Raw genomic sequence first — 144,179 nt, 5'->3', positions numbered from 1 at the left:
GGCTTTTGTCCTGGGGAATATAAGACAGCATAGTTTTGTCTCAGTTGCTTCTCTGCTGCAGATAGGCAATTAGATATCTTCATCTTGTGCAGCCTGCACTCAGAAGCTGTAAGTGGAAAATAGTGCAGATCTAAAATAAGGCTGGTGGAATTCAGTAGATGTGTCAGACATTGCATTGTTCATCCTAATTCATTAGAGAGCTGGATGTCTTTTGATCTGATACTTCACCACACTGAGGTTGTGCGAGTTTTGTGGTTACAGGAAAAGGTATAAAACCACAAAGCATGAAAGATTTGATTCAGAAGGAGGCTGAGTTTCAGTGTCGCACACACACTTCTGTACCTGGACATCTTTTCACTTAAGGGAAGGCTTTTATCTCATTTTTCTTCAACCATCCAAGTTACATCCTCAGCTCCATTTTTCAATCCAGCTACCTTCATAGTACTTGGGAAAGACAATACCTCCAACGGGGTTCAGCTACTTGTCTTGGGATGGGATGAATTACTCTGCAAAGTAGCCTTTCTCTACATGACTAGCTTGTAAAAGCAGCCTGCTTTTCAGGTGAGTGGGATTAATCCCAGCTAAAATGTCAATATCTAAGCCTGTTGTAGCCAACAAGACACCTTCTGTGGATGTCAGCAAAGGTTGCTCCACCATCCAAATATCTGAAAAAGTCCTTTCTGTGTCTGGCTTAAAAGTATCAATGTAAAGCAAAATTATTCTTATAAATGTAAGTGTTGATACTAAAGCCATGGCCTGACAGAATATGGTCATAATGGCAGCTGAAAAATTGGAAATAAGATTAATCAGATATCAAGTAAAAAACTGCTTCCCTAGGGTCAAGTCTGTATCTTGTGCTAAAATGGAAGCCTGCTCCTGGAGAGGCTTCATGAACTGGTAATATTTTGCTCCTGAAAGGGCTATTTATTCACTCAAGAAGATAAAATCTGCACTGAGTCTGGTTTTTCCTTCACTAAACATCTACAGTGTTCTGTCCCTGCTGCAGGCATCCGCTGCGGTCACAGAGCTGCTGGGCTGAGTGGTGGCATTCCTGTAAATCATTTCAACACCCGGAGAAGGCAGCTCTGCTCTCTCCACATACAGCACTGAGATGTCTCCAAGAAGAAGGGGAGAAGCAATATAAACAGACACACTTACAGATTACATGGAATTTTTTCCTCCTCTGACCACAAAGAACCAAAATAGCACTTGGCCACCTCAGCTGAGGACTGTCTGCACCTCTCCCACAGACAGCACGTGTGTATCCCAGTTTCTGAGGTCCTGTAGCACTGCAGTTGTTGATGCAACAGGACACAGCAACTGTGACACATGCCAGGGACAGGAGGGATACACAAGCTGCCCTTCAGCAAACACTTCCCATTCCTACATTTTCCCTCTCCCACTGCCTCAGCCCTCCACCATGAATAATGTTCACACCTCGGATAAACTTCTTCTTGGCTTCAGGATCCTCTTTGCAGCCCAATAATCTGATGGTGGTCATGCAGGAACAACTCTGCCTCCAGCCTTAGCTCCCATACCTGAGCTTGAACCTGAGCCAGGACACCAGCATGTGGCAGCTCCCTCCACCCTGGCTGGCAATAGCAGAGTGGCAGGACTTCCCTGATCCATCATGCCCTCAGAGCAGTACAGTTTCTTAGAACAGTACCCCAAGCGTTGTTTTCCCCTCTCTTTTATTTCTACCTCCTCCCATTCTTCTTATCTCTCCTTAGTTTCACTAGGAGTTTAATTTATCCAACTGTTCTTTTAAGTTACATAAATACATATATAATACATGCAGCATTTAAAGCCACTGCATGACTTATATAGGTACACATTATTCAACGAGGTATGATGTGACTTTATTTTTCCCCCTTGCAAGCACAAATACAAATAATTCTTTTATTTTCCCTTCATGTTACAGATGTGTTCACTGGGTGCTTTACCCAGGCTATAAGAACGTTATAAGATATCCCTGACTGTATATTATGCAGTCCTCAGTTTCATAAGGGATGTCAGGGGCTTTTTAAGGTGATCAGATATTACACATCTGAAAAATATATCTGGAATATTCTTGGCTTTTAAAATCCATTAGGAGGTTGTATTTTTAAAGGATTTTTTAATTTGAAGATAGGTAAGTAAACTGACAGATATACTCTCTAGGGGCCTGCAGAATGCATTTTAATTAGTCATGAACTGTCATGCTTCTGCAGAGAAATTATTTTATATTTGAAAAGACATGCAAACCCTCTAGGAACTAAAATAACTTCAATCTCTGCACACCGATTTCAGTCCTTATGCTTGCCTATAGCTCTGTACTATCCCTGATCCACAGAGACTTTTAATCTCTTGGACATAAACACTAAGAGTGACGGTAAGTCAGCTGCTGTTGTTCCTCAAGTAAGGAGGAAATTCTATGCAAGGAGTAAGCAAGAATAACATTGCTGCTACACACACACACACAAACTAAAAGTAATACAAAAATGTAATTAAAGAAGAGAAAGGCAGAAGTTGTTCATCAGCTTCAGAAAGTCATGGAAAAACTAGATTTGTTTTTCAAGAATGGCTGTCTTCTTTGTTGTTGTATAACTAAATACACAGTAGATGTCTCAATAATCAAAAAAAGAACAGTGATGCTTTCTTTTGAGTGGACTGCATCTTCTGGTAAAGGGTGCAATGGAGTATCTAAAAAGCTCCATTGCCATCGGGAGTATTTGGTCAATTTTTTCATAAGTAAAAAATATTTAGAAGACTATTTTGGTTGCAGATACAGAATTTATCATGTTTAGGAATCCTATTCTCTTTGATTCTCTATCCTCTGTTCTATGCATACTTCTGTACGACATTTAATCCCAGATACATAATTGTATTTTATGATAAGATGTGGTTTTACTAGTATCCACATACGTGGTGATGCATCTCTCCCTCTTGTCTGGGCCTCTTCTATGACCTCAGGAATTCCTGCTAGGCCTTGGCATTTTGAGTAATGAGTTGGGCTGTTAAGCACCCATTGGTCATACCAGAAACTCTTGAATGGCTAAGGTGGGTAATGGCACTGTCCATACCAAGAACTCCTTCTGACTGGTTGAAGTGGGGAACAAGAGTGGAAACAACCAGCTGTTCCCTGACAGCCCTGGAATGTTCCTGACCTGGGTCATAGCCTGAGTGGAACAGTGCCATTGTTATTGAAATTTTGAAAAATTACAACATCTTGCATCTAGCCTTTCTGGCAGTACAAAAAGGAAAAGGAAACATGGTGAGGGACAGAGTCAATTTCAAATTTTTATTAATATTAAAAAAAAATATGTATTACCTATCAGTTGGGCCAGTTGTATTCTACACTTCATCTGTACTGTACCTAACCAAATACATTTCCTTATTTCACTGTGTTACCTTGGTCAGCAGATACAATGAATAACATTTTCAATCAACAATGTATCATTTTCAGTTTTTTTGAAAACTAGATTTTTCTTAGCTATGTGTCTGAAATCCCCTTTATTGTGAGCAGAAGCCCTGTCCTCCTTTTCAGGGAGAACGTGCCCAGAATTCAGAAGGACTCTCTGTAACTGAGTGGAAAGGAAAGGAACTGAGAGCTGATTTTATTAGAATGAGGTTCTCTGAAGGAATGTGTTTTAGCCTGAGATGTCTGCTACCAAGAGTCAGAGCTAAGTACTCTCTGTACTTGATTTAATTAATCATTATAATTATAGTCCAGTTATGGATTTTTTTTTTTAAATAGCATTTCCTGGTTTTCTTGACTAATAAAAAGATCATAGTTCAAATTTATAAACTGCTGCATTTACTCTGTGAAGATGAAATGTGATAAACAAGGCCAAAATAGTTTGGGTAGATCCAAAAAAGATGTCTGCTGGTATGGAGACATAGAGAGGAGTTGGCTTAATTTTATGGACAGATCATGATAAGAAGAGTTGGATAAACATAAGATTCTAGCCAGAAAGTGCAAGTGAAAATGTTCCTTTTGTCTTTGAATATTCTCAGTGATTTCTTACCAACTTCACAGTTTACAAGTACAAATCTGCTTTCTAACTACCAAACCTACAAACTCAGCACAGGATTAGAAAGTCAAGCTGCAGTATTTTTGGCCTATATGCAGTCAGGGTTAAAATTATTTAAATTAAATTGATATTTTGCATTTTTGCACAGATCTGCACCTCCAAAAATCTAGCATGATTTCTTGGCTTTATGATGGTGCTGACTTGGTAATACTAACGGAACTAAAATGCTCTTGTTGATGCTGTGTTTTAAGTTGTTTGTAAAGTCCTCACAATTTCTACTTACACATTCTCGTGCAATATTTAAAAACCGTTTTTATTATTGACAGGTACGTTATACCATCTAACACTGCTAATATAAGCAGACCTCCACTACAGTGAAAAGTCAGACCTGTTGAAGCACAGACAAATGACAAAACACCTATCCAAATCTTCTGTTTTCACTGCACAGGCTGCAGCCTGGAAGGCCAGTGGGGGTATTCCTGCTGGTGCTTTGGCTCTGCCCTCTGATGCTGCTCCCCTTGGTCAGCACAGACCCCTGCAGGACCCCGTGGCTGCGTGCTTGGGCATGAGCAGCAGCTTGGTGCCTGCTTTCCTCTGCCATTGCCATCATGCCCTGGCTAGAAAGGAAGTATCTTTTCTGCTCTGGAGAAAGTGCCAGATGAGAAGGACACGTGTTCTCTCCGTACTTTTCAGGCACGGGTTTAACTGTGATTAAATAGCTGATAGCTATTCTGGGAGATGAAGGCTGAGGAAGGACATGAAGCGGTGGGACTTCCCCTGAAGTAATCAACACTAACAGATCGCTGTTTCCCACTAAGTGCACAGAAGGGAAGACACATCTCTTAAAGGAAGCACAAAGAATAGTTTGACTTGGCTTTCACTGTTCCATGTTACGATCTGTAACCAAGTTATCTATTCTGCACTATGCTTTGCTTTCTCTTACTGTTTCAAAACTGCACAGACATACAGATTGTTAGGACTTCTAATCTCTATGATTAGGCACTTCGTAAACTATTACAAAGTTGTGATTTTTGTGCATATGCCTGGAAATTCATATGACTAAAAAAACTATACTTTTTATGAAATGGATAATGTATGATGAGGTAGCAGTTTGTTATTTCAACAAAAACAGTACTAAACTGTATTAACATCCTTGAAAAATCTTCTTCTGTGTTATTTCTTTCAGACTAGTTTGCAAAAAAAGACATTCAATGATCTTTCATGAGCAGATGTAGCCTTTTGTGTAATCGAAATAGGGTTATATTATTCTGTTTGGTTTTGCTATGATCAAAATTTACATTTTTGCCTGGCAAAGACCAAGGCAGTTGATATGATGGTTCAGAATCACCTTGCATAACTGATCCACCACTCTGACAACAGTCTGTCTTTTGTGATTACGCTCCTTCTGCCACTAAAATATGTCTTCCCTTTTATTGCTAAATATCCTGTACAGAGCTATCTAACCTAAAGCAATTAACTTTAAACATGTTCTTAAAAATCTTACCTTCCAATTCATGCCATGAACATTTATGCAAGTCATAAGCCTTGAATGGGTTTGACATAACTAGTTCCCAGAGCTATAAAACATGCAGGAGAGATGTTCGGTATTCAGAAACCACTTTTCCAGCACTTAAACCAAAATGACATCAGCTTTCATGTTGGCATCTACCCAAGCCTTCCAGATGCTGCTATATTATTCATAATTAGGACTACATATTTTTTCACTGGTTTTGTTATAGTACTGTAATTCACACACGCAGTAACATAAACATGAAGGTAAATTAATTCCTAAATAACACTTTATTTATGAATATACATTTGTAAATGGATTTTGCATCCATATTTACAACTGTGATCTAAAAGATTCTGAGAAAGCTGGAGATTCCTGGGTTTTCTTTTTCTCCTCACAAAGAAGCATAACAACAATGAATTGCACTCAGAAGCAGCAGCACAAAGGTTGCACGTGTGCCACACAGTTGTCTAATCATTGACTGTATTGTTTATCAATACTACACAGTGCTCAGTGTAATGGCTCAATATGCATACTAGCTGTTTCCCTCCTCTCAAGAATAATCAAAAGATTACCAGTGCCTAAGATCAGGGACCTAATTTATGAAAGCAAAATTGGGGGGAAGGGGAAGGGAGCCAACTGTAACCATTGTTGACACCAACTGTATGATAATACGCTTGGTTCTGCAAATTTTGCCAGTCCACCCACTCCAGGGGTGGAGAAAACTTCCTGACACCAAGAGATGGCTCAGCAAACCTTCTTCTAAGCTTTAAAAATGGTAATCATTTCATAGAGAAGCTATGCGAGTACAGTGAATTTAAGCCTAAAAGGCTTATGAGGATGTGAAAGCAAAACAGAAGTTGTTCTTCTGTCCCATTAACTACAGAAACACTTACCTTTGGTGCGTGCCCTAATAAAAGAGAATCACCCCGGTCTGATTCTCTGGCTTTGCTCTGGATTTGCTTTTTACCTGCACATTACAGCTGAGGAGGTGAATCAGTTTCCCTGCAGTCAGATCCAGAAAGGATGTCATCTGCTCCCTGCTTTTGCAAGCTATTCAAATCACTCACTGAAGAGGATCTCATTAAAACTAGCAAGGTCTCTTGACCCTTCTGCTCCCAATAGGATACAACTTCTAGCTCCTCCTTAGCTTAGACACTCATTACACTTATGCTAATGTTATCCATTCAATTGTTTTCTTTTGAAAGCAATTCATGTGGCCTTCGTTATATTTAGCATTTAGGTTGGCCTGAAACCACTTTCTGCTCCGGAGAAGCACAAAAACACTCCTTATCTTCCTTCTCACCCCAGGAAGATCTGAACATGCAATATGACCTTGTTTTAATCCCACTAGGAAAGAAATCATATCTGTGTAGACTTCAGCTTCAGCTAAATAAGGCAGCAGTGCATCAGGCACAAAGCACCACTGCCAGCCAGAACTCACTGCATTAAAAACAGCCCAAGTGCACATTTCTGGGCAGCAATCACACATCCAGCTGCACCACAGGGTGGCCCATGGGAAGCCAGGCTGTGAGGACCCTTGGTGCTCAATCGACGGTGCCCTGCAGAGATCTTGTGTGTGCAGTTACTCTGTTAGATGCTGTCTGGTAGCTGAAAGAATGTGTTCCACTTTTACAGGTTGTAACAAAAATACCACAGCTGTAATGTCACAACCATATTCACCATCACCCTTCTGCACAGCCCCATGGCACCTCCTGCTCTGGGCTGTGTGATAAACTACAGCAGGAGAATGGATGAGCTGAAGAAAAGCTCTTCAGAAAGAAGGTTTTATTCCCTGCCTCTAACAGTTGAGCTTCTTGACCCAGTCCATTGACCAACACCACAAATGTTGGTGCCAGCACAGCCCAAGGGCCATGGTGGGGCTGAACTGCCCAGGAAGAGAAGTTGATAGCTGAGAATATGAATGACAGTATTAAGGTGTTTTGAGAAGTTCCTGTCTGTTCACAAGCAACAAGTTTGCACAAAAGGATTTCAACAGAAGAGACTGAGGCAAGCACAGAGAGCCGCAAAATAATCAACAGGAGCCAAGACTGCCACTTCACAGCACATCGTCACCCCTGGTCCCTTCCCAGGACAAGTGGTAACAAGACTCCCCTTTCTCACTCAGTTATGACCTATGACCCCCCCAAACACACATTCTCTGGCAGAGTGTCCAGGATCCAGCTTTTGGGCACACCTGGTGCACAGCTGTAAAGGATGCACTGTGCCAGCACAAGTGATCATAGCTTCCTATATGCTGAGCCCCCGCCCTGCCTATCACATCCCCACACACAGCGCCTGGGTCCCCAACCATTCCCTGACCGGTTCCCATCACAGCTGACCCAACGGTCCCTTTGAAAACAGCAACACTAGCTCAACCATAGCTCCTCCAAAAAGAAGGATTAGGGGCAAGAGCTGAGGAAAGAAACTGTATTTCTGGAGGAAAGTTCTATTTTTCTACCTCACAGTGTTGATGATAAAATTTAGAGAAGTCATAACAGTATCTCTGTACCTGGCTTACAATCTAGTGTCATGCTGGGTGCATTCTGCAAACCATTCCCCGTGTTCCACCAGAGAAGCCAAACAGGGGAAAGGAGATTGATCCAGCATCAGTGGAGAAATCCAGAGAAGACACCCTCTGTGCCTGAATACCAGGAGCTGTATGAAGACATTACAGTTTTTTCAAGGCAGAAAACCTTTGCTCTTTTCAGAAAAATTGCCGCACAGTCCCAATGCCTTCATTGTAGTCTTCTGAACATAGTCATAACTCAACTGAATGCAACTCTAGGTATTATAAGGAAATGTGGAGAAAAAAACATATATCCACAGGGGGAAGCACAAAATTCAATCTTCTTTAATTCAGAGCTTCACAAAATCACCTTTATCAGGTTATATCACTGTGGTTTAGTCTTCCAGCACCTGTGTGTCTCTTACTGCTAGGTGAATGGAAAGAGTAAGGGTTAGCTTAAGGGAAGATTAGAAAGTGAGTTGTGAATTGTCAACAGCAGGAAACAATTTTATGTAGGAACAGATAATGAATATAAACTACAGAAATGGGGTCCTTCTTACAGATGTCTGTGTAATAGGGGTAAATACGGCTGAGTATCCAAAAAGTGGAGACATGATAATTAAATCCGTAGGCGATGGAATTTCCATGCTTCAAAACCTGGCACAGGACAATAAATGAAGGGTGAAGATCCTGAACCATGATGCAGAACACATTCCATAGACTCCTGCCTGAAAGCATCCATCCACTTGCCCTTCTGCTTGGGCTGAGGTCTGGCACTTCAGTCTGGCAGTGAGTTTACAAAATGGCAGAAGCACTATCCAAAACACCAAAGATTTTCTTCCAACATGAAAAAGTGTTATTCTGAATTTCAATTCACATCTGGCAGAAAATGTGAGTCTTACATGCTCCTGCTGAGACATTTTACTCTGCCGTCATGCTGCCATATTCCAAAGCAGGTCATCCTGAAGGCTGTCTCACTTGATTTAAAGGCACTGCAATAATTCATCAAGGAGAACTACCTTCCCAAATTCCATTATTCCTCACATTTGCTCCAGGCTTCCCCTTCTCCTTTTCCCATACATCTTTTCTTCTTCCAAGCAGCTTCCTTCTGAGAATAATTGATTTCCTTCTGGTGTAAGCACAACATATTCATAGATATCATCACTGAATCCAGCTCAAGCTTCCTGCAGAAAATCTCAGCCACAGCAGAGACAGGTAGGGTTAAATACATTCCAGGGAAAGATCCCTTTAAGTCAAAATAACTTACACTGAGGCTGAACTTATCTAACAATAATGAGAGCTGAAAATGTGTGTTAATAAGCCAGAAAAGCATAGAGTGCTGCAGTGGATTTCAATTTAACTTTTAAAGCTAGGCATTTTAAAGATTTTGCTGTTTTCTCTACATTCAGAAAGCTGTCTGTCCAGTGTAGTACTCCTTAAGAAAGAATTCAGACCGCTAGTTACCAATGTCAACAAAAAGACAAGGCTGGGAACTAAACCCCATAATGTCGTAGGACTGCTAATAGGCTCATTCTCATTCTCTAAGTAGATTTGAGGTTATCCATAACAATGTAGAATACGAAGGAAATTTCCTGGCCATAGGTGAGCTGATAGGTGGCCAGAAGTTGGGGAAAAGCAAGGCATTTGCTTCCTGCAAGTCTGCTTCTGCCATCGAAATGTCAACAGCCTGAAGTAAGCCCATGATGCACTTATGTACCCTAGTATTCAAGGAGTGAAAGTTAATCACTGTAACCATCATTCATTTGCATGAAAGCTAGCTTTTGGGGGAAAGAGGAGAGAGGCATTCACATTTCTGTCCTAGCCTGTAGTCTACCTTCATATGAAACTTACTTTCAAAGCATTGCTACTGCTGAACCCTAGCTTCTGTCCTCCTACTTCTGTGTTTCCCTGGCTCTCTTATCTGCAGTGTCTGATTTTTAAAGTGAAAAAATAAACTCTCCTTCATAGAGAAGCTGGAGCATGAACTTTTTAGAAGGATTTACCCTGAAAAATATATGACATAGCTTTTCCTGTCACTGAAAACAGGTCTACATGACCTACTGCTGTGGAGTTGTGGAGAGCCTTTTCATAACGTTTCAGGGTCCATCTTCTCTCTGTTTTTAACTTAGTTGAGGAATCATTTTCCAGATAACTTTATTCTTAAAAGAGATCCTTCTCAGTCCTTTTTTTTTTTTAATCTGGCTTCTTCAACGCATGTATTTTTTTACTAACAGAATTCTTAGGAAGTTAGTGATCTTCTCTAAATGTATTTTCATATATTCGTAATGTCACACATCTGATTCCCCTATGCACGCTTTCTATCTCTGGTTGGTTTTTTTTTTACACAATTCATTATATGTCTTTCTTTTTGAAACTGATAATATGTTGAGAAAAAAGGAAAACCATTATCACAAAGAAACTGGGATGATGGATGAAAATGGCATAAGGACACTTCTTTGTCCAGATTTTCATATCTCACTTTTTCTTATTTACCTGAACAATCGTTGCTTTAATTAGGTACTGTAGTTTAGAAGATGCATATTTGAATATGGCTATTTAGTTTCTGTGGTTCTGATCTAAAATGCACTAGACAATGGGTTTTGTGGTTTATCTACAGTTAGCATGCCATTACGTACGTTATATAAAACCCTTTTCTTCTGTATTGGATAATAGTTTGCTGTGAACTACAGACAACAAAGGTTATGCTTTCTTTTGCTTGGAAAGTGCTTTGCTAAGCACTTTTCTTAGCTTTGGGTGCCACCACAAACAGTGAAATAATGATTTCTTGCCTTTCTCTCCAGCTGTTTAGTCTGACATAATTTCTCCTTCTGATACATTGTTAAGTCTTACTAAACTAGGGAAATAATTGTTTTGCTTATTATATGTTTGCCATTGGAAAGTCTAAATTTCTGAGTGACCAATGGATGTTTACCAACAGAAAATCTGAATGAAAAGAAGGAAACAAGAAGGACCTCTTCAGAATCACTTCCATTCAAGGCCATGAGACAGCTACAGATGGATGCTTGCTTTGGAAGATTTCTAATTGTTAGAGTTTACGGCATCCCATAATTCTTACGAAGTTATAGCAATGGCTGAGTTTTCTCTCTGATGACTTTAACCACTACAAAATTACACGTGAACTGAACTACCTTTCTAGAATCAGTAGGAACAGATAAATACTTCCAAGAGCGGTTCATCTCATTCTAAGATAGGTGTCTAAACTGAAAAGGTTCGGTCACCCTCTTGAGATGTTCTAACTTTCAACACTGAGTGAAACTATAAAAAGCTCAAAAGAGTTGAAAGAATATAATACATTTAAATGGCCTATAAAGAAATTTTGTATCACACAGAACATTAAGGAATGGCTTTCTTCCATTCAGGAAAAGATTTCCAAATAATGGACACCTTTAGAAACAGAAAATATTTTTCCCAGGAAATCCCATTTTTTAATGCTGCTTTCAAATGGAAAACCTTCAAAACTATTTTCCATTATTACATTAATCAGGGTGTGAAGGCTGGATAAGGACTCCCACTAATGTCCCACTGCTATTTATTCTTACCGGAAGAAACTGCCCTTTCATCCTCTGTGCAGAGAAAAAGCTGCCCATGGGCGGGGAGGAGGAGCAGGACTCAAGGTGGTGGTACTTATGCCAAAACCACCACACAATTAAACCATGGCCAGAGTCTTCTTTAAAGCTTCACTGCCTGGTGTTTAATAAACTGTGAGATAAAACCTAACACTGGACTCAAATGGAGGGTAGCATAAGATTAATTGGGTTGACTAACCTAATGTAATATCCTTTTCCTCCTCTGTTAATTCTCCGTACAAGAGACTTCACGACACTACAAGCTGCCGGTCTGGGCATTGCTTGTATACGACTTTATGTCTCTACAGCAAAATTCCAAGAATCTCAGTTTTTTTCCATAAAGTGGGTTTGGTGCCAGTAATGTCAGGTGTATATTAAATATATATGAATACATTCACTGTCTTGAGCTTTGTATTAACTTTGTTTGTGCAGATAAAACTTCACAGTGGTGCCGTTTTTGACACTTACATGGTTTTTTTCAAACACAGTTTGCTTTTTTCCTGTGCTACTTGTCTGTGAACTATCATTCATCTAATTTACCAGTACTGTCATATAACTTGTTCCCACTTGCTGTTTTTTTCTTCTTCAGATGCACTTAATGTTTTCTTTTTGCAAAAGCATGTATATCTGTGAAAGCTGATATTTCAAACCTGAGGAGAAGGGTGATTTAATTTTAGGTGGTGCTTGGGTTTTCCTCTGGAATATAATGAGCTTTTCAGAAATCAAGAGAGAACTTTCTTGGTAGTTATCAATTGCTCATTTCTCTGAACAAAATGAGAACTGATGTTATTTGGTTTCTTAAAAAACATGTTGTTAATACCTACAAACAAGTACAAAAGGCCAAGCTGTACCCACCATGTTCTGTTTTTCCTGGCAGCTTGTAAAACACACAGTACAACGAGCAGCACTAGAAGGTGTAAACTGTATTCTGAAATCTTATATCTCTGCACTGTTTTCAGAGTCCTTTTTTTCTGTAAACATTCACAAGAACTACAAAAATGCATATGCAAAAAAATGCCTTGCTTTCACTGAATTACTGTCATGGTGATAAAGGCAATATAATTCTATTCTGCTGTATACTGTAAATTAGTCAAGATGCTTGATTGTGGACATACATTATGAAGAGCTGAATGGTATATATTTCCACAATGCATTTCAGTAGTCAACACAGGCTCATTTGTTTTCCTATTGGCAGCCAATAAATCCTCACAAAAGATGTTGCTGTTGTGGAAGGTTTGCAGAGAATTTGTCTGTCAGATGTATAAAAAACTGGGTGGTAAATATGACTACTTTTACAACAACAGAAGAAAAAATAATCAATTTTTGAACTTTGTAATGAGCACTGTCAGTCTAGGTCAGCATTTATGCCAGTTAAGCAGCTCTATTCCACACAAGTGATGTTGAAAGGGGTTAAAACTTTATAAAGTTAGTAATTATGATGGAATGTCCTGAGACCATACCAACAGGAGCACAGGAGCAGAAAGTCCTTAGAAATAAGATGCTGCCAGTACCTACTTTGTGGTCAGCTATCGTCTGAACAGGAGCCACAACAGGATATAACATTAACCAGTAACTTAGCAATAGCTGGTAGGATAAAGATAAAAATAGAACTTTTAGTTACCTTAGGTAATTATAATACTAAAAAGCCACACCTCTAGGAGGAGACTTTATATGAAAATGTAGGACCACCTTAGTATAATAAGCCAGACAGAAATTAGGACATGCACAAATGAGCTTTTATACAAGTGTCCCATCAACTATTTTGATGTAATTTCTTTTTGTTACCATTTTGTATAAAAGACACTGCATGTTTCCTAAAAGGTGTGCTGGCTGTCTTAGATGCCTAACACTCAATTCTGCAGAACTGAAATAAAACAAATATCTTCACTCTGTGTGTCGATTGGCTTATTACACACTGGGTGAAGAACCCAGATTTGGGACAACACAAGGGGTTGAAGTTATTTTCCTTCTAAGAATAGAAAAATAAAAGTAGAAGGGAGGAGAAAAAAGCAGAGGTCTAAAGACCTCCTTTTGCAAAATGACATACAAGCAGCAAAGACATTATTGTGCCCAGTAGGATTAACATCACTGTGCTAAAACGCAATTTGCCAGGTAACTTCACCCAGGTTCTCAAAGATTTTGCCTGGAAGTACTATCTTCTTAGCATCTTCTGGATAGCATGATGTTTATAGACACATAAAGCATTCCCTCAAGTGGTGGTCAAACACAAACAAACCATTAAGATGCACTGAAAAAAAACTTTACAGCTCATTACCATCGCCCACTTAGCCTTTGAAAGAGATTCACTGTGTCCAGAAGACATGTTTCAAAGCAAGGAAAGAGGAAAACTCACTCGAAATTTATGGGGCACAGGGTGGTTTTAGTCTCTGCATTCACAGCTCTACAGAAAGAATTTGGAAATTCCACAGGGACAAAGCAGCCACAAAAACTTTCAGGGGGCTGGGTAGTCTCAGAGGCTCATGGACACCAGATATCTCAGGATGTCTGTCGCATACCCAACTTCATATCAGCTTCTCTTATCAAAAGATCAAAAGTACGCAGGACAGTGAGGTCAGATCTTCACGGTGTAATGCAGTAGATGCGAAGAGCCCAAGAGACAGCTTTAGAACCAGATTTTGAGAAGCTGCTTTGTGAACCAAGGTGTGGTACTGGTTGATGTTGGATTATAAACTCATGCTGCCACACAGTGCTGAACAGTGCCTTGCTACTACTTCAAGCTCATCTCCAGAAATGGTGACGTAACTTCTGTCAAAGCACTTGAAGAACCAAGCCACTCTGATTTCTATCTATGCTTTTCTGCAAAAGCTGTCTTAGTTTTAAGGGTCCAGCCTTATGAACACTGGTGAGGAGATGACACCAATTTGTCCTTCCTATTCACTTTGTGTTGCTCAGCATCTCTGAGGTGTTGCCACATTGAGGCTTCCTGCAGGAGAAGCAGTTTTATCTCCATCTGAATGTGAGTAAGGTCACAACCAGTAGAAAACATTTCTCTGAGACTTGCCACCCAGAGTCCTTTGCCTCCCTTGCATCTCTTCATCTTAATGTCTTCTGAGGTACTACACTTACGGTGTTTATGAGTTTTTTCTCACACTCTCATCTTGACAGACCTCCTGCTTGAGACTTCTTATCAGATAGAAGAGGATTCACAATGTTAACGGGTACCTCCCTTGGGAGGATGTTTGACGCCTTTTTTCTTAGGCTATGTGCTGCGTAATTTTTCTGGGTAAATGGATAATTTCCCCAACATGGGTATCCTGCAGCTTAGGACAGAATTAGAACATATCTCACATTAACATCATTTGTAGTGTAATCTTGTACCATGAAAAGGCCATCATTTTTCATATAAAGAAGCAGCATCTGCAGCTGGAGATGTTTAATTATTTCTTCTTGGAATGATCTGGTCATTCAGCATCTCACATTATCTTTGGCTATTTGACAGAAGGATATTAATAACATCAATAAGATCACAGGAAGTTAGATAATGAGCTCTGTAGGTGTCACCTCTTTAGTTACAATCATCTTACAATTTCAAGTCTATGTTTAAAGCTCACCAGTTGTTCTCACTTCAGTGTCTCAGTGTTTGTAAAAAGTAATGCATGGAGTCTTAAAAGTCTCAAAATGAGAAATGCTGAGAGCATCTCTCCATTTGTTTTAATACCTCTCAGGCCTTTTTCATGGGAATAATTGAAGGTTATGAGAACTTTCACAGAAATTACTGCAATGTGAATTTTAAAACTATTGGTCTAATCCGGTAATGATTTACTCATTTGCAATTCTTTCGAAGAAGTAGGGTTGTATGCAGGTAAAGTAAGGCAGGTTTTAGCCTTAACTTCATTTAGTGAGCTCATGCTTTCTGTTACAGACAAGTTGCCACATCTCTGCTTAGTACTGCCATTACAGTAATTACTAAGCATGTCTGTCTCACCGTTCTACTGACCCCTCTTCTGTTCTTTCTTTCCAGATCTGCCCACTCATTCTCTCATTTCTTGTCTCTTTTCAAAGTTGGCTAAAAGACTGACCCTTTGACAATCCTGATTTTCCTTCTCCCGGCACTTTTTGATCTTAATCACTTCAGTTCACTACCAAGAATAAGATAAGCAAATATTAGTGGGCAATCAAGTAGTAGAAATTAAAGTTCAGAGTATCTTCACAGTCCTAAATTGGAATCTTCTTTCTCCTTTCCCTTTTTCTTTGTGAGATATTGGCATGCTGTTTATTTGAAACTAAATCTAAGTGAGTAAGTCCTCATGCAGCTAAGGGCTGGAAATTGGCTTCAGACACACCCTGCAGCCTGCAGAAACATGGTGGTGGGAGCACAGGCCCAGCACCACCAAGCTACCTGTAGCTCAGACCTGCATGTGAGTCCAGCTTTCCCGACTGAAGCTGGAGAATGGAGCCATGAAGCTTTCCTGGCATGGCAGGATAATGCCCACCCCTGAGATCCTGCCCTCCTCTGCAGTATTGCCACAGCCACAGCTTGAACCATTTCCCCCTGCAAATTTAAACCCAAACTTCAGCACTGTTGTCAAATATGCTGTTCTCATAGATTTCATGATGCAAGGTATAGAGGTAGGTGAGAGTAGCACTTTGTGCCCTCTGGAGCCTAAGCGTTATCGGTCATTCTGCAGGCAACATCCCGGAGTATCAACATTCAGGTATCTTTGTAAAAGAAGCAGCTATGAATCCCTTAAATAACTAACAGTAACAAGAACAATTTTTTTTCTAGTCACTGTTTCTATCTATCCATTCAGGATTCTGGCTGCCTTGGAAAAAAACTGTCACTCTGGTATTTGTGTGCACAGTGTCTGTGCAAAGGAGCCCTGGTCCCTCAGTGGAATCCCTGATTTTTTTTTTACAGTTGAAATACTAATACTATGCACAAGTGAGCTAAAGATTTCACACAACATCTTACTAGTGTTTTTTTCAAATGCCGTAACAGCTTTTCATTCTTTAGCTGCTCTGTTTTCACTGCTTTTTTCCTTGAAGCAAAATTCACTATGGAGAAAATTCTAACAGGCATATCATATGAAAGCATAAAATATTAATACTTTTTATTTCCATTCCAAACTGTCAATTTGCTTTTCCTAGTGGGGTTCCAACAGTCAACTGCTTCTTTGTTCCTTTCCTAGAGGGAGTTTTACACTCATTTGTAGCAGGAATTGTTAAGCCAAGTTCAACACTGAGAGAGAACAGTCACGGCCTGCAAACACAGTGAAGTGCAGCATGGAAAGATTTACCTTAACTATTACAACATTTAATATTAAAATTAATTTATTATTATTATGTGGTAGTATTATAAATTAATAAAAGACCTTAAAAAAATATGCTACAGATACAATGGGATCTTTCCCAGAAACCACACATGCAATAAGATCTTCATTCCCCGCTCTCTTTTCTATGACTGTGAAAGGCATTTCCAAGCGCCTCTTACCCAGAAGTGATGTGCTGGCATCAGTGACTAGGGCAGCAGCAGCGATGGGAAGCTGTGGGCGTCGTGTGACCCCTGCCGGCAGGAAATAATTGATAATAAAGTGTGAGAAGAGACTTTTGTTTGCAGTGAATGACATGCTGTGACTGAATCAGTAAACTACATAAATGATTGCAGTAGCAATAGAAGGAATAAATCAAAGGTCCTTTTGTTGTGGAGCAGAAGACACAAGTGAGTAAAAATTGGTATTCTAAAATGTTAATTAATCGATAACTGCATTTTATCAAGAGAGGATGAAAGCCTCTGCCAGCCCACCTCTGCACTAGACTTGTCCTGGTGAAGTGTGTTTCGTACATGTCCCCAAGAGCCAAATCCTCCTGTGATACACGATTTTCAGAAAAGGACCTGGTGGTCCTAGTGGACACCAAGATGAGCCGGCTGCCTTTGCCACAAAAGAGGCAAATGGCATCCTGGGCTGCATTAGACAAATTTTTGCCAATCAGGTCGAGGGAGGTGATCCTTCCTCTCTACTCAGCACTGCTGAGGCCACACCTGGAGGGCTGGGTCCAGTTCTGGGCTCCCCAGCACAAGAAAGACATGGACATACTGGAAAGAGTACAATGAACGGCTACTAAGATGATTCAGGGACTGGGTCATCTCTCCTCTGAGAAGAAGCTGAGAGACCTGGGACTCTTTAACCTGAAGAAGAAAAGGCTCAGAAAGGATCTCATCCAGGTGTATAAATACCTAAAGGGATGGTAAAAAAAGGATGGAGACAGGTTCTTTTCCGTGGTGCCTGGTGACAGGACCAGAGACAACGGGTACAAAATGAAACACAGGAGGTTCCCTCTGAACATCAGCAAACACTTTTTCCCTGTGAGGGTGACCCAGCACTGGTACAAGTCACCTGGGGATGTTGTGGAGTCTCCAACCCTGTGGATATTCAAGACATCTCAATATGGTTCTGGGCCACTGGCTGCAGGTGACCCTGCTGGAGCAGGGTGGTTGAACTAAATGACCTCAAGAGGTGCCTTCCAGCCTCAACTGTTCTGTGATTCTGTGATGAGCTACACCACGAAGGACACCAGGGGTCTTGATCTGCAATCAGCTTTAATGAATTTCTAATTTTTAGCTGACTTGTTGCAGCTCCCCAAAAGCAAATGGTCATAGTGTGTAGAAAATGCTTACAATTCCTGTATTGCTCATCTAACGGAAGTACTGATACCTGAGCAACAGGCCCTGAGCCAAAGTTGACCTCTAGATGAACCTGCCAACCAAATGTTATATATATTTATTTAGTTTCCAATCATTAGCAAAATATACATGATCATTGATGAAAGAAAGCTTAGATAGAATATAATCATTAGCAAAGATATAGTGCATCCTTCCTTGCTTTAAAGGCAGGCAGGCAAGGCTATGAGACCAGATGCATGGTCTTGTTTGCAAACTGGTAGTTAAAATCAAGCAGATAAGGGAGATTCCCTTGGTTCCTCCCTGACCAGGCTTCAGCATGACCTAAGCAGAGAGTGAAACCAAATGTTTCTGCATTTGAAACGAGGTGAGCTTGTTTATTCAACAGTATAAAAGCTGGACCCTATTACTGCAGCTCTGAAGACATCACCTATAAGTGGATGCACTGTGTGGGCCCTCCCAGTTGCCAGGAAAGGCTCTCCAAATCCTTGCTGTAACCGGGGTTCTCCACCAACTGCAGATCTCGGTGATGGCAAAGTATTAAGGCAATTGGTGATACAACTTTCTTAACCACTATACTCATATGTAGTAGTGATTAGGTGTATTACCTTGTCTTGTTTTATTCTTGCTGCATTATGGGTCAGTTTATCCCAGTTATCTGCTTGGTTCATTGAATAGACTTACCCTTTCCAAAACTCCATTTTACATACCAACTCCATGTTACAGACCAGCACATAAACAGTTTTACGCATCTTGCAAACCTAACTTATAAGTTGTGTTTCCCACGAGGCAGTGACATGGACACATGGAACAAACAAGATGTATTTCCTGAAGAAGCTGAAGCCAGCTATGTGGGAGTTACCAAGCAAGACTGCAGAGCAAAGGACAGAAGAAGCTGCAGGTTTTCCAGGAAGGAGACCCAACGTGGCTTTGGATTCCAGTGGGGATATGAATAAATCTCTTTAACTCGTTACCAAAGGGCTGAAGTCAGGTAAGCATTTTGGTCTAACAATGTTAGTTTTCCATTAGCTTTCCTAAGTTCAGGGAAACTCTGATATGACATAGAAACTAAGTGGTGACTGCTAGAAACTCCTGACTTAAAGCTCTACAAGACAGAGGACGTGCTGCAAGTAAGACTGGTGAAGGGTCTCATCAAAGACATCACTCCTCAGGTGAGTCCCAACAGCTGGACTAGTGATTTGGATGCAGTAATTGCATTCAAAATAGGGCTAGCCCTTCCCTCAGCAAGCTGGAGGGGTTGGTTTTGTTTATTTCTCATGTATTTCTCTGCTTTTACATCCACACTTTAGAGCTATAGACACCGAATATGTGCTTTCTACAAGCAAAAAGTGGACTCCTCGGAAAGATGGCAGCAGAGAATGACTTTTATAATATATGCAGATGTATGCAAGGAAATTGCTGGTCTTCAGTAGCAAGCTAAGGGTTTTGGAAGCGTTATGGCGTTTGTATATGATGGCACATTTAACCAGCTGTAGAATGCTATTTTGACACACTACTCACAGAGTAAATATTTCTTTGTCTCAAAGAGACAAATATTTTGCAGATTTCTGGGCTTGAAAGCTATTACTATTAATGACTATCTTCAGTGTACTTTTGGCACTGAAGGTCTTAAATATTTTAGTGAACCAAAATAAACAAGCAGAATTTGATTATCTTTGAACAAAACTAATAGGCAAGTTGAATTCAGCCAGCACTCACAGGACAGACGTGGCTTGAACACCCATATCAGGTAGTAAAGTAGACTGATTTTGTGGAGTGAGCTTATAAAGGAAACATTAATTTCCTTATTTCAAAAAAATTTTACTAAAGAAATTTCTATTCTCAATCTAGAATATCTCAAAAGAATAAAAAGACATGTAAAAATGACAGGTGTATTGGTGGGCAGAAAGAAGCTAACAGCTGGGATCAAGACAAAACCCTACCCCTCCAGAAGGAATGCTGTGAGTTCTCCTGCATTACGCTGTGGTGGGGTCACAACCAGCATAGAAGAGGGACATAGGTGACCATAAAAGCACCATGACAGGAACCATCCAGCCATGGTTTCTTTTGTCTCTTTTCACACTTTGCACATTATGCTTCTACCAGTGCCTCAATCCTTTTAGCTGTTTTTGCTGGGTTTAGCACTTTTCCTATCATAACATTTCATGTTGCCATCCAAATCAATTCCACTCCTCTCTTCCTGACCTTTTCTTTTCAGAATGAATGAAGATAAACACAGACAGGCATATGTCTCCGGGAAAGCGTGTCCCCACATACAGCTAATCAGCAATAGCTGCAGTACATTGAACTCACACTTGAAAGAAGGTTAATTTAGATTAGTTTTCAAGTAAACCTGTGCTTGGAAAACATTTTGGTTTGGTTTTCAAGGATATAATAAAGACACAGTAAGTACTCCCTACCACAGCTCTCTGATTATCCTTTCTCTCTAAAATATAAAAATTAAAGAGTGCATCGAAGCAACCATCAGAGGGTGCATATGCACCATCGGTTTGGCTTGATCCCTATTTCAGTCTTAGGTCCTGGTACTCGAGCTGCCCATACAAGCTCTTGGACACCAAGCTCCACTCACTCCCTCTGAGGATTCAGCCCCAGCCTAAACAATGTGAGCCAGATCTCATTAAATAGCCTGAAGGAACAGGGCTTCCAGCTCACGCAAATTTTATCAAAGCCTTCCTTTCCTAAAAGAGGAGGACTCACCCTTAAAATTTATAGAATGATCCAAGTGTGAAGGATGTTTCCATCTCTGTTGATGGATGTTTTGAGATAAGAATGGACTTGCACAGGGTAAGTAATTTTTTCACTTGCTACTACATAGCTCATGAAAAAAGAATCAGAGAATTATTTAAAATGTAAACATGGTGATAATTTAAATTGCTGCAGTACTAATTGAAGGAAGCATTTTCATTCAGGCCAGCATTGCAAGTCTCATTTAAGGTAGCAGACTCGAGGGTATATTTAAATGTTTGCAAAAATCTGGACATAAAAGACTAGGTGTTGCAGCACTCTCCAAACTAGCTGGCTGCAACAGAGTCTTTTACTATCACATACCAGCATACTTTTCATGCCGGTCCCTCTGCTGCCTTCTCCTCATCTTGCCTCACCCAGGGCACAAGCACGTACACTCTCTCTCTTCTCTCTGCTTCTTCCCCAGCTGCCCTCCCTTCACTGGCTCCCAACCCCTTAACAGAACCAGCCACAGCTGCACCTTATCTACATCGGCCAACCCGCCGCCCCTGAAGCCAGCCCACAGCTGTATATTATCAATGCTAATTAGCCCAGCTTCATTCCTCTACAGCTAGGAATGTTTATTCTAGTAGTATTTATATACTAAATTCTAGGACTGTAGAATATGGGGGTTTTAATAGAAGAATAAAACCCTGGGAACTTTGGGGTCAGTGATTTCCACTGGTGTATCAGTAGCACGCAATAATTAGGCGTGCAGAACTTTGTTAGACTATTGAAGGAAATTATAGATACACATTATTTTGTATGTATGTAGCTCTACACATACATATAAACATACATGCATATAAAAAAATAAGAAGGGAGACAGGTTTCTTATCGTTGAAGATTTAAAGGGCTCACTGATTTCTTAAATTAACACCTTGGTGATCTGAGCTACTTGTGCTCACAGATTGACAGCATACACCCAATCTCAGGGTGCAGTCAAGGCTAGAGGTAGAATCTCAATATAAAGAAAGGGGGAATCCAAAGAAATCCAAAATAAAAATAAAGACAAGGTCCTTAAGAAGGACTTGTGATTTCTTATGCCATCATTAATGCCGTGCTGAGCAGATTAATAGCAAACTTGTGGCTATCTGTCTCTAGCTGGCCCTAAGCCACAACCTTGGTCTCACGTGGTATTACATCAATCGGATACAGAGGCAGGAGCTACCCCAGCTAGAGAACAGGAAAACCTGTCCAAAACCTCCTAGGTTTTTCAGGCTAATGCATGCACCTGAGACTAGGCTACAAGCAGGCGCATGTGTGAGGACAAGATTCCTGGTCTATGTGTCTGACTGTCTGGAAGAAGACATTGGTCGTCCTTTCAGAAAAAGCCAGGACTTCCAGTTCTGTACTGGTAGTGCCCAGAAGACCAGCCTGACAGTCCATTTGTAACATTGCACTTAAGCATGCCACTTGCCAAGCTGCCCTAGATGCCTGATGGTTAGCTGTTCTGAGCAGAGCTGAGGCTGAGGGAGATTTGTGGTATATTCAGGATGAAATTTCAGCCTCAAATCCAGCATTTGGTAGTTTTTAATCCTAGGAACCAGGATTTTGGTTCTTTCAGTTCCCCTTCACCAAGTATGGAGCTTACACTGATCTCAGTGCAAGCAGCCACCAGGAAATACTTGAACTTCCTCACAGCCCAGAGCCCACTGGTGGAAAGTGAAAGGTTATAGATGAGTCCCATTTGGATCTGTCGATGCAATGGTCCAGATACCTCCCAGTCATATGTTTCCACCTACAAATATCAAAAGCTGCTACATTAAACAGAAACTTTGAACTATAACAATAAGCAATCGGTCAGAAGAAAAGCAAAAACTCATACAAAAGTTACAGGTAAATATTTATGGTTTTGTACCTGTGGTAGTTCTTATGATTACTGATCTAGCCATTACTGTATTTCTATGGCTGTTAAAGAAATGAACTCAGACTTGTCTTGTTTTGTAGACTTCATTAAGAAGGTCCAGCTACAAAAGAAATAAGGCACAAGTTCTCCTATCACATAAAAGGAGATAGACATTTTGTCTTGGACAAACTCACGGGCACATATGTGGATTTATTTCACAATCTTGTTTCCCACAATTCAAACAGGTTTACTCAGGTCAACTCAACAGGGAAGTGACATACCAAGTTTCATCTTCAAAATTTGGCTGTCTTTCATTCATAGCTGCCAAAAGACAGAAAAAACAATATAGCTATGCTAGAGGAGAAACTTAATTTTTCCACTCTACTCTTAATTAAAAAAAAAAATAATGGCAATTAGTGATGTTTTTCTATAGCAATCTATTGTCAGACTATAACCAAGACAGAATGCCAGACACTCAAAAATAGCAATCTGATAATCAAGGGTTTGATCTTTCATTCTTAATATTGGTGGAAGTTCCACACTCTTACTCCAAATTATGTTCTTTGAGCCCAGTTGAATACATGTTGAACAAAATGTCGGACAACACTAGAAGATAGACTTGTTTTGAAGTGTTCTGCTGAAGAGAGGTAGCTTCATGGCCTTAGCCTATGCACATGCCCCCACTGCTTTATCTTGTTCAGCATATCCATACATGCGCTAAACATCCATAGACAGAGCAATCCTTAGAAGTATAGCCTGATCACAGGAAGTGCCTCTTTTATAGCAAATATGAAATGTAGTCAATTATAATAATGGGTTAAGTTAAAGAATCTGAACACAAAACCATAGAATTTTTAAGGCTGGAAGTCATTGCTGGAGACCAACTAGTCCAAGTTCTTGCTCAAAGCAGGGTCAACTAAAGCAAAGCTAAACACTGACCAGGAAGTGTTTGAAAATCTCCATGGATGGACACTCCAAAACCTCTCAGAGAAACTTGTGCCAATGTTTCATAACCTTCACAGAAAAAAAAAAGGTTTTCTTATGTTTAAATGTAATTTCCTGTGTTTCAGTTTTTGTCCATTCCCCTTGTCCTGTCACTGGCCACCACTAAGAACAGTCTGGCCCTGACTGCTTTATTCCCTCCCTCAGATATTTATACACTTGAACAAGATCTCCTTGAGCCTTCTTTTCTCCAGGCTGAACAGACCCAGCTTTCTCAGCCTCTCCTCACACAAGAGATGCCCCAATACTTTAATCATCTTAGTGGCCCTTTGTTGGACTCACTCCAGTAAGTCCATGTCTTTCTTTTACCGGGGAGCCTAAAACTCCAGATGTGTTTCACTAGTATCAACTAGAGGGGAAGAATCACCTCCTAAATCTGCTGGCAATGCCCTTCCCAGTGGACCCCAGGATGCTGGAACTATCGTACAACTTTCTAATATTTACAGTATTAACATCCTGCAGAAGCTGTTCAAAACCTCTGTGTCTTCACACGCATTTGACTTTTTACACAGGAAAATCAACTGTCTACGTACACAACAGTTATATAACAAAATCCAAATAAAAGACGACCTCTGCTCAGGAATGTACAGCTTAAAGAAAAATCCAGTCTCCTCAGTAACAAAGATCCTTTGTCTTGGAGCAACTGGGAAAACACACAAGTCCCAGTTATCTTTAGACAGCAGTATCTCATAGAAGTCAAACCTGATAGTCTAAGCTATTTATAGTGCCTAAGATTATACAACTTAAGAAAAAAGTCAGTCATCAAGAAACAAAACTCCGCTCAGTTTCCCCAGTGTATTTCTGAAGTTGTTTGATCTAGATAAGCCAAATAAATTTAATTAGTTGAAATAAAATGATAAAACTCTAAATATGATCAGAAATATCTTTCTTTCCCTGGGGATCAGTGTATCAGCTGGATACAGATATGGTGCAACATGCACTAAGTAAAAGGAAATAATCACTTCCCATGACACACAACAATGCTTTCTGTATGTTTTCTTGGGTATTTCTACTGTAATTTGCAATGGAGAAATACCCTGAAGAGTGGCAGAGGCTGTAAAATCTCTGTCCTTAGAGGTTTTCAAGACCTGACAACTAAGTCCTAACAAACCTCATCTTATTAGATAGCTGACTCTGCTTTAACCAAGTGGCTGGACTAACAAGCCCCAAGCTTTCAACCTGAATGATTCCATGATGCAGTGGTTCAGATGATTAGATTTCTTCTCTTGCAATATACGTAGTGTTTGGAGATCTGAAAAGCTATGCATTCCTGTATTGAAAAAATGTTCTTTTTGTGACTTTATTATACATTTCTTGCTTTATCTGTAACTCTGCTGTATCCAAAGGAGCAAGAAATATTCTCATTTGAAAGTGGAAATGCACTCAGAGAATTCATTGATGTTGTTTATAAATAATTTATTATTTTCCTCAAGAGTGTCAACAAAAGATGAATAAGCTCTACTATGATGATCTGAAGAGATCTTCAGTTTTTGCAACCTGCCAAAATGGGAGATGAGAAAATGTATCAGAGCCTTATCCTATCCTCTGATCCTACCAGAGAATCTGAATGTCCTCTGTGTGTCATGGAATTAGTCCTATGCCTATGGATTTTCTCTGCAGCCTCTTGTACTCAAAGAATTAGGTTCATCTTCCCCTGCTCCCCCAAAGTAAGAAAGATATAGAATAGCTCGAGAAAGAGAGGTACACCTTCAGCTCAAAAGACATGATCTTCCTTGAATATGCTTGCTTTTTGGGTAATAATTTCACAAAGATGGAATGCAGATTTTCATATTACACTGAAGATTTTATGAAGCAAGAACAACTGAAAAGCTTTTAACAATTGGGAGGAATAGGAAGCTATTCTCTATGGAGAAGAAGCTGTTACAGGATAAGAAAAGCTTTTACAATGCAATTCAAAGCCAAACAACATTCATTTCACTTCAAACTTCACTGTAGTCTTTCCTCTCAAGTGTATTGCAGAGCTTTATAAAAAGAAAAATAAGTTTAGTACAGAGCAACTTTGGGATAAAAACTTCAGGCCTTCAGTTTGGAATCAAAATAGCATTACTGTTTTAATTAACTTTTTAGCTAAAGCTGTCAAAAGTGACAAAGAACTTTTCTCTGAAATTCTCCATTAAGAAATAAGCTGTTTTCTAATTTAAACCATTTAGATAAGGAACAAAAAAGATTCAAGAAATTCTATCCAACTGAAACTGCTAAACTTCACACAGCTTTGTCTGTGAAGGCCTGTTGACCTAGTATCCCTAGAGCATCATACTGTTTTTCTTAAGATTTGCTGAGTATCTGATCTGCAAAATAAACAAAATAGTGAATCACACCAATACAGTTCAAGGAGTGAATTTAGGCATAGCTGAACTAGTTCAAAAGGAGGTATGAAACTCAATTTGATAACTACAAAAATTTCGAACAAATGGGGAAAGTTAAAAGATATTTTTTTTTCCCCTTTGCTGGGCTTTCACACACACAGTACTGACCTTCTATCGTAACCTCCAGCTCCCCAACCAACTCTCTTCATTCTCCTTTCACACTCTTTCCCCTTGCAGACAAGAACCTAAGTCTTGTAACTCCTGTTTGTCTCACTTGCCAACCATTCCCTCACAATCCTTACTAACTGAAGTAACCATCTGCTTTCTCATCAAAATAAGACTGTGTACAATACGGTCCCTTTTCAGTAGCTTAACTATATCTGTTACAAAAGCCAATGAATGCTATACCAGCTCGTTGTTTTGTACACTTAAGCCTTCACAACCAGCTGTGAAAACTGAAGTTAGTACCAGGCAGGCAAAGCCATAATGACCTCTGTATATATTTCCACTGGTCAAGCCAATAATGTGCATTAGCATTTATGATCTTCCTTACAATGGAGTGGTTCCTCTCCTCATAGTCTGAAGCAATGGAAGGGACACCGAGCACCAGTGCTCACTAGCTGCAGTACTGTAGACAGACAGAAGAATTTTGTATATACCACTTAGCCTTTTGACAGGTTTATCTGTGGACAGACAGCTGAAGACAGAGCACATTTACCTCCTGGCACATCATTGTCAGGCCTCTGACCAAGGGAAACCATGTGACATCTAAGTGAAATGGCTTCTGTCACATTCACTCCTTTCTGAGCAAAGAGAGATTCAACTTTGCGTATCTACTTAGAGCTATTTCCTTTTTTCTGTGCATGTGGGTGGTCATGCTACCCTGTTAGACCCCCGGGTTGTTTGGTAGCCGTGTGTGTGTGAGTGTTTATGCCACTGGCAGTGTCTGTGTGTACATGCCATAGCTAGGGCAGCCTGAGAAGGATGCCTGTCCTGAGAAGGTAGCAAAAGAGGGCAAATTTATTTGCAGAACAAAATCTTCCTCCTTGATCTGTGTTTGCACAAGGGGCTCTGCAGGGAGGATTCTCTGTATCACCTCTCATTGAACACAGCCTTTCTTTCAAACAAGCTTATGAGGCAGAGCTCTCACGCTGACGTCCTGTCCCAGGCACCACGATGCTGCCTTGGTGTAACCATCCGTGTCGTGCTGTGGTGCACTTGTGAGGCCACAGACCTAAGGCCTGTTTTCCTGCATGGAAGCAGAAGAAGCTGGCTCAGGACCCAAGCCTGTGCCTTTCCTGTGCCAGAGATCAGGAAGGTGAACAGCTCCAAATACCTAACAAATGGAAGCAAACAGGTCCCACAGGAGAAACAGGTTTTAAAAACAGTGTTTCAAAGTGCTTTGCAAAGTTGCTCTCTTCTTATTTATTTATAGCCGGAATGGCAGAGGCCAAAGATTGAAAGAGGGAAATGTCACCAGGGAGTGACTGGAGACCAATAAATATTCTGCATTAGAAAGCAAACAAGCCAAAACAAGGTGCTTTTTGCTCTGTGAATATTCCCTGTAGGTCTCATTAACTGTCACAAATTAAGCAAAGATATAAACATTTTCCACAGTGGCTCTTGCTGCTGGGAACATTCACATTGATGTTACCATTTCTGATGTGATTCAGAGCAAATTCCAGGCAGCAGTCGTTTCCACTGACAATAATACTATCTATTGTCATTTTATATTTTAATTATATTCCCTGTGCTGCAGCAGTGCTCAGCCTCTGTGACCTTCCTGGTACCAAAGTGTCAGACAGAAAAGCCCAGGCATGGCTTTTATGTTTTTGATGAGTACTCACAGTGACCTTGCTCACCTGGGGGAGAAATGGGCCAAAAGTTGCCCTTTGTTGTTACAACTCTTTAAACTCCATCTCTGCTAGCAGCTTTGGGAACCCTCAGGTAGGCAGTTGTTTTTTTTAGGACTGCATCACGCTCTTTCTCAGCTCAGCTCTTCTGGCACTGGGGAAGAGGGCAATTACGCTAGAACACATCTTTTATTTCATATTCCATGCCTCTCAGACACAGATACTCAAAAGCACATCAATGGCTAATGCAGCCCAAACAGGCACCCTGGCAATCTCAGGAGGTACCCAAACACTTTTAAAAATCCAAGTAAACTACAGAGGGTGAACACACATGGGTCAAAGTGAATGCAGCTATGACTACAGGAATCTATCCTCTGATAAATACAGTCTCCCTGTGCTTACAAAATTAATACTCTTAATAAAATTAAGGAGTTACCACCCCAGCTAAGAAACAGCTCAACAACTATTTTCTGTATGGCATTCAGCTCTTCTGCTTCTCACTGTACTTATCATTACTGCTCCATAGGGAATCTGACCATGAATAGTTTTCTCAGCTAAAACTGAACAGCAGGATAAGGAGCAAGAATCTAGGGCAGAGAGTCACTGTGGATAAGATTAAACCAAACAAGTTACTTGCTGATTTGCCATTTCTCAGCTTGTTTCAAAAAGCAGGAGTATTAGTGATCAACATATTTTTAAAAAGAAATAAAACACATACTCTGAATTCCATGAGTGTGGCAGTAGCCCAGTTAATACGCCATCTCTGCTATAATACCGAATCACAGAACCATAGGATGGTTTGGGTTGGAAGGAACCTCAAAGATCATCTAGTTCCAACCCCCCTGCCATGGCCAGGGACACCTTCCACTACACCAGGTTGCTTAAAACCACATCCCACCTGGCCTTGAACTCGTCCAGGGATGGGACATCCATAACTTATCTGAGCAACCTGTTCCAGAATCTCACCACCCTCACAGAAAAGAATTTCCTCCTAATATCTCATGTAAATGTATCTTCTTTCAGCTTCAAACCATTCCCCCTTGTTCTATCACTACATGGCTCTTGTAAAAAGCCCCTTGTCCAGCTTTCCTGTAGGCCCCCTTTAGGTACTGGCAGGCTGCTATGAGGTCTGCCTGGAGCCTTCTGTTCTCCAGACTGAACAACCCCAACTCTCTCAGCCTGCCTTCATAGAAGAGGTGCTCCAGCCCTCTGATCATCTTCACAGCCCTCCTCTGGGTTCGCACAGACACAGGTCTGTGTCCTTCTTATGTGGGGGGCCCCAAAGCTGAATGCAGTACTCCACGTGAGGTGTCACAAGAGCAGAGTAGAGGGGTGAATCACCTCCCCTGACCTGCTGGCCATGTTTCTTTTGATGTAGCCCAGGATTCAGTTTGCTTTCTGGGCTGCAAGCACACATTACCGCACCATGTTGAGTTTCTTGTCCACCAGCACCCCTAAGTCTTTCTCCTCAGGGCTGCTCTCAATCCATTCCCTGCCCAGCCTGTATTTGTGCTTGGGATTGCCCTTCCCACATGCAGGACCTTGCCCTTGGCCTTATTGAGCTTCATGAAGTCCACATGAGCCCACCTTTCAAGCCTGTCAAAGTCCCTCTGGATGGCATCCCTTCCCTCCAGCATGGACTGCACCACACAGCTTGGTGTCATTAGCAAACTTGCTGAAGGTTCACTCAGTCCCAGTGTCTATGTCACCAACAAAGCCAGTCCCAGTACAGACCCCTGAGGAACACCACTTGTCATCAGTCTCCACTTGGACATTGAGCTGTTGACCACAACCCTCTGAGTGCAACCATCCAGCCAATTCCTTATTCACCAAGTGGTCCATCCATCAGATCCAAGTCTCTCCTGCTTATAGACAAAGATACTGTGTGGGACAGTGTCCAATGCTTTACACAAGTCCAAGTAGATGACATCTGGTGCTCTTCCCTCATCAACCAATGCTGCAACCCCATAGTAGAAGGCCACCAGATTTTTCAGGCACTATTTGCCCTTAGTAAAGCCATATTGGCTGTCACCAATCACTTCCTTATTTTCCATGTGCCTCAGCATAGTTTCTGGGAGTATCTGCTCCATGATCTTGCCGAGCACAGAGGTGAAACCAACTGGCCTGTAGTATCCCAGATCTTCTTTATTTCCCTTTTTTAAAATGGTGGTTCCATTTCCCCTTTTCCAGTCGGTGGGTACTTCACCAGACTGTCACAACTTCACAAATATGATTGATAGTGGCTTAGGTACTTCATTCACCAGTTCCCTTAGGACTCATGGATGCATCTCACCAGGTCCGATGGACTTGTGCAACTTCATGTTCCTTGGATGTTCTTGAACCTGATTTTCTTCTACAGTGAGTGGTTCTTCATTATTCCAAGTCCCTGCCTTTGCTTTCTGTGACTTGGGCTATGTGGTTGGAGAACTTGCTGATGAAGACAGGCATAAAAGTCATTGAGTACCTCAGTCTTCTCCATGTCCTGGGTAGCCAGGTCTCCCATTTCTTTCCAGCAGGTGCTCATGTTTTCCCTTTTACCACTGACATGCCAATAGAAGCTTTTCATGTTGCCCTTGATGTCCCTGGCCAGATTTAGTTCTAACAGGGCTTTAGCTTTCCCAACCTGATCCCTAGCTGCTCAGACAATTTCTCTGTATTCCTCCCAGTCTACATGTCCTTGCTTCCACCCTCTGTAGGCTTCTTTTTTGTGCTTGAGATTATCCAGGAGCTCCTTATTCATCCATGCAGGCCTCCTGGTGTTTTCAGTCTGTCTGTTATAAGCAATAGGAAAATTTTATCTCTCTGAAAAATATAATTAAGTCAGTTAACTTTCATCACAGTGCTCAAAGAACTTATTAAACAGGACAAAAGCTGAATCTAAAAAAGTCTGCTGTTCTCTTGATGTGGGTACCATGCTTTCATCAATCCTAAGAGTTATTTCCCCCTTATAGCCTGGCTTCACTTAGGCTTTACTGTTACAAGTCATATTGTCAAGATCAATAATTCTTCTGTGAAAGAACAATTTAACAAAGTTTATGTAATTAGCTTTGAACTTGAAAGATGGTACCTGAGTATAGCTGCAGTCAGTTTAGAGTAAATACCAAAGGAAACCAACAACTTTGCTTACATTAGCTGTCAAGGGATTGGTCCTGGTTTTGTCTGTGAGCAGCAATGAAGTTGTGAGCAGCAAGAATTTTCTTCAGATTTTAAAATATAAAAGAAGCTTGCAGTTCAATTTTGTTTTCCAAGTCTGAACCATAGCTTTATAAAGACCTATTCTAGTAGGGCTTTATAAGTAATAGAGCTTTAGAAGCCCTATAAGCTCCTTTCTAAAATACCTTGGAGTAATTTCTTTCACAACTTATCCTATTGGATATGCCAGGTATTCTCTCAGCATTTTCTCCAGCACAATTTAAACAGGTAAGGAAAAAAAAAACCCATGGCCAGCAGCTCAAAGCAGAATTAGTAAGATTACTGCAAATTAAAACATAAAGCTTAACCTGGTTACTCTTTTTGTTGCACCAGCTATTAAATAGAAAAAGACTTTGGAGTCACGCAGGAAATCCCATGTTGTGGTTGGAAGAAATCCAGACATGTGGAATTTACCTATATATAATTTGTGTAGAATGGAATTTAATCCAGTCTCACTGCCCAGCTTTGTGCACACCAAACAGATGAGTTTTAAGATACCACTACCTCTGAGGAATACACCCATCCAATAAGGCTACATAGTGCTCCTTTATTCTCACCACAAGTAGATTCATGAGAAAGATTGTTTATATAACCTTTCTAATCCATTAAGTAAGTCTATACAGGTCCAAGAATATACATCTTACACTAGCAAAGATGCAGGTCTTTGGGGGTTTCCTGAAGCTGGTGGTGGAGATGGTCATGATGAAATCCAGTGGTAGGAAAACGGAAACTTACATTATATTGCCTCACCTCAGTGACATGGTGTCAGTAGGAAAAGTCTCAGTCATATGCAATTTATTATTTATTCACTGGTAGACTAGTATGCAGTTTTAACAGTGAAAAGGCAACCTGGGTAGAATTAGAAAGCAGTAGAATACAGGCATGTGTATACGAAGATACTGGCCAGAGGCAATTCTAATTTAGAAGTGTTAAAGCAAAATTATATTATTTTTTGATACATCTGCAGGGCTACAATGTACACCACCAAGTAGTGTAGCACAGGAGGCACTGATGAGTACCTGCTGCACTGTAACAGCAGTTGTGCCTGGCTCCCTGTGGAGTGTTACCGGCGGGGGGGGAAGGGTTTGGCAGGTCTGCAGGAGAGGGCTGTGGGGCTCTGAGGTTGACTGCTGGATACATTCTTTAAACTGATAAGAGTCTGTATCTCGCTTGTGGATACAGGTAGAAGTTACACAAAAGCCTGCAATGCAACCAGCTGCTGCCCAGAGCACAATGAATGTGATGCCTCTTTTGCTTGAACCCTTAGGTAAAAACTTTGCTTTCTCAAGGCAAACTTTACTGACAAGTTGTCAGATACCTCAGAAGGGTTTTTTTTTCAGGCAGTATGTTCTCTGTCACACATTAAACCAGAGTAGACCAAAACGTATAACCGTAAGAGATGTGCTCTCTTCTCCACCTAGAAACGCCCAGCTTAAGCATTTGGCCAGCTCAGGACATTGGGCTGCAATGGTCCTGCAGTATTTCCTACACTTTTGTCCAGCGCTAATGGTGAGGCTTGTTATTGAGCTTACCCTCTGCACTAAGTGGACAGAGCAAGAAATCACAAGAGATGTTTTCAGAGGACAATATGCATATTTTTGGATGGGAAGATAGCAGGAATCACCTAGAGGCATTTAGCTCTCCCCAAAGCCTGTCAGTGAACACAAGCAACGTTAGACTTCATGCCTGGGTTAAATTGTGTGTAAAAATCTAACCGTAACTCTTGTTAATGTCTTCAAGATCCCTTTAAAACTTTCTGTGGCTAAGTAACAAATAGCCGAAGATCTCTTTTAGCCTCTTGTAGGCTGCATATTGGAAGGGAAACAGTCCTTCACCTACCTGGACAGGATGAAGAAATGGGCTGCCTGGAATCTCATGAAGTGCAACAGCACCAAATGCAAGGTCTTGCATCTGGGATGGAACAACCCTATGGACTGCTGCAGGCTGGGGGACAACTGTCTGGAGAGCAGCTCTACACAAAAGGATGCAGGGGTCCTGGTGGACAACAAGCTGAACATGAGCCAGCACTGTGCCCTTGTGGTGAAGAAGGTCAGCCATATCCCTGGCTGTATGAGCAAGTAGCCAGCTGGACCAAGGAAGTGATGCTTCCTATATGCAGCACTTGTGAGACCGCACTGCTGTGTCCAGTTTGGGGTTGCCTAATAAGACAAGGATGTTCAGAAGCAATTCTGGTGGAGACCACCAAGCTGGTCACAGGCTGAGACACTGGACATATGAGAAGAGGCTGAGACAGCTGGCTCTGCTCAGCCAACAGAAACGATGGCTCAGCAGAGACTTTATTGCTGTCTGCAACTACCTGATCAGAAGACAGAGAAAAGATGAAGTCAAACTCTTCTCAGAGGAGCACAGTGATAGGATGAGAGACATCAGGCACAAGTTGGAACATGGGAAATTCTGAACAGATATTAGGGGAAAAAATTTCCATGAAGGTAGCAAAATACTGGAACAAGTGCCCACAGAGGCTATGGCATCTTCATCCCTGGAGGTGATCAGGGCTCACACAGCCCTGAGCAACCTCATCTGAGTGGACCTCTGAGAAGAGGATTGTGCTAGATGACCTCCAGAGGTCCCTTCCAAACTAAAATATTTGGTGACTCTGTGCTTCTATAGAAGCTTCTGTGCACAGGAAAACAAGAAGAGGATCTGGAAAATTGCCAGCTACTATGCAAGGTAAATGCTGGCAACACAACTCTGTCATGCCTGAAAAGCATTGGAGAGGAAATACAAATATGCAAGTGTTCTACATACTGGGAAAATACAAGACTTGCAGTAATACATCAGAGAGCATCTGAATACAGATAAATGAAGAAAAGATTTTGCTTTTAACCTAAGAAAATAAACAATATTGGCCAAGATTTTCTTCAGCTTCTGCCCCAGTGCTGGACACACCAACTGCATGTTTTTTAAAGGAAAAAAAATTAAATTAAATCACTATTGTAGAAAACTATGAATAGAAATACTTCATATGCTAACGTAAAATGGAACCAAAGCAAAATTCTAAGTGACTGAAAAGGGAAATAAAAACTGAAGACATAAGAAATAAAACAAAGAATGTTTCTAGTCATAACTAGAATCAATTCTTAGGAAAAAACTGGTCAAAGATGTGCCTCATTTGAGATACATATCTTCTTTTAAAGAAAATATATTTTTAAAGGCCCTGGAATTAATGACATTACATCATTTTGTATGACAGCACAACTGAGTTCTGCAGCTTTCAGCTAGCAGTATATTTTTGGCAAAGCAAAACCTGTAAAAAACAAGTTTAATAACATATACCTGTCACGTCTCTAAAAGATGACTTTTCAGTACATAAAAAGATAGACTTACTAATATTTATGAAGTGGCAGCAGCAGAAATTTGGCAGCCCTTTATCACATCATTGCTGACAAAATCTATTCAGTCATCCTGTTTTAAAAACATTATATTGAAATACGACATTCCATTTCCTTTCAGATGAATGATGAAATTATTCTATTTAACATCTTTTGTACTCTGTCATGAAGCAAGTCATAGTTCTCCTGCACACTTCTAAACAGGGATAAATACATAATTATATGTAGGTATCATTAAAAAGTACAATACCTAACAAAGTAGAACAGGTGTGCCTCCTGCAGTACCTGCTCTTTGTCACCAAGTAATGATGAAAGTGGCCTGCAATTCTTACAGACACTAGATGCCCAATTTACACAGTATTTCAGAGTATTCAGTATGCAAATCCCTCAGGAACTCTTGAAAATTCATGTCTCATTTTTTAGAAGTTCTGTGTCTTCTGTGGAAAACTGAACTAGAGGCAGGGTTTAGGATAGCTACCACAAAAGTGGCCTAGACCCCAATGACCCTTCAATAATTGCACAGCACATTGGCCAGAGATGCTAGGAATGGAGAAGAAACAATAAAAGTAATTTCAAATGGAAATTATTCAAATGAAAACATAGAAAGCTGAAGCGTTGAAAGAATTTACAAAAGCAATGGCAAAAATATCTGTGGGGTTTTTTTGCTTGATCTATGTTAGTATTCCCTATATTTATGTCCAGCCATCACTAAGATTAGTCCATTCTGGCTTACATAATCCTTTTATATTTTGCAGTCATGGCAGACTTTTGTGGTCCATGAAAAAGAAAGCTCAGAAAAAAAAATTTACAGAGACAATTCATTTATAGGTTGGCAGAACCTTCTTGTGTCAAGCCTTGTGGCAGCAGGCTGTGTAGGTCATTCCTGTTTTCATAACTGAAGCCAGTTTAAAAGTATAGGTTCTCCTACCACCTTCCTATGAATTAACTTTCATCATACTTCATGGTACCTGAGATATTATGTTTTCTGTTACATATGAGAAGTTTTTTCTTTCCTTTTTGGAGATAGGGCCAGAGTCTGAATAAAAATAAAGTTTGATATCCCATGAAGAAAACAACAGATCCAACAGTCTTTGACAGGAGATGAAAAGTGGGTCCACATTTGAGGGAAGATTGCTGTGCCATATAGATCTCCATTAACACCCCTTTTTGTGACAGAGAATGGCACAATAGTTAATGTGTTTCACAAGGTTTCCCGCACACCTCTGCTGCTCATTCCTCGTGATGCTCAAGAACAACTGTGAGGATAACAGTTATGGTAAGACCAGGCATTTGCAGCCACAGGCAAGTGCAGGGGTGGCTCCAAAGCTGAGGTGACCTGCTGAAGAAGGCAGTGGAAGACTAAAACACAGTGAAGCAGCTGAAGTAACTGAACATGGGATGATACAAGAAGCTATTAGTGGGCTATCACTCAACTTTCTTGTCTAAAAAGTAGGATTCCAGTCTGAGCTGGCAGTCTAAAGACTTTCTCTAGTCAAGAGAGAGCAACTGGCACCTCCGCAGGGCAACTCCTTCTAGTTATTTTAGATACTTGTCTTGAGATTATTAAGAATTGCTGTGATGACTAAGATTTAGCAGCCCAAGTCCAGATGTGATGGATGCCTCCCTTTTTCATGCACTGAAACAGGAGAGGCAGCTTCATGGTTACATGCTGCAATAGGTGCTGGCAGGGCAGCCTTGCCAGACAGCCTGTCCATGGAGTTTGGAGCTTTTTGCCAAGCCCTTGTCTACTGAGATAATGCTTTTGTTGAGGGCCTGCTGTCTGAGGAAAGAAAATGACAAACAGTTCCCCCAACTGTGTGACCTCTCCTGAAAGAGTCACTCTAACAAGCAAATAGCCTGTTAAAATGAAATCTCCCACTTGACAGTGAGTGTTTTACAGTGTTGGTGGTGCTCTAGCAAACTGTGAGAAGAGCATTAGGTGAAGATGCAAAGGGAATTTTGCTCAGTCTGCCTGTCAGCAAGACAGAGGAGCCTCATGAGAGGAGGAAGGCTGCCTTTGGAAGGAGAGGGGTAGGCAGGAAATCCTGTACAGGGAATGTAAACCACCAGTCAGCCCACGCAGAGACAAAGCTTGATGAAACTGTGCCCCATGTTTGTTCTGATTTTACTTGCAGAAGAGAAACAGACCCTGGCACAGTCAGGCTAAACCCTATGAAGACCTTACTGAGTCCAGTGCAGAGAGATTATACACAGTCACATAGATAACTGGATGTGCTGCTTTTATCTGGGAAAAAATAGTTCAGACACAGTAAGTGGTGAGGGATAGCATCTTCCTGGCAGGCTCCCACCTACCCCCAGCTAGGGTGAAACCCAGCAAGTTCTGGTGCAGTCATCTGAATGCTGTTCAGTTCATCTGAATAAGATTTCTTTTCCTCTTGGGTGGTAAATACTGAATTTCCATTTGGAGGACTTGGTCAGTGTCATGGAGTGGCAAAGGCCAGCACTCCACAGAGGAAGGGAAGTCATGAGCCAAGTATGACAGCAGGTCAGCGAGAGCAGCAACCTGGCCAGCAAGGAGCCAGGAAGCCAAGCCAGCAAGTGCAAGTCAGGATCAGGTCAGAAGACACTGTCTAGTGTCAGACACCTCCAGTGATCATCCAGCAAGTCCAAGGTGAAGCCAGGAAGCCAAGCCAGCAGGTCCAGGTCAGAAGCAAGCTGATCTGAGCCCAGGCACAGACACAGCAGCACAAGTGCCAGCAATAAAGCCTGAGCTTAAAAGCATCTCTCAAGAGAAAGCCAGGGCAGGTCCTTGCTTCTGGCTTTCTTCACAACAGGTGACCAGGGTTCACACTAACTCTTCAGAGGATAAATATCTTGTTCTTTCACATGCAAATGCTAGTACTCACACATTCTTTGCAAACTCCTAAACCAGATTTTTCTTCACTCTTAGTGTAACTCACAGTGGAGACTCACCAAGATAAATAACAAGTCCTATACATATTGTCCTCACTATCTGGAACCATCCTTGGGAAATGACCCATTAGAGAGCATATACTCAATTTTAAGCACAGATGGTCCTAGCAAAGTCTGTATTTCAAGATTTTATCCAGGTTAAGTCTCAAAACTTATATAACAGTCAATTATACCTGGAGCTCCCCCCAAAAAAAGCTCTCTTTTGGGTGGATTCAGAGTACACAGACTGGTGAAGTGGGAAGTGAAGCTAGAAAACTTCAAGAAGAAGCCTGCTTGGAGTTGAACCATGTTGCAGCACTCTCAAAACTAGCCAGCTGCAACAAGGTCTTTTACCATCACATACCAAGTTAGCTTCAGTAAGTAGCTAGAACATCTTGCCCCAGCACGACCACCAATCCCCCACAAGGTCTCAAAGGTTCATCTACTGTTGGTGCTATTTCTTCATACTCTTCTGGCCAGTCCCTCTGCTTCTCGCCTTTGCTGTCTTCTCCTTGTCTCTCCACACCCAGGTAACACTCACACTCCTCCCTTTGCTTCTTCCCACTCTCTCTTCATTGACTGCTCCTCTTCCATTCCACTTAGAGCTATTTAACCACTTAGCAGGAACCAGCCACAGCTGCACCTTATCTACATCGGCCAACCCACCGCCCCTGAAGCCAGCCCACAGCTGTATATTATCAATGCTAATTAAACTAGCTTCATTCCTCTACAGTACTGTTGTATTTTGCATCAGTACCATTTCCATTCAAACTCTAAACAAACAAATGGGAATTAAGGGGCTGTCTTTTTAGGCAGCTCTGGTGCACTAATCAGTCTTGGATGGAAGTGTTTTGTTAGAGAGATTACACTACAAGCTTTCCAGTTGCTTCTGCAGAACCAAGTTTCTACATCTTTAAGCCACTCTTGCTTATGTGAATGTCTCTTTTTTCCCTATATTTTTATTGAGTAGCATTATTAAAACTTTTAATATTTCTTCCTCTCTGAAATGCCTGAGTACAGAATGAAGATTATGGCACAGCTAGCAAAATGGATTAACTGAAAACAGCCAATATTTTAGCTATTCTGAAGAACATAACTTGCAACAGACAAAACTGGCTGAAACAGCAAGAAAACCATAATCTGATTCAAACACCACCAACTTTTTCAGGCCCATAGTATTCCAATGTCTTTTGGCTGCAACGTTGGGTCTTTCTCCTAGGAGAATGCTGTTGTTTTTAAAATACCTGTCACAGATAGGACCATGCAGGAATGTGAAGAAATAAGTTGCAAATGATTAGAAATATAAGCCCAGCAAGATGTTGCTCTAGCATCTAAGGGCAAAGACAACAAGGGAAACAAGTGGAATTAATCTGATATAGAATAAGTGCTTTTGTATTTCTAGATTTAGTCTGGAAATTTGGGGAGCTATAAACAAACAGGAATAACCATTATAAAGGCTAGGACTGATTTTCCCTAATCCTAAGACACAGACTTACAAAACCAGTAAGAAACACACCCAGTTTCCTAATAAGCTAAGAACAAGAAAAAACAACTCTGAAAATGCTCAATTCACTTGCTAAAAAGGCTGACATATTTTTCAGAAAAACTTAATTGCTTCTTTATTGATACTGATCAGAAATACTGATGTGATGGGCTATATGCTGAGCTGATGGCAGTGGGGTACAGCTCCACTGACTTGACCAGAACTATTTATGCTCCAAGATTTGGACCACTTTCTTTTTGTTATTTACAAAAACATTGGAAATCTTACTATAGCAAGCCTTTCTGTAACTAGTATGTGTGTATGCCAGCTGAGCAATATTAAATAACAGCCTATGCTCTCTTAATTATGCAAAATACAGTACTGGGTACTGTGAGCTGAAAGTGAGAATCATGATTATGTAGGTTTTCATATAAAATGATGATGCTCTGCATTGTGAGACAGTTTTTTTATAAATCTGGCTCCTCACAAAGCATTCTGTTTGGGCTGTGAAAGCTTAACTGTTTTCATTAACCATTTGTGCTAGACAGTTAATTACTTTATGTTATTACCCTAACAGCCATTCAAGGCAGAAATGGCACAGGTGCTTTATTCTCTATTATAATAAACTTAGCATTCCAGATGTCAAAATCAATCATTCATGTGTACTCTGGGTGACTGCAACTGATTCACTCGGGTAGGAATTTTGAAAATGCACTCAAGACCTCAGTCAAAAATAGATTTTGATGATATGTTGCTGAGTTATAAAGTACTTTCTACAGCTTTCAGGATGCTGTGCAAATACCTCAGAATAATACACATTCAAATCAACCATAAATGCTCAAGCAATTTTTAAGTTCACCCTGCAGATATTAAGCAGACTCATTTGAAAATGTAAATAAATTAGAAATTATCATTAGGAGAAACCCCAAAATCTTTAGCCAGAATTCACTCTGGTACTTATGCAAAAGAATTTCAAAAGATTGATTTAAATAACTTCAGTGCAGTGTGAATTACTATATCAGGCAGACCTCGGTGGCTGATGCTGAACACTGAACAGTATCTTAGGAATAGCTGGTACACGTCTTCCATTCCATATCCTCACTGATACATTCTGGCTTAAGAGTATGTGCTGCTTTTTATCCACTCTTCACTTTTATACACATAATGCAAATTCTGGTCACTGTCTGACACTAAATTTCTGCCTCCTGTCCAGCCACTTTGATCTGCGTTCTCTCAGTTGGGAAAAGGGACCGGATAGGAGATGGACTGTAACATGACAATCCTTGGGCTTCCCTGAAAGATGTTTTTTGGACTTGGGTTTGTGAATGAAATAACACAGATTTCCTCCCATGGTTCACAAAACAATTTTAGTTAGGGTAACAGCATGAGCAGTGAATTTGCAAGAAGTAAGGACTGCAAAAGTCTTATGCAATGAAATACAGCAATGTACAGCAAAATACCACAGCACTAACACTGGAGAAGTGAAGCCATGTGAAAGAATAAATCTCATAAAGCATAACCACAAACATTCTGTCTCTGGTCTTGTAGAAAATGGTCTCTTCTCTTCCCTTCTCCCTTTGGACCCTTGTCTAGCAGTAGATAGTGTATCTGAGATAGTATATGCAAAGCTTGCAATACAAGATACTGTACAAAATTCACGCTAAAACTACAGCTCCACAAAGCCCAAGAATTTTGACATTACTAAACTATGTGAAGTGAATCAAATGAAAAACAAACTGAAACATATTTTTTCAGCACACTGATGGGTTCATACATTTCCTTCCTGACTGATGCTGAGAAATATTGAATTGCAAATTCTATTTGCCTTCACATTTAGATCTTTTTATGGTTTCACTGTACATAAAGTTTTTCACAGGGAGAAAGAAATACCACAACTGAATCTTTTAAGAATTTCAATTTTGTATTGTAAGCGTACATAAAACCAGAACAGATTGTTGTGACATGGTTCTGAGATACCTTATTGCATTAGAGCAGGGGTCCTCAAACTTTTTAAACAGGGGGCCGGTGCGCGGATGCAGTGGCAGGCAGTCATCTGCAGCTGCTTAGTTTCGCCCCCCAACCCCCGGCGGGGTGTCTGCAAATACCGGGGGCTGGATTGAGGACCCTGGGGGGCCATATCCAGCCCGCGGGCTGTAGTTTGAGGACCCCTGCATTAGAGTGTTAGAATTTTGTAACCAAGGTCATGTGGGCAGAGCTCTGTTCATTTTAGGCTCCCTGAGGGCACTCAGTTTAGTACCTAATTATCCAGTTTCAGCAAGATCAGGAACAAAACCAAAATGAAATGTACAATGAGTTAAACCATAAAGTCTTTAGGCAGGTAAGCTCCAATCTGAAGGTCCCTTCAGATGCAAGCGCAATTCTAGTCTTCCACTGTTGTATATTCACAAAGATTAATGTTCCTGCAGTATTTCTTCCTCCCTCATCACTCCCCTTGTTAATAGCATGTAATCAACTTTTTAAATTAGGAATTTTTTTTTCTAAATTAATTTAGAAAAAAAAAAGAAAAAATTACCTATTTTTAGTGTGGTCATAAAAGGAAATAAAGGTCATGGAGTCATGTTCTGTATTTGGTGCTCCCATTAAGGGCCAGGTTTACTGACTATTAGACACCAAAAATTCCCCTAGTAGGGGTAAGGAGGCAGGGAAAGGATGAGGAGAAACAGACACTGGAAACAGGGCTACTTCAGTTCTGTTGTGCACAGAATTACTTGTTTCTCATGTTTTCATTGACAGACGGTCTTATTAGACACAGTTTTCATCCTGAATAAGATTACTGATTAGGAAAAATTTCTTCACTGAAAGGGTGGTCAAGTATTGAACAGGCTGCCTGGGGAGGAGGTGTCTAAAAAACACATAGATGTGGTGCTTAGCAGCATGGTTTAGTGATGGACTTGGCAGTGCTAGGCTAACAGCTGGACTTGATGATCTCAAAGGTCTTTTTCAACTTAAATGATTCTATGATTCTATGACTGTAGCACTTGTGCCTTTGAAGAGTTAATTACAACTACATCACTGAAAAGTACCTTTTCCTGTGCCCCTTCAGGAAGTGAATGACTAAGGCTGGCCTTGGACCATGTCCCTGGGTTTCTCTCCTTGAGGCTTTCTACACCTCCAAATCATCCTGAAGCTGCTACATTCTCCAGAAATTACAAGCCGAGTTAAAGCAAAGTCACCGCCGTATGAGTCAAAGCAAGACTATCAGTCCCCTAAGCCTATTTCTGACACCTCAGAGAAACAAATTGTTATGTGCAATCTGGGGGACAAGTGGGTACCTTTCTATCAGGCTGTGTCCCCAAAATCTGCCTGGAATAGTTGATGTCATATGAAGGCTTGAACCTCCTGTAAGAGAATTATTTAAACTTCACATCACATTTGTGCAGTCATCTTTTTACACAACTTGTTTATTCAATCAGTCACTAGTTTTATGCAAAATGTAGTTCACTAAAGAAAGACACACTCTTTAATCCTCTTATCCTCTATCATGGCCCAAGCCCTTCCAAGTTTACTCAAAATACTATGTGACAACTGTGCTATGTGCCACCTCACAACCTACGCTTATCTTTCCTTGTGCAGTAAAGGTGTACTTAGCATAGTCCTTAGCAGTAACACCTTTTTATAATGCTTATCACTGATACACCGGGGCCCTCTATTCAGAGCAGCTTTGCTGCTGCCAGTCACTGGCAGAAAGACCGCACTCCAGGAGCAAATACTTATTTCTCCACAAGGCAGAACAGAGAGGTTTATTTCTTGCTGATTGGTATGACAGTTCTCATTGCCTAAACCACCCTTACAAGAGCTGGCCATCTGAGAGGGATCCGTGTTTCTTGCTTTTGCAACAGCCCCTCTGACTGACTGCAGAGGCACAGAGGTACTTCATTTAAAAACACTGACTACTTGCAAGACTGTACCCCATTAATTCCCAGCAAGGGAACCCCTGAGCTGTGGGCACTGAGTAGGACGTCTATGGCACTAAAGATACCCTCTCGTGCCTCTTTCCAGCCAGTGTGAAGGTGGCCTGCCAGGCATACCATGCCTGTCAAGATTCCTGCTCAGTAGGGAACAGACAGGCTTTTCCCTCCTCTGCCCCACAGAGAGGCAGGCTCGCTATGGCTAGGCAATGCAGTGCTGCAGACTCTCCTGCTGTCACCTGGCATGCCACATACGGCTGGCCAGTGGGTGCTTAGATCTGTCCCCTCACGTGGCACCATTCACCAGCCACGCTCCCTGCCTCCTGACCAGACGCAGAGATGTGTCCTTTTAGAGGAAAAATCTGGGAGGCCTTCATGTGGATGTTTTTAGTCCACAAGAGACCTACACAACTAGTATCTGAGTGAAAGAGAAAGATGGTTTCTTATGATGGTGACTCAAAAGTAGTTGCCTCATTCCTCTGCTCTACAAGCACTCTGCCTCCCTCAGAAAAACAGAATTATTAATGAAAAAAACTCAAGGTAGTTCACTTAGAAACAACTGGGCAGCCTTCGGGCCAATGCCAGGAACACTGGCATGCTTCCTGTTGTATTTTGCTCTTGCAAATCCCAATGAACCCCCACTCAAAAACACGGGAGTAACTCAGTCCCTCTTTGGGGTACCATTCTGAGGCAGAAATTCCCTGTCTGCAAGTACCAGATCTGCACAAAAGACAGAGAAAGGCAAATGGGACAGCATCAACATAGGAAAAAGAAGTGAAAAATTATGCTCTCACCTTTATGGTAATTTTGACTCCATCCCTTGCCCATTGCAATGAAAGGAAGGAAAGCACATCACCACTTGGCCCCATTTCTCTCTCACCTGTCTGCCCTTTTGACTCGGGTGCCATTACCTTTGGCAGGGGAAGGCACTCAGACCAAGCCACCTCCACCATCCAGCTTAGGCCAGTCGGCCAGGAGACAGGGGCAGTGTGACCCTGCCCCAGGCAGTGGGAGGTGGAGGGAATGACGCACCTAGTGACATGTATTATGTTATAAGGTGCCCATGGTTACTTACTGACCCCTCCGGTCAGACCAGAGTGTGAGAGGGAAGCAATTAAATTGAAGCAACTGCTCCATTAATTTGTTGTTACCCTAGCTCTCTTAAATGAAATGTGGGTGCTGGTGTTTGCTAACAAACGTACGTTGAAAAATTATTTTTGCTAATGTTTTCTAATGAACACACGTTCAAAAAATATCCTAAAACCACTGCTAATTTATAGTTACCAGATGAAGCATTCATTTGTTCATGATGTAGATTACTGGGGGTGGGGGGGGTGGGTAGGTCAGGAAGTGGAAAGGTGTGTATATAAGTATATATGTGTTTTTTACATGTGTATGAGTAAATACAATATGTAAATGAACCACATTGTCCATCTGAGTCGTTGAATTGAATTTCTCTCACTTAGAAAGAAAGAGAATTGGTAAGATTAGAACACAGGAAACAATTAACAATGGTAACAATTCAGAATAATAGCTAAGCCTTCTGCATATCTTGAAAACACTGATGCCAAAGTGAGCATTTCATTGCTTTCAATTAGAACTGTCTCCAACCCAACAGTCACTTGCACTCCAAAGAGAGTGGCAGCCATATGCATTAAAAAAATCTTCCTTGGGAAGAAAAAAAATTAGATTAAGAGTTAGATTTAGATTAATCCAAGGAGCAAAGGAGCATAAATAGGAAAAGCCAGAGGTGACATTATGAAAATAAAATGCAGAATGTGCCAACATTCTACTTTTCATAAAATAACACAAAAACACTGTGCTAGCCAACTAATTGGCTAATTACCATTTCATTTTTTCCTGAAGTGTTTCCTCACTCAGATGTCCATTTATTTTTAAGCTACTACTTCAAATCCATTCAATTCTGATTGCATTCATAACACATAGAGTAATGCAGCTGGCATTACAGGGAAAATCACCTTCAGAACAAAAGTTTTAATTAGATCTAAATATAGAATCATAGTGCCACTAGTTATTTCAAAAGGCTTTTGTATCATCAAAGGTTAATTGTCAACATAACACTAATGTGGTTAAAGGGAATAAATATGTCACATTGACCTGGCCCAGCAATAGCCTTTTAAGTAAATGCTAAATTACTGCACTCCCTCTCAGCATGGTTATTGACAGTAGGTTTTTAGAACACTATGATGAAATCATCTGCTTTCATCTTAAAGATTACGGTAATATTGTTCTAGATAATTGGAATGCCATATATCTGAACAAGTTGTCAATATATGAAGGTTTTGCACTGATTGAGCAAAGCACTTACTAGGTCAGGCAATCCTGTGGGTTTTGACTTCTTTCTGAGGCATTTTGCTTACGTGAGGACAAGTTACTCAATTTGCTGCAGGGCTGAACCCCAAAACTCTTGACAGTGTTTAATTTGGGTGTGGATGTATTATCTCTGAACTCAACTATTTTTTCAAAGAAACCCTGGAATTATGCCTGGTTCTGCTGAGATGACAGAAATTGCTGTTTCTAAATGTTCACATTAGCAGCTGATTCTCTTCACAGAGAGGCTGGGCCTGGCAGCACCAGACAGCAGTGATCAGATGGGTCTCAGGCTCTTGAATTGGCATCATACTAGCTGCTGTGTCTAAACTGAGCACCCAAAATGAGATGTAACTATGGGTACACAGTCACCACCTCAGTAATAACAGGATTGTCCTAGACACCTCTAGAATAAAGTTGATTTAAAGTATTGTCATCCCCCCAGCTTAATAAGGGTGAGCATTTCTGTTGTCATTGGGATTGGTGGGAATTTAAGCATGGAAGGCAGTCTTTCAAGGTCCTCTGTGCAAGCAGAGGGAAAGAGGCACCTGCAGGTGGAATACATCCCCAGCTGGAAGTGATCTCATACCCTGGCATACCAGGGGAACTGGTAAAAAAGACAAAAAATTTCACATTTGGATTGGTAAGGTTAGCTGAGAAGATTACCACTTTGTGGGCCTGACTGGGTCTAACGTAATTCTTCTAACTCATATCATGAGCAGACTGGTGTCAGATCAGCGTACTCAGTAGAGGCAGGCAATGCTCTCAGGAGTTCCTGTTGTTCCTTGCTGGTGCTCAGGAGGACAACAGGCACTTAGTAGAGCAAGTGACTGGCTACTGCTGCCATACCAACATCTGCACTCAGGGCTACAGCTTCCCATTTACCTAAAAGAAAAACCCCAAGGACCAAGCGATGGAAAGGACACAAGCTCACCTTCAAAAAATCCTGCACATAATCTATATGGATTTGTAGCCAGCATGTTTAGCTTGGTCCTGCACTAAAAATAGTGAAGGCTTTGGGGGCTTTTTGAGTTGGTTTTTGTTTGGTTGTTTTTTTCTGCATTCCAAAACAGCAGGAGGGAAGAGTTTTCTTCTAACTTCAGCATATTTCTAAATTCCTAGAGCAGGGAGGCCCCAGCATGTCTGAAAATACACTCCTCTCTTTCCAGCTATTGCTGCAAGACCAATCTAAAACTTACAAAGTAACTTTATTGCAAACTTCCAAAGTAATTTGCAAAACAGTATCAGATGCAACCTGTCTCTCGCTGGGCTGTACCAGTACCCGAGTGTGTTGTGGCTGGTACCTCTATATAACCACTATCCACAAAACTGCAACTTTTGCATATAAAAATAAATACAAAAGCTCCAGAGCATCTGAGGGGAAAAATAGTTGCAAGAAATTTAAAAGTAGCCACACAGTACATAATTAAAAAATCTGCCATCCACTGCTAAATGTAGGACACCTCCTCCTGTTCAAGGAATATCTCTTCCCTAAGGGGATTTTGTTTACCTGCTTCTGAAGATGCAGGGGAAAGGGTAGAAGGGTTTCCTTAGAGATACTCTGAAGGATGGAAAGGGAGTAAAAAAGTCACTCGCTCACTTTGTGAGGAAGCACAAGCTTAGGGGACTGGAACTGCAGCTGATAACCGCTGTCAGGGCCCAGCGATGTCACAGCAGCTAGGGCATCCACAGGACAGCAAAGGTGTCTGAAGTGCCCTTGGGTGATAAGAATCAGATTCCTGAGAGTGGACAGTAGCAGGCTGAACACATACAATACCTCTGCCAACTATCACTCTGCATCCTGGAATCTGCACGTGGCTTCTGGCCATTTGTACAACCCTCTCTTGAACCCATGTAAAGTTTTAACACCTGCTTACACTGCCTGGCAATCTAAAGACAGTGCGGGACGGAGACTGAAGAAAAAACAGTACAAAAGATCTAAAAACAAACTTCTTACACAAGCCATAGCCATGTACGAGTGACATTTAAACAAAATCCAGTCAAGGGCAGAGATGAAAGCTTGCTGCAGTTTTATTTCAAGCATATTAAAATTTAATAACATTTCCTGAATTATGCCTTTGTTATGTTTTTGCTACACTGTAATATGTTAAGCTCTGTGAGCAATCTGCTGAGAGTCCCCTGTAACAGTGCTGCTACCAAAGAATTTTTAAACACCAGCTATTGCAAAATGTGCTAGAAATGTAAGTCAAGGGAAGTAGGTAATTTATAAGCAAGCAACTTCTTCACTCTGTGCCACTCCACTTAACAGGGGCACGGGCACTTCAAAGACACAAAAGTGATAAGCAAAACCTTCTAGGAAGGATAAAAAGAAAAAAAGGAAAGTGATAAATTATATTTAAAGAGCACGTATAAACTGGAAACTGGAGAACTTGTTCAGGCCACTGGTTTGTTTCCAAGAACAAATCAGAAAAGGTATGTCATACTGTGGCAAGGGGCTAGTGTATATATTAATAAAAAAAGGGAAACAAAGAGGCATGCAAGAGATGAAAGTGCAAGGAGATTAAAATACATCATAGGAAGTTAAGAATCAGAGGCAACATCAACTTTAGCAAGTACTTGGGTGTGAAGTGGCTCAGCAGGGAAGCAATCAATGCTTGTCTTATATAGCTAGACAAGATGATACCGGAATTTTACTTTTATCCTTCCTCTTGGCTGTGGACTGAAGTTGATTCAGACCCTTAGGTCTGTTATGGGTTGGGGTGCAACAGATGCGCAGCAGGAGCACAGCTTCTGGTTTAATATTCATCAAAAGAATATTGGGTCTGCACACATCCATCTGCTCTACAAGCCAAATCAATCAGTGCACAGCTGGGGACAATTAGAGGAATTCACTACATAGCTTCAATACTATATCAAAGCAAAGTATAATGTAGATGCAGCTATAGATTCCCATAACATGCTAGAGCAAATGTCAAGTAATGTCTTGTATGAACTGCTTGTCTTTATGCTGGGAGAATTAGTATGGAACCACTGAAAAATTGGAGATTGAAACATAACATTTTGGTGTGAATGTTAGTCTTTTTTCATATCTGGTAGCCATGTAAAATATTCATGAAAATGAGGAGCTTTTGTGGGGAGGAGGGGCTTGTGAAAATGAGTCCTACTACTTAAATTTAAAATCACAATAAAACTAATACAACTTTATGAATTTCCTATTAATTTTTGGACAGACATCAAATCATATAAGTCACACTGAATAAAAACTCAACTTGCCAGAAATTTTCTTTAAAAGCAGAATAAACAGAATCTGTGAGGAACTGCATAATTCTTCAATCATTTTCTCCAGGTTGAAAAGCTTTAAAGGTTATTCACTGTGCATGTCACCAGTATTGTCTATCACATTACAAAATAAATAAATCACTTTTCAACCATGAGAATTTTTTCTAGAATGAACTTTCCGTCTCCACAACATGTTCTCAGCTTGGAAACAAAATCCAAACTGTGATCCACTCTTCCTGTTACTGATGCTACAAACTATGTTCTTGTTTAACTTCTCCTGGGACACCTCCAGAGGGCTGTTGTGCATTATTAAGATAATGTATGAATAAAATAAAAAATCTCAATTTCTAAGTAGAGCTTGTAGAATTTCAGTTTCCTTTTTGGAGACAGCATTTTGAAGTTCAAATTTGTGAGCCCCTTGGTTTTTTTGTATGTGTTTGGGACTAAAATGTATTACTAGACTTGTGGAGTCATGTTGCCTTTCATATTCAATATAGGGCTTTTGGACCTTTTTAGATTATATAAAAAAATCCATTAATTTCGGTCTTAACCAGACTACAGTACTGGAGTTAGACACATACACACCTGGTTTCATAATTTCTGCTTCAATTTGAATAATCAGTCCCACACAAGTACAGTTTAAAATATATATTCAAACTTTCTGCATCATTATCTGCAAAGCCCTAGAATAAAATTGCTTTGTAAACAGTGGATTGAACGCTGCCTGGAAAACTGGGCAGAATAGGAAAGATGCATCAGCAAGTGGAATTAACTGCTTTCTGTTTCCTTTCTGATTCAGCATGGCAAATATGCTGAGCAACTGATGCCAAACCAAATGAGGCTGAGGTGGAAAGTGAAAAATAATGACTAAGCAAGTCTTTGCTTCAGTATTAATTTTTTCGTATCACTTGCAATGTGAAAAATTAGGCGTTACAAATTTTTCAAGCTTATTCTTGGTCAGCGTGTTTTCCAACTATCTGTCTATGAATGCAAGATAACCTTTCAGTTTAACTAACAGACTACACAAAGACTCAGCATCACTTACCATCACAGTCTTGTATTAAGACCATGGAAGCACGGATGACAGTGTTCTAGGAAATATTAAGAAACTAGTGCTCTAATCATCATACATACTCTCTGCTGGCTAAAAGAACTGTGTAAAAATTTTGAACAAAAATAATTTTTAAAATTTTCAATTCAAAGTGGCCAGAATCATGAACAGCAGCAAATCTCAATTTTTTCTGTAAAAATAAAAATTCTGAAAAGCAAAAAAGAATTTATTTTTAGAGAAATGAAATATTTCAGTAATCAGAAAGATCTTCTTCAAGAAGCCCTAATGTAAAACCTCATGAAAATTCATTGCCTCAATTGTCCTTGTCTTTCTTAGGTCAAAATCCCAGGCTTGATTCCATTACCTGGTATGGATTTCATGCCTGTACTCTCGATGCAACCTCAGATGATTTATCAAGATGGGAAACCATACAACACAGATGGGTTTTATTTGAATTAAGGAGTCTCACCTATACAGAAAAGCATGCCAGGAGAAACCCAAACATCGGTTCTCATGAGTACCTCTAAGGTAATCTTAGATCTTTTATTTGTAGTATTTTTTTAATTTCTGAATTTTCATCTAATTCCTCCATAGGTTAGAAAAAACCCAAACTAATAAAAACATTGGTATAAAATAATAGAAACCAAAGCTGAAGGTTCCAAAGAAGTCATTCACTTCACAGTATCAAGGAGATGCACACCAATTCCAGAGAAGTAAATCTACCATGTTTTTTAGTTTTCAGTGGTATAGTTCCATAGTGGAGTTTAAAAGAGATACAACAAATCCCAAAGTACACAACACATGAAAAATGTGGATGTTCTGCAGCACAATAACCATTTTCCTTGAAAAATATTCCCTTTCCTTCTGTTGTGAGGACAGTAGCTTAGATTCTGGTAAATTCCAGGGCCTGCTACAAGACCTGCATTTGTTGACACTTATACTACATTTCCTGCCAGTTATGGCTGCAAAGGAGAAGACATCTGCTGTGGGAAGTGCCTTATGGTGGAGAAGAGGTGGTGGACAACCTGTAAAAGGATGTGGTGATTCAACATTTGAATGTTATCTTCTCCATAATTTGTGACTGACCTTGTCCACTTCACTCATGCTTAAGTTTTAAAAGTTTTGAGAAATACAGAGCTGCAATCTGTGAAACAGACATATGATTACCTGTGCTGGTAGAATTTGTTAAAAATCAACCTTTGTCCTTTTTTAAAAGAAATAGTAAATCCCTCTGGCAAAGAAGTTCTAATATCAAAATAATTTAAAAATCGCTGTACAGCACCCCATTCTGAAAAAGACAAGACTTAAGTGCCACCCAGCTGCGAGTCCTCCTCCAGGCTGTAATGCCTGGACAAAGTCAGTAAATAAGAAATAATTGCCAAGTTGCAATATACGCAACAGCTGTCTATGTTCTGGATGTCTTAGAGAGAGAGTTCAGGTGAGGGCAAAGGGCAGACAGGAGTCATGCTGTACTAAGCCGTTTTTTTCCATGGTCCTGAAGACCTGTGTTCACCTTTCTGGGCCTCTCAGGAATGAGTACTTCTTAGAGATTGGGTATTTCTAATTTGCCCATAGAAGAGACTATGGAGAGAGGACCCAGCAACAGCTTTCAAGCCTTTCTCTGCAGAAAAACTCAAACAGGCTATGAAAGAGAACAGTTCCTCCTCTCTGAAATTCTTGCCACTAGGGACTTGTAGGGTTTGTTATTTTTGCTTCTTCTTTCCAAAAGCATAAGACCACAAGATGCTGTGAGCTTAGGTATGCTGTCCTAGTGTGCCTCACTGCTGATAGAATTGCTGCCATTTGTGAAGCTTCTGAACCAGTTTTTCCTCTCCAAAAAGCACTCTTGGATGGAAAGCAGCTGGTTCAAGGCAGACAATATTTTTCCTGATGTAATCTGGTCTAGAAATAAAAACTGTTTTGAAGAACTAAATGTACTGGAGATAACAGCTTTCCCTTTCCATTTGAAGAAATGGGACTTGTGCAGCACTTAAATAGACTGCCTAAGAGCTCTAAGAGTCCCCATTAGCTGCTCAGCAAACAATTCCCAGGAATGCAGGGTAGGGGAAGCTGATAGTTGAATCCTGAAGGCTCCTTCCAACCAACTCTGCCATGCTACTCTGACGGCAATTCAGCATTCTCCACAGTGGAGCAGACCTGGAGATTTTGGTACTCTAGCAGACTGTTCTTCCCTGTTTAATTGTCTTGAGAACTGTTGGTGCTGCCATTAACATGAGAAATTGCTGCTATCCTGAAATTTTCATCTGCTCCTATGCCAGAACTCTGGAAGGTCTTCAGAAACTCAGCAGAGGTGTCATTCTCAAACCAGCAACATCACAGTCGCAACAGGAATCAGCATGCTCAATTAGTCTTAATACACTGTATTTGCCTTCCTAATTAATAACCTTGCAACCTTTCCTGCAGCAACTGTTAGCTGCAGCAATGGCATCAACTCTTTCGTTAGTACTGAATGGTAGAGAGAACTGGCAACATGCAGAGTCTGCTCAGAAGACCCAGTTTTCCTGAGTGTCACTAATGCTTAATAGTATAGGTATCACTGCTTTCCTACAGAGCTGCTCTGCCCTTCAGTGGGATTGGAACTGGGCTACTAAACAACAATTCTTCAAACTACATTAATTCCAAAGATGGGAAATTTAGTGAAGGAAGGACTATAGAAAACAACAACGACAAAAAAAAAAAAAAAGGCAACAGGGGGGAGTTTAAAAATTATGTACCTTACTTTTTCAGTAATAGCAAAAAAAAGTCACAGGTGATGTGTAAAGTGTCAAAGGTGCTGGTAGTGGTCACTTCTGAAGCTTCTAATTAGCATTGTTAAAATTCAGTTGCCCATAAGGAATCCTTGAAAGAAGTGCAAAATAAACTAGTTAGCTCAATTACAACATCGAAAGCAGCAGCAGCACAGGCAGAATAATCCAGAAGAAAACATGTATCCTTTCTGTACCAATTGGACATTGGTTATCTAAATTGAGCTTTGCCATGTTTAGCTGGTAATTTATTAATTCTAATTGTTCAACATGTAGACATAGAAAGATTTATAGAACTAAAATGATGAAACTGCGGAAGTTCACAGTTCTGATGGACCCATGGGTTTTAAACGAGATGTATTTATAAATATAGACTGAACAAGAATAGAAAGCCGAGGAATCAGCACAACTGATTTTTCTCTGGTTGTGGCTGTCCCTGGAAGATGTTACAGTATCCAGAAACTGAGCACACAGTTTAACAGGCGAGGCCTGCATAAGGCAGCTCCTCTGCCAGAATAATCAGCCCAGCTGTCTGCAAACCCCCAAAACACACTAAAAAAATCAGTGCATTTTCAACCAGATCAGTTCGCAGTCTGGTTCACTGCAGCTGCATGAAAGGCAGGATTGCTACTTTTAGCACATGTATGGTGCTTTAGAGTATACAACAAAAATTAAACAGCTCAGCTGTCCAAAGCTAGGTAGGCCACTTACAGCCAAGCTCTACTTCCCTTACTTGAGCTGAGTACCCGGTGAGTAGCCAGGGACAGCCACCATGGAAGGAAGTACTTGGTAACCTGCACAGAGAAGTAGGCTATGGCATTCTTTGTTCTTTTTGCTTCAGTCCCGTGCTCGTAGAGTAAGAGCAGTTGTGGGCCTTAATGTAGGCTGCCAGTGTCTGTGGGGCGTTCAGCATCTGAGGCAGCTTGTAAAATCATTGGCACCAGTGCAAAATGAGTGCTACCAAGCCTGAGGGCTTGATAAAGGGAAGCATGTGGGACAAGTCTGAATCAACATTTGGATATTGTCTTAAGAAGAACTCTGCTACACCACAAGCAACTCTAAAGAGATGCCTACTAATATGGATCCCTGTGCACTCTTGATCTAGGTAGGGATCTTTACAGATAGTGACTGCCTGAAAAAAGCAGATCTTCTGCTTGTTTAAAATCATCTTTAGCTAGGATAGGTCACATTCCAAAACAAATATCCTGTGGTGTAAGGATGGTGAGGAATAGAGTTGAATTCTCCACCTAGTAAGATGCAGAAGCACACGAATCACCACCACCAAACATCAAATTCTCTTGGGGTCAAAGTACTACTGATTTTTCTTTCTGTAACTATGGAAAAAACTCTCAGTCTTAGGAGAATACAAAACATAGCAGAAGCAATTACCTATTCAGTATTTAAGAATACTCTCAGAGACACTCAAGCTCTGAATACAGTGACTCCCTAGTTGTTCTGTGTGCCATGTTTACTCATCCCAGCTCCTTTACTTTGATTGCGTATGTATTGATCAGAAAGGGTGGTTGTGAAAGAAGCTACCAATTTCTGATCTTGTGAATTATCATTCTGTACTTCAAATAGAGGTAGCTGATGATGATCCTATGAACACAAGTTGGCATGATTCCTAGAGGAGAGGGTTAAAGTATAGTGAAGTTGATGGTCTGAAAGACTTCCTCTGGGAGAAAGAAAAAAAAAAATTAGTTTTGACTATTTGGGTTGTAAAAAACCAAACACTTTCAGGGCTTGTTTTCCCCCTGTTTCGATGGAGAGCTAGAGAAATGGCAGAGCTATGATAAGACACCTACCAAGGAACTCAGACTGATCAAGTAAAGTAAATGAGATCATTATTCAGACTGTTTGAAACACTTCAGTTGTGTGATTCATTGTGGTTTTTTTAGTTTACATTCATTTAATTAAACTATCCACAATAAATACTATCTGTGTGAATGAATCAAAACTTCTGCTCTTTTAACTAAATTCTGAATAAAGCTTTCAACTAAGAGACAAGATTTCTGCTCCTGATATTTCTAACATTGGAAAGTGAAGCAGGAAAAAAGTCTGGGCAGTGCTGCTCATTCTCCAAACATGAGGCCATTTATGGTTCTGTACTTTGTTTTCTTGTGGGTTTTTTTTAAAGAGAACTGATAAAGATTATTCTTCTTTGCAGGTCATCTGTAGTGAAACAGTAGGTACATGCTCACTTGCTGATCCAAAGGCAGCTGAATCTGGACCAAGACCAGAGCACTACATTATTTTCTCTCTGTACAGACACATAGGGTGCTATTTGGCATGCCAAGACTCAGTGCCACATGCCAATTTTGTTGATTAACCTTTCCAAAGCAATTGATACATCAATTCTTTCCAGCCATTTGATAAAAATGTTTTACTATGTCCAGGCCAAGTTAAATCAATGAGGGTTTAAACATTACTTAGTTCCCTTAATCTTACACATGTTTCATTTCTGTGACACTGAATAAGCATGAGTAATGGAAATACCAGGAATTTTCATCAGGGCTCATCCGTATCGGCTATTCTTTGCCACTTGTTAATACTTGACAAAGCACCTACACAAGTAACAGCCTGTGTTTGCAAATACATTCAATGAATATGCAGGGAAATTAAATGCTGATACTGCTAGCCCTCGAGTTTCAACACCTGCATTACTGGGATTGTATTTCTTCGCTGTATTTCTCTCATGTTCTGCATTTTTCATTTATTGCTGTTCCATCTCTGTGACAGCAACAGAGAAGGCAGATTGCCAGAAGCCAACATCAGTCTTCTGGTAAGATGTGGTATGGTACCAGTAAAACACATCAAGAAGGAAAATATACTTACAATGACATTTTTTATGTTTAGCACCCAAAAAAAAAAAAAAAAAAAGAGGCGGGGAAGTCAGCTCACTGCACTACAAAGCACTTGCTGGTTGGCAGACTGAATTCCTTAATGATATTCTTATTAAGTTCTTGCTGCCAAATGTTGTTTGCTTTTGCTGTCAGAAATGTCTACATTAATAATGAGTAACTGCTTGGAAGCTACTTACATAAAGCATTGTTTTCACGTCACTGCCATAGATGACATCTCTGGGCAGACAGGAGTGCACCTTGTAAATGAGTTCATTGAACAGTAGTTTTTTAAAGCAACTAGGCTTGGACAGCGTTTCTATGGACGCAGTCATATTGGTCTGGACTACAGCCTCTCAAGGATAAGACCTCCAGACCTAATCAGACTCTTCATCTGAGTGGTCTGATATCGTACTTTCACTATGCTAGCAACTGAGTTCACTCTGCTGTGAAGACAGACTATTAGCAGTAGTTATGAGTAGTGAGCTGAGGTAGTCGTGGGAAACCCTCCAGAAAAATGTGCACACACTGAGTAAGCCAATGCCCTAGTGTAATACAGTCCCAGAGACAGAAGCCTCTTAGCAGATAGGTAAGGGTTGCAACACATAAGTGAGCTTTCTGGGTAGTCTTGTAAAATCTTGCAAAAATTACACTGTTTCCAGAACAGATAATGCAAAGGAAGATGTCTCTTTCTTTCCACACACTTTCTGCTTTTGCCTCAAATGTGTTGATGCTTTTATTTCCAACTGGTCAACATCAGCTCTGTATGCAGAACACAAAGAATACATAATGTAGAGTGAATGTCTGACAGCAAGATTTCCACTGTGGAGCTGATTTGCTTGCAGTAATTTGTTATTTTTTGTTTTTTAATTTGCTGTCTGTGTGAGTTTTGGATATTGCTGGGAAGTTGCTATCAGTAAAACTCCCTCTTTATGAATAATCTTGTGTGTAAGTGCAATCCAGTAACTGCTGATGGATCACTGCTATGTCTTTTCCAAATAAGGTCTGATGCAGATTTAGCTTTAGGCAGTTGTTTTCCAATAGGTTGCTCCATTGTTTTCCTCTTTTTCATGAAACAAGGGGGAAGATAGTTTTGATCTAGTCCCATGATGATAACTGGTGCAAGAGAGGGACAGCCAGAATGAAAGACGTTCAAAAAAGAACTAGATTATGATGAATGATGTAATCATCTAAAAAGTGAATACCACAGAGTCCAATATTTAGACGTCTGACTCCAAAGCTGAAGCTATACCCCTGTGCCTTGAGTTCTTTGCATAATATATGAGGAGAATCAGCTAGTTCAGGGTAAAATCCATCTGAACAATGAAGTATAAATTGTCTCCTGTGGTCCTGGCATCAGGTAAGTTGTGGTCCTAGTAGATTCAGGACCTTCAAGGAGTTCCCTTATGTCATACTAACTGTTTTGCTATAATGCTGTAGGGTGGGTGAAGATTCCACTCACCTTTTTCAACTTACTAGATGCCATTCTATCCTGCAACACAGTTATAGCTAAAGCAGGGTCACCAGACAGCTTCAAAGCGTGCTTACATATGAATTGCAGATACAGCCTTTAGCAAATAGGATACAAGTAGCATTTAGCAAATGCATTTTTCAGTGGAAAATATGGAGGGTTAGGGGTTTCTGGATTGGTGTTTGGTAGTGGGACTAGAGTCTGGAATTAGTGCTTTAATATTTATTTTAAACAGGAAAAAGTTTGCACAGAAGTGATGCAGTTTGCCTTAGAACAGCCAGACAAGATTCTGCTTCAGCATTCATGGATCCTTCGTTATCAACCCCCAATCCAGAGTTTAGTTTGGGACCTACACCGCATCGAAAGAGCAACAAAGCTGGTGAAGGGTCTAGACAACAAGTCCTGTAAGAAGCAACTGAGGGAACTAAGGTTTTTTTAGCTTTGAGAAAAGGAGTCTCAGGGGAGACCTTATTGCTTGGTACAACTACCCAAAAAGGAGGTTGTAGCGAGGTGGGTGTCGGTCTCTTCTCCCAAGTAACAGGCAATGGGAAATGGCCTCAAGTTGTACCAGGGGATGTTTGGGTTGGATATTAGGAAAAACGTCGCTACTGAAAGGCTGGTCAAGCTGGAACACGCTGCCTGGGGAAGTGGCTGAGTCACCATCCCTAGAGGTATTTAAAAGACATGTAGATGTGATGCTGAGGGACATGGTTTAGTGATGCACTTGGCAGTGCTGGATTAACAGTTAGACTTGATCTCAAAGGTCTTTTCCAACCTAAATGATTCTGTGCTTCTATGACCTGCTCATTAAACATGTGGCTTAACACTTTCCTTACAACACTTTTAGTGATTCATTCCTGTGAAATTTACTTTCCTTACTTCCATTGCTTTTAACTTGTACCTCAAGGAATTCACCCAATTTCTTGTACGAGGCTCTTTACTGGCTTGGCAGTGACCCACATTCTTAAAAGGCATGTTTTGTATGTACAGCTCACATTAAATTCACAGGGAGTAGAAAGACTGTTAAAAAGTGTACTCTGGAAGAGGGGCAACGTATTAAACATTGAAGTGTCTGACTTAAAAGCAGCCCCTTAGCTCCTGTCTTCCCTCTTGCTGAATTGCTTGCTCCTGCAGGACTGGCGGGAGACAGTGCTAACATAAACATAAAATGATTCCTCTATCTAAACCAAGCAGTGAGTAGGTGGATTACAAATAAATCTTTCTTAATTTTGTCAGATTGAAGCAGAATTATATAAACTGTATGATCATTTCTGCTGATGGAAGAGATTTTAAATAACTTTTCTCCAGGTTTTATTAGGAAAACCGGCTGGTCAGGCGATAATTAGCCTATTTACATTTCTAAGTTATTGCCAGAGGAGGCTCAACTATTGCAATCTAGCAGAGATCAACACCTCATCAGGCTCAAGAGGCAATTAAAGCACTGAAGTCTAAAAAAAAAAAAATGCAGGCATGAACACTTTTTCAGTGACTTGCATTAATTGCTCTGAAGGCTTTACTTACCTTCTTGAAATAGTCTGATCTGTAAACTGGGAAGATCTTTTGCGTGATGCTAATGGAAGTACTATATACATCAAAAGGATGAAAAAAATCCCTTTGCTGCCTCACTTGCAATGATTGATTTCAAATAATAAACCTGAGCAGGTTCAAGGCAAAGTATTTCAATGGATAAATTGAAGATCTGAGTTGTAGAGTGCTTGCTCTGGCTTTACTGCAGGGAGGCATAAATTCTGCACTGGTTACTTCCCTATATTCAGAGTCTACCTTTCCACTCTGTCCAGGGGTATCAAAAGGAAAGACTTTTGAGGAAGGAAGTGTCTATGTATTTGGGGAAAATTATTTCTTGAAAAGCTGAAAAGTAAAAAAATAAAAATCATCTCAAGCAGAAGCAATACCCAGAAACAGGCTCAGCATAGTTTTTAAGTAGTTTTTAAGTAGTATTTTGCAGAAAAAGTCATTGGAAATACAAATTACTAATTATAAAAAGTCGTTACACCAAAACTCATCCTAGCACCCTCTCCTTCTCCTCTCAGCCTGCATTTTTCCTGTTTGATTAATGAGTATCAATGGCCTTCTGAGTCTCCAAGTCAAGTGGAGCAACAGAGGGGAAGGAAGCATTTGCAAGAGCAGTGAGCCATTCATTTCATGTGAGCATACAGAAAGCCTGACCAGCCCCTACTTCCAGCCAGACATTGTAGCAATGTCTGCAGTGCATGTCTACAAACAAGCACCAGCTGGAAAGCCCCCTTCAGGGCCACAGAGCATGCTTTCAGCTCCTTTCTCTCAGTGGTGTAGCCATATCTACACAGCATGGAATGTGCTGGGTTGTGATGCCTGTGCTACAAACCCAAACAATATGCCACATCTTTCCAGGGCCCTTCTCCCTTCAATTGTTTGCACACATGTGCAAACACACATTTTGGCTGGGACCGAGTTAATTTTCTTCACAGTAGCTCATATGGTGCTGTCTTTGGGATTTGTGACCAAAACAGTGTTAATAACATGCTCATGCTTTAGTTATTGCTGAGTAGTGCTTGCACAGCATCAAGGCCTTTTCTGGTTCTCACCCCACCCCACCAGTGAGCAGGCCGGGGGGGCACAAGAAGCTGGGAGGGGACACAGCTGGGACAGCTGGCCCCAACTGACCCAAGGGGTATCCTGCACCATATCATCATGCTCAGCTTATAAAACTGGGGGAAGAAGAAGGAAGGGGGGGACATTTGGAGTGATGGCATTTTATCTTCCCAAGTAACCTGTGATGGAGCCCTGCTCTCCTGGAGATGGCTGAACAGCTGCCTGCTGATGGGAAGTAGTGAATTAATTCCTTATTTCTCTTTGCTTACGTGCAGCTTTTCCTTTACCTATTAAACTGTCTTTATCTCAACCTATGATCTGTCCCACTTTTACCTTTCTGATTAGCTACCCCTTCCCAGCAGGGGTGAGGCAGAGCAAGCGGCTTCATGGGACCGAGCTGCCTGCTGGGTTAACCCACAACACACCAGCTCTGTATCTCTCTCTTATATAAAGACCCTTCCATTTTACTCACTTTGCCCAACATATTACCTTAGCTGTATGTGGGGAAGATGAAAATTTAGGCCAGGTGTCCACATCTCTGGACTACTGCCATTCTCTATGGCTTGACTATGGTGTTTCCAGGACCTGCACTTGGCAGCTCCCAATGGGAGCTGTTAACATTTGAACCTACAGGAGTCATCGAGACTGGCAGTGGAACATACTAGATGGCATGTGAAAGCTGGGAAATACAAAGATTTTTTTGCTGTTGTGTCAGCTGTAGCACTCTAATGGTGCCTTTATGGGTGGTCTGAGACCAAAATGGTGAGGAACATCAGGAATTTGGTATTACAGTGTCCTTCAGCTCTCAGTGAAGAACAATGACCCTATAGACAGCATCTTAACCAATAGCAGGATGCAATATAGATAGCAACTACCGTGAAAAAAAGAGTTTTCTTTGTCCCTGGTAATAAACTGTTAACTATTTCCCAAAGTGCATGACCATGTTGAAGGGCATCAGAGGGCCTTAACAGCTAGGTTTTTAATAACAGTTTTTGTTTAGGCATAGCTCTTTCTATTCAGCAACAGGGTACCTTAGCTCATAAACACAGTCTTTACTCAAGATAGACAAATACAAAGGGTGTCACTTGTAAGAATATTTCAGATTTTATCGTCTCATAAGATTAACTTAGGTGCTATAAATTGTAAGTCTGCATGGCTGTAAACATTGAAATAAGTAATACAGGAAGTCAGGAATGTCTTGCTGGAACTTCTGTAGAAGACCACACTGATCTTTACACAAGGCTTGCTGATGTAGTCTTTCAGTAGGGTCATTTTCTTTAAAAAACAAAAAGGGAAAACAATGCCTTTCAAATGCATTTTCTTTTGAAATGTCCGTTGATGTGACAAAGTCATACAGAAGACAAATGAATGGCCTGACAGATGGAGTACAAAACTGGGTTTACTTGTACTTGCTCTCCAGTTGGCTGGATTTAGCAAATGAAGGCTGCTTGAGATGCGTGAGTAATCGGTCTCTACAGCTAAGTTAATTTTGGGTGAGAGTGGGTGGGCTGAGCCAAGGGCTACCAAGTACCATGGATGACATACTTCCTTCTTCTCTCCTCACACAAACAACCTCTTTTTTTTTTTTTTTTTAAATGCCATGGAGTACTGGGTGTGGGGAGAAAAAGGGATCAGAAATCTACTTTAGATTGTTATCACCTGGGATTGCTCTCAAACTTCTTGAGAGAAACATGGATAATTAAAGCTTCTGCTTCAAGATATTTGGGCATAGCTTCTTAGTTTCAACAGACTATTTTCTCTTCCTTTCCCCTTTCCATACTACTTTCCATCTTCTCCTGCAGATTTCTCTCCTCCTGGGGCCCCATTCATTTCTCCCAGGAAGCTGGCACTGCAAGTTTTTCTCTTCAGGTTTGCTACAACAATTAGTAATTCCAGGAACAGAAGAGCTAATTAAGCCCGATTTCCAAAGCATTTGTGTCTTGTGGTTGGGTTGTTTCATATCTAATAAATTGTGAGCTCTGACCAAAATTCTCATAGTCACAGTGTTCATATGTCTTTCTCCTGCATGGACTCTTTGCTGTTTAATAAGACTTAAGCAAAACCTATGTATTTTCCACCTGCTTACCACCAATAAATGCATAGGGAAATTAACATCTCTGAGACCTATGCTATTTCACATGAAACAAGCTGGTGATTAAAAAAGGACCAGAAAGACAGAAGAGCAGGGAGAGAGACATAAAGAGACACAGGAATGGTTACATACATTTATACAGGTATGTACTCAGGCTAAAAAAAAAAATTAGCAGCCATCACCAGCACAGACATTAGGCCAAAATATCTAGCAAGAACTCATCTTACTGATATTGTTTGATTCTTTTCAGGGAACTAGTTTAGGTTCCTGCCAAAAGACTAATTTTTCCAATATAATCTATGTGGGCACATTTGCAATATCTGGAAGTGAATCCAGCACAACTACATTGGGAAATGCTTCTGTATGTACAATAGACAATCATCTAAACCAGGGGTCCTCAAACTATGGCTCGTGGGCCGGATCACCCCCCCAGGGTCCTCAATCCGGCCCCCGGTATTTACAGACACCCCCACCCCCCCAGGGGTTGAGGGGGGGAAACCAAGCAGCCGCAGATGACTGACTGCCACTTCATCTGCGCGCCGGCCCCCTGGTTAAAGTTTGAGGACCCCTGATCTAAACCATATATTTGTTGAAATTACCAATAACTTGAGTTAACATACTGAATCTGATTTTCTTTTTAACAGGTGCTAGACCTTGAGATCCTGTCCATATCTAGTCAGCCTATCATGTATGCATAGAAGAAAAGTTTCCAAACCTTTTTTATCTAGTCTCCCCCCAACTTCACATGTAAGTTTGATGATAGGATTACTTCTTTTTTCCAGAACCTTTTGCAGAATGCTTCAAAGCAGTCCACGTGTTGAAACTTCAAGATCTAGGAATACTTCCCAGACATAGTCCAGGTGTATGTTCCAGCTTTGTCTTCATTGCATTCCTTCTCAATTCACCATTCACCTTGCAGTATTGTTTCCATAGCTAAAAAGAGAAGGTTGCATGAGCCACTAAGGTCATATTGCATTGCCCAAGCCTGGCCTAGTCAGCTTAAGTCCCTAAGTGTGGAGCCCATAATAAATGTAAACTTGCCCATTTATAAAACCTTCCCATAGAAGCATTTGCATAACATGAAAAGATAAATTTCTTATAATTATTTTGGATCTAATAATGCAACTGCTGTATGTGTTAGACCTTCACTGTCTTTTGTTGGTTATTTTTAATAAGCACTGCAGCAATAAATCTTCAGTACCAATGAAAGGTACAAGGTAAAAGTGTGCACATAAGAACTGTCACATTTTTTTTTATGAATAAGTTTCATACTCAAAAGTTCCCATTGCTTTTATGTGATTTGGAAATCTATGGGCTATTGCTTTCACCAGCACTGAGTTTATACTCTGTATAACAAGAAAATTCAAGTGTTCTTTTGTTAGATTCGGTTGGTTGGTTGTTGGGCTGCAACACAGTCCAAATTCATTAAACTGGTATTCACTAGGGAAATTTACTGTATATGTAAGACCATGATTTAACTTTGGAAGGAAACAATGAAGGTTTATTTGGTTAAATCTCATTAGCTACTAGAAAACTTATATGGAAATTCTTCATCATCCTTACTTCAAAACAGAAATTTGATACGGTAAGTTACCTTGACCATAGGCTATAATTCTAAAACCTGTAATTGCAAACCTGTGTAAGGTTACACAGGAGGCAGTTCATTAATGTCTTTACTCACATTAATATTTCTATTGAGAAAACTAAAGCCAATTTATATAAAGGCAGGCACTCACCTGGTTTTGTATCTGTTCAACTGTATCCAGGAAAAGAAAAAAAGCCCACACCTAAGTAAAATATGTAGATCTGTGCTTTTGCTTTGTAGACACCGAATCACAGAATGGTTGAGGTTGGCAGGCACCTCTGGCAGTCATCTGGTCCAACCCTCCTGCTTCAAGCCGGACCACCAGGGCTGGATACTTTACAACCTCACCAGGCAACCCATGTCAGTGCTCAGTCACCCTCACAGTAAAAAACCATTTACTGATGTTCAGAGCATACCTTCTGTGTTTCAGTTTGTGCCCACTGTCTCTGGCCTATCACTGGGCACCACTGAAAAACCCTGGCTCTGTCCTCTTTACACCCTCATTTCAGGTATTTATACTTATGGATGAGATCCATCCTGAGCCTTCTCTTCTCCAGGCAGATTTTCCTCGTAGGAGAGATGCTCCAGTCCTTTAATCATCTTAGTAGCTGTTCATTGTACTCTCTCCAGTATGCCTCTCTTGTACTGGACAGCCCAGAACTGTACCCAGCCTTGCCATCACTGAGCAGAGGGGGAGAATCACCTCCCTTGACCTGCTAGCAGCACTTCTCCTAATGCAGCCCAAGATATCATTAGACACATGGTATTTGCCACATGGGCACATGGCTGGTTTGTTCAGCTTGGTGTCCAGGACCTCCAAGTCCTTTTCAAGAAGGTGGTCCCCAGCCTGTACTAGTGCCTGGGTTTGTTCCTCCCCAGATGCAGGGCTTTGCACTTCTCCTTGTTGAACTTTGAAAGGTTCATGTCAGTTCATTTCTCTATCCTGTCAAGATCTCTCTGGATGACAGCATGACCCTCTAGCATGCCAGCCACTCCTCCCAGTTTGGTGTTATCTGCAAACTTGCTGAGGGTACACTCTGCCCTATCATTCAAATGAGCCTGCTACATGAGGCTTTTCTATTTGCAGTTGTCCTAGATCACCTTTCATAAGGCCATGGACCATCAGAGCTATGGACCACATAAACTTAATAATGCTTGTGTGTTACATTTCCAGAAATGTGTGAGCGTATGTGTTCTCTCTGCCATCCTTCTAACTTCTGTGATACTACAGCCAGGGAAATTTGTGGAAGAGGAATAATATCAAACATCAGTAGAAATTTGTGCGCTTCAAATAGTTTTCAGCTGGGCTGTTGTAGAGGGATGCAGGCAGTGGGTTAATTAACATTGACAATATGCAGCTGTGGCCTTGCCCCGAAGGCAGTGGGTTGATTGACATGGATGATGTGCAGCTGTAGCTTCTTCCTGCTAAGTAGTTAAACAGCACTGAGGCGTGGGGGAGAGGGGGTGGTTGGATGGGGGAGGAGCAGCGTGGTCTGGCCTCTGGAGGAAGGAGAAGCAGCATGGACAGTAGATTAACTTTTGAAACCTTGTGGGATCTTGGTGGTTGTGCTGGGGCAAGGCGCAGGGTCTACTTACTGAAGTTAACCTGGTGTGTCATGATAAAAGTCCTGTTGCAGCATACTAGTTTGTTTGTGCTGCAACAGGGTGTGACATGGGCACTTCCCTATAGTGTCTTTCTGTAAATTCAATGGTAAAAGTTGTCTAACACCTTTAATGACCTTGTTTACTTTCTGCTTTATTGACAGCATTAGAGTAGTTGAACTGGGCTAAGGTTTTTTCTGCCTCTGAGGATAGAACACCAATAGATGTATCTAGACTGCAGAGCTGATGTGTTTTCTAGTACCTTGCAGTCCAGTTACTCAATATCAGCCCCTTATTCACAATTAAGCTGATAAACTTCATAGTAGTGTACAGAGAAACACTATCAGGAAGGTAACTTGTAAACCATCTGCCTGAGGCTTGCATGAGGAAAGCAGAAGCAGACTTTTTATATAGCGTGCTGCTAAAATGGCTAAAGTCATATCCAGCTAGTATTACAGCAAGTAAAGATGCAGAAGAAAAATGGCTTCCCTGTTCCTAGCGCTGCAGTGGCCAGCACAGACTTCCAGCATAAGCCCCAGGTGGGTTTTCTTAACAGAGCAGTCCTCAGCCACTGGGTCACATGCATATTATATGCATATACATCCCTGGCCCACTCCAAGACAGGTTTATTCTTGTTCACTTTCTGGGCCAGTGATAAACTGGGAAACAGAGGAATGTAGTTATGATTGCTCTGTACCACCAGACAAAGAAGCCATGGGCTTCTTTGGTACCAGTTCCAGCATAATCTGGACTGAATCCAGCCCAAAATAAATCTGTTCAGTTACTACTTCCCAAATGCTGTCGGGTAGAATGATGCCAATTAAAAAGCTCTGAAGGGCTTGGGAAAACAGCAGTAAAACAGCAGTGAACTAATAACGTGCTGACCTAGGCTAATAAACTAGCTTCTTTGATGGATAATGAAAGAACTTTGAGGAACAGTGCCTTCAACTGCTCACGAGTTTTTATAATCGGTAATTTAGCCTCTATCTCTGCTATTTCATTCTGACCCAATTACCAGAGAATCCTGCATGTGGCATTCTGCATTTCTGGAATAGATACAGCACCTTAAAATCTTTTCCCAACTTTGAAAATGTAAAGGGCCGTCTTCAGTTACCTCAGGGGAAAAATGCATCATGAAAAGCAAGTACTTTATGTAGGTAATGCTACAAGTCAATTTAGGAACATAGTTTGACTTTTTTTTTTTTTTTTAATCTAGTCAGTGTATCAATCTCAAGCCTAGAGCCTGAAGCAACTTCTCTGAGTAGCATTGTGTTTCTATGTGGTTGATGTAAAGCACATAGCCTCAACTTTTACAGAATGAAATCTTAGGACTACTCCCACATGATATCTAACAAAAACAGTTAAAAAAATAGATGAGCTGTACTGTAGTCTGAAACACAATTATTTCCTAATATGTTTTAATTTATTCTTTGCAAATAGCTGTCTAAATCATTAAATGATTCACCTAATTTCTGCAAATCCATATTTAAGTAGTCATTTTCATATTATGCTTTGACACCTGCTTGTTTGTTCACATTCACTGGATGATCTGTCTCTTAATTTTTATGTTTTCAAGTTCTGGGATTGTCTCAATTCTGCATTCATGTAATACTTAGGACAGTTGTGATCCAGCTGTATTTGAAACTGTTTATTGCCATCACCATCCAAATAATAAATAATAACTGTCTGAAGCACTTAGCAGCTTTCTTTTTCTTTTGAGAAGTTAATACTAAAAGAATTGATTCTGTTCCCAGAACTGCATGTTCTCTTTTCATTAGTCTTATTAAAAAAACACAAACCCTCAAACTTCTAACTTTCCCTGAAAAGAAACACTGCTAGTTTTAACTCATTTTTGACTGAGTTCCCCTCCTCACAATGATCTGTCATTAAAAGCAGAATTAACCAAAAAAAAAGATTCACATTCCAATCCTTTTGGAAAAAAAAAATGGCTTTTTTACTATCTGTGCATACATGAATGCCATTAGTTTTTCAAGATTATCTAGGGCTTTGTATGACTGAGTCAGTGTGCTTATGCAGTACAACAAGGTTACTCCACAGAATCATCTGTAGATTTACTAGAAGAGGAGAAGGGTAGCAGAACAAATCCTCCCAGGTAAGTATCACCAGCTGTAGGATGCACATACAGCCGTGCAACTCTATTACTTTCTTGGCTACATCCAGCCTTAACTAACTTAGAGACCAACCTTAAAAGTGATCATAGTAGTGTGGTGGTAAATGGCTTGGTTTTGGTTTTGCATTTTTTCAGTGCTTTGCAACTCATTTTCTTATCTCATGCACAGCAGTTCTCTCTGCTCTGGTCTCAGTGCCCAGCATCCACTTCTGTCTCCCAGATTAAATGGTGGAATGTCATCTCCTGCAAAAACATAACTGGGACAGAAAGACACGATCTTCCCTGTATTTCCACATGGCAGAAGAGTCTCCCTCATGCAGCACCATATGGAAATTGTGCAAATTGCAGCATTTGGTTTGGTTTTTTTTTCCTGATTCTGCAATGACAGCTGGATAATTGCATGGTTCTGATCTGGTATCAAGGAAAAGTACGTTGCAGGGGTGCTCTGAATTCTAAGTTCATACTGGTCGTTCAAGTTGATACACCTGCACATCGACACTTTTAATCATTAAAAAAATGTCCATCATTTAAAAACCCCCATAATTTTATAGACCGCAGTTTAGTGGAAAAAAAAAATAATCAAAATTCTCTCACAAAGCACTTTGAGAACTAAAGTTGCAAACTGCAGTACAGGAGACAGGACACATTGCCTGCATATCAGCCCAGAGAGGGCTGCCATTAGCTGAAGTCACACAATCAGCCTGATTAAGATAAAGACCTGAAGGCAGATGGATTCCTGCTTCCTGGTCTGTAGCGCACTCTTAAGAGTCAGCACTCAAAACTGTATCATCCCTCAGCCTTTCTCTTGGCACATTTAGCAGGCACTGCATACCAGAACTCCTGCTATTGGTGCCAGTCCTTTGCACAAGGTTGTGAATGTGACCAGCTGTATCCTGAAATAAGTGTCCCCACTGCTGGCCATCACATGCCTGGAGAACTATGTAGTCCTGAAAAGGTACGTGCCTATAGTTATAGTTGAGATATGATGGACTTAACGCTCACCCCCCTGTGGTGAAGTCAGACATGTTCTGGCTAACTTGGAGAACAGCGTGGACAGAGCTGGCCCTGGTGTCATGCGTGACAAAGAGCTGGCCTTGTAGAAAGCACGGTCAGGCTGCTTACCACATGGTTCCAGTCTCCTCCACCATGAAGCTCCATAAAGTATCCTGCTCCTTTGCTCTCCTTTTCCCATCTTTGCAGATTGCAGCCTGTCTCAACATGTTTCTGCAGCCAAATTTGTCTGAACACTGAGCATGGTGCCAAGCAAGGTGCTTAATGTAGGCAGCTTGATCAAATCATGGATTGTGCAGCCTAGCTTAGGGCAGGGCAACTATTAAAAGTGTCTTGCCTACTGCTAATGGCTTGTGGAATTGGTATTGTGCACGCAGACACCATTATGGAAAATTCTGACTGGAAACAATAGCAGTTTGAGGTGCAGGGAGGGAATAATACTCCTGTAAAATTCTCTAGCTTTCATGTAGTACTGTTCAGCTGTAGCTTTTTGATGGCCAAATTTACTCCCGGTATAAAACCCTTACTACCTGAGTGATTACTACGCAGATGAATATGATGCTAGATTGTGTTTTAAATGGTGATATTTTCATTCCCTTTTCTCCACAGAGCTAGAAGCAGTGGAATTAACAGGCAAGTAAAAGTATATAAAATACAAATCAAAGGAAACAAAAGTCAAGAGGAAAGGAGTGGCTTTATAATCAAAGGACAGGGTTAGGAGTGAGGAAATTTCAATTGTCAAGGTTTCCTGACTAAAGTCACTTTGACTTTCTGGGCTGGAGGAGGATATTCTTAATCACTCCAAACAGCATTTTACTGCACTTAGCCCTCCAAAACTCACCCATTTGACTGACCACTTCCTCACAATAAGGAAGCGTTAACTCTGGCTAACTGTGGGTCTCTTGGACTGAGGTCATAGTTTCTTTGATATAAACAAGCTGTATTTCTATAAGAAAACTAAATGATCAAATCTAGTCATTTAATTCGATAACACTTGTTCTTGCAGATTTCTCCTGTGGGAGACGAGTGTGAGAAAGAATCTCTCTCAGAAACTGTGTGAAGGCCATACCAAAGGGGAAGGTTGGGTTGTGAATGAAGATTTCTCTTCAGATTAAATGGGTGCATTTTACTTGAAGGGGAACATGTTTTGACATGTGAGGAAGGTGCCTACCATTCCAGGCAAATACAAACCTGCAGTTTCCAGCAGGCCACAAGGACCTCAGATGGAAGCTGCAGTAGAAATGTAGAACATTTTAAGGTAACTGCAATCTCATTATCCTAAACACAGGCAAATTCATCAACTAGTACTTTGGGGGAAAAAAAAAATCACAGATTTATCATTTGCCATAGCAAAGATAATGTGTGCAGATATGGAAAGCTCATTTGGGATGGGGCAAACGGTACTTGCAAAATACCGGGCACTAAAGAAGATGGCGTGACACACTTTTTGTCAATGCTGTGCCCGTGTCCGTCCGGCAGGTCACCAAGGCCCACCACGGCGGGAGGCGACAGGTGACCAAGACTACCAATGCTGACGCAACCTGAAAGGCTGGGCTAGGGGCATGGCGAGGCATGGGCCCGGGCCCGCCCTCCCTTTTCCTCTGGCACGCTGTGTGGGAGGCGGGCGACTCTAGCCAAGAGCCCGGCGTTCGTTAGCGAGGAAGGACGGACGGACGGACCCCGCGGCACCACGGCCGCGCCTGGTCTGGCCTCACCTCACTGCAGCCCCCCCGCCCCGGCGGCGGGAAGGGCGCGGGCCGCCCCGCGCATGCGCCACGCTGCGCCGCCACCGCTCCGGCCGCCGTTCGGCCGCCACCCGCATCCACAGCGGGGGCGGGGAGCGAGCGGGCGGGCGGCGCTGCTGCGCCTGCGCGGGCGGTGCCCGGGGGGGGAGCCGAGCGCAGCCGAGCGGTGGGTGGCCGCGCGCGCGCGAGCCCGGTGGCGTGGCCGGCCGTGCAGGCGCCCGGCGCTGCGTGCCGCTGCCGCTGGGCATGGTGAGCAAGGGGCCGCTGCTGCGCCTGTTGACCGCCATCAACCGGAGGAGGATGAAGCTGCTCATGGGGCTCGCCTTCGTCGCCTATGTCGCCTGTGAGTGAGCGGGGGTGGGGGCGGCTCCGGTCCGGCCGTTCGTTGCCCGCGCGCCCCCGGTCCCCCGTGCCCTCCGCCGCCGGCAGGAAGGAGGAGGAGGAGCTGGCGGTGGCGGCGGCGGCAGCAGTTCCTCCCGCGCCCCGTTGCGCTGCCCGGTTGCTGCTCCTGCCGCGGCGGGGAAGGAGTCTCCCCCGCGTCTCTGGGCAGCGGGGCTGGGGGCTTCCTCCCTCTCCCCTCCCTGCTGAAACTTTCCCAAGTCCGGCGGGCAGCCGGGTAGGCCGTGGCGGAGGGGCCCGCGGGGCCGCCGCTGGGACCGGGCGGGCCGTGCCGGGGGTGCCCGTGGGGCATCTTCCCCTTGCCCCGCCCCGAGAGCTTGCGGGGGGGACACCCCATGTCCCCTCGGCGGCCTTGGGGGCGCCCGCCGCGGGCGGCTTCCTCCGGGGGCAGGCGGCCGCGCTTCCCCTCGGTGCCCCGCGGGAAGCGTGTCTCGGGGCCCGGCGGCGCCGTGCGGCAGGCGGCCGGCCTTCGGGCCGAGCCCCGGGCGTGAAGCGGAGCCGGCGGGCGGGCGTGCTGCCTGGGCGGTGGGGTGGGGTGGGCCGCCTGGGCAGGGAGGCCGAGGGGGAGCCGTGAGAGGGAGACGTGGCTCAAGGAGTGAGTGTTTCCGCAGCCGCCTCAGACCGCTCTTTGTCCGCCTTGATCTTAACCTGGGGGCTGCATGAGGCGAGCCTGTGGGGAAGTTTTCCAGGGCGGGCGTCGTGTCTGGTTTCTGTAAAATCCTCCGACGGCCTTCAGGGTTAAATAAATGTTGGATTGTTTGTTTATTAGCTCAGCACGTAGCTGGAGTCTTAAGAGCCTGAAGAGAGGCAGAGAGGTGTTTGGGAAAATCTTAGAATAACCACTGACAGGGATGTTTATGGCTTCAGTTTTATAACGCTGTCCTGTCAGCGCTCTGCCCTTTCTCGTCCAGATTTTTCTGTTGCATTTTTTGTATTCACTTTACTTTATGTCCACCTGTTTTGGTTTTAGGCTTAGGGAGACTTTATGTAGATGGCATATCATGAGGAAGGATCTTTGATGCCGTGTCAGCTTAGCTAGGGACCAGTGATTCTCTTGGTGCTTCAAAACACATATAGGTGAGCTAGCTTCGGGGATGGGTGGGAGCATCGGATTTGTATTCTCCCTTTGTGGTTGGGAGGGTGGAAAGCTACAGCTCAAGTAATTTGGCAGAAGGGGTGGTGTTTCCTACCCCAGAACCATGACATAAGAATTCCCTTTACTACCATATGTTACTGTATTTTGCAGGACCTCATTACTGCTGTTATTGTTGAAGTTGTGTGCCAGCTCTGGCTCTTAGGACAGTTTGTTTATCCAAGTGACTTCAGGTCCCAACATACTGAAGCAGGGACAGCTTAATGTCTGTTCTTATTTTGAAAAGGCTTGATCTTTCGTCAAAAAAGATACTTAGTTTTGAAAACAAAATCAATAGGCTGCTGTGAAAACACTGGAGTTGAGTGGCAATTGACATGGTCATTGGGACTTTAGATTCTATGGACAGTAGCTGGTGTTTGCTTTCTAGCTTTGTGAGTAAAAGCTAGTCTTAAGGAAGGGAAGAACTGCCATATGGTTTTTGCTGGCTGGGCTGTAAGTCTTAGAAGTCTTCTCACCGCTTGTTTCTGGTTGTTCTTTTGGATTCAGAGAAAATGGGGCAGGACAGGGACTGCAGATCAGTGTGGCAAAAAGTAGCTTGAAAAAGGAATAGGTTGGTGTCTGATGGGAGTAATTTTTTTGCATGTCTAACATGTCAGGTTGCTGTCCTTTTCAATCTTTTGACTAGTGGTCAAAAATAGTGGAATTGTTAATTATGTCTCTGGTGTCTTCAATATAATATGATATGCTAGCAGACCACTGATCTAATAGATTCTAGCGAGACTGTTTTTTGTTTTCTTTTCTATGAAAGTGATTGTGATCCCAATCCCCTATCCTAAAAGCGTACTTGCAGTATTACTGAATCATCACTGTGCTCTGGTTGCAGTTAGATAATGCCAGACTAAAATAGCATAGAATCTGAGAAAACTGAGCTGCTGGCGTAGGTGTATGTGCTGGCACTTCTTACATTCCTTCTTTCTTAAGTACTCTCCAAATGACTAAGTGTTTTCAGGCTGTGCACCTCCTTTCCTTGAATTGGCATTCAACATTTGTACATGGGGAGTCAGATTTGGAGCATGCTGTGTTACAGGGAATGAAATTCTTGGCAAGTACATTATTTTTTTATGAACTAGGAGATAGGACATTTTTGACAGTGCCATTTTGTCAGTTTGTATGTGAAACTCAGAGAGACTGTTTAGAGAGTATCTTTTTGAAAAGTGTCTTATTTCATAAAAAAGCTTCTGCTTTTGAATGCAAATTTGTTACAAATGTGCCTGATGAACTTCTCTGTGAGAGTTTGCAAACTAGAGGAAAAGCTTATTACAGTGGGTTGGAAGGCTCTCTGCCATCTCACTCTTAAGAGGCATTGATTGAGTGGCTTTCTTGGTAGTTTCACAGCACAAGGTGTTGGATGGCTCAGCTGGTTTAGACATCCCTGCTCCCCATCTCCCATTTCCTGCCAGCATCCACCATGTACAAGAGCTGAAATTTCTGTGGTATACACCAGGTAAAGGAACTGGTCTGGATGATGATGATCTTTTCAGGTTATAACCATTTGGCAGTACGGGTGTTAATTCAGACAGCTGTTTTGGCCCAGCTGAGGAGGCATTGCAGTGTTGAAACAGGCAGCTGGGAGTGCTGTTGGCAGCATTGCCATCATTTGCAGGTCTGCAGTTAGTGTCTCACCTGAAGAGTCTTTTTGACTTTAGTCAAAGTACCGCTGTGATATGAGGTGCACAGCCAGGATTGTGTTAAAGATACCTAGAACACCTTTTTATGGACTTCACTGGTTTCCCTAGTGGCACTTAGCATAAGAAGGATCCTTACTTTACTTCGGGGTTTGAATTAATTAATATTTGATGTCTCATTCCTGTAAATCTAATTTCTTTTAAATAAAAAAAAATAAAAAAATTTTCACTTTAAACAGTGTGCTATGCATAGTTTGTGTATATAAAAATAGAACCCAAAAGGAACATTTCTATGCAGCAGGCAGTTAAAAGCTGCAGTAACTTAAGCAACAGTTCCCTGGAAAAACTGAAGTGAACAGTTAAACTACTTATCTGTAGGCTGTAGGTGAAAGGGATGGTTTTGTTCCCCATTGCCCAAGTGACAGATCTGGAGATAGTGCAGCTAGTGAGCTGTCTGAATCACACTATGGTCTGATAAATGCTACTCAATGTATTTTTTAAAAAAAATTTTCAGAATTGGCTTAGTTGATTCACTTGCAGTGCTGTCTCCTTCTGTGGACATTGCGTGGCTGTACTGCACTACATATAGTGGGAAGGTTGAATTTTCATTGCCCTTTTAAAGGGACAAAATCTGCTACAACTTTTCTCTGATTTAATACACAGCAAGATAGTACAGGAGTGCAAGCACTAAGCAAAGAAGCAAGGGAGCATGTGTGGGTGAACTGAAACAAATCTTTTCAGTCATGGTCTGCACTTGCATCATCTTGAAGCTGTTGTGAAATGACAGCTTAAGAGCATGAGGTGATTATAAACAAAAGTGAAGTGGGTTTAATTGATTTTTGTTGTCTATAATGAGAAACGTAGACAGATCATAAGACAGCAAGCAATGAAATAGATGCTGTTAAAAAAATATAAATGCAGTGTCACCGCAGTATGAATAACTTACATGCAAGCCGAGAGTTTTCTTTTTAAAGAGCCCACCTGTTCGCGGCTTGGTATGTTGATACATTAGACACCTTAAACTTACTCCCTCTGAAGTTTTAAATGTTTATTCAGCTTTATATGGAATCCTTCAGTGAGGTCTTTGTAGAAACAGAACCTTATTTAAGTTGTTGGAAATACCCTGTAAAATCTTGTAGCCATGATTTGAAGACTAGAGCTCATCAATCTGCATGGTTTGCTTTAAACTTGATGCTAATGTAAATAATCTGCTGCTGTATTTTTGTAACAAGGAAGTTGCACGTTCTTCATGAAAATAAAGTTGAGAGCTCTATTTCTGGTGAGGTAGAACAGTTCTCTGCTCATTTGTAGCTCACATAGTTCTCAGGAAGTATGTCAGTTCCCTCGTTCCTTTTCCAAGGGGGAAAAAAGAGGGATCACTAAGGTGCTGTCATGAGATCGAAGCTTAAGCTCTCGTTACCTTTATACGATAATTTACAGCAGAGCTACTGAAACAACTTAAAATGTCAAAATGATGGGAGAGAAGTACATCCTGCAGTATAGTGGCTTGTCTTCTCCCAGCATTGTTAGTTTCCATAGTTTGTTATCCTTTGTTTTACAAGGTTAGCTGTATTTTTGTCAGATTTACATCAGCTAGGAAGAATGTCATACACTTTTTCTCAAAATATCAAGGTGTGACTATGCTTTTTGGTTTGAATCTTACCAGCCCCTTGTATGTTACTTGTCTTGCAGGTGTTCAAAACAAAGGTTAAATTCTCTTACTGTTGCGTTCTGTAAGCTTTTACTTTCACTTTTCATAATAGAAAAGTAGCTGTGAGTTTGTGGTGTCTCCTATTGCTTCAGGCTAGTTCTCTGAAAATTGTTCAGCACTGCTGTGGAGAATACCACAAATCTTCGTTCCCCAGCTGTTTTACAACTAGACAACAGGATTGACTGACCATGGAAGAGTTAGAAATGGTCTGATGTGCCATCAGGCTCGCCTGCTTTTTGTGTCAGCATGCCATGGATTCTTCATGAAAAGAACCAAAAACATTTGTTTGCTAGCTTCATGTCCTGCAGAGCTGCCTTTCATCTGTGGCTTTATGCAAATACGTTTACTGTCTTCAACAGCTTCCAGTTCCCTGCTCACCAGGCTTCCAACTAGCCATGGCTGTGTAGCTTATGAAAATTGGTTCATGCTTCAGTTGAGTGTATCGGGAATAGATGGACTCCCAACGCTGCTTTGCTAGCCATGATGTTTTAAACCAATTTTTTGGCGTCCTAGAGAAATTCACCCTTACTGTTCCCAGTTTATCTCCATTTGATTTTTGTGTTTAGTATTTGGCTTTTAATATTTTACCTTAGTATTTACCTGTTCTGTGGCATGGGCCACAGGAGGTGGTCCTGTCATTATTCCACTCAAGGGCAAACGCTCTTTGAACTTTCATCTTATTTCCTCTGTTTTTTTGCAAAGAGGAGATGTTTCCTTATCATTTATATTGATTGTTTCTTTTATGTAAGGTTGTTTGACCAAAGCAGAGTTTAGTTGAAACTGGTAGTTTTCAACTTCTCATTTGTGGACGCTAGGGAGGGAGAGGTGGGGGTTGCTGCACCATCTGAAGAGGTTTGTAAAAGGCAACTGGGAGAAGTGAGTTTGTTTCAGTTACAGTGCTGACCATTGGAGCATGCTGCGAGTCTGCTGCAAACAATCTTGGCAGTAAACAAACTTAAAATGCTGAAAGTAATTGACCCTGATTTGAGTCATGTTACCTTGGTTGACTGCTCAGTTTCTGGGGTTTGACGTGCATGCTGCTGTATCATCGTTGTCTTGGGAGTGTGGAATATTCTGTGCCTCCCTGAGTTTCTTGAAAAATGTCCCACTATTTTGCTAGCCATGTCTGGGAAACAAAGGGAAGGTCAAGAGCTAAATTAAAGATGACAATGCCCCTGTGCAGGTGCTCCCCTGTGCAAACGCCCCCCCCCCCCCCCCCCCCTTTTTTTTTAAGTAATTTGAAAAAACAGCACTGCCATCTAGATTGGAGAAGTCATGATTTTTAAAACTGCATACGATGTATTCTAGTTGTTGAGGTAATAGTTCTGCTGGTTTCTTTTTTCCTTCACTTGAAACAGGGAGGTGTGTGGCCCTAACAGCAGCATATACAGGTCTGTTGGCTTAGAAGGTTTCTGCTGGTTTCTTTAACCTGTCATGTTGCATTAAAGCAAGGGGAGAAAATGCTTTTCTAACAATTTTTGTACATTTTTGAATTATGTAGATCAGATTTATGTGGAGATAGAGGTAATTCCATAGAGTATTTTCCATCATCTGCTGCTGTTTAAGAAAAGACACTTAGGGTTTTCAGTTCTTTCTCTATGACTAAGTGAAAAGGGGACACAGAGATGTTAGCAGTTTAGATTGCTTAGCTTTCACATTGCCAAAATAATTTTAATCCAATTCAGAATGCAGTTATTAGTACTCCAGTACTAATGTAGTTATTAGTACTTAGTACTCCAGTTAGGTATAGCTCAAAGTCCTTCTGTTGTCTCCCTTGGGAATTCAAACCTTTTGTAGGCAGTCAATGTATTTGCAAACCCCTTTGTTGTTTCAAGACAGTAAATTCAAAGCTAGAACATTTTATGATGTCCAAGCATACTCAAATATAGGTGGTCAGGAAAATTGAAAGTTCCTCTTTGGAACTCCATAACTGTGATGAGTTATGTGTGTTCTTATTTTTTGTTGTAAATTCTGGATTTTTTTTTCTGTTTGTAATAACTGACAGTTTGAGTGTGTTACCTTCACTTCTGTCAAAATACAAAGCGTAGACAAAAGTGGGTGAGTCGTGGTAAAGAATTATATGCTAAAGGTATGAGACAGGAAGGAGTAGAAACACTGAACATAGAACTGGAAAAAAGACTTAACAGAAGAGTTGGAAAGAATTTGCCATCAGGGAAACGAAGAACAGAATTCAGTCACGAAGTGATGATGCTAACTGAACTGTTAAAATAAGGATTCATGGTTAGCTTCCCATCCAGTACGAAGCTTTGTTAACCCCTGTAAAGAAATAAAAATGGCATAATGTGATATCTCATAGCTGTAGAAGTGTATTTGTTTGCCAAAGTTTCAGTATGTGTTCTTTAAGAGGAGATACAGAAAAGGTCTTGGTGACTATATTGCTTTTGTTTTGCTGGGTGATGACTAGCTGAGGGATTGACATAGAGTAGTCATGTTACCCAAGTTGAAGAGAGAGCATCTTCCACTTCAGAAAACCCTGTATCCTGGTATCTAGGGTACTTCCCACGTGGGAAAAGCTACAGTTGTTATCTGCTGTCTTTTATTTGGGGCAGGAACTCTACTGTTGAACAAGAAGTCAGTTTAGGAGATACAACAGAAAGAACTACTTGCCATATAGAAATCCATATCAACATACCAGAGAAGTAGATATTTTTTTCGAATTTTTTTAATGTTCAAATTATTGTACGGAAGGTGACGTTCTGTAACACAAAGTTATGATAAGTAATTGTATGTTATCTCCACTAATTTTGCAACATACTCTCATCAGTATAATGATTTTCTAAAGCAAATTAACAAACTGGAATTACAGATAGGATACAATTGAGGGTTTTTTATTATTATGGAATCTAGACTGTGAAATGCAGTTTGAAATGCATTGGCAAAATCAAAGAATGGTTTGTGGTTTGTGTTGGAAGGGACCTTTAAAAGTCATTTAGAGCAGTCCCCTTGCCATGGGCCCAAACATCTTTCACAAGATCAGGTTGCTCAGAGCCCTATCCAACCTGACCTTGAATGCTTCCAGGGATGGGGAACTCACTTCTCTGGGCAACCTGTTCCAGTGTTTCACCGCTCATAATAAATAATTGCTTCCTTGTATCTTATTTAAACCTACTCTCTTTCAGGTTAAAACCATTCCCCCTTTTCCTGCCACTACAGGATGTAGTAAAAATTTTATCTTCATCATTCTTACATGCCCCCTTTAAGTACTGAAAGGCCACAGTAAGGTCTCCCTGGAGCCTTTTCTTCAGACTGAGCAACCCCAACTCTCTAAGCCTGTCTTCGTAGGAGAGGTGCTCCAGCCCTCTGATAATTTTTGTGGCTCTCCTCTGGACCCGCTCCAGCAAGCTGATCCTTCTTATGCTGGGGGCCACAGAGCTGAATAGAGTACTGCAGGTGGGGTCTCATGAGAGCACAGTAGACGGGTGGAATCACCTCCCTTGACCTGCTGCCCACATTTCTTTTGATGCAGCCCAGGATACGGTTGGCTTTCTGGGCTTTTTGCCCAGTGCTGGCTCACATCCAACTTTTCCTGCACCAGTACCCCCAAGTCCTCCTCAGGGCTGCTCTCAATCCATTGGTAACCCAGTCTGTATTGATAGTGGTGATTGCCTGACCCAGGTGCAGGATCTTGCACTTGGCCTTGTTGAACTTCATGAAGTTCATATTTGCCTGCTCTGTAAGCTGTCAGGGTCCCTCTGGGTGGCATCCCTGCCGTCAGTGGCACTGCTCAGCTCAGTATCATCTGCAAACTTGCTGAGGGTGCGCTCAATCACACTGTGTGTCATTAATAAAGATACTGAGCAGTACAGGTCCTAGTACAGACCCCTGAGAGACCACTTTTTACTGATCTCCCTTTGGACATTGAGCCATTGACCACAATTCTTTGGATATGGCCACCCAGCCAGTTCCTTATCCACTGAGTAGTCCATCCATCAAACTCGTATCTCTCCAATTTAGTGACAAGGACATTGTGTGGGAAATAAGTTTCCTGAAGTAAATTATAGTTTTCTTTACATTATTATATATCTAATTGAGATCTGCAAAAGAATTAAAGTAAGACTTTAATGCATCTGTAAAAATAAGCATTTTAGGAGCTCCTTTTGCCTACTTAATCCTTTTTGTAAACTTTTCCTCTAGAGACAAAAAACTTATTTCTGGTGGTAGACTGAAGCTGCTGAGTGACTATGGAGGTCATATTTAAGGGGAAAAAAACTCTTTTGAATGACATTGCATGTCTCTGAAATAGGAAGTTTGGCTGAAGCAATTAACTCTGGACATTCAGACCTTAACGATTTTGCTGTAGATATTCAAGTTACAACCGTATATTAGTTCATGTTGTTCCTGCATGCTCATGTCTGTTTATGGTGAGATCTGTTTGAGATGAACATCATCTTGTACTCTTATTCTGAGGAGCAGAGGTTATAAGGAGGGCAGTAAAGGGGAAAAGTCCTGTGTTTTCAGCTCAGTCAGACAAAAGTTTGTGTAAAAGTTTCTTTAATTGAGTGTCTTGAAAATGCAAACAAAGCCATTGGGAAAGAAAATGGTTTTGAAAGAGATTACATCTGTTTTTTGTACAGTTGGATCTCTATACGTATGATGGTCTTGCTTTTTAAAACATCCATTTTAAAATGCATGTGATGATAAAATAATATTGTCACTAATAATTTTGGATTATGAGTAATGACTATCACAAGGCAGTAATGGTAAATGACTTGATTTTGATGTTATTTAGAGAGACCTGGAGAGGAGGGATCATCCTGGGGTGAAGGCGCAGACTTCTTTGAGATTCTGTTTTTTCCCCATGTTCAGATTGTCTGTTATTTTTCTGGTTTCCTAGCCTGTTGTGGATGGGGGTTAATTAAGGCATGCAAGGTTCTCAGAGTAGTAATCTGTGTTTTACAGAAACCTACGAATTATTGGAGATGACAAACTCAAAGGATATTCAGGTGGAAATGTACATTCTGTTCCTATATTCTGAGGATCTGGAAGAATAACTCTTGCTTGCTGTTGAAGTACAGCTGGTCAGAGCTAGAAGTATGACTACAGTAGATAGGGAAATGTCCATTTAATAGTGCATGCTCAACAGCAAATTGCTTGCAAATTCTGCTGTACTTTTTCAAGTGTGACTTAACGGATTTTGTGTTTGTTTTTTTTTACTGCATGTAAGCAGAGCTGGTTTGTACCCAAAGGATAGCTCTTGGAATATTCCTTTGCTCAAAGTAGCCTGGTCATTGTACTACGCTGCATCTGCCACAATTTCAGAAAGGGTCTTCTCTAGAAAGAATAATCAAACCCTTAAATTTCCAGGAATATAAGTGTATTCAGTAGAAAGAAAACCATTCTGTATTCATCTGTGACTGACTGGCTTTTGTTTAAGGCAGTTTTGAGAAGTGTTGGAAATCCACAACAATTTTACTGTAACGCTGTGCTTGCCAAATGGTTACAGCTTTATCTCTTAGAGGCCGGAGGGTTAAAAAACAAACCAAACAAAGAGGATTGGGGTTTTCTGAAAACCCTGAGTGAACAATACTGTGATTAAGGCTTTAAGAAACAGATCTTCTCTTTTCTAGAAGTACAGCTCTTTATTGCTTCATCTAAGTCATGTCATTCCTCTTTGCTGGAAGCTGTCGCTTTAAAGTGCAATGGCTGTGGGAGTGATTAATGCCTCTAATGTATTTTTAATCTTCACGGCACTTGCAATTAATCCTTGCAAAAACACTGCAATAAAAATTACTGCTGTCATTATTTTATGGAAGGGATGCAGAGAGGGGAAAACATCCCAGAACAGATAAAAGTAAAAATGGGACTATACCTTACACTTACAGGCCATTAATCCAGGTTTTCATGCATCTCGGAACAATCCAGATGTTCTGATCTCTTCCTAATGGCAATTTATTATCACTTTAATCAGTCTGTAGGTGAGGTTTACAAATAGTCTTTGAGAAAATAAGCAGAATCTCTGTTTCTTTTCTCTTGTAGGTGAGTGTCTTAACTGTTTGGTTACAAGTCATGCTCCTGTCTGTCTAATCCAATTAATCATGAATTCTTCCCTTGGATAGAGTTTCAGTAGCTGGCAGGTAGACTTTCTGGCCATGAATGCGCTCTGGTTTGATGAATAGAAGTTTTTCATAGAGTATTTACTGTGTGTGGCTGTGGGGTGTGAGGGTGTTGAATCTCTAAGGTTTGAGAACTGGCATAGGACTGTTATCCTGGATGAATACCTCTTGGCTTAAGAGATTTGGCTTTAGAGTTGGCATTTTTTTTAATTGTATATTTTTAAGATTGGCTTTTACAGTGAGGTGCATTTGCTCAGGTTGGGTCTGTTAGGAGCCTGATACTTTTGAAAACTGGATTTGCATGTAGTGCCTGATTCTTACCTGCCTTCTTGCTGGTATAGAAGGTTTTTTTTAACCATCTACTATCTGCAGCTTTTGGTGCTTGAACTTGGTGGGCCTGTCAAGGGGTTTTATGGTGCCCATGAGAGTTTTCATCTTGGATTTAAGCTTGTATATCTGCATCATTCTGCATGTGTATTTGGACTCACTTGCCTTAATATGTTTCCACATTCTTGCCTGAATGTCAAACTCATCTTGACATAACCTTTAGGACAAGGTTGCAACAAGTCAAGGAAGTCCTCTGTAAGCCATAGTTATACTGCTGGTTCTGCAGCTGTGTAAGTCCGTTATATAAACAGTTGTGATATTAATTTAGGAAAAAAAACCAACAAAGCCTTAATTCCGTTGTAGTGCAAAACCTTACCTCTGATCCCTTCAGCCTTGAACGTAAGCTGTATATGAACACACAGTAGCCAAAGAGATCCTCCTTAGAATTGTGCATTCAGAATCCTTTGTAAGGGCAGTATGCTCAAGCACGTTTCTGTGGCACCTCCCTCCATGCAAGACTGACTTTAGGGTTCTTCAGATCCCTCTGTGTGGTATTTCCTACGTGGTTAGTTTTGCAGTTTCTTTCTTTTTTTTTTTTTTTTCCCTTCAATGTACAAAAATACATTTCCTAAAAGTTTAATGGAAGGTCATTTATTCCTACAGAACTGGGATATCAAGCATAGTGTTTCTGGAAATACACAAATGGCTTTCTGAGCTCCCCTTCCCTGCTGTGGACGCTGAAGACACACAATTAACGTGTTTTCTTTAGGAAGACTTTAGGAAACTTTAGGAAGTTTCTTGTATGCAATGTAGCTACACTGTCTTTGCAACAGAACTGGCAGGGTGGTATTTGTGGTGCAGCTGGCAACTCTTTTTTTTTTTTTAAAGGGATTCATGCTTCACGAACTAAGCCCAGATGTTTCCTGCCACTGTGTAAACAATACATTACGTTATTTGTATAGGTTTCTGTAGCCCAGAAAAATAACTGATTTTAAGTATAGCAGAGTAATATGTAACTTGAGAATTCTGTACCTGTAGTTGCCAGTTGGTCATCATTCACTAAAAAAAAAAAAGTGTTTTTCCATTAATGTTATCATAAATAATTCTAAAATCCTAGCCAGAGGGTAAATAACTTGAATTTCACTTCGTGCTCAACACTGTATCCTTTTTTCCCCCAGAGAATTTACTGTATCTAATTAACATAAAATCCACAGTGGTTTTTTTAATTCAGTTGGATTTTATTGATATTCTGTTCTAATATAAAGCTTCCTATATCTTTTTCCCCAGAAGACAACAGAGGTTTTATGATACACCACAGCTATCACAGTGCCCTCCTACAGTTTGCCTGGTAGTCTGTCGTGGATTAATTTGACTTACTCTTTGAATTACTGATCAGCACTCAGTAGTTAAAAAAAGTGCAGTAGCTTTGCCATCCTAGCAGCGACAGCGTTACTGTATCCTCACTCACATCCTCCCTACGCCTCTTTATTGAGTATGCTTCCTTTCTTCTCTTGCCTGGAATGTGCCTGTAGCCACATTTTTTTTTTTTTTTTCTTGTTTCTGTAACACCACATTGTCTGCTTGAGATCAGTAAGTAATAATCATGAAAATGTATGTGCAAAGCCTGAATGTAAGCAAAATACTTCGTTAGCTGCTACTTGAGACCTGAAACGCAGCTTACAAAAGCTCAGGACACTTCAGAAGCTTTCTGTGTGTATGTTAATATTGCATATAGGGTGCTACTCCTTAAGATCCGGTAGGAGTTGGATCCTTAGGTTGAGCCTTGTCTGGTAAAGAGCAATTGCAGAATGATTTTCTGGAGATACTGGGGATATATTTCCTGTGTTGCTTATTGCAGAGTCCCTTATGTAACTGTTCCGTATTAACCTCGTTTCTCTTGACAGCCTGAAGTTGTTAGCTCTGTGTGTAGCCTGGTTTACGGCTCCTTGGTTTTTCACTTCAAACTACATTCTGTGTTCTAGTTGAAAGTTAAAAGGAAAATCCGTGTTCTGATAGTTTTTGTGAAATCACTTAAACCCTGAACAGTTTCAGATATTTTTTTTTCTAGTAGGAAATAAATTGGGCAGCTGAATCTTTTTGTGAACACAGCTGATACATGTTCACTGTGCTGTTTTGTACTGCAGTTTGTCTTCCGTAAAACTTTTATCCATACAAAGTGTAATAATGAGCTTTGTTTGCTTAGTGAGGCATTTGGTTATATTGCTTAGGTGTATGTTGTGTCTGCATCACAATATATGTGTGTTTAGAGAGAGAACGCATATGTGCACAAGTACTTGCTACCTTTAATGCAGGTCTCTTGTGGCATCTCTTTGGAATGGTTCAGCTATCACCTGTTGGTGGCCAGTCTTTTTACTCATGTCAGTCTGCAGTTCCCAGTTTGTGTGGCTCAGGTCTGCAGGACTCCTGTCTTGCTCTTGCCATTTTTTCCAATATCCCTACTAAGTCCAGAGTTGTGGTTTGTTTAATCTGTGTGCAGTGACAAATGGTAGTTCACAGAATCCTTGTACAGTTTGTTTATGTAATGTAGTGTGGGGATAATAAGTGTATCTGCTCATTTACTGGTGTGCACTGCAGTAAGTCTGGTCCTTTTTTATTTAATTACTGTATTTTCCTAATTTTTTTTATAGTCTGGTGTAATTTTATCAGAATTCCTGCCATACTCTTAAACAGTGTTCTAGTCACTTGGGTGTGTGTGTATATATCATGTGTGAAACTTTAGGCAATTTGTGATTAAGCTATTTAACATTGTTTTAAATTCCTTCTGGTGATTGTAGGAAAATTACTTAATGTACTGATACATGAGACTGTAATGTTCTCTCTCTTCTTATTTTCTAGCTGTATGGGGAAACTTTGTCCATATGAGGTAATGTATCTAATTTTTTTATTGAATATTCTTATCTGAAGTAAAATTAGCTTACCTTTTCACATCAGCACATATCACTGTATATCAGGTAGGGAGCAGACAGAACAGTAACTGCTCACACTGTTGTTTGGATGGTTGCTAAGCAGCTGATGTCATTTTTTAAATATAAAGTGTTCAGTCTCAAAAAGGGTTGCATGTCTACTGCAAATCTCACCCAGGATCTTACACTTCAGCATCTTCCTTTTTTTACACAAATGCATCTCACTATTTTGGATTTTGGGGAAATTGGTTAGCATAGCTGGGCACATAAGATTGGATTCTACTTTTCCTCAGTACAGATCTGACTGAGTGACAATACAGGCATAAACATTGAAGAGCAGCAGATTCTCCACTATTTGCCATAAGTAAGTTTCTATACCTAGAATTAGAAATGTGGTTTTGAGGTTTTTTGCTCCTCCACAATTAACAGGGAGGGAATTTGATGTTTTTTAACTGCTGAAAAGCAAAATAAATCCTGCACTGTCTGCTAGAATTTTTGCCCTTAGAAATAGGAAGGCATAGCACGCGCATGCAAAATGTGGATTTTTAAAGCACCTCTGCTTGCATGTGAGTGTTTGTCCTTTGGGAAAATGCACCAGGAAGATGAGGCTGAAAAAGAAAGTGAAGAGAATATGGAGACAGTCTGTTCCTTACAACTAAGTCTTTTTGCATAGAGGACAAAATATTTCACCATGTAGTTTTGCTGGTAAAGGAGTTTGATAGTCTGTTGCCAATCTTAGCAGCACAGTGTAAAGAAAGTTTGAAGCAAAGTAAGAGAAATGCTCAATTTCTTCTGGGCTCTGATTCATCCAGGGCAGCTTATCCTGGGATTTGTTCCTGTCCCAAGCTGTCCATTTTACTCCTCTTGGAGTTTCCCACCCTTGCCACAAAGTGTTCAGCTGTTAGGCAAACAGCTGCTGAGCAGCGTGGCTTCCAGATGGAGATATCATTTAGATTACCACGTTATCGTGACCAGCAAACTATGGCAGCTGAGCATTTCTGAAGGAAGTCAAGAACCTCAGAGAGGGGTTTGAGGAGGGCAGGTGGACATGGGGATCCAGTGTGTTCATTCCTTGATAAGGTGTCCTTGCAACTTCTACTATTAGCTGCATCTGACTTCTTATTTGAGGTGTCTCTTACAGAGCTATAGGGGAAGGCTTTATTTCTGAATGTCTGATGTTAGTCCTCAGCCAATAAGATTGTCTTTGTTAGGAGGAAGAGCTCATTAAAAGCTAAACTGCAGAGTGCCAGTCCTTAGGTTCCAGGATTTGTGAATAAACAATAGTAGGAACCATTTTTGAGGGGACTTTTTAATATTCTGAGGGGTTTTCCAAATTTTCTTTGCTCATTTAGCAGAGGGGAAAGGCTATGTATTCCACAGATCGTTTGCAGAGCTTTTTTACAATTTCTGTTATTTGGGAAATCATCTGAAGAATTCACAGGAATTACTTACTATTGTTTTGTGCTGTATTAACCAAAGGGATTTTATTTGCCACTATTACAGTAAATTACAATTAGTTCTGAAAAGGTGGTTCAGGGTCAGTGTGTCTTAGTGTAGGAACTTATTGCACTCTTTACTGATACAACAAAAGCTAATCTGATCAATAATATTTTTGATTCTGCTTCTTTGAACTGACTTTTTAGTAAGAATTATACAGAGGGATATGAAAGGAATCATTGCTCTAACTTCTAACTGTGTGGCATATGTATACCTGCTTAAGAAAGGATCTTCTGTTTCCCTGGGTGTAATGACTTCAGGTCTCAAGTAAAGGAGCTCTGTTTTATTTGAAATAACTCTATTTTATGTTGTATACCCATGAATCCTCTAGTATGCAAAAAATTATTACTGAAAGATAAATAATTCCCCTTTCAGAAGGTTTAATTGAAAAAAAGAATTACGAATCTAAGGAAAATTGTATATGTATTCTGTGCTTGTAGAAGTTTACTCAAGGAATGAACACAACTGATCAAGGTACTTTACACAATTAGATGCTAAATAAGACTACACAGATTTGTGCAAGACACCAGCTTCTTAGACAGTACTCTGTTTTCACAAGTTACCTTGACGTCCTTAATTCTTGGCTTCATTTCACAAGAGTAGCATTTGTGTCAGAAGTCAATATTGCCCATTATGTGGTCGCTTAAGACAACTTTCAGTAGAAGAGGTTTTTTTCCCTTGGGTTTGGAGAAGTTCAAAGTCAAAACTAGATACATTAGTCCTCTCTTTTTGATTGATACTACAGCTACAGTGTAGTGATTAGACACTTTTCTACAATGAAGTTAATTTTCTCTGTAAAATTAATGTCATTTTTATTGTTGTTAATCTTTCCTGTGGGCTTGGTTCAGTTTCTGCCAAAGTTAGTGACGAGGGCTAGCTGATTTCCGTGGGAATGGGACCGTCCACTTTCATATGCTCTGAGTATGTTTTTGAAATAATACTAGCTTGGGGTGCTTTGAAGATAGTGTTTTAACAAGAAACGCATGATGCAGGTTCTGTGGAGCAACTGTTGTTTAGGTATAGATTATGTTTTTTCTCTTCTTGCCAACAGGTCTCTTCAAGAAAATGGGGATCAGAAGGTGGAAAGTAAAATAGAGGAGGTTGGTTTGCTAATAGTTGTAGTCTGTTACGTTTTGAGGACTCGCATTTCACTCATTTCATACTGAAAGGGTGTATTTAGTTCTATCTCATTATTTTCCATTCCACTAAAACTATTCAAAGCATTGTATTTGTGTCTGTACACAAGTTTTTGAACTGTTCTTCACTATAGTGTTTCTAACATAGGATCTAATATAGGAGTTTCTAACATAGATCGGCAACTCATCTTTTTACTTTATTTCCTTTAAACCTTTCTTGAAAGTAATAGCTCTACTGGCTTATTTGCTGCAGAGACTGTGGTAGGGTCCTCCTGAGAACTGCATTTTTGTTGCCGAATGAAGGATATACACATTCTTTTCCTGTATCACCTTTATAAAATGTTACATATATGTAAGTGTTTTATAAGAAATTTGAAACTTCCCCAAAATGCTTTGTTTTGCTCTTAATTAATGAGCAGTGGTAGCTGTGTTCATCATTTGGGATGGTGTGCAGTACTAGTGCTTTAAGCACAAGTCCTAGCAATTTCTGGAGTGGACATGGGTTTTGAACACACCAGTGCTTCTGAACTTCTGTACCAATACCTCTGAATTTCCATTTCAACCTCAGTTTTTTGTGAAATGTTAAGAGTGTGTGCAACAGACCTTTCTCAGGATGTTTTTAGACTTCCAATCTAATAACAATAAAATAAAGAATTTAATAAATACAAGAGTCTTTGAGGTCAATACCATCTACTCCTTGTGTAGGTGTCTGTGACTGTACTAGTGTAGTCTGTCTGCCTAGTGTCTTGTATTCCAACAGGTTTACTTAGCAGTTTTTCCTCTGGACACAGCGAGAAGCCCCCTGAAATTGCTTAAAATCAGTGGGAAGATTGTGTTCTTAGTGTCTTGCATTCCTCTTTTTTTTCTTTTTTTTTCTTTTTTTTCAATTCTGGTAGATATTGCGACAAGCATTCTGAAAATCCCAGTTGTTTAAGAATGGTCAAACACTTGAAATTCAATGAGTAGGTCAGAGTTAGCGTAAGGACTGAGAAGTTGAGCATTTCTGGATCTTGTTTCTAAAGCATTACTAGTACAGTATCTTGACCTATCAGAATAAGTAAAACTGCTTCAAGAACTATTTGCTGCTCCACAGAGCTAGATATTTAATGAATATAAATGACAATACTGTATTTCCTTTTAACATGACTATGCAGCTTATTTCAGTCAATGAAGTTCCCAAATTTTCTAGCTGTAATCAGCAGTATTTGTACAAAACAAATTAATGGTGGCTGGTGTTGTGTTGCTATATAGTACCATTTCAAGTGATAACCCTCTGATAGCTTTCAACTTATATATGGCCTTAGATGGTAAATTTTGTGACAAGCTTTTGTTAAACTTAAAAACAGGAGTTCAGGGACTTGTTGAAATTTGGCTGGACTGCTAGATATTTGGGTCTTGTGATAAAGAACCTGAAACTGATGCAGACTTAAGTGATTCTCTTGTTTCAAAGTAGTGAAAATGCAAACAGAAGTCTTGGTAGGTGAGCTGTATTTTTTAAACAGATTTCCTTCTAATATTTTTTTAAAAGCCTAAATATACCCTCAGATCATGATGTGAAATGTATCTTAGATTTTTAAACTTGATGTTTCTTTACATTCGCATATCATGTTCTGAGAGAATTATAGCCTTGGCACTGGAGCTAATGCTTCTGTTGCTGTGTCTGTGTACTCTTAAGTATGTGCATCTGCTGTCCATTTAAATAGTTGAGGCTTTACTGACTGTCCTGTTGTGCTGTTATTGCCTTTGACAACCTCAGACAAGTCACTTGTTTGTTACTTCGATTTATCAAATAGGAGTCATAACATGGGATGTTCTTCTCAACAAGGCTGTGGTACTTATAGCCTTGATGTTTTATTTTCAGTGATAAGCTAAGGGATTTCTCTATACTAGGTGATCTGATTTGTGCTGAAAAGTGTTCAAGGCTTTTTTGACAATAAAGCTTGCTTTAAGATGCAGGGTTCTTGGAGTGTCTTCAGTGAAGTCTTCATAGGAGGCTGCCATGATTTTTGCTTTGAAGTAACTTCCTGTATGCATGTTTTGTGATGTGAATCTTGTTCTATTCAAAGATTAAATACCATTCCTTCATTTTAGGCTGTTGCACCTCTAAGGGAGAAAATCAAAGATCTAGAAAAAAGGTAAGTCTTTACCTAAATCTGGAAAGCAGTTAAAATGGACAGTTTCTGTTCTGTAGCAGTCAATTCTGTAGTCGTAGGCTTGAGAGAAATGTTTGGCCTCAGTACCTTTGGATTTTTATTGTATCTAAGTGAGGATGGGGCCTTGAATGCTTGAAGACATTAATGCTTAAGGTATTCATGTTATTTAATCCCACTAAAGTAAACTGAGAGTGCTGGAATTTTGTAAAGTTCAAATCTTATGGAGCAATGGAGGAATTTGCTCATTGGAGTCCAGCTGGTAAACAGATTACTATGGTATAGTAACCAGCCCAGGTGTGTGCTAAAACATACTCATTTCAACTTTGAGACTGAAAATACGCTTTACCACGTATTTCCCACGGTTGTCATCAGTTACCATGGTCCAGCTAGCGTACAGTGATTTGCTTCTGAACCTTGGTCTGTGCACATGGTTTGGATGAGCCCAACAGGCTCACTCCTCTCAAGATTGGTAAGGGAATGTGTTATCTTGGATTAAACTGGATGATGCAATTGAGGAAAAGCAGACAAGCTTTTTGATGAGCTGCAGATAGTAAACATGCTGTAGTTCCTCAAGCACCTGAAATTGACATAGTTCTTTAAAAAGAAAGAGATAAAATCCAAGCCTGATCCATTTGTCCCTGGCTGCTTGTGTCTACCCTGCAACATAGTTTCCTCACTTTCATGTTGGCAGAACCACTTAAGTGTTGATGTTAGGCTGGATGGGGAAGCTGGGCATTTCATCTCTCTTTGCAAATAACTCCCTTGCTCCCAAGCATGGTTGCCTTTTGCCAGGTCACTTCTTCCGAGTGTCCTCATGAGCAGACACTTTTCATCACAAACTAAAGTCTGGAGTAGGGGTGGGTATTGTCAGCTCTGACAAGGACACTGCTGCTTTTGACGATACAGTTTCAGAGGTGGCACTGTTGATGTCCCAAGCAAACAGCTAGGTGAGAATGCTGCATTACAAAGGGCCAAGTCTGGGCTTACCCAAGCAGTACCAGTAAGCCTGGATGGTTACGTGTGGCATACTGGTAGTTGTGTGCTATTTCTCTGGAGAAGAGAGCAGAATCCCATTGCTCTTGGTGAGAGGTATGCTCAACACCTGCAGTGTTTTGGTGTTTTGAATTTTGTCTTGCCAGTGAGCAGTTGCCCCTCCTCCTCCCACCCCTCCTGTGCTGTAAAACAAAAAAAGGGGGGGAGGGGAGGGGAGATTTTTTTTTTTAAAAAAGTTGTCAGTTCTGGGGTTTTTTACAATTGATTTGAAAGGTTCAGTGAACTGCCACATGCAATTTATTTCAGTGAGAATACTGATCCAATTGCTCATCTCTTAATGTGAATGTGACCTTCGTGGATCAAGCTAGACTGTGTATTGACAACATGAAACGAACTGTAGGCTGCATCATGTGATACTACCGTACCAACTATAATGGTCAAATTACATTGTAAAGATTTTATATTAAAATGAAATTTTTGATGTACTGCCTCTGTTCAGCTGACTTATTTAATCTTCATTGATAGCCCAGTGTATCTTCAGCTTCAGTTGTTGGCAACTTAGGTATTTTCTTCTGCCATTCACAGAGGACCTTTGTGGGAGTTATCATGATTCTCTCTCTTTTTAATAATTGTTTATTTTTTCCAAATGAGCAATGAGTTGTTGGGTGGAACCATTAGGTTAAAACTTCTCCCAGGAGCCATCTAAATGCTCTTTTCTTTTTGAGTAGTGTTTACAGTGTATTGATGAGTCTTGTTTCAAATGTCTAATAATAAGGAGAAGGAAAATATTTCTTTAACTCCTTGTGAGCCAGTCTGGGAATTCTACTTTCATAAAATGTGGGCTTATGGGCTCTTATGGCCCATATCAAAATACGTGCCTCTGTTGTTGTTGGGTTTTTTTGAATAGTGTAGCCATTTACCTCTTCTGGTTCAAATGCATGTGGGTTGTTGCAAATAATTTTTGAATTTTATGTCTGTGTAAAGTGACAGTAAGTAACTAATCACTGTCAGATGTCTGAAGGCTGATCCTGCTTGCAAAGCTTACTGGCTAGTGTCAGTGGTTTTTTTACCTCATAAGCTGATAAAACCTGAAAGCAAGCCATTGTCATGCTTTTGGGAAGCAGGAAAGACAAGAATTCCTTAATGCTAGTCTCATGATGAGATTGTTTAAATGAAGCTAAAGTTGGAAAGCTTTTATTAATAATTTGCACAGCAAAAGCATTGCAGTGTAGTCATCAAAGCAAGCATTAGGTCAAGATAAACTGAACGTTGCTGCCAAAAGATGAACATTCGTCTGGATCAATTCCAGACTCCCGTGCACTGCCTCTAAGCTAGTGCTGGTATAATGCAAAGAGCAAAAATGGTTGGGAGGTCCCTTTGGCAGCTGTATGACTTTGTGCTGGGTTAATGTGACCTTAAAATAGTGGTCTTAAAAGTGGAGGGGACTGACTTCTACCTTGCATCAAGTTATTTGGCACTTCTGTTTAAACTCCAGAAAACCTCTTGTGATTAGTGGATTTGCCTTTCTCTCACAGCAAGGCTGTGCTTTACATGTCTGAATTATACATATGCACTGCTGTTTCTCATTGCTTCAGCTTAATCAAAGAAATAGGGTTACTTTTAGTGACCCATGTAGTGATAATAAGGCAAGTGCAGGTAGCTTATTTCAGTCTTCCTGTATGGGTAACATTGGAAGATTCTGCTGCTGTATTTCCCCTATCCAGGAAACTGAAAACGGCTTTCACTCTGGGACAAAAAGTTGACACAAGTACAGAAGCATCTGTGCTTTGCCTCCAAAGAATTCCTGTTGAGCCAGTACTGCAGGTTACAAGCAGAGGAAGCGCTTCAAGATCAGAGGTGTAGGGTCAGTTCAGTCAGAGTCTATCTGCGAGTAGATGGAAACGTAGTTCAGTGTGAACTCTTGGCATATATGCATGCTCCTGCATGCTACGTCCAGTTGCATCCCTAGCATATGGACTTACTGGAGGAGAAGAGTAACCATAGTTTGATTTCTGTCCAGTGTCACACTGATACTTAGTTAAGAAAAACCTGAGCTATTAAAATACTGTGAAGACTACGGTGCTCATTACCGAAGTAAAATAGAATTCGGAAGAGTTCATTGCTGTCTATGTAATGCCTGCCAGTGGGGGGAGAAAGAAATGATATAATTCCATGTTCGTTAAATGATATAAGATTCCAAGCATCAAAAGCTTGAGAGAATACCTAAGATTCATATGTCACATAACTTTATTTTAGGATGTTTTAGTTTTGATTAAGTTCCTGTAAAGAAGAAGGTGCAAAAAAATTGAAGTGAAAGTAGCTTGAAGATCATCAGAACAATGGCAGTCTATTTCTGAGAAGAAAATTAGATTAATCTGTTTTTATACTGTATAGGTCTCTGGTAAGAATCTGAAGTATCTTAGAGTGTTTTTGACATTCTGATAGTAAACTTTACATTGATTACTGTGAAACTTTAAGGAGAATTAAAACTTTGTGTTGTAAGCCTCACATTGAAACTTCAAGGAGAAGTGTTTGAAGTCAGTGTGCTAAGTCAACACAACTTGTTTTCTTTTCCAGAACTTTTAAAAAGGTTGCTTGTTTTTTAAAGTTTTAAAAAAAGTCCGATTGCGGCTTGTGTTTTATTGTTTTATTCTCTTGTGATGTCATGCTTGGCACCACTTCAGCTCTCAAGAGATAGAAGTGATTAATTCTATAAAATCAGTTAAGCAGAAATTTTAAAAGCACCTTTTAGAGATAATTTTGATATTTCTCACAGTGCTTTTACAAAGCATAGGCATTTTCTCATGTTGGCCCAGATCCTTCTTCAGAAAATAGGACTAAAGGTGGTACCCTTGGCAGAACTTTTAGAATGGGAGGTTGTCAAAGTAGTTTTTGATATTGCAAAGACGGATACATGAAAGAAGAAACAAAGCTGAAACTTACGTAGTTTTTCTTCTTTGTTTTGAAATGTTCTGTAGCTTCACCCAGAAGTACCCACCAGTGAAATTTTTATCAGAAAAGGATCGTAAAAGAATCCTGGTAAGTTGGTATTTACTCGGGGTTTTTTGGGGGAAATATAAAAAAATTCTGTGGAATATAAATCAGTCTTGTAGGATTAATTAAAGACATGAGCAGGAATAAAGTAAATTGCCTTGGGTGTTGTATGTGCTGCATAGGGTTTAGAAGAGTGCTTCACTTCGTGCTGATGTTCTCAAACTCAGCATATGGATAATAGACTTGGGCTCTGGTTTGGAGGTTTGACTTGCCAGATAAGCTGCTGTTCTCTTCTTGTGACATCTCAGGACTGCATTGCCAAACGATCTTTTTGGGTGCTCCCAGATAGCTTAAACTTGCAAAGACTGGGAAACTTTTTAAGCACATCTTGACAGAAAGCTTGTGTACCCAAATTGGACAAAATCTAATCATAAGGCTAGAAAAGCAGCTGCTCTGCAGCACTGTTAAGAGGGACCAGTAATTAGACTGAGGGAATGTTCATCTCTTCTGTTTTTTCTGGTATTTTGAAGCATCATAGGCATTTTAGGATACAAGAGGAGAACAGGTTAAGTCAGGACAAGTAGTTGTTCAAGGCATTCTTAAACTCAGTGAATTGTGCTGCAACGTCAGTGTTACAGTTTTATCTGAAAACACTTTTGAAGTTAGCTGCATCCTAAATTTTTCCTTGTTTCTGTTTGTCCTAGGGAAAAACAATGTCTCCATGCTCTGAAGAGGCAGAGAAAGTATAGCTACTTGATATGTAAATATAGAGTATGGACTTCTGCCTCTGTAGTAGAGAGTAAACTCTGGGTCAGATCCCTGCTAAAGTGCCTAATGTATCTGGTGTTCTCTTTTGCTTTGACTTCAAAATTTAAGAAAAACACTGAGAGAGTGCAAACAAAAAGAAGTTTTATTTTTACTGTGTTGTTAGACAATGGTTTTCATTGCTATTGCAAAACATTGTGTGTTGTCAAATTAGTTTACTTCTGCAATGTTACTTTGTCATTTTTTTATGACAGTCTGAAGGAAATAAACTTGTAGGCTCCCTGTTCCCTTGTTGAATACGGAAGATAAGCTAAGCAAAATAGCAGAGAGAGGCTTAATTCTAAAAATTCCTGAATCACATGCACATATGTGCAAGGGTAGCAAAGTTATCTTAGTGTAATGTTTTTTCTGTATAAGTGAGAAGGTGCTTTCAGGAAAAGTATTTAGTACAAGCTGTTAATTGGATAGGGTGCTCTTAGTATTAGACCTTGCCACTGAAAGACACTGGATATTTTGTTGAAATCTATTGCTTCAACAGACATGGCAAGTCATTGGCATAGAACTGTTTTCTGTAGACCTGGAGCTGAATAGTTCTTTGGCGTCCACTTGTTTTGTAGAGTTTAAATTACTGAAGAGAAAGCTGGCCAAAAGGATGAGGGAGTTGTTCATTCATTTCTTGTCTGTCATGGTTGGGGACTAGTTCAGTGCAAACTCAGGTGGACGTTCACACGCCTCTTGCCCACGTGGGCAGTTCCATTCTGTTACGATGCTGCTGTCATAATCCTACAGGAAATTATAATCTGTGTGCTTCTGAGTAGCAGAGGTCAGTGAATAAAGGACTTATGTAGACCTTGGATGACACTTGGAAATTTCTCAAGAATTCATGAGCCAAGTGAACTTTGGTAGATTATTTGCTTCATATTTTGTTGATACTGTGTCTTTTCCTAGAATCCATTCTGCATTCTGATTATTTTAGTTTTTTCTCTGAATGCAGTCTCCAGTTCCAGCCTGGAGATACCCACAGCACTGACCTGACCAGACAACAGTTCTAGCAATTATTTTTTTATTATACTGCATCTATTCGGAGGTGATTGCCAGTAAGGGTGGTATTTCAGCTGAGACTAGATACTCTTTCATTCAGAAGAACTCAGGTTTTAATCCTGTTGTCGTGATTTTTTGCTCAGTTCTCTGAAGTGACTAGGCTACAGGCTTTCGTATGCAAGGAATTCTGTTAGTCTTATGGAAGACAGTGTTGATGTTGGTTCAGTCTGTTGTGTGGGGTTTTTTCTGAATTGAATACAGTAGACTGATGAAAGCATAAAACAAAAAACTAATACAATTTCCATATGAGACATTGTTTTGAATCTGCAGCCAACAGAAATGAACTCATATAACAATTAGACAAACTTTTAAGTCCCTCTAGGGGAGGAAGTTATCAGTAATAATAGATGCTTAAGTTACCAAGCATACTGGCACTACTCAGTAATTAAGTATTTTTATTAATGATGTCTTATTAAATAATGCCTATTTAAGCTCCAGGTGGTGGTACTTCAATTCTGATGTGGAAATAATTCATGTACAGTATATGATTTTGTAGATTAATATGTCATTGTGATTTGCAGGAAATCATATTTAGAAATGAAGTATATTGACCTTGCTTTTATGAGTGATTAGAGAAAGGTTACACAGAGAGCTTCAGTGATAAATCATCTTTTCTTTTTTAATGTAGCCTCAAGTAATGGTAAAAAACATAGTTTACGCAGTTTTTTTACTTTTCCAGGGGAAATTCAGCTCCTTTTCCAAGTAGTTCTTTATCAAATACCTGTGGAAGTGATATGTTAATAAAGCTAATGTAGATTTATCATAAAAACAACTTAGAGATTTAAAGTAATTGGAAACTTCTTTTCAGACAAAATTGGTTTGTGCTTTTTCTTCCCTTTTTTTTTTTTGCTTGCATATAGCATAGAAGAGTGCTGTAAGCAGTCCTTGGTTTCATTATGTTTTTTCCCAAAAGAGAGATGGGGAAGGAGATGCTTTCTTTTACTACAACAAAGATGTATTGTGAGCGTCAAGTTTGTCTTCTCTGGAATTCTGGAAATAGAAGTAGCAGCAGGGGATTTTCTTCGGCCTCAGCTGAAGGAACAGATTCAGGTCATCTACAGAAACCTTTTGTCCCGGTCACCACAAAAACGCAAAACCCTTGGAACGTTGAGCAAGGCTGCAGCTTGCTTCTGCGTCCAGAGAAGCTTGTGGCAGTAGGTTTTACATGCATATCATTTTTCTTTTTTTAAGTTGGTGGCACCTGGCAGATGGCTGTTCTCCCTTAGTTACTACTCTTCTTTCCTTGTTTGTAGCATTCTGCCAGAAACCTGTTCTTCCCTCCTGTCTGTTCTGGGGTGGTGATAACCTTGAGATTATGTGTTTCTTTCAAGGAAGACTTCTCCTAAATTCTTTCTCCTTCAGATTTGTCAAGGAACTGAATCACATATTGAATCTGCTACAAGGAAGCCCTGACAAACCCAGAAGAATACTAAACAGAGCAACTACATGATTCTTTTATTAACTAGTGCTTACGATGTCTTTGACACACTGGTGGCCCTGAATTTTTAATAAGAAAAACAAGTGTGAGAATCTAAATGGATGTTCAAGTTTTTACAGAAGAAAACAGATGTAGTTATCATAATTTTCCCTTTTGTTTTTTTGATAGCTTTCTACTTTGTCTGTCTTCTTTCCTAGTTTAAAAAAAAAAAAGAATTTCTGCTAATATGGCTTTTTTTCAGTAGTAGATGGTGGGGGAGTGGACAAGATAAATGTTTAGGCTTTGACTAGCCCAAAGTAAAAGAGCTTTCAGGCATCTACATCCTTTTCCACACAGCACTTTGCCATTGTAGCACACCATTCATTCATTAGATTCCTGCTTGACGGTTACACCATGTCCTTTTGTGTTGCTGCAGCTGAAGAGTGGAGATCAACAGCTGAATCACTTTCAAAATGTGAATTTGATCATGCAGTCATATAATACAGCTGATGCCACATAGGGCTTTTACATGTCCCTTCGTTCTTTGAGAGTGGTCATTCGTCATATCTTTGTGTGTTCTTGAAAATAGCTTATGAAATGAAGAGAAAACAATTGCTTCTGTAGATCTGTCTGGATGTGTCACATCTTGCAGTTCTGCTTGCTGTGTTGACTGCTTCAATACAGAGTGTTTTTGTTTTGTTTTGTTTTTTCTCTTAAAGACTGATGTGCAGAAAGGGAAAAAGTAAACTACTTTATTGCTTCTACATCTGCAGTGGAACAAGAGTACAAGGTGTTAAATACTTCATTTCTGCTTGTTTTTTTGCAGTAAAAAATCATAAAGTTCCAAGACAGGTAAATGCTGGATGTTGGAGCTAGTGGTATAGAATAGAATGTTTTCAGTTGGAAGGGACCTACGACAATCCAACTGCCAGACCAGTTCAGACCAGAATGATGTGGGCTACGGATGCATTAAAATGCAAAAGGAATAGATCTGGTTTTAGCAGATATTTCAAATGAGAGGTCTTCGAAGAATAGCCTTCCTTCCTTCTTTCCTTCTCTGAAGGTTGAAAGAATTTGTAGTACTTAAAACGTCCAGCATATGCCTTCCATTTAAACCAGACAAAAGCTGGATTTGACATGTCTGATATTATTAATCTTACACAAAAATAACCTGGCATTCTGTCATCTTTTTTTCTGAGAAATAGAAATTGCAGAGAATTTTCCTCTTACCTTTTTGGGTCTTTATAGGCCTTGCTGTTGCATAAAAGGGCACAATCCAATTTGAAGGAAAAAAGGAAAATATTGTAATCTGAATGTTTTGTTGATGTGAATGGTTAGCTGAACCTCTAGCCTGACATTGATGAAACATGTCAAGCATGTCTCTTGAAATTTTAAATGCTGTAAATATTGGAAGAAAACAAAATTAAGCATGGAAATGGAGTTATTTCCCCTGGAGTAAGCAAAGATCTGAAAGCTACTGTTCTTCTGTCTTCATGTTTGTAGACTTTGTCTGGTGTTTCTGTAAAAAGAAAAAGAAATTTATACCAACTGTCCTAACGCAGATAACTGGAGGAGCAGGGTTTGTGGGTTCTCATCTTACTGACAAACTAATGATGGATGGCCATGAGGTTACAGTTGTGGACAACTTCTTTACGGGCAGGAAAAGAAATGTGGAACACTGGATTGGTCATGAGAACTTCGAACTGATAAATCACGATGTCGTTGAGCCCCTGTACATTGAAGGTGAGTACTCTCTGCTTTGGTATCTGCACTTTGTTGTGCTTAACCCTTGTAAGTATGTCTGTCTGTAAAGAAGTGAAACTTACGCACTGACTTCTGGATTGAGCTACCTAATGCCTGTATGCTTTGTTTATTATTAGCCTATTTCCTGGGACCATTGCAGTGAGAGGTTCAGAGTGCTTTCATCTTTGAAATCAGTTCTTCCTTTCTGAGTGGATAGGAGGAAGGAAATCTTCAAAACTTGCTAATGGGACTGGTTTTGTGAGAAGGCAGGATTGCAATGGGTCAGTCTTATCTGTCCCATCCATTGTCCCACATCCCTGTGTGCGTGCACAGGCTTGCACACAGAGTCTCTGTGGGCTAGAGATGTCATGAACTGAGAAGTTTAATTCAGGGTTGCAGTTACTAGATGACATGCATCCTGCAGCTGTGTATCATCAGTTGAGAGAAGACTTAAGCTCTTTCAGAGGGCAAGTCATCTCACTTTCCTTAGTGATTCCACAGCCTGTAGAATAGGAAAAAGCAGAACTGAATTTCCCCAGTTTTCCACAGAAAAACCAAAATAAAACCCTAAACAAAGAAACAAAAACCCATTCTGCTTTGAAGAAGTAACTCAATATCTAAGCTGTCATAAACCTCAAACTATTATGGCAAATTGCAAGACAGCATTAACATAGCTGTAGTTGAGATAAGCATTTATAGACGTCTTTCGGAGTATATGAGCACATAGTGAATCGATGAAAACGTTACTCAGGTTATACTGTAGTTCTGGTGGGTTTGCTGTATCGCTTTAAAATTTTGTAGCAAGGTAGTGGTTTCATTTCTTAAAAAAATGAATCTGAGGTTGTGGGTTGTTTTTTTATTCTTCCTGAATTGTAATGGATGGATTTTCACAGGGAAAATTTCTAGCAATTGCATTTGCTTGTGTTGAATTTCTGACAATACCATTGAAAACAGTCCTTCAAATACATGCTCCTCCTCTGCTCTGACAATGCACTGATGTAGTTACTGCCTGTTATTTTACTTCAAACTTTTGCTTCCACTGACGGGATAAGGGGACTATGGTCTTATTAATTGGCTTCAGGTGCTGGTAGCTTATGCTTCAGCCAATTCAGTTTGTCAGCTTTCCGAATCTTTCCCGTGTTACCTTCTTTCTGACTGATTACACTTGAGACCTTCTCAGAGAATTATCATCGTTGCTAATAGTGTTGCCCAGTACTAGCACTAATGAATGGAAATTCTGAGATTCTTTGGCTACATCTCCCATGTTCTATGTAATTAAGACACCGATTGCCCATTTTGTAGTGACAACAAATTATAACATGTTGTTCAGGGAGTAATTACTGGATGTCGTCTTATCCTCTAACAGCGTAAGTTGAAGCTGGCATGGCTGAATGTTAGAATAAAATTAACTTGTATATACTAGTGTAAGAATATGATAAAATTTCATTTCATAGCCGAGTTTATAGCCCAACGTGGGAAAAGGGGGGGGGGGGAAAGGTGAGGGAATGTGGATAGTTATTTTAACAGAGTAACAAGTTGGCATATGTATCAATACTTCTTTTCTTAGTCCCAGTTTCTCCTTTTTACTTGTAAATAAAGTTGAAAGTTGTGAAGTCATGACAAAAGAAGGTTTGTGTCTAAAGAATTCCTGTTTATTTGCTGTCCTATTTAAACAAGGTCATATAAGGTTGTTTGACACTTAAATTCCAGAGAGAGTAATCAGTGCTTTATTTCTGAAAGAGACCTCATTTCTGATCTAAAAAGAACACAGTGTTTGCACTTCTGATATGGAAAGTGAGTTTAGTCTCAAGATGTATAGCTTTCACTAAATCTCTTGATGCTTTTTTTTTTTTTAGCTTCACAGTGATGCCTATGCACAGTCTGCCTTGTCTGAGTCATTATCTTTGATCCATGGTATGAAGTGGCACTGAGCATTCTTGGATCTTGATCTAGATTGGCCAGACAGTAATAAATCATCTAAACACAAGTCTTATTTCTTAGCCCTGTGGTAACTATAGTTAACTGTAGTGCTGAATTTCTTCTCTTTCACTAGAATTCCCTTTGCTTTAGCATTTGGGGAAAATGTGAGTAGAGCAACACACAAGAACATAGCTTTCACTTAGGCTTTTTCAAGAACAAAAACAAAGGCCCTGAATTCTTCAATGGAATGAACGTATTTGAGGGAACTTGAAAGACAGAGGACAGTTAAAAAAAAAAAAAAAGGCGGGGGGGGGGGGGAGAGTCTGAGAAGAAAGTTTTCAAAACTTTGCATAATAGTTGTATTAACACTTTTTTCTGTTGTAGTTGAGTTCTGTGTTTTTTAAGTATTTAGGCTGAAATGAAAATATCTTTAAAATTCCTAACACCTGATGCTGAGGTTTAATCTACTAATAAATGGAAGCTTTTTGGTACAGGAAGAAAATTTTCTTTTCAGAAGGGTGGTGTGTAAAGGACAGAATCTTACTATTCTTTTCTCTTAAAAGCAAAAAAAAAAGTATAGAAATCCACCTGTCCACCTTTGCTTATTTTCTGCCTTTCACTCTCTACGTTCTTTAAGATCACAAGCTCCCTAAGATGGTTACTTGAAGTACTGTCTCCTGTTCCTGCAAACTGTAGTGTAAAAAGACACAAGATATTAGTTGGAGAAGAAATGAGAATGAATGCTTGATCTGGTGTTACTGTGATTTACTGCACTTCACAGTAATAGAATTGCATTAAAAACTACCAAATGAAATTTTAGAATAAACAGCTGTTGGCGAGAAGTAATGTACTTAATTTATATAGTGACTTGAGGATTAGTCTTGTCTTGTTTATACCCACCTTTGCATTAGAGTTGACTGTGTGTTTGTAATAAAAAGAAAAAATATTTAAAAAAAATGTTGAGCCACCAAAGTCTGTGTCTGTATTTCTACTGTGAAGTACTGTTATGCCTGAAATATTGGGTGGGGAGGGGGGGTGGAGGACAGACAAACACACATTAAAAAAAAAAAACCAAAAAACAACAAACCCACCAAAACACCAAAAACCTGAAAAAGCAGCAGCACCCTGAAAAAAAAGCCCTAGAACAGTCCCAAACTATATGCCCTGCCAAACCCCTGAAAAAATCACACCCTGAAAAATAAAGCCAGTTTCAAGGTGATGTCTTAAGATCTTAAACTGGACTCCTAAAAAGGAAGGAATACCTCTCAGATTTAAGTCTTGAGGCTTGGTTATCAACTGGTGTTCGATATACAAACCTCCTTGTCCACAGTAGCTACAGCAGCTGAATAAACCTGGAAGAAAATATCAGACAGGTGTGCACAGCCCCTATACTTCTCCCGTTGGTGTTTCTCCTTCCTACTTAGCAATCTTTGGAAGCCTTAAAGCAGTCTTTTATAAGGTGATACATGCACATTCCATTTACCCCCAGCCATCTCTTGTGTCTGAAAGACGTCCTCCTCAGCCAAACTCTTTCACAGTTCACATGAACATGTGTAGGCCTTTGGTTTCTTTTTGGTTGGTTGTGAGGGTTTTTTCTTTCCACTCTTCACAAATCTGAAACAAAACCAGGCCTGAAAGTGCCACAGATTTCCAATCAGCAGTGGAAACTGTTAACTCAGTTGAACTGATCTCATTTCCCTAGTCACAAATGGTTTGAATACTTCATCATTGTATCAAAAAATGATGTAGCTTAAAGATCCTCTTCCCTTGAAAGATGTTCACAGTAGTCCTCAAGAGTTACTATGCTTTTAGTCATAAGGCTTCACTTTGAAATTTTTTCTTTTTCTTTCCAACTTAATTAGATTGCACTGCCCACTTTGGTTTTGAACCAAAGGAGCACAATTGTGGAGTTGGAGACCATCAACAAAACTTCTACATCTCACTGCTTAAATACAGGAGCTCTTGGTAAAAATAACAGTACGATACTTCTAAAATTTTAATTCATAATAGCAGCAGTGTGGTTTCTGGCAAAACATATATTAAAATGTTGGCTCTGTTTCAGTGACTGTTGCAAATGCAGGGGCAGTTTGGGCTCTTCTGACTTTCATCAAAAAGCTTTCAAAATGATAGAATAAAAACACATTTTGCAAGTTGAGAAAAGTGCTGTAGGCACATTGCATACATAGTGACAAGGAGATTAGCTTTCAGAGTTTTCAGAAGATACAAAGTTGTTAGTAACAGGCACATAGGTATGTAAAATAACATTTATAGAAATTTAATAGCTTTATTGGCTTGACTGGGACAAAAAATGCTTCTTTTCTTAAGGACTTTGCTGGCTTGTGGGTCTGAGTTGACTTTAAGGCTAAAATGAACAGTTTCACAAAATTGGCCGAAAGAATAGGCTATAGCTGCCTTGTAAATAACAGCCTTCCAGAAATCAAGATGATAACATCTTACTAAATACTGTTCTACAGTATCCCAGAATTTTTTAGTCTCCAAGTCATTTCACTGGTAATTTAAAACACATACAGCTTCTAATTTTTTTTATGTGAGTGCCTTCAATACATTGCTTTTTTTTTGCTTCAGAACTTCCATCCCAGGTTTTTCTCCCTCTAGTCTTCATTCCCTCTGCCAGATACTTAATACGTCCAACTCGATGGTTCTAAACTGTATGATTAGGGAAAATCATGGCAAGGCGGGAGATAACATATACTTAACTTAATCTTGTTTGTCCAGAGCGAAGTGCAATGGTGCCACTCTGGTGAAACTCCACAAAACTGCTCCACATTACAAGCAATATGGTAAACCTTTATAAGGATATTTTAGTTTGCCTTGAGTTACAGGCAACATTTTTAACAGCAGGAAAGTGGATTTGTATTTGTAGTCGTCCTTAGTTCAGTGCAATAAAAATGTCTCACTTCATTGTGTCAGCTTCTCTGGCCTGACCTACAGTAATGGAATTGACATAGCTGCTGTTTACAAGAAAAGTCCTTGTGTATAAGCTGGAGAAACTTGTTTGTTCGCTTCTGATCAAAGCTTTACTGCTTGTACTTCCTGATTGGCAAGTACAGTGATGGATGCAGATGTTTAGTGGACATAGTGACCCGTTCAGTCCTTTCTGGTACTGCGACACATGTTGAAGGCAGAAATTGAAGATGAAGGAAGGAATGTAATTTCCTGTCATAGGAAAGGTTGTAGATTCTACCCTTACTATCCACTTAAAAAGCACACAGAACACATGGCTGGAAAATAAAGATTGATGATAGCAAGGAAGGTAGTTTTATTGCAATATTTTGTTAAAGTAAGTGATTGTATTGATCATACTTGTTGAGCATTAAGGAAAACACAAGACCGAATGCTTGGGTCTGGATTTAGGTATTACAGATTCCATGCATACTAAATTATACAGGCTTTTTGAGCTTTTCACATAGAAAAGGGTACAGCTGACAAATTTTAGTTGCTGTTGATACTGTAGTATGTTGCTAGAACTTTGCAACGATCGTGGATTTCTGTATTTGTCACTGTGTACCTGATGGCTTGAATGTTTATGCCAGCTTCTACGTTTGTGCTATTTTGAAATTAATTTAATGTTTGGCTTTTTTTCAGCAAAATTGTAACATGAAAGATGTATTTCTTTGTTTTATAACTAGTCTACCATCCTGTGCTTTGTAAAAGACTTTTTGCTGCAGTGTTCAGTGGCTTACAGAGTTCTAGCCCCTGATGTGAGTTACGTACAAAACTTGCTGAAGTTTATTGTTATCATCTGTTCTTCTGTGGTCCTTACCTGTCTAAGTAAAGCTTTGCACAGCCTTTCAGAGTTATTTTCAATTAAATGTATTATGGCTTAATTGCAAAGCTAGCTCAAGATTTCTTAGTGGGCACAATTAAATGTTGTAAAACTTCTTTTTCTTTACCCCATAAAAAAGGAAGAGGTGTGGAGGTCAATTACAAGATGCATTTGTTCGTTCCTGTCCTTCAGTAGATGCTGTCCCAGACAGCTAATCCCCTGAAAAGCTGTAGCTAGGACAGCTTTCCACAGTTCTGGCTTGAGGAGAGTTTGTTGCCTGCTGCTTGCTGCCTCTTTTAAATAACTGCAAAATTTGTGCTAGAGCACACAGGGTTGTCAGCTAGACTAGGTGGATGGCTTTGTCTGGCATTTCTGGCTGGCCTGCTGAAATGATGACACGAAAAATTATGTGGTGTTAGACCTAGCAGTAAAAGAGGGAAGGTGGAAGGAGAAATAATTGTATTTGTCTCAACATCCTTAGCCTGATGATGCAAACTTGACCAGTTTTGGGTAGAAACTTGTCTCTCTACCCTTCTGAAATATCCAACATTCTCTAAATGTTTTGGAATACTAGTGATGTTTTTAATTGGTCTGAGGCTCAATACTCTAAAGATTCCTTCCTGGGCAAGAGGGAAAGGTCCTGGAACTGCCTGGCTGCCTACCCCTTTGATCTAGAAGATGGGCATCAGACATTTGGCAAATGCCCCATCTTCCATCTCTCTGCTGATTCTGCCCTTGCTGACCCTTTTTGTCATAAGGATTTATTTTTGCCTTTGCACCTATGGGAAGAAGTACATTGAGGCCAACCAGAGCCAGGTACTTTTTTTCCCCCCAGCTCCTTATCTTAGTTTCATTTAAAGCAATTACTAGCTGGAGAACAAGAGGAAGAAGAAGGACTAGGAGGAGGAGAAGAGTGCCTTCTCTTTTTTCTTTCTTTCTTTTTTTCTAAGCACTGTCCATTACACTTAGCTTTTTGTTTAAAAATAAACAAACTTGAAGATTATAAGGAACCTTTAGGGGTTTGTATTTTGTTTGTGTTTGTTTCCCACTAACAATTATATGATCACTTGGATACTCAAAGGCCTAGCTGTATCCTGATGCAGCAAAAGGAAAGGGAGGTTTTGGCCCTGTTCATCTGAATTGCCACGTGCTGTTAAAGGAACTGCTCCCGTAGAAGATGCTGTGTGTTGAAAATTCAGCAGGCATTTAGAAAACAGCAAAAACAAAGTGAATGGAGAGGGAGGAAGGGAAGTGTTCATTTGACAGACTATGATTGGGCAGTAAATTACTGGTGGTCCACAACGCTTTTTAAGTGTTGTTTTCACTCTTCAAAAATTCCACCACAGCCTGCTGAAAACTAGATTTGGAAAGGGTTGTAAAGGAATGGATAGAAAGGAATAGCATAAAATGCAGGTCAGAATTAAACTGAGTTGGTTGCAATAACTGTCAATTGCGTTGCTCATTTTTCTGAGCCACTGTGCTTGAATTACCTGCTGCCTGCAAGCAGCAGTCAGTGGCTACTCTGATGTTTTTGTCAGCTTCCAGTCTGCTCCTTTTCCTTGTTTTCATGACAGCACTGTGCTGTGGGAAGGGGATGCTTACATTCAGAGGCATAACTTGAGGCAGTCATATATTTTATTCATATTCAGGGCTTATATGTAGGAGGCATATCAAAGTTCAACAGACCAATTAGACTTTCCCCCTTGCTACATCTTTGCATTATTACCCTGACACAAGAAATCCTGCAAAATAATGTAATTAAAGTTTATTCACTGCTTAAGCTTACAGAGTCAACAGGGACCAAAGTAAGGAGAAATTATTCCGTGTCACAGTCCATCACACAAAACAACTAACTTATCTCCATGTTGCAGACCGTCCTAAAAGTTTCAGTTGCATTAGCAGAGCAGGCAGGGCTTTGAATCGAGCCTGTGCTGGGAGCTTGCTTCCTCCAGCACTCACTGTGTCAGGCTGTCTTTGAGTACTACTGTACGCTGCCTTCTGTGAAAAGATTTCTTTTGATGCTGCACTAGTGCTGATAGTGGAAATACCAGTTTCTGCTGATTTGAGAACAAATAGCAGGAAATCTGCTACGTTAAATTGTATTTCTCTACACTTTTAATGTGAGAATAAATCTTCACTGATATTGCGTATCTGCCAAAACTGTATCTCTCTAGCTTTCTGGGCTGTTTTGACATCTTGTGGGCAGCTGGTCTTCTCTACTACTCTAAACAACTGTAGACCGAAGACAGCATGCAACATGGAGGAAGCAGAAATATTTTGTGGCATCTGCTTGAGCATACTAACTGTCAAATATCATTACTTTGCTAAGACAGTAAAACTTGGGGTGATGGAGTCATGCAGGTTGCCTTAGAAGCTAGCTGATCCTGTGTTTATGCTGATAGTTGTTCTGCCTGATGACGTTTGACTTGAAAGAATGTCTCCTTATTTTGGTCACTATCGACACGGTAAGCTTAAGCAGTGAATAAAATCTAAAATTATTTTGCAGGGTTTCTTGTGTCGGGGCAATAATGCAAAGATGTAGTATGGGGTAAACTTTTATGCCTCTTAGAGATGAGCTAATATGCTCTCATAAGGAGCTATGAGCTTGTCCAGTAGACCTAGAAAAAACAGTTAATCTAGAAAAATGTGACTATATGTTGCAAGCACACTTGACTAAGGATTCTGAAAGAAAGTAGGTTCAATATTTTACCTTGCCACTGTTGCCAGTATTTTTAAAGCTTTATTTTCAGAACACATTCTTATCTTAAAAAAAGGATGTAATGTTTCAGTGTGGAGGAGAGGCTTGCATTTTGAAGCCTTTTAACTACTTTTATTTTTTTTTCATTTCTTAAAAGGTTGTTGAAAAGTAATTAGGTACATTCTACATGGATAAATCAAGCCACTTATACACACTGTCACCCTAACCACTCTGCTTTTTTTTATACTGGATAGAGGTCAGGAAGCAAAGGATTGTGTGCTTGCTTTGTCAAATGAAAATATTTTTTTTTTTTAATTTGAAAGTCAAGGATGCTTCTACTCTGTTTTTGACAGGAGAATTAATTTAAAACTGGAGAAAAAAGTTCATTATGTCACAGATACTGTGAAAGTTAAACCCAACAGAGGGGTGACAATAATACGTTGACAAAATAAAGCTTTACTTCGTATTGCTCGCATTTGCTACTGCTTGTTAATTGTAAAACACCGGAGAAAAAAAAATAAAAAGGGTTGTTTGAGTATGCCATTTGACCAATACTGTTCTGTTATAGGGCAAGACAGCCTTATGCCACGTGGTACTGTCTTTTGTCAGAATATGACTTTTCCAGGTTGCTTCAGGTTTCAGTGCTGAATATGCTTTAAAAAAACAAACTTTCCCTTTGTAACATAAAGAAGTAATTACTTTTCTTTCATCCTGCTATTCTAATTCTTACATAACCTTTTGGATACATTTCTTGGATGACCTTGGTGGGGGGGATTTTTTCTTTTTCTTTCTTAAGCATCACTATTTCTAATTTGATCTTCTGTTTACTTTTTTTTTTTTGGCATTCGCTTATCTGTAGGGGTTTTTTTAAGTAGTTCTGGCTAACTGAGATTCATGTTACATAGAAAACAAATATGGTTTTATATTTACAATAGTTGTATAATGAAAGACTTGCAGGTTGAGGTTTGTTGAATATTGGCTTCTGCTTGTGAAAATTAGTCTAGTTTTGATTGGTTTGTTTTTATTATGATTTAACAAAAAAGCCTTTTTTTCCCTGTACTATCTCCAGCCTCTGCACCCTTATCTCATGCAGTGAATTCGGCAACTCTGATATGCAGAAGCTGGTCTCAAATTAGGATTTGCCTAGAGATTTTCATGATTACCAATGTTAATCAATTAGTATTTTGGGATTCTTTTAGGTTTCATATTTAAGACCAATTCTGGTTTACCGCACAGTTTATTGTGGGGTTTTTTCAGTTCTTTAAATTTCCTGGGATGAGCTGAGCTCTGAAGTTCAGAAGTACAGAGCCAGCAACTTTCCTGATGGTCTGTTACAAAACCAAAGTTGAGTGAAGTCTTGTGTGCTTGTGTTCCTTGTATCAAATATATGTATGTGTCTTCTGAACTACCTTGACAGAGATGACTGCCATGCTTGTTCAGGGAATAGACCCATTTTAGGAAGACAGGTAAACAGCTGAAAATAAACAAGTACACCTGATTACTAGATGAATAGACAGCAAAACACAATTTATTTAGATTAAGATAGAAATAAACTGAAGTAGAAAATGGTGGAGAGGAAAAGAAGCCCTGATTGATGATACATTTGGCCCTTGAACTTAAAATCTGTTACAGCTTTAGTTCTCTTGTTTCTCTCTGCACTCTTGTGCTAGGAATAATTGTTAAATTAAGAAATCCTAGGTTTTAATCGAGTCTATGCTCATGAAAATGGTGTAACTGTTTAGCTTTGCTGTACTAGTCCCTATTTTGCTGTTGTGTTGGATATGTATTTCCTGTGGGTGATAGGTATCTTTAGGTTTGTTTACAGTGCAGTCACAGAAATGCAGCAAATACAATTATTTAAGACTGGGACTTCTGTTACCTGGGCAATCTGTTGCCAATACCCAGGCTACCTTATTTTAATTTAGGTTAGGCATTAGTATACCTTCCTTGATTGTAAGGTACTGTCTAGTGCATTGGATAATTATATTTCATAACTTGGAGGGATCAGGTGGGGTGGGGAATCTCTGTATTGGGGATTTTTATTTCTTATTAAAGCTAAAATGCTGTATTATTCAAAGTATAGCATAGAACAAAGGGAATAGGGGAAAAAGGGCAAAGGTTGCGTGCCAATATCTTGGCATATATATTTAAAATATAAGTAAGATACGAGTACTATTAATATTTCATTGCCAGGTGGCTTATAAATAAAAATATTTATTTTTCCCAAAACATTTCTCCAGGGATTAAAAAATGTTTCTACCATCTTTGATTGGGAATTCATCTTGGAAAAATACTTTGAAGCTTGTGGTCACTTAAAAACTTGAGGGTGATAGAATGTTGCATATGCTTTTGCAGCTTCTAAACATCTGAAGTACTCAAAACTAGAATTTTTGCAATTGGAAAGTGTCAACACACCCACAGACTTCTGTATCTGTCAACAGTGTTGATTATGCTTATTATTTTTTTTTACTAAAAATTAAGTCTGTCTTTGGGTTACAGCAGGTTTGCATACGTATCATCCGTAGGTAGCAATATAAGTGCCGAGTTCCAGTGCTAGGAAGTGCAGAAAGAAGTACTTGTTTCTTGATGCTAATGCTTTATATGTTAATGGGAAAATAATAATGCTTTTTTTCCCCCTCTCTCTGGTTTTCTGTAGTGGACCAGATCTATCATCTAGCTTCTCCTGCTTCTCCTCCAAATTACATGTATAATCCTATAAAAACATTAAAGACCAACACTATTGGGACATTAAACATGCTGGGTAAGTGGAAATCTTTTTTCTTAACTTGGTTAGACATAATATAACATGGACAGAGTTATTTGGGAGAGGGGAGGATAGAGCAGATGAGTTGTACATTTTAAGAAGTTGTTTCTCAAAGAAAAATGAGGGTTGGGGTTGGGTTTTTTCCCTCTTTGAAGATTTTTTTTTTCCTTTCTACTTTTCCTTTAAATATATCTGCAGATAAACTCTGACAACATGCAGACTTGGTTGTCAAAGCACAGGGACTTCATGCCTGTATCTTGGCTGTGGAGTGCAGTAATTACAGAAGTCATAGGAACAACTAAGAGCATGGGATTTTTATAGCGAAGTTGTGTCTTGCTTTGGCGACTGTGGAACATTCCTACGTTTGCCATGAGTGACTGTTCCTTTCCACCACAGCAAACATTGAACTAGGTGGAACTGTAAACCCCAGACATCAAGAGCACTGCACCCTCTTGTGCATGCCTTGGCTAGCAAATTCTGCAAGAATGTGTAATGTCTAGCTTCACGCTAGGTAATTACGAGGCTACATTTTCAGTTTTGTCTGTTGGGTTTTATGCTGGAAATGGCCCTGTGAAAAGAAGGCCTCAAGCCTTCACTAGTTTTTCCTCTCATCTTTGATCCATTTGGCATATGCTGCAGCTTGAACTGAGTATCAGTGATCCTGAGAGGAGCTATGAGGCAAAAAATTTCCTGGGCATTAGCTCAGCCGAGTTTCTCATTTGAATGATACTCTACTGAGTACAATTCAGAGACTTAAGTGATTTAGAAGCTATGGAGGTACCGGACAGTTGTACGGCATAGATGAGAGGTTTCTTTGATTGGCCACCAACTTGAAGGGCAGAAAGTCACTGAAATGGAGTGCAGAATAATCTTGAGTGATTGGTAGGATCATCCAGGCAGTTTAAAGGGGCATAATGAAGGGAACATGATTTATTTTATCCTATAACATGTTATTCTCTACCAGTTTCTTTATGTAGCTTATCTTTAAGTTTTGGTAATCATAATATAGTGAGTTGTTTCAAGATGCTGATTTCGTAACTGGAATACTACATGCTTCCTTGACCTTTATTTAGGGTGTAATAATATATTAAGTTCTTGGATCTTGGTTTAGGGTAACTTTTAGTCCCAGTAGCAAACACATGCATGTGAATGCTACTCTGCTGTTTCTCATTTTCTAGCTTGGAAGTGGGCACTATGGATGTGATTTACAGCTAGATTTATCTAGTAAAAGTAAAGGATTACACTTAAACAGTTAACATGATGGAGAGATCCTTGCGCTTACTATAATTATGTTGTTCTTTCCCTGTTACCCCAAATTTAGGGTTAGCTAAACGTGTTGGAGCACGGCTGCTGCTGGCCTCTACATCGGAGGTATATGGAGGTAAGAAGGATAAAACAGTGTTTAGATCTCTTGAAATGTGGCTTTGTAAAAAAAAAAAACGATTTTTACAAACCTTTTGTCAGATGTTTGAGTGATAACTTCTCATCACTGTCTTAGCTTGATTTCTTTCAGATTTACTTCTCACAGTTTAAAATGTGGGCAACTAACACTTGCTTTAAATCTCTAACCAGAGTGGTAGAAGGAGGCTCTGACTATTGTTTGTAACTTCCCTTTGTCATAGTTTGTGTCTCTTTTTGCAAAGGGCTTGTGGGGTAATTTAGAGTGTTGAATGCTAATTAAAATTCAGATGCCATAATGAAAACCTGTGAAGAGAGATAATTTCGGTAGTAAATCTGCATCTCTTTTTCCAGTCACTTATGAATTGCGTTGTGAATCAGCAATCACCCTGGTGTGCAAGAGACAAGGACATAACCTCCAAGCTAAGAAAACAGTGATTGTTCATGCAGGCTCTTGTGGTGTCTCTGAAAATGTAATATTCAGCAATAGTGTCATATCTCTCCAAGATCCTATTACTGTTACTAAGAATTGAAGTAGTGAGAGGATGACTGATAGAACTGCTGGCTGAATGCAGCAAGAATCTTTAGTACTTCCTTGGGGTGTGTAACAGACCATATGCCTTACTAGGGAAAATTCCTGCTGTTGGGAACTCTTGCCTAATAGGTAATAGCAATTTTGCAATCACAGTCACCTGCTCAACATTAGTGGTTGTGAGTGGGCTTTAAAGAGCAAACAAGCAAACAAAAATACTCATCTGTGTAACAAGATACAAAGTTTTTTGAAGAAAAAGTGAGGAAAGACAAAGGACATACCTCAAGGTGTACACTTTCGGTGGTTTAACTTCAGTCAAGAAGATTCAAAGCAAATACCCAAGCAAGAGAGAACTAAGGTGACCAGCCAGCCAAATAAGTGGCTTGAGCACGTGCAGCATTCCTGTTGCGTCCCTTGCCTTTGATTATCCATGGTCAGGCTCCACAGAGAAAAACGCTAGCCCTAAGGACTATTCTGTAATTGAGCAAACTCCCTTCTGGAACAGGGGACCAACAGGCAAAAAAGAAACCAAGTTTTGAAGCTTCATTGGTCTGCTGCAATCTGCCTGCTGAGGTGGAAAACTTGAAACTCAGGCTTTGTCGTGTCCGTAAATCAAATGTAGCAGGGAGAGTCTACTCACATTATACTCTGACTTAAACAGGCAAAATAATTTTGTTGAAAAATAAAGGACAGAAAATAAAGTCAGAAAATATCTGTTAGCTGTTTCCACAAGAGCTCTCAAAGCAGTGTTTTGTAGGGGGGTTCCAAGTACTTTGTAGGGCTGCCTTTGCCAGAAAGGAGACAGAAACTGAAGGTGCCTTCCAGATCACGGCACCTTCTGGGGCCCTTTTAAGAATGGTTACAGGTTTTTTATGATCATGTGAAACCTCTCCGCATTTACCATTGCTCTGTGACTCTTGTATGGCAGGAATTCATCGGTAATGATGTCTGTAAGCAGCATAAAAACTGGAAGGGTTAATCAGAAACTGACCATCAAAGCTGTTTCAAAAAAGCCTGTAACACTTGAAAGTTTTGTAGCAATGTATGCAAACTTCAAACCCAGTAAGAAGAATATGGCAGCACAGGTAGCAAAGTGGGGAAATGTGATTGCATTATTTTAAGCATAAGGAGCATGCGCACACAAGGATTCCTAGGAGATTTTTGGTTGGGTGGGGTTTTTTTTAATCAAGAACTACTGTACTGGATCAAACCAGAGGATTGCCTAACCTGATTGTCTGTGCCCAGTGACAGCTAGTAAAAATGCTTAGGATAAAACAGAAGAAACATAGCAAGTATGTTGTGGTATATTGCTCTACTCTTTGTTCTTTAAGAAGTGCAGTACTTCTCTCCGCTTTTTCTGTTTTTCTTTTGTTTCTTATTTTATAAAACTTGAAGATGCTTTACTTTCTTTTTTTCCTAATACAGTAAAAAATGCTGCCTACATAACCTATAATACTTCCTCTGAATTACATTAGATAGGAGTCATATTTGTGCCCTTGAGGTAGTCTGTCTTTGCAGAGAAGAGTTGAATTTAACCCTCTGTTCACACACTCTTTTAGGGGAAAGAAAAGCATCATGATGGCAGCTGTTCACTTTACTCAGTTACCTTACTAGTGTCACATCTTCCATAACTGTCATTTTCATGGTACCAGTGAATACACTTCCAAGGAATGGTGTTGAAACATAGTATTTTTTAAATGCATGGTTTAAAGAGAACCTGTTGAATTGTATAACACTAATGAAAGATTCATTGTATATAGTCACCTTTGGGATAGAAGATCATTTAAGGTGGTGTTTTTTTTCTCTATAGATCCTGAAGTTCACCCTCAAAATGAGGATTACTGGGGCCATGTGAATCCAATAGGTCCAAGAGCCTGCTATGATGAAGGAAAACGGGTTGCAGAGACAATGTGCTATGCATACATGAAGCAGGTATTAAACTTGTATCAGGTTCAATGAATTGTCTGTAATTAATGAAGGCCAAACATATGGCAAAACTGGAATATGTGTATTTAGAGGTAGGAGGGCAAAAGAGAATGTCTTAAGTAGGAATACTCGTACTATAGCTGCAAAACCTGTTTTCTTTAATGCAGAAGTTTTATTGCTCCCATCTGTTGTTTTTTTCAGATAAGCAGCGTTCTTAAAGAAAATGTGCTTTACTTTTCTTAATAGACATAATAAGTCTTTGAGTATCGTAAATAGTTTTTAGACAGATTAAACTGAGATGACCTTGCCAATTTGGGAGCCAAGTAAGAGTTGTTTTAAGTTGGTCCTGTGCTGAGAAGTGCTTTGCTGAATAGGACTATTGCAGATAAATGTGGCATGTTTAATGAGCATAATTGAAATCAGAATATACAGATAAAAATGAGGAAGTTCTTTAATGAGTACCTATATAGGAGCAATGTATTTTCAATCTCTTTAGAAATGTCTTATAATTATGTAGATATAAATACAGACCTTAATGGAGGGTACCTATACTTAGCTATGTAGTGCACTTCTTCAGACTAATACAGTAACATCAGAATAAAAATGCAATTTAAAATATGTTTCTGAAATGATACGTGCCATTTCCCTTGGGTTTCATAATCAACAAGTAGAAACTCCTCATTAACTAACCCAGCATAGACTCTTTACCTGTATGTAAATCTTAATTGCTGTTCAGCTAGTCTCTGTGAGGCTATTCAATTAGACAATGTGACAGACTAAAGAATATCATATCACTGTTTCTTGGTGTTTGCAGCCTTAATAGACTAAACTTATAAATCAGCTGTATATTCTGTAGAATTTTAAATCTTTAAATGATAAAATACTAGGTGCTTTTAAAAACCATGAAAACAAAAGTAAGTAGTAAGACTTTGTGGATGGTATTTTAGTACAGAGGTGGTAGTAATTTTCTCTTCTGCCAGACAGAGAAGGCAGAAGTTAGTGTCTCCTTTGTTCTCTTAAGTCATTTAATGTCTAGCGTGGTGGTACTGCTCTTGTTCAGGATGATGTCTTCTGTACTTCACTGTAACAAAATACTCCTCATGGGTCTGGAAATCCATTCACTGTTGAATATTGTCATTTTTATGAGAAATTCTTGCGCTGTAGGGTATCAAATTTTTTACAAGTTTGTGGTACTCTGCAGTATTCTTTTAGAAGGGCAAGACTATAGGTCATTTTGAAAATCATGGGTCACTTAAAATCTTAAAGCCACAGGATGAGTCATGGTACTATCTGGTAATTTTTTTGCAGGATTTACAAAAGAGAAGGTTTGTAAGGTGGAACTGCAGTGCACACATACATTAAGTGTGAACTCATGATGCAAATGAGCTCTCTGTCCTAGGGGCAGCTCTGTATGAAATGTCTTGTACTTTATTATGGGTTAGTGAAGTCTGCCTGAGCTTGTCCCACATTGAGGTATATTCTGAAACATTGTTGAGCTGGGTTTTTTTCAGAGCTTAGATGATAGGCTGTTATTAGTGGAGGAAACGTTATCTTTTGCTAGTGGAAAGGTCTGATGTCTACTATGAAAATAAATATTGTGCTTTTAAGAGGATTTTGAGACAAAAGTGACATTGCCCAAAACAATTTGATTTGAAGGATTTCAGGTTAAAATATTTCCAGAATCTTCTCAGCTTCAATAAAAAAAAAGAAACAAGCAAACTTAGGTCTGCATCTTTTTGTCATTTCTTCCAAAGATTTCCATCATCATGCACATTATTAGGTACCTTAAATACTGAATCGTGTTTCCAAAAACTAAAATAAAAATTCATTGCTATGTTATACTTGCAGACAGGCTCTTTGAATCAGAACAGTTCTTGAATCTAGTCAAAGATGACTCTTTATTCACAGTTGTCAGAGTTCCTCAGTAGCCTGCCTTGACCGAGACCTTTTTGGTGCACTGCTGGCAGCGTTGTTTTGTTCACCTGTTTTGACCCTATGAATTAAATATTTTTGACTTCATCTCCCCTTTACAACTGCTGTCTTTAAAAAAAGCCCAGCAGTACTTCCTTATCAAAGAGTCCAAGAACAGTAGTAACATTCAACAATACATAAGCGTGTGCTTGAAAGGAGAGGTGGGGAGTGAAATATTTGCTGGAGAAATGCAGGGCTCAGGAATTCAAAGCACGTACACAAGTTCATCTCATCACATGAGGCACCCGAGCATGTGGTTTGAGAGGATGTTTTCTGTAGGCTTCTGGGAGCAGCTTTCCCTCCATAAATTCATGTGGTAGCATAGGTCAGCCATGCTTATCCTGTGTCATCATCTCTCTTTCAGTGCTTGCTAGCACTCCCTGCTGGAAAGCCTTTTTCAGTTCGCTCAATTGCCGTAACAAGATTCAAGGCATAGTTTTGAAACTCGCTTATAACAACAGCTTGTTGATCTGTTTGCTTTCACCATTCTATACTCTTACTTTTGTTACTGTTCTGCCTCTCCTTCCCTGTTCTTCCAAAGTGTTTTTTTGCATAAACTTCATATACAGGTGTGTGATGTGATACAGATGTGATACGATTGCACACCTAGTATTTTTCCTCCACTATGGCACTTCTGTTTTGCTAGATAAGGTAATACCATCATTTTCCAGAATGAGCAGCGTTTTCCAAATGCAGGGTCTTCTTGGACATATATAGGCAGAGAAAACATTACAGGGGTGAGAGGAGAGTTTCAGCACATAATACTGCAGTGTGAATTTTGTGGTTTGTTCAGGAGTCTCCATTCTGTATGCATTTAACTTTTTAAAAAAGTTGTGGTTTGAATTATGGAGCTACCTAGAAATCCAGATATTCATGTGTGCTCCAATGCTGGCTTCATTTAAATACTACACAGAATCTGAATACTACCTTCATAGCAGGGATCTGGTATGATTGCATAAGCACATCATAAATACAAGTACACTGCATTTTAAATGCTTGGTGTATTAAGGGTGTTTTGTGAACTAGATTTAATTTCTTCTCTTATACCATTGATCTGTAAGGAAATTCTCCAGAGCTGAAGCAACAACTTCAGGTCACCATGACATGTTGCAGGGAAATTTTTCATCTTCTTCTGCTTCCTTTGTCCTTCTTTTCATACCAACTGTGTGACTGCAAGCATCAGTGGTAGCAAGTGGGCTTAGTTGTACATGATGTGATGTGATAGTTTTCAAATTGCCTTAGAATAGCTTAGATCTTCCAATTAAGAATTCCAGTGGGTGCCTTTCTAAGCATAGAGAAGTGAATGGAGTTGTCAGAATCAACTATTAATTATAACCTTCTTTAAGTGGACAAGTGTTATGCTCTGCTTTACGGAATATTCTATAACCAGGACTGCAAAGACTCAAGATGCCAAAAAATCTTAATAGGTAACAGAAGAATGGAAAGATGTTAGAGGTGAAGTTTATTATATTAATGTGAGAGAATAACACATGTAAACTGATGTTGAAATTTGTTAAATATAGAAGTGCATTGCAGTTGCAACATGAGGGTGATTTTCTGTTTTATATTGAGTTGTACTTTCCCCCTAATCTTTAATTCGCAAATTGAGTTGGTTTCAGTAATCATAAAAAGCCTTGATGTAAAATGTGGGGCTAATGAAAACTTCTGATTGAATTGCAACTGAGAAGGCATTGAATAAGGCAGTGAATAAACGGGTAGTTATCGAATAATTAGAAAACAAATACCTGTGTTGGATTAGTTTGCTTTAACGTCTTTTGGGAGTTTATCCTGTATTCTCCAATAATTTCTCATTGTTTTCTTTCCTTGATACTCAATATAGATTGCTTTTAAGCATGCAGCATTCTTTTTTGGTGTTGTCACATATGTTTGCTAGCAGTTTGCTTAAGGAAAGATGCAGAATTGGTGTTTTTTGTGGAAGAATGGAACTGATTTTTTTGTGAGAGGAAGAGGAGGCATTGCATCTCCTTGGGGTAATAGTCACAGGCCCAGACAGCAGCCCTTTAATGATACAGATGGTGGTTACTGTTGGATGTATACGACGTCAAAGCTAAATTTTAGTGATAAGAGCTATCATGGATTCCTTTAGCCTTTTAGAGGTCATGCAGAGAAGTTTCACATCCAGGAATATTAGTGAGGCGAAGGTTTGAGAGGGGAGTCCATAAGATGCTACAAGCAGTCAACCACCTTGAGCACTGCCTGTAAAGAGTTGAGATGCTACAGTCCCTTGCACTGCTGACTGAGAGGGCATTGACACCACTGAAGTGCAGGTGTCAGTGCTGCAACTAGTATCCCATCTGAGTTGTTATATACCAAGACAACGAAATTCAGAAAGAAAAGAAAAAAATTGTCCACAGTTCCTTCTCTGCAGTCTAAGAGGTCACACACGCGCAGTTATAGTAACATTCTCAATAAATATGGCATTTCCATTGAATATTTCAAGTACTGTTTGTTGTTAGTTGTTTTTATCTTCTTGATTAACTGGCTCCACTTTGAAAGAGGAAACAGTGCTGCTTTCAGCCATTGTAACTGTATGGCTCACAAATAGGCTTTTATACTTTGGAAAAGAGAAACCACAGAAAAAAATCCTTCCCCATAGTTCAATAAAGTTAAGTCCTGCAAACTTAATAGTGTAGAGATTAAATATTGCTAAGCTTTTGAAACTGGCTTCTTCCAGTTACCTTTGTACGGTCCTTCTGATAGTCCTGCCATTTTCTAAAACCTGCTGATATGTATTGTCCATGCTGTTGGATTAATGGATCTGCACATTTTCTAATGAGTTGTTAGAGCCGTCTGTAGCTTTGTGAGTGTTTTTTGCTGTGTAGGAGCTCGGCGCATGAACCAAAACGTTGTGTTTGGTCCTGTACAAATGCAGAAGTGGCATATAGTTCTCCAAAGCTATCTGTTGCTAATGTTCAGTTGGAGGAAGTGAGGTGAAAAGGGGAGGAGAACAGTGCAGTAATGAGGCAGTATTATAAAAATGCAGTGTGTTGTTTCACTGGATCATTGGTAACAGAAGCCCCTCTAAGTGGAGAGTTTCATTATCTGAGTATCTGTTTCTAAATTGTATTGTTTTAGCTGTGTTCTCAGAGCTTCCTAATACAAACAGCATGGGTGTAATAGGGGGCTTTTTTTCTGTCAGTGGAGCAACACTTTTTTCAAATTATATGAAAATAAAGCAGGAAAAAACTGTCAGGTCTTCTGGCCCGTATTCACACACAGTGGTTTTACTAATGCTCTAGTATCTTTACTGCTTCTATGTGCTCTGTGCTGATAACAATTGCAAAATAACTTTGTTCCATAGACAAGGTTAGAAGACTGTATTATGATGATTATCAAAGTCGTGGACTAAACAAATACAGCCAGTTTCCTAAGAAAAGTCTGAATACTTTGCATAGTCTCTGCCCTCTTGGGTTTTGTTTTTTTTCTTTCCTTGCCGTTCTGTAAGAAATCCCATCTTCTGATTTCCCTCAGGTAATTGAAGAACTTAGTTCTTTCGGTTTGATATTGCTGCACTGTTGTGCAAATAGAATTTTGAAGTCACGAAGATTTTAAGCTTTTTTGGGAGGTATAAGTTCAGTCAGTGTTTGAATAAGTATATATCCATAGCAGCATTCATCTTTTGAGGCAAAGTGTGTGTTGTTTCTGATGTTTTTTTCAATTTGGTACACCTCTTTTAATTTGGCTGTTAAGATACGTCCTCCTCAAACAGCCACCGTTGCTCTAAAAGCATTGGTAAGGCATTGTCTTTCACCTGTAACTGTCATTGTTACACTAGTTCATGAATATAACTGCAGAACTCTCCGTTGTGCGGATGACTAAGAATAAATTGCCTGAAGTTTATGTTGTATTGCCTGTATTCCTGGCCCTTACTGGAAACCTACTGGAAGCTGTGATAACAGGTCTCATTCCTTGGCTGTTATTGCACTGGTTATGTTATTTGCCACCTCATGTTCAGAAGCCGCGTTGTGCAGTATAATACTGAATTTAAAAGCCCTGTCTGAAGGGAATATCCTAGCAACTCACGCACAGATGCATTTAAGTGGGTACCCATCCCTTCCCAATGGCAATGTCTCCTGTCAAGGTGTTGGTGGAACAGGCCTGTGGCTGTTTGCGTTGGCCATGTACAGCATGTACAAGAGGTATGCAAGCTGAGGCAAGTGCTAGAAATAGGACATACTTTTAGCAGGGAGGTATAAATAATGGTATGAAGAGTTGTCAAAGAGAAGTTGTAGCTTCTCTAGTCTGAGAAATATTGAACTGTAACCATGGTAATATTTCAGCTGTAAGATAAAAGTAGTGAAGGTGTGCCTTGGTTGTGTTCAGGGACCTGCGTTATGGCAAAAATAGTCAGATGATTGTTATTCTCCTTTCTAGCTTGTTTATGAAATTCAGATCTCAGCATCACTGTTTTTGCAGAACAGGTCTAAAAAGCTGTTAGTAACCAGGAATTAATCTAATTTTGCTTATACAGTAGACAGTACATGTATATAAAATACCTTGGACCAAGCCTCAGTGTAGAGCATTGTAGCTTAAGCACGTCACAGGTGGATCCTGGTGAACACTGTGCTGGTAATTCTGCTGTGATTACAGTTCAGGGTTTTGGGAACAGTTTTGAGACTTAATGATCTCTGGGACACATGGGAAAGAATATAAATCAGGAAGAAAGTAACTAGTAAAGCAAAGCGTGTAGGCAACAATCTTAGTAATTTAATTTGAAACATCGATAAAGACTTGTATCAGGTCACCATGATACCCGTGCAACTATCTGGGCTTTCCCTAGAACATTATTTGAATCCAGCTGTCTGCTGGAGAGCAAACAATTGCAGCTTTCCTTTCCTGATTATTTTGTATGCAGGGAGGTCTAATTCATGATTACTCTTCAGATAGCTCCACAGATTTTACAAAGAAGGAAACGCTGTTAATTAGTAAGAGAAGCTTGCCTAATATCATTATGAATTACAGTCACAGCATATGTTCAAGCTGTTTCACTTAAAAGAATGTCTTGACATTTGAGCTGTATTCTGTATTATTCTTTTCTGATACAGTCAACACAAGGAGAGATCTTTTCTTGAAAGGCTGATAAAATTAAAATACATATTTTTAAATTAAGATGTTACCATAGCATCCTTGATACCTTGATACGGAGCAGGGATCTGTAGAACTAAGTGGCAAACACTCATGCTGAAGACCATGGACAGGTTTGTTTTGCAGGGGACACTCTCTAATCTATGCTACCTTTTGACTAACAGCTATAGAATAGTCTTGAGTATTTATTCAGAGGAGGCATCTCTGAAAGCCATAACGATCTTTCTTGCACCTTTTCTGTCTTCCCTCTCCATCTGTACAGGCACAGTCTCTGGGAACGTGTCCTTACTGGTAAATAATAGAGTGAGGTAAATCGTTTTGCTAGCCTACACTGCTGCATTTTATTAGCTTGCTCCCAGGCTCTTTTTTGGATTACTCAAGGAACTTTTTCTCTGATTAATCTGCTATGGGAGGGCATAGTTTTAAACCATGAGGACAGAAGCCACTTGATCACATTTGATATTGGCATCAGGGATTGGTCTCAAGCTCTCTTGTTTAGCAGTATAAATGTAGGTCAAAGAAGTTTTTCTCCTTTTTCCAATATACAATAAAATACTGTACATGACTTACTGCACGAATCTGGGAAAGTAATTGGCTATGCTAGTGGGAATATGGTGGAGGTACTCAGTTGTAACTAATACGTTGTTGATGCTCAGAGTAACAGGACATAGGTAAGAGTGTACCAAAAGTATTCATAGGCAGTTAATACAAAAAGGAATAGTTGCTCAGCATGCAGAAAGGATCACTTCAAAGATGTTAATGAAATGGCAAGGGAAACTTAGGACAATTTCTAAGTTCCTGGCTCCAAAATCTGTTTGTGGAAGAATTTGTTTTGAGAAGATAGATCCCAATTTTGCAGTCACAAAAGTAGTTCAGCCACATAGAAAATAGATTTTTCAAAGCAGTAGGCTACAAAGAAAAGCTTTGCTAGATGACACTATAAATAAAAAATTACTCATTTTAAAAGACAGCATTATGGTGCAGGGAGGAGAATAAATAGAAGGGAGAAGACACACAGGATTCACTGTGGCTATGGATAAGTGCCTATAGAGAACGTGGTGTTTGTCTAGCCAATACTGGAAAACAAGGGTGCTGCTGTAGCTTGTAACAGTACAAGAGAAGCTTTTTGGTCAGCATTGTTTAATGAGTTGTTTTCCTTTTGAGTGCTAGCTTCCAAGTGCCTCATTTTCTGTACCTGTTATTAATGGCAATATCTGGAAAGCCCACATGAAATACAGTCCCTCCCTGAAGAGTCAGTGTCCTTTTTAAGATAGAGTGCTGGGCAAAACAAAAGAAGGAGCAGTTGTGTCAGAGTATATATTTGCAGATACAGTGAAGGGATTTGGAATGGCTCTGTAATACGCTGCTGGCAGTATATGTTTGCCATGTTGCACTGCCATGCTTTTTTAGCTAACAGAAAATAAAGAATGTGTTCCCAGCTGACGTCTTCTGCATGAGAAGGGACTTCTGCGCTTTCCAGGGTCTCTCAGCAGGACTAAGTGAATGTTGTGAGGCTATTTTTTTTGGCTCTGTTGGGGATGCAAGCAAGTTATGTGACAAAGACCCAAGACTGTAGCTCTTCCTGTGGCACAAGTTACCTCCCTGATTACTGTTAGCTTACAATTTAGTTGCAAATATAAACAACATTTGATCATGGTGACTGAAAGTTTACCCGCAGTTAAACAGAGTGGATGTTGTTTGGCCTTCTCCATACTAGGAAGCATGGAGCTTTACCTATACAAGCTTGATGTTTCCCATTTCTCAACACTAAGTAACAGCTAAAGTGTTAAATGTGCTTTTTGTCCCTCTCATCTGTGAAAAGCTAATGCTATTGCTTTCACAAAACTTCTCTGAGTATTCATTTGTTTATGAATCAATTGGAGACCCAAGAGAGAAGATCAGATTTTCCTGCAGATTTCTCTTGTACATGAAGCTACATTTATTTCCAAGAAAAACATGTTCCCAGGACTCTCCTGAGTGACGTGTGAGCTACAAGCTTCAGCTGCAGGTGTAACAACAATACACTTCTTCCACACACACTCTTGTCTTCCAAGAAAATGCCAAGCATCAGTCTAAGCCTTAGTAAAGGGCATTGAAAATACAAGATGTTTACAGCATACCACACTGCTCTGAACTCATCAGGAGCCATGTGCATGCTTCAGCTCACAAAGACCAAACATCCGTCTTGTAGACTTCTGTCATGAATTGTGGCTTGTCCAAATGAGTATCAACAAACAGAAAATACCTAGAGAGAGATTACTTCAGTCTCCAGTCTCCCAGTGTTAAAATGTTTTGTCCAAACAGTTTCTAATTTCACGTATTTGTTGCATTTTACTTTGAAGATTTGCAGAATATCCTGCAGAAAGGACTTTGGGCAATGATATAAATGTTTCTCAGGAAAAAACTAAGCCTGGATTGTAATGCATGCATTTACATAGCCTAATAAGTAGCAGGGAGATAAGAAACATGGTAGCTGTGGTTACAAAGCGACTTACTTTATGGCATTTGTAAAGATACTTATCTGAAGTACTCAACTTTTCCAGTCTTTGGAAATGCTGCTTTGGTGTATCTGGTATATATACTTTTTCTGGTGATTGTGGGACTTCACTTATGTGCAAAAAATGTAGATACGTTCTGGGAAATAAGTTGTTGTTGGAAGGGTACTATTTAAAAATCTTAAAGTTCTTATTGGAAGAAAATGATGTACTGAAATCATCAGCTGTTCCAGCACTGATTTAGAATTTGCATTACAAATACTGAGAACTAGTATAAATTACATTGCTGTATGCACTACGGTTTCCAGAAGCATTGAGGTGATGTTAGAAATATTTTATGGTGAAAAAACAAGCTTGTTAAAGCTGTAAGAGGGATTTTAAGAAAGCTTTTGGGCAAGAGAGAGTTAACTTAGGAAGAATGACACTCTTATTTTAAGATAGTAACAATTCTTTTTTTCTTTGCCTACAGGAAGGAGTTGAAGTGAGGGTTGCCAGAATATTCAATACCTTTGGTCCTCGAATGCATATGAATGATGGTAGAGTTGTCAGTAATTTTATCCTACAGGCTCTCCAGGGAGAACCACTAACAGTAAGTACTGACCTCTTAGTGACATGAAGAACTGTTCATCTTTGTATCCTGTCCTCATGTGCTATGAAAGAGGATGGATTGTAGAAAACACTGAGACTGAGGCCCTCCCCCCCCCCAAAACCAACCCACCGTAGTCTTTCAGTGTACCAAGCTCAAATTTATAGGATTATATATCCAAATATGTGCTCTGTTGATGATATTAGTATTCCTTTCCCAGAGAGAAACCAGATTACCAGTTGCAGTCTGAGAAAGTATTTTAGTCATCCTGAACTTGAATCTCTCTGTCTGTCACAACTCTGCTATGGGGACATGACATGACAAGGCTCACAGAATCATGTTTTGGTACTTATTTCTGTTGAGGAACTTTCTGTGAACCATTTTGGAAAGTTAGGCATTTAAATGTCTTTTAGCAAGTTTGGAGATCAGCCTAAATTTTCCACGTATAACAACGTTAGAAGCCTTCAGGCTACATCACCTATTAGTAAACAAAGCCAGCCAGGACTGTTTCTTATTACCGTTGACAAACTGGTGTGGCATGACCCTCATCCATATAGCTAAATTTCCCTGCCAAAACAAGTTGCCACATCCAAACTATTTGTGCTGAATGGTCCTTGGCTCTTGATAATGCTTAAGCAATGTCACAACACTGTCTGGGAGAGCAAGAGCTGCCACAGGCCAATACTTTACAGAGATGCTGCTGGTAATTTAGCAATACAGACAATGCCTGACCTATACCCTGATCCTGCTTACTTTACTGTTACAAAATAATGAGGTTATGTAAAATAAACGAGGAGATGTGCTGAAATGGGAAGTAGTAGTTCGGAATCTGGGATCAGCTGTGAGCCATGGAAACATTTTCAGTTTATGTGATATACAACAGACATTTCATGTAAGTACTTGTTAATGTTGCCTAGATTAGAAGAATGAAGTGCCAGGAAATCACTTAATGGCTTCTGCTAAATAGCTAAAAATGTTGCTAAGTACCTCCACAGAGCAGCTATCTTGAGATTGAGACACGATTCCTTGTACTGGAGACTGTAAAATCCAGAGTTCAGCCAGGAATTCCTCTAGGAAGGAGCAGACAATCCAAAGAGAAAAAGGATGAAAGTTTTGTGGCAACTGCCACTACCACGATTCTCATAGAGCAAAATCTGAAACTGGACAGAGCACTGAAGATCATAGACCAGGGAGTAAGTCATTCCCAGGCAAGATGAAGCATAGTGTCCTGTGATAGATCTCCCCTAACTTTAATCTTTTCCAAATAATATGCCAAAATATGGTTGCTATCTGCAAAACTTGGGTAGTAGACACTACCCTACTGACAGGATGAAATCTAGAACTGTTTATAAAAAAAAAATAATTTAAAAAGCTCAAATTGTCTATATTCTGCAAAGCAATGCATGTCACCTGACCTAAGTACGCTGATAATTTTTTGAAAGATTGGTCTTCTCTGGAGGTCAGCATTTGCTTACTTGCTTGCTGTTTATCAGTGATTGTTAACTTCAGTAGCTTGTTACTGTGTTTTAATGTCATCAGTGATGCATCTTGGCTACTCTCTTGCTCCTAACCATTGCTAAATTTTTGGTTTAGACTTGTGGTTACTTTAGAGTAACAAGCTGCAGTAATTTGAATGTTGTGTTCACTGCATCTCCTAAGGATTTGCTTTTTCCCCAGAGATTTACTCTTTTTTTCACACTGCACACAATTAAACTGTGGTGGGAAAAGAAACTATTATCTGATACCATTATGTACATTTTAAGTATACTTCAATGTCAGAACTGAAACAACTTGCTTGCTCCAAAGTGCCATCACATAACCTGAGAAAACTTTTTAGTTTTTCTTCTGTAAATTTTGGTACAAATCTGTACAAGTGACTCTGGGAGCCATCCTTTAGAAATTATTCTACTTCTCATTTCCTCAGACAGTAATATTTAGTGTGACATGAATTTTATTTTTTTGTTGTTGTTCTGATTGCTTTAAACACAGTGCTGTTTTTCTTGACAATTTTTTTAGACACCACTAACATTTGCTGGTCGCTTTGAAGCTGGCCGTTGTTAATAAGCAAATAAAAAAGTGCTTGTCATAACCACATCTTAGTAGCCTGATGTTTACTTTAAATGCTTGGCGCTCTTTTCTGGCTGAGTGCATGCTGCAGCCTCTTTGAATGTTCCAGGAGAGGACAAAGGATCACTCTGTCCTACATCCCTGAGAATGTTTCCTACATCCAGAGTTCTGGTTAACAAAATGCCTAAGGAGGTGTTTACTGGAGACACGTCCAAGAGGAAGACGACCTTCAAAGAACTGATACTTTGCCAAAGGCTTTGCAAGCACATCTTTTTGCATTCCCGTAACATTGAGCTGATGTCTCAGGTGTTTCTCCTTGGGATGTTTTTCTGTAATGGGGAGGACAAGATAATTGGGCTAGAGAGGACTTTTATATTTATGTAACTTTTCTAATTTTTGTCTGGTTTTAGGTCTATGGACCTGGAACTCAGACGAGAGCTTTCCAGTATGTCAGGTAAGCCTTCTGTTACTTACTTTACTTGATGGTTCTTTGAGCTTGGCCAACCTTGTATGCATGTGCATTTTAGTCAGAGAAATGATGTTCGTTTTTAGGCCAGCTGTACGTTCAGAAGGGAGACACAGAAGTTTTTAAAAGTACCGAGAAACAAAATGTTAATTGGTTTAGAGCTTTGAACTGAGATATTAATATGTTCTTCCCTTCAAGGGACAGCAAGCAACTTGTAGGTTAAGTTTTCAAGGCAAGCAGTTTGTCACTCCTTGCATTTTAATGCAATGCTGCCACCTTGTGCCTTTGGGGTGCTCGGTCCGTGCGTGGGCTGTACATGTGTGTCCCCTTCTGGAGGAAGGAGCAGGCTAAGGGGATATTGCTGCAGCTAATATTTGCAGCGTAAGCAACGCCAGAATGTACTTTCACTACAAAAAAGTGAATCTGTTCCTCAGATTCTTTTGTTCTGTCATGCTAGTTAACTTTCTATGCCAGGCTTCTGGGTTGTTTTTGTCATTCTCTGCTTGGAAATGTTCTTTCCCACTGCTGAAAGTAGTAACAGCAGTGATAGGCATTACGGAAACCCCATCCGTTCAAAGTAGCCACTCCTTTCCTGATTCTAAGTCATAATGAAAGGGATCTGGATTTGTATGCCATGGGCCAAGCTGCTAAGTTTGTTGCTGATAATGCAGAAGGGTTTTGTGTTCTTTTGCTGGGGGTAGGTAACACCAAAATATCATTTTTAACAAACTTGGTTTAAGGATTTCTGAAAGCGAGATGACAATTCAAACAACAATTTGCAAAACAGGTGTTCATGTCATGTGCTCCTGTATTATAACTAACTTAGCTTGAAATGTGTTGGATTTCCAGCCTCTAAATATGCTTGGGTATTGGAGAGAAGAGGAAGTATTAATTGTTTTTTAGTAACTTTATTTTTTTGTATTCATTCGTATGCTCAGGTGAACTTAGCCAGTGTATCCCAAAGATAACCACCCTTTCAAAAAACATTCAAATAACATTCAGGGACTGTAGAACAAACACCCAAGAAAGCATACACCCATTGAAGTATACACTGCAAATCTGATTTCAGCATTCCTCAGCTACTGGGGCTTTGAGAAGGCAGCTCTCTTTTTAGAAAAGAGTATTATTTATAGGGAAGTGGAAATTGCCTCGGTTTGTTCTTCCCTTTTTATAGTGATCTTGTGAATGGGTTGGTGGCGTTGATGAACAGCAATGTCAGCAGTCCTGTCAACTTGGTGAGTATGAGAGCTCCACTCTACTGTGTTCACTGTGCAGTGGCCAACATCACCTCTCTTTTCCTCCTTGTCACTGATGCTGATTTCTAGAAAAAAGAAAGGGAGCAAAAATTTATTTCCATTATGAATAATGTATTCTTCTATGTATTCTCTTTATAAGAAAAAAATGAAACCCTTAGATATTGAGATCTTACCGCTCCAAGAACAGGATAAATTTTCTAGAGTTTTTAATTTGTTTTAGCAAAAAGATGTATGTAATTAGAATATGAAAATAAACAGGAACAAAATATGGAGGGGGGGACAGGTGTGGCATGCAGAATATGCCAAGGAAATGTTTAAAGACTGCTTTTAATGAAAAAAAGCACTGAAGGAATACTTAGCTCTAAATAATTAGAAATCACTTCATACTATCCTTTGTAAGAGGAAAATGGGGTAGCGTTTGATGGTATAATTATCTAATATTGATTAAGGCTGCTTATAACTTGTCTAATAAGATTCTTGTTCTGTCCCATGCATTGTCACCTTACTCTCAGCAGTGGATATAATAGAAAAAGGATGCATGTGCCAGGTCATTTCTGTGTATGCCAGCTTTTGCAAAATCAACCATTCAACTCTGCAGGACAGTTGTTCATCAGATTTTCCTTCATTGCTGTGGCCATGAATTCATTTCTACATTTCGATCCAAATGCTGATATTTTTAAGCCCTGTCACATGTTTTATCTTCAGAAAACTCAGTGTTCAAATCTATACCAAAATGCTCAGCTTTAGGTTAAACAAGATATAGTAAAGAAGAGTTTTGCAACAAGGAAAGCTAGGGATGGAGGGAATTGAGTCTGATGAAGGTGAGCTAATGCTAACAGGAAGTTTTCAGCATTTTGTTCTAAAATGATGAGGAGGTTACATGCAGTTGGTTAAAAAAAAAAGTTAAGGAATGTTGTATAGGAAAGTAAGTAGTCCTTAAGTCCTTGAATCCAGATTTCAAATTGATGACGTGGTTGTGTGGGCTGCTGAGTGACATGCCTTTACTGTGATTGGCATGCGTTTGCCCATTCTTTACAAAATTATTTTGTTTGGGGCACTTCCCTACATACATTGAATTGCCAAGGCAAATGTAATGGAAGGCAACTTTTCTAACGAGCATGGAGTTTGTCAAAGTTACCCTTTTTTCGTCAAAGTAGGAATAAAGCATAGTGATTACCTTTTTCAGACTCTAACATGAACTTGTTAAGAGTTGTCTCACATCAGAAAGCTAGCATGTCTTAAGGTGTTTAATTGTTATTGTAATGAATATTCCTTCTACTTCTAGGGAAACCCAGAAGAGCACACTATCCTAGAATTTGCTCAGTTAATCAAGAAACTTGTTGGTGAGTATGATAACTAATTCTTAGTAACGCTTATGAAGTACTTACTGTTGTTAGGTAATTATTACTTGATAAGTGTGTGTAATATATGGATCATTAATTAGTCTTTGGATTTCTTAATAACTTTATCACAGGCATTTAACTGTATCCTAATCATATAATTACATATTATTAAAATAATCCAAATCCTCTCAATTGTATATAAAATATTGCATGAACAGTAGAATGAATACAGTGGTTTTGTGTATCTGTGCAATCTGTACACATTATTTTGTATAATGTTTATGCAGTTTTTAACTTTGTTTTGACAAAAGGACAATACATAAATCTGAAACACCTGAATGAGAATGTTTTGCATAGCATCTTAGCTGAAATACGGATACTGCGGCAAGGTGGTTCTTCGCAGTTACGTAGGCTGTTCGCCTTCAACTACCATCAAAAATCTCATGCTGTCATGACAGTCTTTCTCAACTTCTCACCAATCTAGCAGTGACTCTTGCAAGGGCTGTCAGCACCTCCCTTGTGTGCGGCTGGGAAGAAAACACTGTGGCTTTCTCTTCATTCTTGCTCTGATACCTGTAGCAAATCGGAGCTCTCAAGAATAGAAGTGAATGGCTGTGTTTAGTCTTCTAATGTGGCTTCCTAATGAGATAAAAATACTGATGCCATTAGCCAAGGGGTTTTAGTCCGTAGATTCCAGAAGCGCTTCTGAGGGATCTGAAAAAGACAAATTCAAACTTACAGTACAGCTGATGCATGCAATGTTTCTGATAGAGGACTGTCCCCTCTGGAAAGCATCTGTGAATCCACAGATCAGGGAAGGAAATAAAAAATCACAGCACCAAACGCATCAAGCACATAGAATAATTGTTACCTTCCCTTGTCTGTTTGTTCACAAATAATTTGATCTGTTTCAGTCCTTCCAGAGAGGCGGTTTAGTTCTGCATCCATAAAATCCGACAGCAACATGGCATATAAACTATTTGATAGATTTGGTTAGAAAAATTGTCCTTATTCTGTGTACTGTCATGAGGAAAGGCAAGTATTATGTTTTCTATTTAAATCAGACTGGAGAGTATGGGCAAAGAGGAGATAAAGTCCCTTTAAGATGCAAAAGGGCTAACAGAGTCATAGAATGGTTGGAAGGGACCTCTAGAGGTCACTTGGTCCAACCTTTCTGCTCAAGCAGGGCCACCTACAGCCAGCAGTGGCCCAGGACCATGTCCAGACTGCTTTTGAGTATCTCCAAGTCTGAAGACTCCGCAGCCTCCCTGTACGAGTGCTGAGCGACACTCACAGTAAAATAGCATTCCCTGATGTTCAGGGGAAACCTCCTGTGTTTCAGTTTGTGACCATTGCCTCTGGTCCTGTCACTGAGCACTGCTGAAAAGACCCTGGCTCCCTCTTCTTTACTTCCTGCATCAGGTGTTTATACACATGGATAAAATCTCCCTGAGCCTTGTCTTCTCAGGGCTGAAGTCCCTGGTCTCTCAGCCTCTCCTCACAGAAGAGATGCTCCAGTCTCTTCATCATCTCTGTGGCCTTTTGTCACTCTCTCCAGTATGTCCGTGTCTCTTCTACTGGGGAGTCCAGACCTGGACCCAGACCTCCAGGTGTGGCTTCACCAGTGTGAGTAGAGGGGCAGGATCACCTCCCTCAACCCGCTGGCAGCACTCCTACTAATGCAGCCCAGGGTACCATTTGCTGCTTTTGTGGCAAGAGCACATTGCTGGCTCATATTCAACTTGGTGTCCACCAGGGACCCCCAGGTCCTTTCCTACCAGGCTCCTTTCCAGCTGGTTGGCCCCCAGCCTGTACTGGTGCCTGGGGTTGTTCCTCCCCAGGTGCCAGACTTGGCAGTTCTTATTGAACTTCGTGAGGTTCCTGTCAGCCCTTTTCTCTAGCCTTCTTTCTTAAGGTCCCTCTGGATGGCAGCACAGCCCTCTGCTGTATCAGCAACTCGGTATTGACCCCTGAGGTACACCACTAGTTACTGGCCTCCAACTAGACTTTTTGCCACTGATCACTACCCTCTGGGCCTGTGGACCCGGTTTCAATCCACCTCACTGCTCATCCAGCCCTCAGTAAGGATGTCATTGGAGATAGTGTCAAAAGCCTCACTGAAGTAAAGGCAGATGATCCACTGCTCTGCCCTTGGCTACTGAAGCAGTCATTTCATCGTAGAAGGTTATTAGACTGGTTAAGCATAACTTCCTTATCGTGCATTCATGCTGAAATCTTGTGAAATGCTTTGTGAATCTGTGTTGCTGTGGGACAGCTGGTTCACCTAGCTGTTGCATGCGGTGCAGCTGTATCTGTGAAGGCATTTCAGTGGTAGGATTATGAAGCAGAAAGCTGCAGAGACCTGATGCTCCAATAGGTAAGAAAGATCTAAATGTAAAACAGCGAGTTGAGGATGGTAATGCTCTCTCTGTTCTTGAATAGGCAGTGGGAGTGAAATCCAGTTTCTCTCCGAAGCCCAGGATGACCCTCAGAAACGAAAACCTGACATCAGAAAAGCCAAATTATTGCTTGGCTGGGAACCTGTGGTATGTACAGCCGTATTACTGCTGTTCCTGTGTGCAAAAACATGGGGAGGCAAAGGAGGATCAGGGAGGACTACATGGTAACGACACATTTCAGTTATCAGAATATCTGCTTAACACAGTCTCCAGGACAGTTGTTTAAAAGGCACTCTCTCGTATGTTGGCCTAGCTCACGATCCAGAAACAGCTGGGTAAGATTGTATGGCCTGTGCCACGTGGAAGAGCAGATGAGCATTTGTAATAGACTTAAGTACAAAACCCCATTGTTAGGATAGACATTCTAACTTTTTCACATGTGTATCACGAAATGTCTGCCTTTCTGTAAGCCAGATGAATCCTTTGAAGTACATGGTACGTAGTTACGGGAGCTAATGAGTTTGCTGTTGCAGCAATCCTCATTCCTGTTTGCTGTGGAGGGAAAAAGTGGCTTTTATTTAATTCAAGAATTTTTAGAAATTTGGACTAAAATTTTTAAGATTATCTGTAACATCATTGTAACCAAAATACTTGTTTGGATGAATAGGGACAAATATGAGCACTAGAAAAATGTTCTGGGTTATAGAGTTTGTTTAAAGGGAAATATGTGAAAGCCAGGCAAAACAGAAGCTAGCTAGAGAGGCATGATACATTTTTGTTTTCTTTTAATTTTGGTAGACTAAATTAAACCAGAATAAGGAGCCCTTATTGTGGACTATAGGTATACGTAGAGATGTTCAGGGCTTGTTCTGTGCGTTGATAAGCTTGAAACGTGCTCAGGCTTAGTCTAACGTCTCACCACCCACAGTAACGTCTGTTGACCTCTAAAGATTAGTTACCAGCCACCTGAGGTGATGCCAAGGTTGTGGTTGTTCTGCACAGCTAATATTAAAGAAATGCAAAATGCCCATGCTTGCTGGTTTTTTCCTGCCTCACCTTTTTTGGTGAAGTTAACGGTGTGTGACCAGGCATAGCTGATGGTAAGAGCTGGTTTGTTTGGGGAGGGTAAGGTCTACTTAATCACTAGAAAGGGTGTGACTTTTTTAGCCAGCTCCCCATTCTACAAACCACTGGGCTAGCTAGGCTTTTTTAGATGTGCAGCGAAAAATCTTTCCAGGAAACATGCAAACCTGTCTAGTAAATGGAAGCTTATTGGTGTCAAAAGGTAGCTCCAGACCTTTCTGAAAGGATTCACAGAGGCACCAGGTATTAATAGACTGTGCCTGCAAGCACAAGGCCAATAGCAAGTGTTACAATCACAAAAGGTTTGTAGCAGTTAACTTTTGTGTACTTCTGACCTTTTGAGTTTGGCACAGTCCTTAACAAAGCTTACTCTGAAGTAGAAGTACATTGTTGGTACATCAAGGCAAGTCGGTTTTATGCTGCTGTTTTATCCTCCTGTATTGATGATGGTATCAGCAAGCATGTCAGACCATACGGCTCCTGAGGAAAGTGGGTGATATTTCTGTTGTTCCTGTCTACAAATCATAGCGTTTAAAGACAGGCATAGAATATGACAGGCATAGAATATGAAGAATTACAATTATTTGTGTCTAATTTAAGAATGTCAAAGGAGATACTGGGTGATAATTTGTATCCTTTTTTCCACATATCAGTGGAGCACTGAAGAAATAAAACCTAAAAAAACAAACCCAAAACAAACAAAAACCCCACCGACCCATCACCTTTGTGTGGTATATACCATTCTGTGAGATGAGGATCTTTAATCAGTAAAAACGGAAGGGTCGTAGATTTCTGTGTGCCTGTCTCTTTCAATGAATTATGAACTGAAAGCAGAATTACCTAAGTCTGTTTTGACACTAAACAGACCAATCGTAACTGTCTGATGAGATTTAAATTTGTAGGGTCTTTTGACTTAACTATGTCAGAAAATATATCTGATGTTTAAGAGCTAACATTGCATTAGCAGTGCAGAGATGTAACCAGTATGTGGTGCTGTTAATACTTACATTGGCTAAGAATGAGTCTTCCTAGCAGTCTTTCGATAGCTGTGTTAAAGATACTGTTGTGAAAAGAGCTGATGTGAACTTGGAGTGATACGATTCTTTCCTCACTTTTGGGAACAGGTCCCATTGGAAGAAGGTTTGAATAAAGCAATTCATTACTTCCGTAAGGAACTTGAGTATCAGGCGAATAATCAGTATATTCCCAAACCAAAACCTGCAAGGATGAAAAAAGGAAGAACAAGACATAACTGAAGACTTGGAAATTCCCTCCTTGACATTTGACAGATGTAATTTTTTTTTTCTTCTTGGTTTTTTTTTTGAGAGAGAGACTTTTAAACAGGTATCATGAAGAACAAACTGGAATTTCATTCTGAAGCTTGCTTTAAAGAAGTGGATGTGCCTAAAAATAACAAATATTCTCCCTCCCCTGCAAATCTTGCCTTGCACTTTTTAAATCTGTCTTTTTATGTAAAATAGAGTAGAAGCATCTTTTAGTATCGAGTTTTATATCTTGCTGTGAGATCATTTTGTTGAGACTGTCCTTGACAGTTTTATTTACTGGTTTCTTTGTGAAGCTGAAGATAAACACAAACGGGATGGAAAATGCCAATTTATTTATAAAATGGGTACTATAAAATATGAGATGTTCTACTATGCATAAGAAAAAAGCTAGTGGTATTGTCAGGTGAGAGACACTGATATCTAAGTATAGAGCAGTTTAAAAGAATTCTGTATGAGAGCTTTATGTATTCTTTAAAGGAGAGATTTTTTCAAAGGTTTAGTTTTAGTTGTACACTTGAATTTGAGATATTTTCATTGATTACCATGGATAAGGATATTTTGAATCACTACTGTGTTGTGCGTACTCTGGGAATAAAGTTAATGTATTATTGGTTACAGTGGTTGAATATGCTATTTTAATAAAATATTGAAACTTCAATTTACTAGTTTCAGGGTTTCACTGTGGGCATTTCTCTGGCATTACACATCTGTGCATTTATTGTATATTTATTAGAAAGTAACTGTCTCTACATAATCGGCTCAAAGTTAATAACTTCTGTCTTTTGTTGCTTGTCTCTTTATAGATACACACAAAGGGCTGCAGGATGTCTGATGAAATATATGGGACAAAAACATGATTTGTTCCAATTCAGGTAGTTGATAGTGATGCAGGGGTATAAGATTTTCTTTAAAACATAGAGTCTTTAACTTCAGCCTCCCTAACCGAGGAACTGTTTCTGTTTTAAGCAGTTACTGAATTGCCAGTAAATGCTTTCAACTTTGATGACGATGCCTGTCATCTTCACTGGGAAAAAAAATAATAAAAAAACCCCAACAATTCCCTTTATTTTTAATAATTCCCCTTTACTTGTAATACCTGAGACTGGATACCTAGGAGAGGACATTGGCAAAGAGTTTTTAAAAGGTATTTTGGCCTAGTGCCACTCAAAATTGAAAATCCTAAATTTCATCAAGCAAAACGACTTGACTTTATCTCATTAAAGCTTGATGTTTTATTAGCTTTTGAGTATCTTTAGTTTGGTGGTCGAAGTGGGCATTACCTGTAGCGATGACTGGATGCCCAGACCCAGAGAAGGCTCTGGGAGCAGTGGGGTATTTAGCCCCCCTTGTCTGAGGATACCACCCACCTGAGCCTCCCAGTGCTTGCAAGGCTTGGAGTACCATCCAGTCTGCCTGGTCAAGTTCCCTTGGACTCCAGCAATGATGGATGGGGCTGCTGTGTTCATTTGTGTGCCCTGTCTGGGCTGGGTCTGCAGTGATCCTTTTAAGACAAAATGTTTTCTTCCCTGCTCACATGCACAGGTTTTCTTTCAGTGGAAATCTGCCATGAAACTAAGATCGGGAGCCAGGGAGCGTTCGGCTGTCTGGACTCGGAGGTAGAATTTGGGTATTGCACATTGCCTCCATACTTTCACAGCTGAGCAGCTTGAGGTCTGCTTTTTGTTTGAAGCTTTGTTCTAAGTAGTTGATCTAGGGGGTTTATTCTGTATTAAATTTCCTGAAAAGTACACCATGGTGTGCATGCATGCTCCAAATGTGCCTGTAACTTGTCATTACCGATACACTCACAAAGCACAGCCTCTCCCTATACTCAAACCCACAGCTGGATGTATGTGAAAATAGTGCCCGCTTCTTCAATAGTTCTGTGGCAAGAACTGTTAATCAGTTCCCACCATGGTAGTTTTAACCCTTAAGCTCTAGATTATATTTGAGGGAAGTTGTTCTTTCTCTGTATATGTTACTCCTCATGTAAATTGTGCCATTGGGTGCTAAAGCGTCTATGAAGAGCTGATACACAAAGGTGCAACCTTAGTCCGGCATTTAGAGCAGCCATTGGGAATAAATGGGGTGGGGGTGTGTGGGGGTGGGGGGGTGTGTGTGTGTGAGATACCAGCTGTTATTTCCAGGGCTGTTTTTCATTTAGTGAGATGTCTTCAGTGCAAAATACATAAACTGTACTGGAACAAGTGTGCTTCTGGAGACTAGCACAAAATGTGCATTTTAAAAAAATAAATAAATCCTTCAGAGTCTGAAGGTTTGGATACTACAGATAGGAATTTAAAAGCTTTTTAGGTTACTTCACAGCCTGACTTCCTTCATAAAAGGAGAAAATTAGGGAGAGGGCAAATGGCTGGTACCAATACAACCCATCTGTGAGTATGTGGCACGCCTCCCACTGGGCCTGAGCGACAGACTGTATTGATTTGCTACTTTCCTTGTACTGTTTCTAGCTTTTGTTTCAGAGGTTCCTGGTTGAGTTCCCATATTCTTTCTAAATAGTCTCTTCCAGAGACAGCAGCTGAGACAGCTGTTGCCCTTTGTGTTTGAAGCCAGTGACGGGCCTTCTAGCTGATTCAAAAAGCATAAATTGTGGGTGTTAAAACAGAGTCTGCTGGTGCTTAAGACTGAAAGTCTGATGTAATTTCAAGTTTCGTCTGATCCGAACTGAGTCTTCGAGAAGGCAGATGAGGGTTTGCATGGTGGTGCTTTCTGCTCCCATCTGGGGTTACACATCTTTGTAGAAAAAGAGGCATCAAGTTTGCAAGGAACCACAGGTAAGAAGCAGCCTCTCCAGAAGAGCCGCTTTTGATGGCGGGCAGTGGAATGCAGCATTGAAAGCTTGGAAACGTAGGGCTTGGAGGTAGCCAAGATGTGTTCTTATTTCCATGCTTGAACACAATGTATTGTAATATTTTTTTTCCCAGGAAATTTGAGAATTGGGATTTTCTGCTGTCACCTGGTCAGGCCAGCAAAATATAACCTGACCAGACTTCAGGTGCATGTTTAGCCACAGTGTCCTGCACGAACGGGCAGCTGAGCTCCTGTTAGATGCTAGTCCTCCTCTCTCAGCAGGGATTATGCAGTGTGGCAGAGGTCTGTGGTGAGCTGGCCAGCTTGGTGCCTGTGAGTGACATCAGCCTTCTAGAAGGAGAGGTGTGCAAGGCATCCACTGCTGTGGATTCCTTGAACCTCAGAAGAGAGACCACTCTTGCTGCTGGAAGTTACCACGGCATAAGACCCACAGTTGGATTTATATTTTTTTTAAAAAAAATGATGTAATTTGGCTTTATTTCTATATGCAGACTGCTCAGAAGCATTGTAAACTGCATTGCAGGTCTACAGACAAGCTACAGTGGGGCCTGCAGACCTAATTTTAAGTAGTTCCATGACTGTATAGTCTAGAGAAGCCTCATGTCTATCTTTAGGTTAGATTATTTGCTGTGTGGCAAAATCATGATCTGACAGTCTTCCTGTGTCTAGGGTGTTTGCAGCTTCTCCTAACCTATATACTGGTGGATTTAGTAGCCAGTGAACTCACCACGCCCTGGGCATTTATGAACGTCTCTTAGTGATCTGTTTTTTCAATTAATTTTACAAATGTAATAGATGTGAAAAAAGCATTCACTTTTGTCAGATAGGGCTGGAATTGAGTTTCAAAGTTGAGAGAAAGTGGCAAGGGAGGAGGGGGAACAGGCAAACGCAACTGCATGAATTCTTTGGCCTTAGAGAACAGGCTACAGGGAGTAAAACAGGTCTTTGATTAGTGTGATGGATTGGGCTCGTCCCCAGCCTTAACAGTATTGAGTTTAACACTACTTGAGGCCAAGAAGTCCTTGAGGTTTGTTAGAAGCTGATCAGACGACCTGTCCCCAGGAAGGAGATGCTTTGTTAATAACAAGGGAAGTGTGTACTCAACATTCCTAGTCCTAACATCCGTACATCCCCTCCCTGAAATCAGTGGGAATGTAGCCACCACAAATCCGTAGTTGCCCTGTTGCGAACATTTCTCTGTGCTTGGATCACAAGTGGCAGGAGAAGGGAATGCCTTACTTGGGGCTCTGACTCCTTAGGAGTACCAGGAGCAGCAGCAACAGCTCTGGAGAAAAGCAGGGCTCCTTTTGTATGGCAGGAGGTTCCTGAATATGATTCCATATCAACAGGAAGGTTCTGCTGCAATAACAGTTTGTATTTCTTGGTGGGGTAGTGGGGAGAGACTCTGGTTCTCTTATTTCTTTTCCCAGTCACTTCTGTCACTTGCCTATTCCATAATAGCAAACAAAAACCGACGTTTTGTCCACCTGGTTTTGTTGCCATTTACAGCCCAGAACAAGCCACAGTCGGTTCATTCATATCCCTAGTTTCTGATACGCTCTTCAGCAAGGAGAGGGATCCTCTGAATGCCTTGGTCCATGCGATGGCTGAAGCAGCTGGATTGTCCAAAACATGAAGCCACAAGGAACTGTGAGGTTGTCGTCAGCTGGCAACTGAGCACCACACAGCCACTCAGTCTTCCCACGGTGGGATGGGGAGGGAATCGGAAGGGTAAAAGAGAAAAGCTCATGTGTTGAGATAAAAGATAGTTTAATAGGTAAAGCAAAAGCCATGCACACGTGCAAAGCAAAATGAGGAATTCACTCACCAGTTCCCATGGGCAGGCAGGGGTTCAGCCATCCCCGGGAAAGCCGGGCTCAATCGCACGTAACTGTGACTTGGGAAGACAAAATGCCGTTAACTCCCAGCGTCCCCACTGAGCGTGATGCCATATGGTACGGGATACCCCTTGGGTCAGTTGGGGCCAGCTGTCCGGGCTGTGTCCCCTCCCAGCTCCAGCCCCCGGCCTGCTCGCTGGTGGGATGGGGTGAGGAGCAGAAGAGTCCTTGATGCTGTGTAAGCGCTGCTCAGCAATAATAAAAGCATCTCTGCATTGTCAACACTGTTTTCAGAAGAAATCCAGAACACAGCCCCATACCAGCTACTATGAAGAAAATTAACTTTATCCCAGCCAAAACCAGCACAGCTACCAAAGCCAAGCACAGCAACCTGGGCTCTGTGCACTCCGCTGCCGAGAAAGCTGTTTTGAGCAAGGAAACCTACATCTTCCACCTGGGATAGAGGTACCCAGTCCCCAATGTCTTTGCTTTGCAAATAGGAACTTAAAAAAAAAAAAAAAGGAAAGAAAATATATATTTAAGGTTGCTGATGAAGACACTGCATTTGGAGAGGAGGATCTGTGTCTAGACTTCGGGGAGTAAATGAGAGCGACTGTGGGGGCATGGCAGTAGTACTTCCATGCTTTGATAGAGGGGTGACCTGGCAGGTGTTGCCAGCAAAGGAGGCAGGGCTGCATTATTCCGACAGACTGGCTGGCCTGGCTGACACCTGCAAACTGCGGGATGTGGCAGCATCGGGTCTTGAAACGTGAAGCACTGGTCCGTGGCCAAGCTATTGCTGTTCTGTGGGGAGCCATGATGAACAATGGCCACTCTTCTGTCCTGGGAGGTTACGTGATGCCAGTGGCTGGGGATGATGATGAAGTGCTCTGTGCTGTCTGCACAGCAGAACGGAAAGGCTGGGAGGGGGCACACAGCTTTTGTCTGTGTTTTGGGACAGAAGTAGTCAAAGGATATTAACTTTGTTAATGTAGCTAATTTTGAAGCACTCCATGCAAATCTGATGCACTTACTTTTTTTTTTTTTTTAATAGTCTTTCTCCTTTTGCCCAAACCTGTGACAGCTTGTACTCGCTTTGTAGCTTATTGCATGTGCTTTAGCATCATTGCAACTGCTGCACTCCAAGGCAATTGCATCTCTCTGCAAGGAGGGTGCTCTCCTCAGAGCTATTGCCTTGTGGTGGGTTGGCCTCAGTCAGCATCTCACAGCCAGTTGCTCCCCCTGCCCCAACGAGACAAGGGAGAGAATAAGAAAAGCAGAAGTGAGCTAACTTGAGGGCTGAGATAAGAGTTTAACAAGTGAAGGAAAGAAGGAAAAGAAACCAAGTGATGTAAAGGCCACTCACCATCTCCCCTGAGCAGGACTGATGCCCAGCCAGTCTCTGAGCAGTGAATGGCAAAACCCCCACCCTCTTGTTCCTCTTCCCAGCTTTTAGCATGGAGCAAGTCATTATATGGTATAGAATTGGTCAGTTTTGATCAACTGTCCTACCTGTGTCCCCTCCCAACCTGTCACCCACCGCTAGCCTACCTGCTGGGGCACAGCATGGGAAACAGGCAGCCTTGATGCTGTGCAGCCACTGCTCAACAGCTGCGGAAACATTGGTATGCTATCAACAGTGGTTCAATCACAAATCTAAAACTTGGCATTATACGTATTGTTATGAAGAACTCTGTCCCAGACCCCAGTATGTGGTGTGAGACTTCAGCATGCAACACAGCGTAATGGAAAAGATGATTATTCCCACCCACCCCCCGACCCCCCCTGCTTAGAGAATCCAGAAGAGAAAGATCATAAACTTGGTTGTGAGCCTGCAAGGCACAGAAAGCTGCTGGACTGAGTCAGTCTGCAGGCATGGACACAGCTTACAAAGGCCTGGGGAGGGATGTTATTTATATACAAGACTTTTTTTATTCCTCCTTATTCAGCAGGTCTGAATTCCCACTTGTAAATTCTGGGAAATGATGGAGATTATCAGCATGGTTCAAATGTTGCCAAATTTGGTGCATTTTTTTTGATAGGGGATGAAATGGAAGTATTCTTCTAGGAATAGGTGTTTTCTAACTGTGCAAAAGAGTATGTGCTTGACTCAATATGATTATTCCGTATTTGGAACAAAGGGTCTTCTACCGAGGAAACACACCAGTTCAAACTGATTAAACTGGCAAGGATTCTGCTGAGAGCAAGTCGTCCAAAACCCAGGGGAAAGCTGAGGTTTTGGAGCATGTTGGGCTAGGCATGTATCTGTGCGAGGAGAAGTGACTAACGTGTTTGTTCAACTTGGCTCCCTCGGCAAAGAGCTGTCTCCCTGGAAGTGTTCCTGCAGGGAACTGGATAGTGCTGGGCTGACTCTCCTAGACACCAGTCCATCACGTAGTGGGGGCTTTAAAGGAAAGATTAGGAAATAACACTGAGTTAAGAAAGAAGTGAAGTGTAAAGAATGGTGTTACCGTGATCCATGCTTTGGAAATTTCTTGTAAGCTTTGGATGACGGACAGCTAAAGTATCCACGCTGTCTTCTTGACTGCTACAGTTTGCACTACACGTTTCACCTCTATCCTGATTCTTAGCTCCAGAAGCCATGGAGCAGCCAGCCTTCCTCACCTGCCCCTTCCCAGTCCTCTACGCTTGTCAAGCCCCAGCAGTGCTCTCCCCCATCCAGCTCCTGAAGCCCCTGACAGCTGAGATCCCCCTTCCAGGCTTAGGTCTGCATGAGGAGTTTCTCTGCAGTAACAACAGAGAAGCAGCAACGTGGCTGATGTTGCTGTGGTAGAAAAGTTGGTTGCATTTCAAGGTTCCTAACACACACAACCCCACCAACCAACCCCCTGTTAATCCACTACGCTTCATTAACAAATGCCCAATCTCTGGCATATTTTGGTGCTCAGCCTAATGTGTATAAATTCCAGTTTGAATTGGGGGTAGAGGGAACTGGAGACTGTGTTGGATGCTATCTGACGCTAACTTCATTTCAAATAGCTTAGTTTATTATTTTATTCCCTGTTTTGAGCTGGACTGAAAGCTTGCAGCTAAGTAGAACGGACATAAAGGGGAGTATTCATCAAAGATAACCTTCAGGTTATCGTGCCTGGAAGGGGTTGGGGCCACACACATTAGGTGATCTGCATCTCAGCAGTCACTCCTGATGTCAGGTTCCTGCACTGAGCACTTTCCCTGGAGAATCCTTTCCTTTCACAGGCTCTGCAGGTAGGCGAGCTCCTCTGTGCTGAATTCGGCTTTTATGAACATCTGCATCCTTGCCCCAACAGAACTCTAGGATTGCTGTGTCACGCAAGTTTGGAGGGCTCTGCACAGTAGGTCTAGAAACGGCAGAGGAGGCAATAAGGCAGCGCTTCAATTGAGATGAATGTGTTTTGGGTTTTTTCTTTTTCTCCAAGAATAATTGGATTTATTTGTTGACACAAATCTGAACGAGCAGGCACATCTGAAATGTATTGGCTTACATTATGTATTCTATATACTTAACTAGATGACATAATGTAACTTTGCAACTGATTGTAAGATGCAAATGCAAAAGCCATTTAAAAATTAATCTTTAGTAATACAGTTGGAATGAAACCTGTTACAAACTACTAAGTAATGGCAACCTGTTTATTTTATCAAAAAAGCTTTATTTCTAGAACACTTTATATGTAGTGTACTACTAAGTAGTGATAATTCAAAAAAAAAATGTGGCTTCTTTGAAGACTGGCAGTTCCTTTACTCTTGGTATTTTACATGAATAGAAGGAAAGTAGGGTCATTCTGACTGAGGGAGGACTCGGCCTCGCCCAGCGCAGCCCTATAGGCACCAGCTATAGTATGGTACATGGCACTAGTAATCATCATAGTTGACAGCTGCTCCGTGCCTGAAGGTGTGTGGATTTCGCGGGCCAATTGGTGAATCTTCATCGTAGTGGTGTTGGTAGTATCCACCATAGTATTCATTACGAGCACGCCCTAAGCTCGTCCAGTAGGACATGTCATCTTCAAATTTCTGCCAAAAAAAAAGAAAATACTTGCTTTCCAAGCCTGAAACTTTTCAACCAAGAGAGTGAAACAGAAGTGGTGCAGGAGGGTCCTTTTGTCTCTTTCAGAAATTCAGATTCTTTGCATATTTGTCAAAACAAAGTCTGTAGATCTAAGGGGGTTTGCAACTTGTACCTTCCTTTTCTACGGGATTATCATGGTCCGGAGTGCAGGAATTGCCCTGCCCAGCCCCACCTGGGACCCACCCCTGCACGCTCTGCCCGCTGTAAAATGCTCAAACTGACCGCGCCTGCAACTGAAACACGCGCCAAGCACCTCTAATATTCCCATTACCTCTGCGGTGATGGACTATAAAAACATTTCAATGTTTTGCATTAAAAATCTAAAGGAATGTCTCTCCATTGCCACATGCCTCTAGTCACAGTGTCCCTGACTGTAAAGCAGGTGCAGCAGAGTTCTGCTTTATGCCTGTGATTTTCCACTCCCATCATGCATGGGTGAAAATGAAGGTACAGTACAGCCTTCTAGCTATGGAAATGCAATAAGCACTTCAATTCTGCTCCCAACAGCAGAGGAAAAACAGTGTGCAAGGATATCAAATACTTGCCAAGCCAAAGCCTTTCCATCTGAATGACTCTTTGGAAATATTTTTGGCTGAGATTTGAAAAAAAAGTTTTGCAAAATACATAATGGGCGAGTATGGCCCAAGTCCTTTGCTGGAACAAACAGTTATTTCATTGTTAAAACTGTGTTTTAATACTCGGGAAAACCTACTAAGTGGATTCATTGTATTTCACAACAGGCCTCATTTCAGTTTTTGAAATGGACACAGGAACTCAGAGGAGAATTCATCTTATCTGCATGGCTTGTCCTTATTACTTATTCCTTGGTATTTGCCCCCAGTCTTCAATTTCTGGTGCATAAAACCACTTTTCCTATTTTCCTGTTCCTACTGGGGGAGGGGGTATAGCCATGCTGTTAAAAAGTCATTTTTAGCTGCATAATGTCCAGGAAGATACCAAAAAAAAATGTATTCTTCATTATTTCAGTCCAAGCAAGGGATTATTTTTCTAATTGTTCCAGCTTAGAAAATAAGTGCATTCATCTTCTGAGCAATCCACATAGCATGAAGGTCCAAAATGTACTCCAGCTTGCCTGTGCCAATGCAATCTCATTAAACACATTCATGCAGCTGACAGAAGCCAAGAATTCAACATCTATAACTATTTTTACCTCTTATTAATGTAGAAATTATTCTACATGTGGGACTGCAACTAAATGCACATTTTTTTGCCCTATTTCAGCATCTGTTTAGTAGAGCTTTGTGCAGATCTGAGATCTCCCGATTCCATTCCAGTGTTTTTACAAATTAACTGTTTTTAAAAAATGTATCCTTCTCATTTCAAGAGAGGTTGGCTGCACATTATCAAATGGTTTTCCTTTCACATTTAGAGTCAAGGCACAGCTGCTCGTGCTCGTGATGGTCAGGAGCTGCCCACACCATTGAGGCACACGCATGCATGAGGTACATAATGTTAGTGCAATTTCATTGAAGAATGCCGATCATGACCGGCTTGGTGTGGATCTCTTGGCATATTTAAAAGCAAATTGATTAGGTTGAGGCTGCCAAATTAATATCCTGAAACACGATTGATTGGTTTGGGTCTGGCCACCTGTTTCTCAAAGCAAACTTTATTTAAACATCCATTTGCAATTTATTAAGCTTAAGTTTGGTAGCAGGCAAGAACTCCATGCAGGTTTTTAATGTCATTTTTTTCTATTACAAAAATAATGCAGAAATCTCTAACAGATAACAAAGCTTATATTTCTGTGCAACATTTGCTACTTTAAAAAAAAAGACATTGGAGTGTCTATGAACAGCAGGGCAGCCTCTCCCTGGCTGCCCCCATGGCTGTGCATCCACGCTCGCAGCCGCTCACTCTGAAGCCCTACCAACCCTTGAAATACTCACCGCCTCATCAAATCCCAGGTAGAGGAACTGCTGGTACCACTGCTGTATGTCAGGCTGGCTTCTGTCCCACAGCTGACGCCTCTGGCGTCTCAGGCTGCTTAGGAACTCCTTGGCCGCTGTTTCTTTCACCGACACTTCAGGCTTTGTGTCAGCAGGGGCTGAAATTAATTCCCCCCCAAAAGGCATGCCAGGAAATTTTTAGTCAGCCCGAAGCGTACTGCTTGCAGCAAGTAAGAAAATGTTTCTCGCATCATGCCATCACCTTTGTGCTTGGCAGTGCGATGCGTGTAATAGCAGTAACAGTAATAAACCCAGGAATCATAGATGTAATAGGATTGCTTATCTACTCTCACTCGCTTGGATTTTCAAAAAGCTGTTCTGAGCTCGAAGACAGAAGCTAAGTGAGGAATTTAAATAAATAAACCCAAAGAGCATATACACAATATTTTTGTGCTTTGAGGAGAGAACAGGAAGCTGGCCTCTGTGTGCTGCTGTTGCAGAAATGGGAATGAAGATGAGAGGTAACGTTAAAAAGCCTGAAGAAGCTGGAGAAACACTGCCAACTTATTAGGGTGGAGACACACATAAAAAGATTTTTCAATCTGTTGTGTAAAAACGTGGCTTTTAAATAATGACTGCCACTAAATGCCCTGTATGCCTGAAAATAAAAGCCCATTGGGCTTTCATAGCACACTGTTCAGTGGCTGCATTGGAATGCCCTCAACCTGCCAGACCCAGATGTGCCATCTGGCTTGCCCCATGCCCAATTAGGAGGCAGGCAGTTTGCTGTGGCTGCTAGAGCAGCCACAAAAATTTACATACCTCCGAAAGGTATGGATGTGAGGACTAGCTAGCCCCCTGCCACAGGTGGGAATGATAAAACGTGATGTTTGGTCTTCACAAGACCAAACAAGAAGCATGTGTAGGAGTAGGAGGAATGTTCTTGGCTTCAGAGGGTTCATTGCAATGAGGAACAGGCCAGGAACATGGATGTGGGTCAGGATTTTCAGAGGATGTGAGGGAAGAGGCTGGGACTGATGGGGAAGTCAGGTAGAGATGTGAAAACCATTG

General features: G+C 40.4%; 2 protein-coding genes across 4 annotated transcripts in view; one reads left to right on the top strand and one right to left on the bottom strand.

Moving 5' to 3' along the window:
* Window positions 1-69,486: 69,486 nt before the first annotated feature.
* Window positions 69,487-133,114, top strand: UXS1 (UDP-glucuronate decarboxylase 1). 2 transcript variants are annotated; one of them, XM_055802227.1, is made up of 15 exons: window positions 69,487-69,704; window positions 83,507-83,534; window positions 86,123-86,171; window positions 88,299-88,342; window positions 92,332-92,392; window positions 97,193-97,373; window positions 108,435-108,539; window positions 109,864-109,923; window positions 112,283-112,404; window positions 122,440-122,559; window positions 125,034-125,077; window positions 126,264-126,324; window positions 127,631-127,688; window positions 130,131-130,234; window positions 132,295-133,114. In XM_055802227.1, the coding sequence occupies exons 1-15, from the start codon at window positions 69,608-69,610 to the stop codon at window positions 132,424-132,426; spliced, it is 1,266 nt and encodes a 421-aa protein (XP_055658202.1). In that variant the 5' UTR covers window positions 69,487-69,607; the 3' UTR covers window positions 132,427-133,114. The 2 variants fall into 2 exon arrangements, with proteins under 2 accessions (XP_055658202.1, XP_013157480.1); XM_013302026.3 differs by lacking the exons at window positions 69,487-69,704; window positions 83,507-83,534; window positions 86,123-86,171; window positions 88,299-88,342 and having other exon boundaries at window positions 92,333-92,392; window positions 97,134-97,373.
* Window positions 133,115-140,745: 7,631 nt separating this feature from the next.
* ECRG4 (ECRG4 augurin precursor) overlaps window positions 140,746-144,179 on the bottom strand; it is an 18,914-nt gene continuing 15,480 nt past the window's right edge. For both annotated transcript variants that reach the window (XM_055803136.1, XM_005228658.3), the window contains 2 exons: window positions 143,109-143,266; window positions 140,746-141,143 (listed from right to left, as the gene is read on the bottom strand). In XM_055803136.1, coding sequence (XP_055659111.1) covers window positions 140,982-141,143; window positions 143,109-143,266 — 320 coding nt within the window. In that variant the 3' untranslated portion in view covers window positions 140,746-140,981. The remainder of the gene's footprint in view (window positions 141,144-143,108; window positions 143,267-144,179) is intronic.

Source organism: Falco peregrinus, chromosome 4 (assembly GCF_023634155.1).
Source record: "Falco peregrinus isolate bFalPer1 chromosome 4, bFalPer1.pri, whole genome shotgun sequence".
NCBI lineage: Eukaryota > Metazoa > Chordata > Aves > Falconiformes > Falconidae > Falco > Falco peregrinus.
This window is presented reverse-complemented; position numbering and strand designations above follow the sequence as displayed.

What these genes read in the sequence shown, in the direction of transcription:
- UXS1 (XM_055802227.1), top strand. Translation starts at nt 69,608, where the DNA reads ATGGTGAGCAAGGGGCCGCTGCTGCGCCTGTTGACCGCCATCAACCGG. An exon ending in ATCAAAGATCTAGAAAAAAG is followed by an intron (nt 88,343 to 92,331) that starts GTAAGTCTTTAC and finishes AATGTTCTGTAG; the next exon opens with CTTCACCCAGAAGTACCCAC. An exon ending in TACATCGGAGGTATATGGAG is followed by an intron (nt 109,924 to 112,282) that starts GTAAGAAGGATA and finishes TTTTCTCTATAG; the next exon opens with ATCCTGAAGTTCACCCTCAA.